Consider the following 137,150-nt stretch of genomic DNA (forward strand, 5'->3'; position numbering starts at 1 on the left):
AGGTTAATATTACTGAGAGAGAATATATGAAGGTTTGCAAAGCAATTCCACTTCCTTTACTTGGACTTATTAAGAACACTTTGTTATAGTATGAGGTTGTTCTCTCTTTTCCAAGTTTACAAATTTAATGACTTGAATCTTTTGGATAGAAAATGCAACAAGAGATGGATACGATTGGCAGTTAGTGAAGTAATTTTTGGTGATTATAATTCAATATATTGCTATGGAAGTGACCAACCCATGCTATGGTCAAAAATGACTACCTTTTACCTTACTTGTCCAGTTATCCCAAAAGTTAAATAAACTAATTTTAAAATATATTCTTCCATCTACCCTGTTAATGATTTCTTGCACAAAAGATTACATTGTTACAAAATGCCTTGTGTTTTTTGTTCCTCTGATTCCGAATCTATAGAGCATTTATTTTTCATGCTGCCATTCTAGTTAAATGGATTGAAATTTATGAATGATTGTGTATAAAATCTCCAGAATTACCTACACTACCGTTCAAAAGTTTGGGGACACTTAGAAATGTCCTTGTTTTTGAAAGAAAAGCACATTTTTTGTCCATTAAAATAAAATAAAATAGTTCAGAAATACAGTGTAGACATTGTTAATGTTGTAAATTACAATTTTTTTTATGGAATGCCTACATAGGTGTACAGAGGCCCATTATCAGCAACCATCACTCCTGTGTTCCAATGGCACATTGTGTTAGCTAGTCCAAGTTTATAATTTTACAAGGCTAATTGATCATTAGAAAACCCTTTTGCAATTATGTTAGCACAGCTGAAAACTGTTGTTCTGATTAAAGAAGCGATAAAACTGGCCTTCTTTAGACTAGTTGAGTATCTGGAGCATCAGCATTTGTGGGTTCGATTACAGCCTTAAAATGGCCAGAAACAAAGACTTCTTCTGAAACTTGTCAGTCTATTCTTGTTCTGAGAAATTAAGGCAATTCCATGCAAGAAATTGCCAAGAAACTGAAGATCTTGTACAACACTGTGTACTACTCCCTTTACAGAACAATGCAAACTGTCTCTAACCAGAATAAAAAGAGGAGATGGAGGCCCCGGTGCACAACTGAGCAAGAGGACAAGTACATTAGAGTGTCTAGTTTGAGAAACAGACGCCTCACAAGTCCTCAACTGGCAGCTTCATTAAAGAGTACCTGCAAAACACCAGTCACAACATTAACAGTGTCACGCCTTGACCTTAGTAGTCTATGTTTTCTGTATTATTTTGTTCAGGTCAGGGTGTGACGAGGGTGGATATGATTGTTTTGTATTGTCTAGAGTTTTTGTAAGTCTAGGTGTGTGTGTGTAGTCTAGGCATATGTAGGTCTATGGTGGCCTAGATTGGTTCCCAATCAGAGGCAGATGTTTATTGTTGTCTCTGATTGGGGATCCTATTTAGGTTGCCATTTTTCAGTTTGGTTTGTGGGTTATTGTCTATGTGATGTTGCATGTCTGCACTCAGTGTTTATAGCGGTCACGTTCGTTTTGTTGTTTTGTATTTAGTTTGTTCAGTATATTTCTTTATTAAAATAAGTATGTATTATAATCCCGCTGCGCCTTGGTCTCCTCTCTACGACGTTCGTGACAGAATAACCCACCAAACAAGGACCAAGCAGCGTGAAAAAAAGGAACAGCGCTTAATAGGGAAATGGACCTGGGAGGAGATATTAGATGGAGCAGGACTCTGGACACAGCCGGGGGAGTATCGCCTTTCTGAAGAAGAGATAGAGGCAGCGAAAGCAGAAAGGCGATACTACGAGGAGAAGTGCCGGAGAATAGAGGAACGGCGACGAGATGAGGAAACACGGCTTGCACGGAAGCCCGAGAGGCAGCCCAATAAAAAAAATTTTTTTTGGGGGGGGGGGGGGCACACGGGGAGATTGGAGTCAGGTAGGAGACCGTGGGGAGCATGTAACTGGTCAGGCACCGTGTTATGCAGAGATGCGCACGGTTTCTCCAGTTCGCATTCTTAGCCCGGTGCGCTCTATTCCAGCTCCTCGCGTTTGCCGGGCTAGAATGGGCATCCAGCCAGGACATATTGAGCCAGCTCTATGTTCTGGATCACCAATGCGTGTCCACGGTCCAGTGTATCCTGTTCCCCCTCCCCACACTCGCCTTGAGGTGCGTGTCCTCAGCCCGGTACCACCAGTTCCGGCACCTTGCACCAGGCCTCCAGTGCGCCTCCAGAGTCCAGTACGTCCTGTTCCTCATCCCCGCACTCGCCCTGAGGTGCGTGCCCCCAGCCCGGTACCACCAGTTCCGGCACCACGCACCAGGCCTCCAGTGCACCTCCAGAGTCCAGTACGCCCTGTTCCTGCTCCTCGCACTCGCGCTAAGGTGCGTGTCCCCAGCCCGGGACCTCCAGTGATGATCCATGGCAAGAAGCATCCAGTGATGATACATGGCATGAAGCCTCCAGTGATGATCCATGGCAAGAAGCCTCCAGTGATGATCCATGGCAAGAAGCCTCCAGTGATGATCCATGGCACGAAGCCTCCAGTGATGATCCATGGCAAGAAGCCTCCAGTGATGATCCATGGCACGAAGCCTCCAGTGATGATCCATGGCAAGAAGCCTCCAGTGATGATCCATGGCACGAAGCCTCCAGTGATGATCCATGGCAAGAAGCCTCCAGTGATAATCCATGGCAAGAAGCCTCCATTGATGATCCATGGCAAGAAGCCTCCAGTGATGATCCATGGCAAGAAGCCTCCAGTGATGATCCATGGCACGAAGCCTCCAGTGATGATCCATGGCAAGAAGCCTCCAGTGATGATCCATGGCACGAAGCCTCCAGTGATGATCCATGGCACGAAGTCTCCAGTCATGATCCATGGCACAAAGCCTCCAGTGAGGAGTCATGGCACGAAGCCTCCAACAAAGGCTGCCAGTACGGAGCCTCCAGCGACGCCCTCCAGTCCGGAGCCTCCAGAAACGTTCTCCAGTCCGGAGCCTCCAGCGACGCCCTCCAGTACAGAGCCTCCAGCGTCGCCCGTCAGTCCGGACCCGCCAGAGTCGCCCTCCTGTCCGGAGCCGCCAGTCGCCCTCCTGTCCGGAGCCGCCAGAGTCGCCCTCCTGTCCGGAGCCGCCAGCGACGATCCCCAGCCCGAGGCCTCCAGCGACGGTCCCCAGCCCAGAACATCCGGCGATGATCCACGCAGTGAGGGTCCCCAGCCTGGGGCCTACGGCGAGGATCCGCAGTCCAGAGCCCCCGGCGATGATCCACGGGTCAGTGCTACAATTGAGGACTCAGTGTAAAGAAGGAGGGAGGCGTCCAGATCCAGAGCCGCCACCGAGGGTAGATTCCCACCCGGACCCTCCCCTATAAGTTCAGGTTTGCGGTCGGGAGTCCACACCTTTGGGGGGGATACTATCACACCCTGACCTTAGTATTCTATGTTTTCTGTATTAGTTTGGTCAGGTCAGGGTGTGACGAGGGTGGATATGATTGTTTTGTATTGTCTAGGGTGTTTGTATGTCTAGGTGTGTGTATAGTCTAGGCATATGTAGGTCTATGGTGGCCTAGATTGGTTCCCAATCAGAGGCAGCTGTTTATTGTTGTCTCTGATTGGGGATCCTATTTAGGTTGCCATTTCCAGTTTGGTTTGTGGGTTATTGTCTATGTGATGTTGCATGTCTGCACTCAGTGTTTATAGTGGTCACGTTCGTTTTGTTGTTTTGTATTTAGTTTGTTCAGTATATTTCTTTATTAAAATAAGTATGTATTATAATCACGCTGTGCCTTGGTCTCCTCTCTACGACGTTCGTGACAAACAGTGAAGAGGCGACTCCGGGATGCTGGCCTTCTTGGCAGAGTTGCAAAGAAAAAGCCCTTTCTCCGACTGGCCATTAAAAATAAAATATTAAGATGGACAAAAGAACACAGACACTGGACAGAGGAACTCTGCCTAGATGTTCAGCATCCTGGAGTTGCCTCTTCACTGTTGATGTTGAGACATTTATAAGTGACCCCAAACTGTATGTTTATCTTTGATGATGTTAAATGGCATTATGCTTATCCATGTAATTCCAATCATAACTGTTTTATTAACATTATTATTCTCCTGGCCAAATATTATATTCACAAATGTAAATGGGGTGGAAAAATGTCTTATTTTGTATTTTTTTTCATTGAACTGTTACAATTGTATAAATCTCTCAAACTTGTGAAACTTAAAAAGTTGGAAAAATTATTAGAAGTCATGTCTCTGAATGTCTGTTAATGTCTCTCTGCCTTGTCACATATTATTGATATCCTGAATTAATCTTTTGTTTGGGGTGGGGCTTGCCTGGTGTTCTATTATTACATTGTTTTCATTGTATTCACAGGAGTGTCGCTGTATTGATGTGTGTTATTGTTATTATTGCTACAATATATATTTTTATTTTTTATATATAAATAAATGTTTGGTGGACCATACCATCATCACAGAAATATAGGGGAACGGCAAGGCAATTTCCAATTCAGCACTTGGCAGCGATTCTTCTGTATGTCCTATCATAATTATAAAGATAGTATCCGACAATGCCGTTAGATGTAATTGGGCAGTGCGTTCAAAAAACTGTTTTGTTAGGTGACACTAAGAAGTAGCGAATATTGCGCACCGGCATGTGAGCTAGCCGCTTGGTAGCAGCCACTTTCTATATAGCTAATAAACCATTATCTGGATAGCTGTCTTCAGCTTGCTTCCGCCTGTAGAGGCGGGTTATGAAACATCCATAGGCAACGGAAAACACAACTTGCCAAAATTTGCTTTGTTTCAAGCTTTAATTAAAGATGCTTCCGGGAAAGGAGCTAACGTTACTGCTCTGGATCTTCAGTCGCTTCAGCAGCCTCAGCGCAGCATCTTCAGCATCCCGTAAGTAGGCTATTAACACACACTGTAGCCTATATGGTATGCGCTTAGCTACGTTGCTTTGTGCTCTTCTTGTTCAGGACCAGGGCATTGCAGACTAAGTGTTATGCGTCAAAGTGTCCACCACTTCGGCATCATACCTGCTTAGAAGACATGGCAGTATAATAATTACCGGTGTTTTCAGTAATATAGAATCGTATGTTATTGTATTTATTAAGGGGGGGGGGGGGGGGGGGGCTATGCTGTTTATAAGCTACCTATGACCTGCCTCCTTGTTTCGCTCATAGCCTAGAGATCCTAGAGGATGCTAAATGGCAGGCTACAGTAGGCTATAAGCTACGTTTGGTGTCAAAATTATTTATCATTGATAGATGTTTCTGCCACTTTGTTTCTGTAAAGTGCGGTTCTTATTACAGCGCACTGCAGGATTGTTTCTTTTTTGAAATGAAGACAAATTCGAGTCTCCGAAAAGTTTAATTAAAAATGTAATTATAACAGGCTAGATTAGGACGCCTACTGTGTTCTTATATAATTGATGAGTGTACATGAATTAGCTTGAATCAATAGGCTATGATTGATATTATCATCATACATGTTTTTAGGAAGTAGGTGTTCATGCTTTGCTCTTTATGTTACCCTGTTAAACACAGGACTGAAACAGATGTAGTGATGGCTGGAAGAGAGTACTGGTCTCATGTGACAGGCACTTTAAATGTCTCTGTTAAACATTAAGACCTGTTGACCTGCAAGCAAAGTCATTATTTAATATATATATACAGTACCACTCAAAAGTGTGGACATCTACTCAATCCAGGGTTTTTCTTTATTTTTTACTGTTTTCTACATTGTAGAATAATAGTGAAGACATCACAACTACGAAATAACACATATGGAATCATGTAGTAACCAAAAAAGTGTTAAACAAATCTTAATATATTTTAGATTTGAGATTCTTCAAAGTAGCCACCCTTTGCCTTGATGACAGTTTTGCACACTATTGGCATTCTCTCAACCAGCTTCATGAGGTAGTCACCTGGAAAGCATTTAAATGAACAGGTGTGCCTTGTTAAAAGTTCATTTGTGGAATTGCTTTCCTTAATGTGTTTGAGACAATCAGTTGTGTTGTGAGAATGTAGAGGCGGTATACAGAAGATAGCCCTATTTGGTAAAAGACCAAGTCCATATTATGGCAAGAACAGCTCAAATAAGCAAAAAGGAACGACAGTCCGTCATTACTTTAAGACATGAAGGTCAGTCAATGTGGAAAATGTCAAGAACTTTCAACGTTTCTTCAAGTGCAGTCTCAAAAACCATCAAGTTCTGTTGTGAAACTGGCTCTCATGAGGACTGCCACAGGAAAGGAAGACCCAGAGTTACCTCTACTGCAGAGGATAAGTTCATTAAAGTTAACTGCCCCTCAGATTGCAGCCCAAATAAATGTTTCACAGAGTTCAAGTAACAGACACATCTCAACATCAACTGTTCACAGGAGACTTTGTGAATCAGGCCTTCATGGTTGAATTGCTGCAACAATAAAAAAAACACTACTAAAGGACACCAATAAGAAGAAGAGACTTCCTTGGGCCAAGAAACACGAGCAATGTACATTAGACTGATGGAAATCTGTCCTTTGGTCTGATGAGACCAAATTTGAGATTTTTGGTTCCAACGGCTGTGTCTTTGTGAGACGCAGATTAGGTGAACGGATGATCTCTGCATGTGTGGTTCCCACAGTGAAGAATGGAGGAGGAGGTGTGGGGGTGCTTTGCTGGTGACACTGTCAGTGATTTATTTAGAATTCAAGACACACTTAACCAGCATGGCTACCACATAATTCTGCAGCGATACACCATCCCATCTGGTTTGCGCTTAGTGGGACTATCATTTGTTTTTCAACAGGACAATGACCCAACACACCTCCAGGTTGTATATGGGCTATTTGACCAAGAAGGAGAGTGATGGAGTGCTGCATCAGATGACCTGGCCACCACAATCACCCGACCTCAACCCAGTTGAGATTTTTTGGGATGAGTTGGACCGCAGAGTGAAGGAAAAGCAGGCAACAAGTGCTCAGCATATGTGGGAACTCCTTCAAGACTGTTGGAAAAGCATTCCAGGTGTGTCCAAACTTTTGACTGGTACTGTATATTGTGTGTATACGTGTCATTCACGTGTACATGTATGTGTGCAAGAGAGACATTGCGATACCCTGAAATGCCTTGAGATGAGTCCCAGGACAGAAGTAAATAAACAACAAACTGAAATAAAACTAAGAAAGGAGATAATTCACACAGAATCAGGACTATTTGTCATTATATTTGTCTATTCAGCTATTTTTAAGAGACAATACATAGTGGCAAACTATCTGATAATTGTAAGTGGCTTATGGAAAATTGAGAAAAACATGGACTACACCAAGACTCAGTGAGCACAGCCTGACCAATGACCATTTTGACTGGCCTTCACAGACAGACTTGACTGCAGGCTGTGCTCACTGAGGATGAGTGACATACTAACACACTCATACTAACACTGTGGGGAAACTATTCCTTGAGGTTCAAAGAGTGAGAGATACAGGGGGAGAGAGGCAGAAGGAGAGTTTGTGCTTTTGTGTCAGAGGTTTGTATTTAACATATCTACTGAACACATTATTGAATTGTTTTCCTCCTGCCTGCACTGACCTTTCACTACTTGTATGAGTGGAGAGGCAGAGATTTAGATTCAGGTTTAATGGGGTTTTATTTCAGCTTTCTGAATGTCTCAGATCAGATTAAGCTGTAAACCTCTTGGTTACCTTATCTACATATTTATACTGTGTGTTAGACTAGCTTAACAATGAAAGCCAAATGGTGAACTACTATGGAAATATTATTGGATTTCTATTGTAGCAGGTTCCCTGACCGATTATCAAGTTATGTATGTGACTTACCTGGTTAAATAAAGGATTATAAATTAAAACCAGATTAGTGCTTTTGATAATGCCATGTGTCAATGACAACCAAAGCCAGGGACCCATCAGTCTTGACTTCTGTTGATGTCTCTGTGTTGACCTTTGTGATCTATAGTTACCTCTGGGACATAAAGACAGACTCATTGTGGTCAAGGGGCTTTGTGCCACATTTGTGCCTCAATGATTTTATACAGTGTAAAAAAAGTGTAAAAGTTATTGATCATTATAAACTGGGTGGTTAGAGAATGCTGATTGGCTGACAGCCGTGGTATATCAGACTGTATACCCCGAGTAAGGCAAAATATTTATTTTTACTGCTCTAATTATGTTGGTAACCAGTTTATAATACCAATAAGGCACCTCAAGGGTTTGTGGTATATGGCCAATATATCAAGGCTAAGAGTTGTATCCAGGCACTCCGCTTTGTGTCGTGCGTAAGAACAGCCCTTAGCTGTGGTACAGTATATAGGCCATGTACCACACCCCCTCGGGCCTTGTTGTTTAAATATAACAGGCGTTTTAAAGATCGTTTTAAAGATCACGTGTGAAATTGAAGCTTAGAATGAATCACTTAATTCATGAGAGTCAATTGACTTTCCCTGGCTAAAGGATTTAGATAAATCAAACTCTGAGTAATGCAATTTGACCCACTAAAAGGAAATACATTTGAAAAATGAACCCAGTCAATCCTCACTAAAGTAGCTCAGAGACCTGCATGGAGAAGCCATAGGGAATAGACCAAAAACAAATCAGGTCTCTCTGTAGTTCACCAAACTAACTTTAAAAACAGACTCATCATGCACATTTGGAGCATAATGCACTGTAATATAAACATTTGGCACAATAGAAAGAGGCCTATTACTATGTGTGAAAGAGAGACTACCCCTTACAAATGCTGTACGGATTTTCAATTCTGCTCTGGTGACTCTAAACAACAAAATGTTTCCAATAATATTGAACTGGAGCTGCTGCCAGGGTCATGTAAGTAGGGAAATAATGATTGCGTCTCCAGATAGTAATCTTGCTGCATATCCCCCTGTTTGAGAAGGAACCTCTGGGTTGGTGTTTTTTTGTTAGGCAAATGAGAAAGCTCATTAAGATTCTGGACACCTGCCATCCTGATTTGTCAAACCATGTGACGCCCTTACCGTGACCCTCCCCCTATTCTACAGGCTCCTCCTTTTGTCCACTCCTGATGGACACCTCCAGAACAAAGACCTGCCCAAAATCAGACCCCAGAATATCAAAATCACAACCAACCACACCATATCTCTGATAAAATGTTGGGCTGTTTTTTTGCCACAGTCACTGGTGTTGCACATATGGTGACAGCTTGGCCCCTATACGTGCTTATCTGAAGTGATTCCGCATTTATCCTATGTTGTTTGCAGTTGAATTGGGATGTGAGGTGAAAATAGTAGGAAACACACTCCCAGTCCCAATGTCTTGCCATGGCTGATTGCCGGTCATAACTCTCTGCGTGTGATTGTGAGGGGAATCTATGGGGTTTCTGAGTCCCAGAAAGAGCAGATTATAAAGGAAGCACTCGTTCACTCGCTTTCAGGCAGCAGACCTCCCCCGTGGATCACTAGCTTTTGACAGAACATGTTCTCATTCAAAATCAGTATTCATTTGTGAGCGCCGCGGGCAGATGCTGTGTTCAGTCTGATTGGGTCGAACAAAGAGAGGGAGCTGAGGAGGGAGCCATTCAAAGCCTAGCTCAGTCATTACCACTTGAATGGGGATGGGTTTGAGAGGCATAATTGACAGCGTTCATAACAAAAGTAATCACAACATTTGGAGAGTCAGTCAGTCCGACTCTCAAGATTACTCCCAACCCTGGAATCAGAGATTAAAATCATATAACATTCTAACAACGTCATCATTTTAGGAGGTAACATTTTTTCCTGTTCATTGTTATTAGCTGAAGTTGAGTTAGCTAAATATTGGAAATCAAATAGCTTTGTTTACCACAAAAGCTTCAGGGGCTTAACTTAAAGCCTGCTGCTCTTGTGAATGGAGTGATCCAAAACATGGTTTTGTATGAAATCTATTATTAAATAAAGCATGCACAATACATGCACACTGATGTAGTCCCATATTGTATTTTGAGCTTCGTTCTGTATTAAACCGGATCCTGTTTGAAACATGGTGTTTATGCTATGTGGGGATAGTTGAGTGTGTTTGAGTTTGGCCCCATTGCCTCTAAATTAAGGAGGTCCGTATGGGACTAACCCTGTCTCTGACACAGATCTTTAGGCACAGAACTCTGTTTAAATCATCTGCTCTGGTTTACTGTTAAAGAACCTGTCTTATTCATTAATCCTTGTCCCCTTTTTATTGCACATTTAAACTGAATGTTTTTCATAGATGTAGCAGCAGTATGGTGGTATAATGTATTATTGTTAAATGATGCATACAGATAATTGTATGAGAAGATGGCGTTAAGAGTTTGAATTCATTTCAGAGTTCAGATCTAGTATGGGATGGGGTGGGCTTTTTTTTTTTTTTTTTAAACAAAACATCTTTAATTGAGCTTGCAAGACATATCCCTGAGGAGACTTCAGACTGTACTGCAGCTCTCAGATGCAATAGCAAACATTCCCGGGATTTAAGATACTTACTACATAAAAATATGACTACTTGGTGTGACCTATGTCATATTCCTCTATTGGAATTAGCTTTTTGATGAACCTCTCCTCGTATTCATTCAGACTCATGTTCACTGATATCATATCTCCCCTGGCATTACGTTCAACCAGGAGTTCATATTAGGTTTAAACCCACCCAATTTATGTCTGCGATTATAATATCATTATTTCCCTGGTTATTCCAGTTCTTAGATGCCAATGTTATTGATCAATGTCACATCTTTCTCTGGCAGAATATTATATGTAATGACCTGTGATTTGGATGAAGAGTTTCCCTCTCAAATTATCATAAGGATGCCACACCAAAGACTGTAGGCAGGGATAAATAACTATATAGCAGTTACAGATGTAACAAATGCATTACCACGTAAAAAAAAAAAAACGATGTCCTGTGTCTGAATTGGCAATGATCAAGTGCTGTATGTGCGTCTAGCAGTGTGGTAGTAAGAGGCAGCTTCATGAGAGTTATTTAAACACTCAAAAAGCCTCAAATATCCATTTGCTATGAAGGACAGGAGGAGGTGGAGCGAGCGTGTTTAATTTTATGCTTGGCTACTCTCTCCGCAAATCTCTCAGGGAAGGCTTCTAAGAGCTTGTTGCTTTTGTTAATACTAATCTAAAGGCAAGGAAATGTAAAAAAAAAAAAAATAAAAAAAAGTCAATTTGACTCGCATGTAAAACATGTAATTTGAAGCAGAATTGCTTCTCCGTGAATAAGAATTAGTCAAATTCTGATTTGCTACCACATCACACAATTTTTCTCCCTGTTCTCTGATGTTTTAATGTGTTCTACAATACAGTTCAACATTCAAACATCCCTCTATCAAACTTCCTAGTGGAGTAAATGATTTAGCTTCTTTAATTTTCCACTCAGAGGGATCAGACTTGGTGCTCAATGAGTAGTGGGCAATTCATTGTCACAGCAGAATGAAAGTACAGTAATGGTCGGAATGAGAATAATTATTCTTAGAGCTTCATTTGCTGATAGAGTGAAGTAAAACTGTTCCAACTAACACTTTATTTTTCTACTATTAGATTAATCCTGTGAGCAAGTGTCCTTGCGACACTCATACATAACGTCCTTGGCTTTTCAGGGACCTACTGTTTAGTATTGTCGGCACGTGTGGTGTCACAGAGCCATTCACTTATTAGTGTCTAAGAATAACAGGAGAAGAGAAGGACAGAAGCCTATAGACAGCAAATTTCTTCAAATTTTCTCTCAATCTCTCTCTCTCACTCACTCACTCACTCACTCACTCACTCACTCACTCACTCACTCACTCACTCACTCACTCACTCACTCACTCACTCACTCACTCACTCCTGTCTCTAACATTGGAGGTGACAAAACATGCCATTCCATTAGTTTAAGGTCCGGTCATGCTCCAATAACAGCTCGGCTTCAGCCAAGGCTCAGGCTGTGCTAATAAGTCCCAGAAAGCCAGAATCTCCACAGTGGCAGATTGAATCTAACCCATTACTTGTGTGTTCCGGTGTGAGGCCAGCAAGCAGACTGATTAACATGCCACACTTCTCAGTGTAGTAGCGACTCTGCCATTGTGTCACTGACCTTAGCGCAGCAAATTAAAGGAGCATGGTGGACCAAATTCATTAGCCTATCCCCATCAACATTGAGTTGCCTATTTAGGAGGCTTCCAGTTCTAAATTACTTTATGAAATGAAAAAATGACATATCTGGCTGTAGGCCTCAGGCCTAACTCGATGACAGCTAGTAGGCGTGTGGTGGTAGTCACCAGTAACCACATTACCACTGCTCAATGAGGTAGCGCTTTTCCACCCACTGACGTTCTGTGTAAATAGATATGGTATTATGGGCCTAGTTCCATGGCATGTAACTATAACAAACTGCCTACCGGTATTCTCTGCTAAAACACAACTCAGCAGCCCATGTACTGTTAGACAAGAAATTAGCAATTAGGTAAAGGTGCCGATGTACAGAATAACCAGCTCCCATTTTCCAACATTAGCTCCCCTCTAGTCATTGTGCTCAATTAATTTGTTTTGGTGTAACCCCAATGTTTGTTGATGTTGTGCTGCGGTAGCCTCAAGGCTCCTGGAATGATTGTCACTGCATTTAAGGAAAATGTGTAGGGCCAGTCCTAGACATGAGATGAGTGGGCCTTGCTGTAGCTGATGATATCGAAGGTCTTCGTGCTCTTAACGGAAATTAGGCTATCACAGGAGACTGCACTCAGGCGCTATTGCCAAATCAATAACGTCAGGAGTTCTAGGCTCATCCCACAGCTACAGTAGATACACAGCAGTGAGAAATGAGTTGTCAGCTTTTCTAAGCCATGCCTTTATGCACTGAGGAATTCATCTGGTTCACTTAATGTATGTTTTTAACCATCAGGGACAATCTCACTACAATAAACGATCATGATGCAAAGCTCGACTCGGCAAAGGTGTGTGTGTGTGTGTGTGTGTGTGTGTGTGTGTGTGTGTGTGTGTGTGTGTGTGTGTGTGTGTGTGTGTGTGTGTGTGTGTTTCAAGTTTCATGTTTTAATGTCACATGCACAAGTACAGTGAAATGCCTTTCTTGCAAGCGCAAACCCCAACAATAGAGTAATCAGTAACAATGGAATACAAAAAATAACAAGATAGAACAAAAACCCACAATATATAAAAATAAGAACTAAGAAATTAAGAACACGATAAAGTAAGTAAGTATATACAGTACCAGTCAAAAGTTTGGACACACCTAATCATTCCAGGGTTTTTCTTTATTTTTACTATTTTCTTTATTGTAGAATAATAGTGAAGACATCAACACTATGAAATAACACATATGTAATCACGTAGTAACCAAAAAAGTGTTAAACAAATCAAAATATATTTTAAATTTGATATTCTTCAAAGTAGCACACATCAACACTCAGCAGATGACAAATCTGGTGTGAAGAAAACATCCTAATGCCACAGCTACAGTATCGTGATTAACGTTCTCCTTGCACTTTCAAGTGCTTCTATCAAAAAGTTGTTGACAAAATGTGTTTTGGAAAGAAGGGGGTTATTTTCTGGCAATGTTTTTCAACTCCCTTGGAGACCAAAGTTTTCATACACCAAGAATTGTCTGATTTCTTTGGTCTTAGAAAGTGTTTGTTGCATTGATACCTTATTTTCTGTTGTGAGGCGCTACATTCCCTCTTCACCTGTCAAAATACAAAGAGCAAATTACTTGTTTGTTTGTTCTTTCATGTTTCCATCAAATAGCAAGCGTTCCTTCTTTGTCAGTCAGGGCAGACAGGTTGATAGAAGCAATTTTCTGTTAAATGTTATTTGAGGCAAATGAAGGGATAGTAACAAACAATCTATGTAACTCAGTAGGTACTCAGCTGTCCAGCAACATTAATAATATAAGCGATTCAGTTCCCCACAATACCAGTTGGTCCATGTTTACTGGTCATTTCATAGTCTGTGATTGCACAGGGAAATATTGACACAATTCCTGCATGTTATCTACCAAGCATTTGGTTGGGTGTATAGGGAAACCTCAGGAATTGTTATACAGAGGAGTTATACAGCTAGTTCTTCTAGATCAAGTTAGCAGGTAGGAGGTAGCTACATCATAAAAGGTAGTGAGGGCACTGTGTAACCTTTCCTGAAGTCCACACAGTTGTTTTTGAAGTCTATAAAAATGTATCTGGCTCATGGCTACAGATTCAAGAGTGCTAATTGACTTTTGGAAATGATGTTGACCTCCTCAGTTCCATTTAAACATGAGTGGTGCGTGTTGATTTGGAGGCCTCTAGTTAATTAGATTGTAGAGAGTGTGAAGAGAGTTTTGAAATGCAGCCCCGAATTCTAACCCTTGACCTCTGTAGCCAAGCAAGACTGAGTCATCAGCACAAATTGCGATAAGAGTCTGGTGGAGTCTATGGAAAGTTATTCATTAAGATTGAGTGTGTCTATCAATCAAGATCAAAAGTGTCTACCAGGAACATAACAGGCTGAAGGTTAGATGCTAAGCTATTCATGTATTGCTATTGATGTGTTCAATAATAACCAAAATGGTCAGGAAACCAGACAGAAATTGGCCTTGCCATATTCTTTGGACAGACATATTGTACTTATATTGAATGGCATTTGGCTTCCAATCATTACCACCAAGGAACTGCTATTGAAAAGGGTGTGAATGGGAAGACGTCTCATGGACGTCTCTCATAATGTCTCTCCAATACATATACTGCTCTCTGTCTATGTTTGAGCAGTATATGAAGTAATGTAAAATACAATTATAAGGAAGAAAATAACACTGAATCAAATAAATTGTTACAACATGCTGAAGTGTCATTTTATGGGACGATGACTCATTCTTCCCTTGTCTGTATCTTGTGTTTTGTGTTGCCCTCCAGGGAAATGTGATGAAGCGTTGGCCACACCACTCTCCCAGGCTGCTTTCACCAGCTCTTCAGTGTACTCCAGTGGATATGGGGCTGGATATGCAAAGCTCAACAGGAGAGGAGGTATTCACAACTAAAACCCTAAGCTTTTATTCTGATCATCTCTGGTGATTATTTTAAGCCGCAGTCTCATTCACTTCACTCACATATTGTTTGCCACATAGGAGCAGAGGATACTGATGTTTCTAAACTCAGCAAAAAAAGAAACGTCCTCTCACTGTCAACTGCATTTATTTTCAGCAAACTTAACGTGTAAATATTTGTATGAACATAATAAGATTCAACAACTGAGACATAAACTGAACAAGTTCTACAGACATGTGACTAACAGAAATTGAATAATGTGTCCCTGAACAAAGGGGAGTCAAAATCAAAAGTAACAGTCAGTATCTGGTGTGGCCACCAGCTGCATTAAGTACTGCAGTGCATCTACTCCTCATGGACTGCACCAGATTTGCCCGTTCTTGCTGTGAGATGTTACTCCACTCTTCCACCGAGGCACCTGTAAGTTCCCGGACATTTCTGGGGGGAATGGCCCTAGCCCTCACCCTCTGATCCAACCGGTCCCTGACGTGCTCAATGGGATTGAGATCCGGGCTCTTCGCTGGCCATGGCAGAACACTGACATTCCTGTCTTGCTGGAAATCACGCACAGAACGAGCAGTATGGCTGGTGGCATTGTCATGCTGGAGGGTCATGTCAGGATGATCCTGCAGGAAGAGTACCACATGAGGGAGAAGGATGTCTTCCCTGTAACGCACAGCATTGAGATTGCCTGCAATGACAACAAGCTCAGTCCGATGGTGCTGTGACACACCGCCCCAGACCATGACGGACCCTCCACCTCCAAATCGATCCCACTCCAGAAGCCTCGGTGTAACGCTCATTCCTTTGATGCAAAACGCAAATCAGACCATCACCCAAAACCACAAAACCGCGACTCGTCAGTGAAGAGCACTTTTTGCCAGTCCTGTCTCGTCCAGCGACGGTGGCTTTGTGCCCATAGGCAACGTTGTTGCCGGTGATGTCTGGTGAGGACCTGCCTTACAACAGGCCTACAAGCCCTCAGTCCAGCCTCTCTCAGCCTATTTCGGACAGTCTGAGCACTGATGGAGGGATTGTGCGTTCCTGGTGTAACTCGGGCAGTTGTTGTTGCCATCCTGTACTTGTCCCGCAGGTGTGATGTTCGGATGTTCCGATCCTGTGCAGGTGTTGTTACACGTGGCCTGCCACTGCGAGGATGATCAGCTGTCCGTCCTGTCTCCCTGTAGCGCTGTCTTAGGCGTCTCACAGTGCGGACATTGCAATTTATTGCCCTGGCCACATCTGCAGTCCTCATGCCTCCTTACAGCATGCCTAAGGCACGTTCACGCAGATGAGCAGGGACCCTGGGCATCTTTCTTTTGGTGTTTTTAAGTAGAAAGGCCTTATCTTGGTATCATATAGGAGGCCGTTCACCCCGCTGTCATCCAGAAGGCGAGGTCAGTACAGGTGCATCAAAGCTGGGACCGAGAGACTGAAGAACAGCTTCTATCTCAAGGCCATCAGACTGTTAAACTGCCATCACTAACATTGAGTGGCTGCTGCCAACATACTGACTCAAATCTCTAGCCACTTTAATATTTTAAAATTGAATGTAATAAATGTATCACTAGATAATTTAAACATTGCCACTTTATATAATGTTTACATACCCTACATTACTCATATCATATGTATATACTGTACTCTATACCATCTACTGCATCTTGCCTATGCCGTTCGTCCATCGCTCATCCATATATTTTTATGTACATATTCTTATTCATTCCTTTACACTTGTGTGTATAAGGTAGTTGTTGTGAAATTGTTAGATTACTTGTTAGATATTACTGCATGGTCGGAACTAGAAGCACAAGCATTTCGCTACACTCGCATTAACATCTGCTAACCATGTGTATGTGACAAATAAAATTTGATTTGATTTAGTGTTCTAAGTGACCTTAATTGTGACCTTAATTGCCTACCGTCTGTAAGCTGTTAGTGTCTTAATGACCGCTCCACAGGTGCATGTTCATAAGTTGTTTATGGTTCATTGAACAAGCATGGGACCCTTTACTATGAAGATATGTGAAGTTATTTGGATTTTCTACGAATTATCTTTGAAAGATAGGGTCCTGAAAAAGGGACGTTTCTTTTTTTTCCGAGTTTATGTTAAATAGTTTAAGTTTTGGGGCCTCCCGGGTGGCACAGTGGTCTAGGGCACTGCAACACAGCGCTAGCTGTGCCATCAGAGTCTCTGGGTTCGCGCCCAGGCTTTGTCGCAGCCGGCCGCGACCGGGGGGTCCGTGGGGCGATGCACAATTGGCCTAGCGTTGTCCGGGTTAGGGAGGGTTTGGCCGGTAGGGATATCCTTGTCTCATCGCGCTTCAGCGACTCCTGTGGCGGGCCGGGCGCAGTGCGCGCTAACCAAGGCGGGCGGGTGCACGGTGTTTCCTCCGACACATTGGTGCGGCTGGCTTCCGGGTTGGAGGAGCGCTGTGTTAAGAAGCAGTGCGGCTTGGTTGGGTTGTGCTTCGAAGGACGCATGACTTTCGACCTTCGTCTCTCCCGAGCTTTGTACGGGAGTTGTAGCGATAAGGGGATAAAATTTATTTAAAAATAATATATATAATAATAATAGTTTAAGATTTGTGTGTGGAAGATACATGCAAATAAAATGTTTTGCAAGTAGGTTAGAGTTGGCTATACAAGGTTATGGAGCTGGTTTAATTGTCTCTCTCAACCCTAGGTGCTGGAGGCTGGTCTCCTGTGGACACTGATCATTACCAGTGGCTGCAGGTGGACCTGGGAACCAGGAAGCAGGTCACCTCCATCGCCACACAGGGCAGGTACAGCAGCTCTGATTGGACAATGCAATACAGACTCCTGTACAGTGACACAGGAAGGAACTGGAGACCATATCTGCAAGATGGCAACATATGGGTGAGTCTGATTTGAACCAAGTGAAATAACAACGTTTTTAGTTTAAAGGGAGAGTCGCATCTGTCCTTTCAAATTAGTCCATCAGACATTGATGATGTGTCAAAAGTATGTGGACAACCCTTCAAATTAGTGGATTTGTCTATTTCAGCCACACCCGCTGCTGACAGGTGAATAAAATTGAGCACACAGCCATGCAATTCCCATAGTCAAACATTGGTAGTAGAATGGCCTTACTGAAGAGCTCAGTGATTTTCAACATGGCACCGTCATAGAATGCCACCTTTCCAACAGGTCAGTTCGTCAAGTTTCTGCCCTGCTAGAGCTGCCCTGGTCAACTGTAAGTGCTATTCTTGTGAAGTGAAAATGTCTTGGAGCAACGACTCAGCCATGGTAAGCCGCACAAGATCACAGAACGGCTGTCCTCGGTTACAACACTCACTACTGAGTTCCAAACTGCCACTGGAAGTAACGTCAGCGCAAGAACTGTTCATCGGGAGCTTCATGAAATGGGTTTCCATGGCCGAGCAGCCTAAGACCACCATGCGCAATGCCAAGCTCCGGCTGGAGTGGTGTAAAGCCCACTACCATTGAACTCTGGAGGAGTGGAAACGTGTCCTCTGGAGTGATGAATCACGCTTCACCATCTGGCAGTCCAAAGGACAAATCTGGGTTTGGTGGATGCTAGGAGAAAGCTAACTGCCCCAATGCATAGTGCCAACCGTAAGGTTTGGTGGTGGAGGAATAATAGTCTGGGTCTGTTTTTCATGGTTCGGGCTAGGCCCCCCTCCCTAAATCTACAGCGTACAATGACATTCTAGACGATTCTGTGCGTCCAACTTTGTGGCAACAGTTTGGGTAAGGCCCTTTTCTGTTTCAGCTTGACAATGCCCCCGTGCACAAAGCAAGGTCCATACAGAAATGGTTTGTCGAGATCGGTGTGGAAGAACTTGACTGGCCTGCACAGAGCCCTGATCTCAACCCCATCAAACACCTTTGGGATGAATTGGAACGCAGAGTGCAAGCCAGGCCTAATCGCCCAACATCAGTCCGCAACCTCACTAATGCTCTTGTAGCTGAATTGAAGCAAGTCCACATACTTTTGGCCATGTAGTGTACCTACTCATTAAAAAATGAAAAGTTAGGCTTCAGGATATGGAACCTAAATATCCTGTTTTTGTTTGCTTGCCCAGGCATTTTCTGGCAACTCCAACAGTGAGAGTGTGGTCCGCCATGATCTGCAGCATGCAATCATAACGCGCTACGTGCGCATCATCCCACTGGAGTGGAGCGAAGAGGGGAGGATCGGCCTGCGAGTGGAGGTCTATGGCTGTTCTTACTGTGAGTGAATAGCAAACATCCATGCACAATCTCATGCTACTGTATTAGTTTATTGCAATCCTTTATTAACCAGAGAAATGGAACATGGAATCTCTGAACAAGGAACATGGAACAAGGAATCTCTGAACAAGGAGCATGGAACAAGGAATCTCTTTGAAAAGTGACTTTATTGCGTGCAGTTCGGATCATTTCTGTATGAAGAAAATATTAGAATAATCAGGTGTTGGCCAAAATGGGCTTAATTAATATGTAAGACTGAAGGTTTAATTATCTTGGTATCATATGTCATATTTGTCAGGGGAGCGTATTAATATGCTCAGTAAAATACATTAATTGAGTTGAAATAATTAGATTACTGCTCTCCATGCCAACAGCCAAATTCACAGCTACAGGTTTTTGATAGAGTAGGAGATAGAGAACAGTAGTTTACCTTGGCTGGTTTCTGTTGTTACCATGTACCGCAGAAAAACAAGCTTGACTGATCAATTCCCTCCTTCAAAGCTTGCGCATGCCACGCTTTAAAATGTCACCAGCCACACAACCCTTTGCTGTATCCATCCTATGCTGTATTACACACTGTTGAATCTGATAGACAGGAAAAACTGACCGTGAGAAACTTGTTTGCCCTAGTCCTTGACCAGTCCAGTTCCCTGTGGCACTTTTCCTTACTTACTGCATATACTCCATCCACAACCCTAAGATTGAACAGCAAATAGATGTAACCGAGCAGGGCCCTCTCCTGCCATCTCACCGATGGGGCTGGCTTACAGGACTGTCAGTGTTCTGAGCCCCCTGACCGGTTAAATCAGGGTAAAAAGATGAAAGCACCTTTGAAAGGAGAGAGTTGCCGCAGGGTGATATCACAATGCCGCCATGCTGCTGTCTAGGCACGTAAGCTGGCACATCTCAACAGACAGAATAGTCTTTGCAGCCAGGGTTATATGTCTTAGAGCATTTGAGTCATTTCTCCCTCAGTTGTTCTGTTCCTTCAATTATAAAAAGAGAAATACGTATAAGCTGCCTCACTTTTTTTACATTGCTTGTGATTGCAGTAGGTGATCTCTAAAGGACTTGTTTTTTCTTCTATACACCCCTCTAACACATCCTGTTAAAATCCTTGACATAGGACAGTAGAGGTAATTGAGGGGATATTAAGCTCTGTATCCTTTATCACCATTCGGTGACCTCAGGGGCGGATGTGATCAACTTCGAAGGCCAGGGTGTGATCTCCTACCGCTTCAAGATGAAGAAGATGAAGATTTTGAAGGACGTCATCTCCCTGAAGTTTAAGACCACAGCCAGTAACGGTGTGCTCCTGCACGGAGAAGGACAGCAAGGAGACTATATCAGCTTGGAGCTGAAGAGATCCAAACTACTGCTCATGATCAACCTCGGTAATGGACCATTTCCAATCCTGTCTATGGGATACCTGTGTGCATCCAAAATGGCACCCTATTCCATATTTAGTCCTCTACTTTTGACCAAATGTAGTGCACGATATAAGGAACAGGGTGCTTTTCGGGATGCACACCTAGTGTACTATAATCGCTGATAATTTAGCTTCTTATGGTAGCTACTTAGGTCAATTGATGAATCTTGATAGAATTCCTTTATATTTCCTAATATGACTGGCCCTTATGCATTATGCATTATACATCTATTTATTTTTGATGGATTTGAATATTGGTTGTTGTCAACAAGATAATTATTCATCACAGTAGCCTTCACAAATTAGAATTTGTACTATATTTATCTCACTATGTCAGCCTGTTGTTTATAGGAACATTTTCCCCTTAAGCATTTTCTTAATAATGTCGATCTGTTTATGTCTTGTAAACTTCAGGCAGCAATCAGTACGGCTCCATCCTCGGACACACCTCTGTGACAAGCGGAAGTTTATTGGATGATGACCACTGGCACTCCGTAATTATCGAGCGTTACCGACGGAATGTCAACTTTACCCTGGATCGCCACACACAGCACTTCCGCACCAACGGGGAATTTGATCATCTTGACCTGGACTATGAGGTAGGCTACAGTTATGTTGGATATTGTCTTAGTGATTCCTCCCCTCGCATCCCTCCCTATCAGGGTTGTGGTCATTTCAATTTAAATTCCAGTCAAATCAGGAAGTACACCGAAATTCCAATTCTCTTCAATGTTTTTCAATGAGGAAAAATCTGGAATTGGAATTTGGTATACTTTCTGAATTGACTGGAATTGCAATGGAATTGACCCCAACCCTGGTTTATATATAGTTGTATTGTACTGTATATATTGTCTTAGTTAATTTCTTAATCCCTTCGTATAAAGTTGTATGTGTTGTCTATGTTCCTCTCTTCGCATCTCCCTCCCTATATTATATAGTTGTATTGTATACAGTGGGGTCGAAATTATTGACACCATTGATAAAGATGCAAAAATGACTATAAAATAAATGCTTCAAATACTGAGCTATATTGTATGCTCTGAAAATGTATATTATTTTAAACTAATACAACTGCTCAGAGAAGGGATTTTGTTTAATGAAAACATCCCTGTTTTCAATACCTTTCAATACTTCACCTTGCGAGGATAATGGCATTGAGCCTTTTTCTAAAATGTTTTATGAGTTGGAGAACACATTGGGAGGGATATTAGACCATTGCTATATTAGACCATTCACATTGGGAGGGATATTAGACCATTTTATGGCCAATTTACAATTTCTTTGTGGATATTGATGTGTGCTTAGGGCTATTGCATTGCTTTAAGATCCATTTGAGGCCAAGTTTCAGCCTCCTGTCAGAGGCAACCAGGTTTTTGGCTTAAATGTCCTGGTACTGGGTAAAGACCATGATGCTGTTGACCTTAACAAGGGCCCCAGGATAATAGTTACAACTGAAAACACTTTACATAATGTATACCGGATGTGATTAAGTACTATCTATCCAGATGTAATATACACTGCTCAAAAAAATAAAGGGAACACTTAAACAACACAATGTAACTCCAAGTCAATCACACTTCTGTGAAATCAAACTGTCCACTTAGGAAGCAACACTGATTGACAATAAATTGCACATGCTGTTGTGAAAATGGAATAGACAAAAGGTGGAAATTATAGGCAATTAGCAAGACACCCCCCAAAACAGGAGTGATTCTGCAAGTGGTGACCACAGACCACTTCTCAGTTCCTATGCTTCCTGGCTGATGTTTTGGTCACTTTTGAATGCTGGCGGTGCTCTCACTCTAGTGGTAGCATGAGACGGAGTCTACAACCCACACAAGTGGCTCAGGTAGTGCAGTTCATCCAGGATGGCACATCAATGCGAACTGTGGCAAAAAGGTTTGCTGTGTCTGTCAGCGTAGTGTCCAGAGCATGCAGGCGCTACCAGGACCAGGCCAGTACATCAGGAGACGTGGAGGAGGCCGTAGGAGGGCAACAACCCAGCAGCAGGAATGCTACCTCCGCCTTTGTGCAAGGAGGTGCACTGCCAGAGCCCTGTAAAAGGACCTCCAGCAGGCCAAAAATGTGCATGTGTCAGCATATGGTCTCACAAGGGGTCTGAGGATCTCATCTCGGTACCTAATGGCAGTCAGGCTACCTCTGGCGAGCACATGGAGGGCTGTGCGGCCCCACAAAGAAATGCCACCCCACACCATGACTGACCCATCGCCAAACCGGTCATGTTGGAGGATGTTGCAGGCAGCAGAACGTTCTCCACGGCGTCTCCAGACTCTGTCACGTCTGTCACATGTGCTCATGTGCTCAGTGTGAACCTGCTTTCATCTGTGAAGAGCACAGGGCGCCAGTGGCGAATTTGCCAATCTTGGTGTTCTCTGGCAAATGCCAAACGTCCTGCACGGTGTTGGGCTGTAAGCACAACCCCCACCTGTGGATGTCGGGCCCTCATACCACCCTCATGGAGTCTGTTTCTGACCGTTTGAGCAGACACATGCACATTTGTGGCCTGCTGGAGTCATTTTGCAGGGCGCTGGCAGTGCACCTCCTTGCACAAGGCGGAGGTAGCGGTCCTGCTGCTGGGTTGTTGCCCTCCTACGGCCTCCTCCACGTCTCCTGATGTACTGGCCTGTCTCCTGGTAGCGCCTGCATGCTCTGGACACTACGCTGACAGACACAGGAAACCTTTTTGCCACAGTTCGCATTGATGTGCCATCCTGGATGAACTGCACTACCTGAGCCACTTGTGTGGGTTGTAGACTCCGTCTCATGCTACCACTAGAGTGAGAGCACCGCCAGCATTCAAAAGTGACCAAAACATCAGCCAGGAAGCATAGGAACTGAGAAGTGGTCTGTGGTCACCACCTGCAGAATCACTCCTGTTTTGGGGGGTGTCTTGCTAATTGCCTATAATTTCCACCTTTTGTCTATTCCATTTGCACAACAGCCTGTGAAATTTATTGTCAATCAGTGTTGCTTCCTAAGTGGACAGTTTGATTTCACAGAAGTGTGATTGACTTGGAGTTACATTGTGTTGTTTAAGTGTTCCCTTTATTTTTTTGAGCAGTGTATATCAAATACATATATTTTTGCTATGTAACTACTGTGTAAAAAAAAGTGCAATGTGTGTCGAATGTACACTACCGTTCAAAAGTTTGGGGTCACTTAGAAATGTCCTTGTTTTTGAAAGAAAAGCAATTTTTTTGTCCATTAAAATAACATCAAATTGATCAGAAATACAGCGTAGGCATTGTTACTGTTGTAAATGACTATTGTAGCTGGGAACGGCTGATTTTTTTATGGAATATATACATCGGTGTACAGAGGCCCATTATCAGCAACCATCACTCCTGTGTTCCAATGGCACGTTGTGTTAGCTAATCCAAGTTTATAATTTTACAATGCTAATTGATCATTAGAAAACCCTTTTGCAATTATGTTAGCACAGCTGAAACTGTTGTGCTGATTTGGATTAGCTAACACAACGTGCCATTGGAACACAGGAGTGATGGTTGCTGACAATGGGCCTCTGTACGCTTAAGTAGATATTCCATTTAAAAATCAGCCGTTTCCAGCTACAATAGTCATTAACAACATTAACAATGTCTACGCTGTATTTCTGATCAATTTGAGGTTATTTTAATGGACAAAAAAGGTGCTTTTCTTTCAAAAACAAGGACATTTCTAAGTGCCCCCAAACTTTTGAATGGTAGTGTACATGTAACAAAAAAGAAAAAGCTGTAAAAACCAAGTTATTTTTGTCCTCCAAAGAGGGGGGTGGTGGATGGAAGCAAAATGACCCGTAACATCAAAGATCCACCACCATATTTTACAGTAGATATGGGATTCTTTTCTGCTCATGTATTCTAATTTCGACACCAAACCCACCACTGGTGTGCATGGCTAAAGAAATCTACTTTCTTGTCATCCAACAAATGTAAACGGCTGGAGTTTGCTAAACGGCATTGGCATAGATTGGAACTGGTGCTTTGGTCTGATGTCATGAAAATAGAGCTCTTAGGCCAAAAACCTGGGTTCCTCTGCCAGGCTGAAACTTGGCCACAAGTAGATCTTCCAGCAAACAGGAGCCCCAAGCACACATCAAAAACCACAAAGAAGTGGTTAATTGGCCACAAAATCAACATTTTGCAATGGCCATCTCAGTCTCCGTAATGATCTAGATCCCTCCCAATGTGTTTTCCAACTCATTAAACATTTTAGAAAACGGCTCAATGCCATTATCCTCGTAAGGTGCGGTTTTGAAAGTTATTAAAAACAGAGTTGTCAATCATTTTGATCCCCACCTTTTGGAGGGAAAAAAGTATTACTTGTTAAACAAAATATTTTTCTCTGAGAAATTGTATTTGTATAAAATAATATATTTTCACAATTTCTTTGGCATAAACTATAGCTCAGTGTTTGAATTATTTTTTACAGTTGTTTTTGCTAAACTTCGTAAAGGGCATCAATAATTTCGGACCACACTGTATATTGCTTATTCTCTTCATCCCTACATACAGTGAGGGAAAAAAGTATTTGATCCCCTGCTGATTTTGTACGTTTGCCCACTGACAAAGAAATGATCAGTCTATAATTTTAATGGTAGGTTTATTTGAACAGTGAGAGACAGAATAACAACAACAAAATCCAGAAAAACGCATGTCAAAAATTTTATAAATTGATTTGCATTTTAATGAGGGAAATAAGTATTTGACCCCTCTGCAAAACATGACTTAGTACTTGGTGGCAAAACCCTTGTTGGCAATCACAGAGGTCAGACATTTCTTGTAGTTGACCACCAGGTTTGAACACATCTCAGGAGGGATTTTGTCCCACTCTTCTTTGCAGAACTTCTCCAAGTCATTAAGGTTTCGAGGCTGACGTTTGGCAACTCGAACATTCAGCTCCCTCCACAGACTTTCTATGGGATTAAGGTCTGGAGACTGGCTAGGCCACTCCAGGACCTTAATGTGCTTCTTCTTGAGCCACTCCTTTGTTGCCTTGTGTTTTGGGTCATTGTCATGCTGGAATACCCATCCACGACCCATTTTCAATGCCCTGGCTGAGGGAAGGAGGTTCTCACCCAAGATTTGACGGTACATGGCCCCGTCCATCGTCCCTTTGATGCGGTGAAGTTGTCCTGTCCCCTTAGCAGAAAAACACCCCCAAAGCATGTTTCCACCTCCATGTTTGACAGTGGGGATGGTGTTCTTGGGGTCATAGGCAGCATTCCTCCTCCTCCAAACATGGCGAGTTGAGTTGATGCCAAAGAGCTCCATTTTGGTCTCATCTGACCACAACACTTTCACCCAGTTGTCCTCTGAATCATTCAGATGTTCATTGGCAAACTTCAGACGGGCATGTATATGTGCTTTCTTGAGCAGGGGGACCTTGCGGGCGCTGCGGGATTTCAGTCCTTCACGGCGTAGTGTGTTACCAATTGTTTTCTTGGTGACTATGGTCCCAGCTGCCTTGAGATCATTGACAAGATCCTCCCGTGTAGTTCTGGGCTGATTCCTCACCATTCTCATAATCATTGCAACTCCACGAGGTGAGATCTTGCATGGAGCCCCAGGTAGAGGGAGATTGACAGTTCTTTCGTGTTTATTCCATTTGCGAATAATCGCACCAACTGTTGTCACCTTCTCACCAAACTGCTTTGGCGATGGTCTTGTAGCCCATTCCATCCTTGTGTAGGTCTACAATCTTGTCCCTGACATCCTTGGAGAGCTCTTTGGTCTTGGCCGTGGTGGAGAGTTTGGAATCTGATTGATTGATTGCTTCTGTGGACAGGTGTCTTTTATACAGGTAACAAACTGAGATTACTGATCATTTCTTTGTCAGTGGGCAAACGTACAAAATCAGCAGGGGATCAAATACTTTTTTCCCTCACTGTATGTATTGTATATTGTCCTGGTTCATTTCCTCACATCCCGCCCTATCTCTATGAGAGTTCCTGTGAGTCATGTTACTCTGAAGTCTGTGTGAAGAGTTCACGGATTCCAAGTCAAAGCAAGCCCTCTGTACTGCGGCTCCCCTGTGATTACAGAACTTAACTTTTAGGTTTGTCTGTGTAATTATCCGTGTGCGATACTGAAGGAAATTACTTTGCCTCCGCAAGGAAGGAGAGGGAAAAAACACAACACCATACACTCATTATAAAGTGGAGGTTAATGTAATCAGGCACAAGCGAAAACCAATATATTCCCTGAAGGGATATATGCTGCTGTATTGATTTGATTCAAAGCGACAAATGGCTCTGAGATGTGGCTCCTGCTGCCGAGCCTCTTCAACTAAAACTTGACCCCATTTCCTCTTCTCCTTCTGTGTCCTCCAGATCAGCTTTGGAGGTATGCCTGTCTCTGCCAAGCCCAGCTCGGGAGGCAGGGAGAACTTTGTTGGTTGCATGGAGGGCATCACCTACAACGGTGATAACATTACCAACCTGGTCAAGAGAAAGAAAATTGATACTTCAAGTTTTGTAAGAACATTTCTGTCATTTTTGTATACCTGAGTGTCATCTTTACTACTTGGTTTGTGATTCACTAGTATACCTTGAAAACATAAACGGTAGGAACAGCCATGTATTTGTGATTACCTATTTGGAAAGGCCAGTGATGCAACACCTCACTTCAATTCAATATAATTTGCCTTTTTCACTGAGGCGCTAATAAAACAGGCTTTAGTGCATCTATAAATCACACTCCTAGAAAATAAGGTGATCTCTAGAACCTAACATGGTTATTTGGCAGTCCCCATAGGAGACCCCTTTGAAGAACCATTTTTGGTTCCAGGTAGAACTCTTTTGTGTTCCATGAAGAACCCTTTCCAGAGAAGGTTCTACATGGAACCCAAAGGGGTTCTACTTGAAACCAAAAAGGGTTATCCTATGGGGACAGCCAAACCATTTTTTCTATGAGTGCAGAAGTGAAGAAACTCTTACCTTGTGGTGATGTCGGAAAACAAATACATTTCTTCGAAGTCATATGCTGAATAAAAGAGTATTCCATGCAATGGGATTGAACCCAATAAATGTGTCAAGCTTCAGAAGCCCTCAGCATAGGGTTTAAAGCAATTACTGCTCTGTTGTCAATGGTGTGTGATGGTGTGTGAGCCATTACTGCACTAAAGTATGGATCTAACCATTGTTATTGATTTCACTTCTTATGTGCATCTTAGCCCTTTTTTTTCTGTGAGCAAATGGGTTTACCAAACTGTGGGATATCCACAAAGTTTATTGGTGTTGGATTGCATGCTTTGCTTTCAGCACAAGTGGAGAGAGAAAACGGTTTTAGTCAAGTGCTGTATGATGAGTGTTTTTCTGTGTTGGAAATAATGCAGGCACTTGCATTTTCCAATGCATTAAACCCCAACATTTACATCTAAAAAGCACTTTAGGTTTTCTGATGTATCTCTTATGCAAAATATATGCTAACCAGAGGAGGCTGCTGGAAAGAGTTATAGGAGGATGGGCTCATTGTAATGGCTGGAATGGAATAAATGGCTCATTACAATGAGCCTGTCCTCCTATAGCTCCTCCCACCAGCCTCCACTGATGCTAACTATATTTATATGGTTGTGCTAATGTCTTGAGTTGAAATCAAGAGGGAAAGCTGCCTTAACTTGTATAAGTGTTTGCTGTCATACTTTCTATCCCCCTTACAGAGGAACCTGACGTTCTCCTGCAGCGAGACGCACTCCTTCCCCGTGTTCTTCAACGCCACCAGCTTCCTGCGTCTCCCGGGGCTGCAGGACAGTGACACCCTGTCGGTCAGCCTGTCCTTCCGGACGTGGAACCCCAGCGGCCTGCTCTTCTACACGGCCCTGGCTGATGGCGTGGTGGAGGTGGGCCTCACCGAGGGAAAAGTCACCGTCTACATCAACGTCGCCCAGAAGAAAAACACACGTATAGACATCTCCTCAGGTATGGTCTAGTTAGTACGGCCATGCTGGCTAATGCACTAAAGTAGACGTGTTTATTTAGCCCAAAGACCCTCCCTTCATTAATTCATTCTCTCTATCAATTTGGGGAGGCCCTCCCCATGAGGGTCTTCCGTAGCTGAAGCTCTGTCTGTTAGGCCCTGTGTTCTCAGTCTTTCTCAGAATTTCTAGTTGTTTTTCTGATGTTTCAGTAATTGCAGTTGTCTGCTCATCACCCACCTTGACTGATTCATAAAGCCATATTGTTCTGTCTGTGGTCTCTGTTCAGGTTCGGGGCTCAACGACGGCCAGTGGCACAACGTCTACCTCCATGCTCTGGAGAACTACGCCATGCTGACCATTGATGGTGACGAGGCGTCCACTGTCAGAACGGTCATTCCCATTCAGATCAGAACAGGGGGACAATACTACTTTGGAGGTACTTACAGAGGTGGCTTATAACAGAGCCATATACAGTACATGTATCTCTGTACCGATATATGTCTCTGTTCTATAATGTATAAGCCCTTGTTATGGGCTTTGGCACATACTTATTCATTATTACATTTTCCTTAATTCAGTCTGACAAACACTATTGTGATTTGTTGATTGCACATGGAGTTTTTTGTGTTTGATGGCAGGCTTTGTCATTAAATCCTCTTTTTGTTACTTTTGATTGGTTGCCTTTTTGTTGTCTTTGTGTTTTGATTGTGTTTGAAGTACTGTAGTTGCCTTTAAGAGGGTGTATTAAATATTGAATGAAAGCTCCATAATGTTTTAAACCAAAACACAATGCTCATATAATTAATGTTGCTTAATACCTGAACTGTGTCTCGAAACTTTACTTTTCAAACAGAAAGCGCAGTCTTGACCATATGAAAAACTCTTGTACCTTTTTCCTGTAGGCTACTTCCTGCGTACCAACACGCCCCCTGCCCAGCGCTCCTTCCAGGGCTGTATGCAGCTGATCCACGTGGACGACCAGCTCGCTGACCTGGTGGCTGTAGAGCAAGGCAACATGGGAACCTTTGAGAATGTCAGCCTGGATATGTGTGCCATCATAGACAGGTAATATTCTATACCATTTATACCATTCCCTTGCTTAGCTGACTTATTCAAACCAGACTTTTTTCTTTGCTGTTGATCATGAAAGTAAAAGTATAAACGCGTGCTATAACCTTACCTGAGGGGCTACCTGCTTCTTGGGCATGCGTCGCACTGTCTATTCACAAAGGCAGCACGGGTCCCACCAACTGCACCATCGTGTGGACCGAGAGGCTTTGTCTCTCAGTGAGAGGTGAGTATCGGGTATAAGTATGAAGACCAAGCAGGCGTCTCACACAGAGAAAATGAAAAGGAAAACGCCACACACTGCTGTTCATGCTCCCAGGTGATTTTATTGATACGTTTCGACCCCTTAGGTCTCACACAGGGACACAGCGAGAGGCGGGGATCAGCGGATCACACAAGGCTTTGGTATAGGATGTCTTAGTGTGCAATCTTTGTGTTCCTGCTGGTAAATGCACGCGTACACAAGCACACAGCCACACAGGCGCACATCCCCTAAGCTAAGCTCATTAAAACCATGAAGTGGAAAAGCACTGCTCCTCCTGAGATATGGAAATGCAATTTCACCGAAAGGTTACTCAAAATATGGATATGCGCTAACATTCTTATCCGGATAAACTAATTAAATTCATTCTCACAGTATGTGGGTTCACTCCAACACATGGTTCTGGTTCATAAATGGAATCTTATCTCTGTTTCTTATTCTCCGGTAGTGATTAGGAGTCAAACTGTAGATCCCATTAATCCAACCTTATGTTCCGGAATTGTTAACGACACCGTTTGAAATGTCAGAGTAAGACATTTTCAGAAAAGTTAAAGACAGTCATGCGGATTTGTTTTCATCTTAAAGTTGGAATCCGTTGCGGTGAAACTGCCACGTCTGTTTGTGATATTACAAAGACATTACTTCAAACAACAAACACTGTTTGAGACAATCATTGCACATCACTGCACATGCAATAGAACAGCAGAGTGTGAAAAAAAAATATATATATTACGTTGCTCAATGCTCATATCCTCCTTTTCAAAAACAAAAACAAAACAATAATTAAAGAGCCTGTGACGCTGTTTCGCCTAATGCGGATCTCAGCTTTACCATCAGAAGTCAAATCAAACTTGATTATTATTCTAGGGAGATTTGTGTAGTATGTATGTATGAAAGATCCATTTATGGTTGAATACTCTTGATGTGTGGTTCATTTGGCTTATGTATTATGGTAACGCTAATCCGATACACCAGATTTTCTCTCGCATTAAATAGGAATGTTTCCAACATCTCTGGCCTGTGCATATTTACAGAATTGTGGTGATGATATCCTCAGTCTAAACAATGCTACCGGGGCGAATTCACCTACCTTCAATTGGAACTTCATGTTACTACAGCCCTTTGATCACACCAGCAGGTTTAATGCTTTTAACGCTGGGCATCTGGGGATCTGGGGAGACACATAGGTGTAGGGGTCCCCGCACTGGAAATTAACTAGTACAGTGATAAAGTGATAGATCCTACCATTCACCACACTGTGGTATCAAACATACAGTACCAGTCAAAGGTTTGGACACACCTACTCATTCCAGGGTTTTTCTTTATGTTGTACTATTTTCTACATTGTAGAAATCAAAACTATGAAATAACACATATGTATTCATGTAGTAACCAAAAAGGTGTTAAACAAATGAAAATACACTTTATATTTGAGATTCTTCAAAGTAGCCACCCTTTGCCAGCTTCATGAGGTAGTCACCTGGAATGAATTTAAATGAACAGGTGTGCCTTGTTAAAAGTTAATTTGTGGAATTGCTTTCCTTCTTAATGCGTTTGTACATATCAGTTGTGTTGTGACAAGGTATGGGGTGGTATACATATGATAGCTCTATTTGGTCAAAGACCAAGTCCATATTATGGCAAGAACAGCTCAAATAAGCAAAGAGAAATGACAGTTCATTAATTTAAGACATGAAGGTCAGACAATACGGAACATTTCAAGAATTTTTTAAGTTTCTTGAAGTGCCGTCGCAAATAAACATTAAGCGCTATGATGAAACTGGCTCTCATGAGGACCACCACAGGAAAGGAAGACCCAGAGTTACCTCTGCTGCAGTGTATAAGTTCATTAGAGTTAACAGCACCTCAGATTTCAGCCCAAATAAATGCTTCACAGAGTTCAAGTAACAGACAGTAACAGATCTCAACATGAACTGTTCAGAGGAGACTTTGTGAATCAGGCCTTCAAGGTCGAATTTCTGTGAAAGAAAACACTACTAAAGGACACCAATAATAAGAAGAGACTTGCTTGGGCCAAGAAACATGAGCAATGGATATTAGACCGGTGGAAATCTGTCCAATTTGAGATTATTTTGTTCCATTCGCCGTGCTTTTTTGAGATGCAGAGTAGGTGAACGGGGGATCTCTGCATGTGTGGTTCCCACCATGAAGCATGGAGGAGGAGGTGTGGGGGTGCTTTGCTGGTGACGCTGTCTGTCATTTATTTAGAATTCAAGGCACATTTAACCAGCATGGCTACCACATCATTCTGCAGCTATACGCCATCCCATCTGGTTTGCGCTCAGTGGGACTAATATTTGTTTTTCAACAGGACAATGACCCAACAGACCTCCAAGCTGTGTAGAGGCTATTTGACCAGGAATGAGAGTGATGGAATGATGCATCAGATGACCTGGTGTAACGTCTGCTTCCAACTCACACTCTCAAACACATAGATCCCCTGAACGCAGCTCACTTTCCAGCCCACTTTCCAGCTCACACTTTCAAACACATAGATCCCCTGAACGCAGCTCACTCTCCAGATCCCAATCACCTGAATTCTGATCACCTGTTCACACACCTGTATGTCATGTACATACAGTATTTAGTTCAGTTCATTGCACCCCATCATTGTGAGGTATTGTTTGTTTTTGTACGCGTTCTATTCGGAGCTCTGTTTAATTCCGTATCAGTCCTCACGTGTATCGTAGTTTTTGGCCATCCTCATTAACGAAGCCTTTTTGCCTATTCCCTGCCTGTACTTTTGCCTATCACATTTCCTGTCATCAACCTCTTGCCTGATCTCCCGGACTACGATATTAGCCCTTTCCCTAGATGTACTGTTACTTTTTTGGAGTCCCTGTGTATGACCTTCTGCCTGCCCCTGGACCCAGCTACCTGCCTCCTCCTGTGTATGACCTTCTGCCTGCCCCTGGACCCAGCTACCTGCCTCCTCCTGTGTATGACCTTCTGCCTGCCCCTGGACCCAGCTACCTGCCTCCTCCTGTGTATGACCTTCTGCCTGCCCCTGGACCCAGCTACCTGCCTCCTCCTGTGGTCCTTTACTAATAAACACCTGCTGCACCCTGCGCTTGAAACCAGCACTCTGTCTCCCATCGTACTCATTACACCTGGCCTCCACAATCACCCGACCTCAACCCAGTTGAGATTGTTTGGGATGAGTTGGACCGCAGAGTGAAGAATCTAGAATATAAAAAATATTTAGATTTTTTGGTTACTACGTGATTCCATATGTGTTATTTCATAGTTTTGATGTCTTCACTATTATTCTACAATGTAGAAAAAAGTCAAAATAAAGAAAAACCCTTGAATAAGTAGGTGTGTCCAAACTTTTGACTGGTACTGTACATGGAAAAAAAGGTCACAAACCTCCTCACAGCTCTGCGGGTTGGCTGATTACTGTCACGACACAGAGACACCACAGTGATATTTAACCCCCGTTGTCTCACTAAGGTCAGCGTATTTCAATTAGACGGCACTTCTTTGTCATGTGAATATGATTTGAAGAAGTACCAAATGTATGCAGCCTCAAATGAATTCATTTTTGAGGGTAGATGATATTTGCAGGATGCACACTAGGAAAGTTATCCCTACGATCTATCCTTTTCTGTCCCATCTGTACAGATGTAGGATCTTAATTTGATCACTCCGTTGCAGGAGAATGTGTAACGTATTTGAGGTTTAAAAAGGCTTCTGATGTTTGTCATTTCTACTTTGAAATTTCATACTTAATTTTCCCTTACAAAAAATGTATCAACCCCTACAAAATCATTAATTAATTATAATCCACATAATAATTCACATTTCCGGTTGCTGCAGGATTATTTCCCTGCTGTAGCAGACTGGCTCAAATTATGATCCTACATCTGTAGTTTCACAAAGGTCAAAGTAGTTCAATTAGACGGCACTTCTGCTACTTCATCATGTGATCTACCCCCCCACAGATGTGTACCTAACCACTGTGAACATGGAGGCCGATGCACTCAAACCTGGGACAGTTTCAGGTGCTCCTGCAATGGGACAGGCTACACTGGGGCTACATGCCATACATGTAAGTATCCTCCTCAGCCTATCAAGACATCTTCATACAGTATATGGACATCTTAATCTATGATCTCTCATTATTCATACCCTCAGGGACCCATCTGAAACATCAGTTACATTTTTGCACATTCACCTCACTGACATTAAAACCCCATGGGGAAACTCCTGGATTTATAATGATGAATAAGTAATTCTGCTGTAATGTAAGCTCCATAATACATGTGGTTTCCTCTCTCGCGTGTGTATTCCTCTTCTCCAGCCGTGTATGAACAGTCCTGTGAGGAATACAAACATCTTGGTAAAACATCTGGGACGTACTGGATCGACCCTGATGGGAGTGGTCCCGTAGGCCCCTTCAAAGTCAACTGCAACATGACTGGTAAGAGTATAGTACCTCCCAAACCTACCGAACAGATAATCCACTTAACCTTTATGGCATCAAATGATTTTATCCCATCCCAGCAGGCAAATCTGGTTGAAATGACATCATTATAACCAGAATACAACTAAATCTGGTGTTTGGTTGTAATTTGGGGTGGCAGGTAACCTAGACGTTAGAGAGGCGGGCCAGCAACCGGAGGACTTAAATTTTCTGTGGACTGCAAGGAAAATGGATCAATGAAGTATTGTTCTTCTTCTGATTGTAGTAACATCATGGCAATCAGTTTTGACCACTGGGATAGCTGACCTACATTTCGTTCCTCTCCTGTAAATATTGGTCACGCTGACTGGTTTTTGATGGTGTTGTTGACTATTTTGCAGAGGACAAGGTGTGGACTACAGTGAGAAACAACCTGTCTCCCCAGACCTCAGTGAGTGGCTCAGACTTGGAGAGGAAGGCTTTTCTGCAGCTCAACTACAACATGTCCACAGAGCAGGTGACCTTACTACCTTATGACCCTATGACATCATCACCCATTCATGATGGAACCAGCTCAATGGAAAAGAAACATGGGTTTTATTGGCAGTTTTAACGGACACGAATTAAGTCTAGTTTTGGACTGAGAACCATGCTCAATGGAGAACCTCCATGGTTATTCTTTGTGTAGAGAAACCAGCCCTATGTGTATTGTAAATGCATTTTTATGTTACTGTCGAAGGCACTAGCTAGCTACATTGTTTATTAAAGATGTTCTCTCAGTGTATTTTCACTCAGCTCCGCTACGATCCTCAATTACTAAATGTTATGCATTCTGCTTTGCTCGAACCCTGTTTTCTCTCCCTGTGACAGGTGACAGCCATCACGAGCAGTGCAGAGTACTGTGAACAGCATGTAGCCTACGCCTGTCGAATGTCTCGACTGCTCAATAACCCAGGTAAAGAGGACATTGTGTGTTTTTTGGTGTTTGTATGTGTTTTTGTGTGCTCATATGTATATCTGAGAAAAGGATCTGTTTCTAAAGGGAAATACTATTATTTCCAACAAAGACACACTGTAATTTATGCATTTGGAGAAATAATATGCCAAGAATATGCCGTCTTCTCCTTTCCCTTCCCAGTATTTGTTTTTGATGAATGTTCATTTAAGTGTTGTCAGATTGTATAGCAGATGGTTATTAGCATTTGGGCGACAAATCTAGAAAATTCTTATCTATTTTATTTGGCAAGTGTTTCACAAGATGAGAAGGCAAGCAGGCGTACATTAGATAGCGTCACAGTAGTTGTCATCCCTTGTCATTACTCATAGAAGAGACCCAAGTGCTTATTCCAGTGGCTCTCTTCCCATCTCATGGAAAAGAGGAATACTATCTGTGGCAACTGGAACTGTTTCATTTCCTCAAGCCAACTACAGGAAATATTACAACTGAAATTCCATGACAGCCACAGAAACCCAAAGGCTCTTCAGTGTCTTCCAACAATCTAGTGTTGTTTTGTTTGCCGTTTTTTACCTTGTTTCAGTTTCTCATCTCATCTGGTGCTATCAAGCGACAGCCGTTCCCCCTGAGGGTCCAAAGAGTTCTGAACTTGAGGTTTTGCCATTTGTGCATTCTCTCAAAGTATATACAGTTGAAGTCAGAAGTTTACATACACGTTAGCCAAATACATTTAAACTCAGTTTTCACAATTCCTGAGCTGGTGTAACTGAGTCAGATTTGTAGGCCTCCTTGCTCGCACTCGCTTTTCCAGTTCTGCCCACACATTTTCTATGGGATTGAGGTCAGGGCTTTGTGATGGCCAATCCAATACCTTGACTGTTGTCCTTAAACCATTTTGACATAACTTTGGAAGTATGCTTGGGGTCATTGTCCATTTTGAAGACCCATTTGCGACCCAGCGTTAACTTTCTGACTGATGTCTTGAGATGTTACTTCAATATATCCACATGATTTTCCTGCCTCATGATGCCGTCTATTTTGTGAAGTGGACCAGTCCCTCCTGCAGCAAAGCACCCCCCACAAGATGATGCTGCCACCCCCGTGCTTCAAGGTTGGGATGGTGTTCTTCGGCTTGCAAGCTTCTCCCTTTTTCCTCCAAACATAACGATGGTCATTATGGCCAAACAGTTCTATTTTTGTTTCATCAGATCAAAGGACATTTCTCCAAAAAGTACGATCTTTGTTCCCATGTGCAGTTGCAAACCGTAATCTGGCTTTTTTATGGCGGTTTTGGAGCAGTGGCTTCTTCCTTGCTGAGCGGCCTTTCAGGTTATGTTGATATAGGACTTGTTTTACTGTGGATATAGATACTTTTGTTCCTGTTTCCTCCAGCATCTTCACAAGGTCCTTTGCTGTTGTTCTGGGATTGATTTTCACTTTTCGCATCAAAGTACGTTCATCTCTAAGAGACAGAACGCGTCTCCTTCCTGAGCGGTATGACGGCTGCATGGTCCCATGGTGTTTATACTTGCGCACTATTGTTTGTTTAGATGAACGTGGTACCTTCAGGCGTTTGGAAATTGCTCCCAAGGATGAACCAGACTTGTGGATGTCTACAATCTTTTTTCTGAGATCTTGGCTGATTTCTTTTGATTTTCCCATGATGTCAAGCAAAGAGGCACTGAGTTTGAAGGTAGGCCTTGAAATACATCCACAGGTACACCTCCAATTGACTCAAATTATGTCAATTAGCCTATCAGAAGCTTCTAAAGCATGATGTCATTTTCTGGAATTTTCCAAGCTGTTTAAAGGCACAGTCAACTTAGTGTATGTAAACTTCTGACCCACTGGAATTGCGATACTGTGAATTATAAGTGAAATAATCTGTCTGTAAAAAATTGTTGAACTTGTGTCATGCACAAAGTAGATGTCCTAACCGACTTGCCAAAACTATAGTTTGTTAACAAGAAATGTGTGGAGTGGTTGAAAAACGAGTTTTAATGACTCCAACCTAAGTGTATGCAAACTTCCGGCTTCAACTGTATGACCAGCATAACAAGTTTTCATCAAATCCTTTGGATGTGTTAGAATCTGAGACAATGGTCGGACTGACTGGAGATGTTGACAGATAAAACCCACACATCATTCGTGTTCTGGTGAGCTCTGTACACCTTGCCGCTCGACAGCTGTTTAGCATGGTGAAAGGGTGGCAGCATCAGTGAGTTGAAAGAGATGAGGAGTCACACATTCCCTGGTCAGAAGACTGCCTGGCTGTACTATTTCTCCCTCATTTGGTAGTCTTATTGTGTTGGCCCCAGTGGTGCCCATTCAACCAGTATTGAGGAATAGAAGCCTACTCTACCTGACATTATCCCCTTGCTGGTGTGCCTCTCCCCTCTCACTCAACGGGGGGACGCTTGGCCTCCAGGCCCTCAGCCTGTCTCCTTCTCATCACCATAAATAACCTGAATTATTGATTACTTTATATCCAGGGAATACACAGCACTAGTCCACACTGCTCCCCCCAATCTCCTTCCACTCTCTCTCTATCCAGCCTCCTCTCTCCATCCAACCCCCTTTCTCTGTGTGTGTGTCTCTCTGTCTCTTTCCCCCCTCCCTTTCTCTCTCTCTCTCTCTCCATATCCCACTCTCTCCCCTGCATGTGGGGACCAGTGTGGAACATAGGTACCTCGCAGGAAACAACCAGTGTAACAGCCTTTGTTCTTTCCCTGGAGCCTCACCACCTCACTATGTATCCCCCTGGCTATTACTGAAACAATTTTGGGAGATATCTAGGAAGGCGTGTGTGATGAACAGACCACCCCAGCTGCTAAAAACCTCAGACGCATTATCCTTCCAATATTATTTCCCCATTGATGTAAACACTGCATAAATGTTTCACCGTCCCCTTTGATAATGTACTACAAACCTATTATTATTTTTCATTCAATTAATATTTGTCATTCACTGGAGGGCAATTTTTGCCAGGTGCTGCTGATAAGTAACAATGACAAGATGGAAAGTGCCTAATCGTTTGGCTCTAATTAAATAACACTTTCTTGTCTTTTAAAAATGACTGTAAACATTTTTTTTTATTTTTTTTTATCTTTTCCCACTGCTTATTGTTATGGCAGACATGACCATTGTCTGATTATTCGGAAAAATATGAAAATAATTCAAACGCATAATTCACATTGTAAACAGCAAAACACAAGAGTGCTTTTAAAAGTTTCTAGAGATGATGCAGTAGTCAGTACACAACACAAGGATGGTGGAGATGTTGAAGAAGAACAAACGCCCTGGGGAGTGTTTGCCTTGATAAATGATCTTGTTTGTCCATCTATAGAACAGACATTTCCACTTGATGTGATTCCTCACACCAGTTATTTTCCCATTCCCTAGAGCGAGTCATTTTTTATTACCTGGAGTGCTGAATAAGACTATCTGTCTGTGATGCTGTTGGTGCACGGGTGAAACAGGGTGAATAGCTGATTAATAGACCACAGAGCTTCTCTCAATCAATAAAAAGTAAAGTGTCAAACGGAGTGAGGGAAACGGATCATCTGGTAACGCTTGTGCTGTACATGAGGGTCTATACATACTGTAGGCTTGTACATAACCGTTTTATGGCGTCTGACGTATTCATACAATATGCATCAATAGACCCATCTCAACTTCAATGCTATTTGCCATGAAAGATTGACATCAACAAAGGTAGCATTGTATTATTTGTATACCAGCAGAAGAGTAAATGAAACAGCTTAGACTATGGTCATTTGTTTAGATATACACAAATAATGTAGCATCATGCTTATGTATTGAGTATTTTGTTGTTTTGGTATGTTCTGTGCTGATTCATGCTGTTATTTTGCAGCTGGGTCCCCATTCACATGGTGGGTTGGCAGGGCCAATGAGAGGCATTATTACTGGGGTGGTTCAGGACCAGGAATCCAGAAGTGTGCCTGTGGAATCGAGAGAAACTGCACCGACCCCAAGTATTACTGCAACTGTGACGCTGACCAAACGCGGTGGTGAGTGACTCCAACACTAGAGATGAAATGCTACAGTATGGAAACGTAAGCTCGATCTAGTTATCCTGAAATGTATCAAGTAATACATTGTAACATTTTCTTTGTGCTACAATCTTACTGTTGTGCCTTTTGTAGTGAAGATTTTCCTCTGTATTTCATATAGTTTTGTGATGTATTTTTTTAGGAGAGAGGACTCTGGTCTCCTTGTGTATAAAGACCATCTGCCTGTGAGTCAGGTGGTAGTTGGTGACACTAACCGTGCTGGCTCAGAGGCTAAGTTGACTGTGGGTCCACTGCGTTGTCAAGGAGATGGTGAGTTTGTTATCATTTCCACACCTTAGAATGCCAATCAGTAATGTACACAGGCAACACAATGAGAATTATTCCTCTTTCCTGTCTGTTTCCCAGGTAACTACTGGAACGCAGCATCCTTCAACACACCTGCATCATACCTGCACTTCCCTACCTTCCAAGGGGAGACCAGTGCTGACATCTCTTTCTATTTCAAGACTTCCTCATCTTATGGTGTCTTTCTGGAGAACCTTGGCAATGCTGACTTCATCCGCCTGGAGCTAAAAGGTGAGTGTACTACTACTCAGTAACAGGTCGATATACACTACCTGTAGACCTGTATTATGGATGTGTGTGCAGTTCAGTATCAAAGCTCTACCTCCACATCTGCAAAAAAAACTACCATTACAATATATAATGTATAGATGCAGTATAAATTCAGTGGTTTGGACAGTGTTAGTGAGGCTTATTCACAGTAGATATCGACCTAGACTTTCCACTAAGTCTTTCCTCTAAGTCAAAAAGGATCATGCCTATCTTGCAGCCAAAAAACAAGAATCTCTTGTTCCTACTAAAAAACAAACCACCAGCCACTAAGCAAGTGTCACGTGCCATGTTCCATGAGAGCTACTGTAAAACAACATTCAGTTCTTAGTAAATCTCCACAGTCAGCTCTTGGGGACTGTAACAAGATGGTAGAGTGAATTTTGGGGCACCAGTGTGTGTGTACTGTAGAGTCAGAGAACATGTTAGAAGACCAACCCTCCCAAAGTACCTCTAGTGCTCTCCATAAAGGCTGCCATTGATCTCATCGATTGCAGGCTATACTTCTGTCATTTTTTCATCAGATATTAAACTTTAGCGCTTTAGAAATGGCTGGAAGTCAGTATTAACTTAAAGTTCACCAGCACAGTGGGAACCCTGTTTGGAAATGGTATTGTTAGATCAAATTGGTTTCCAGTGACATTTAAGCATGATTTTTGAGCTGGTGGGGGAGCAGTTTCCTTCCGCTGGGAAAGATCAATGGTCAGAAATATCTTTGAGCTGCTTCCATCGCCTCAGGCCCCATTTGTTATTGTTTCTGACCCTTTTTCTCTGGCAGGCTTCAAGCTTTACTGACGCCATCTTTTGGTGCAATGAGTTGACAGTATTTGAGCAGTATTATTACAGTGATTCAGTCGCTCTGAAGAAACAGTGTCTCTTCTTTAGAGACACGGACAGAAAATATTCTGTAAAAAACATTTCATATTTAATAGTTTCCCCCCATTTTAATATTCACAAGGTACAGTATTAGTCTGCCAAGAGAAATGGATTTACTGAGCCCCTTCTAAGCTTTTGTGTTTTAAATAATTTTTCACTCAAAACTCTAGAGTACCGTTATGCATTAGAATTTTTCTTTAGAGCTTGGCAATGGCAGTTGTTTTAATGAGACTTGGCCCCCCTCCAAAATTCTTCTCTGAGCTTCAGGAGGTTCTCTGCCAGTCCTGCAGGCCGAGCATCTGCTCTGAACAGGTGGATCTATGATTGACAGGGCTCCCCTATGTCATCTCCACAGCTTCAGTACATGCTCTGAATGGAGAACAAATGTAATCAGACAGCTCCCTTCAATATAGATCTATTGAGTCGGTTGGGAAATCAAATCAAAGAATGATTCTCCCAATGAAAGGTGGTCCAGGATGAGACCCCTGGTTAGTGGAAAGCGCTCTATTACAATCCCTGTGAAATCTCATTACTCGATGGTAACCTGGATCTCTGTGATTGATGTGGATTAAACAATCAGAAAGGATGTTGAGTGATTACAGACAGGTTGTCGGTATGTGGCGTTTGTCTCGGGGGAATTGGACCCAACAGGGGGTATGATGACACTTGTCAGCAGTGTTTCAATGAAGTAAATGACGATTGACAGAGGGGGAAATGAGCAAACTGTGCCGCTGTGAAGAGGAGATCTATCTCACTACTGGAGTATTTGTCTGCCTTACGCATTTATAGGTGTCATGGTCTGATAGGTACTTGTCAAAAACACATCTAGAAAATTTGACATTTTTCAGAGCTATAAATGCAATATTGTCAGTCTTTCATGTTTCAAATCATCATGATACCAGTAACAATATTTCAAGGCCTGTAAATTGTATGACAGCTTACTTCACATTCATTGAAAAGTCAATAATGTATGTAAGCAGACCAAGGTTATTATAGTAAACAAAAACTGAAACAAAAAACAAAAAACAAAAACAAATCAATAATAACCAATGTAGTAAACCGAAATCAAATACTGTAATGAACAAACCTGTTTGAAAAACTAAAACTATGCTGAAACTATTATCTTTGACTCCAAAACGAACTAAAATAAAATAAAAACCATCATGAATTATGTTCCGTTTTATACTGACCAAAAATATGAACACAACATGTAAAGGGTTGGTCCCGTGTTTAGTGAGATTAAATAAAAGATCCCAGAAATTTTCCATATGCACAAAAAAGCTTATTTCTCTCAAATTCTGTGCAGAAATGTGTTTATATCCCTGTTAGTGAGCATTCTCATTTGCCAAGATAACCTATCCACCTAACAGGTGTGGCATATCAAGAAGCTGATTAAACAGCATGGTCATTACACAGGTGCACCTTGTGCTGTGGACAATAAAATGCCACTCTAGAATTTGCAGTTTTGTCAGACAACAAAATACAACAATGCAACAGATGTCTCAAGTTTGTCTCAAGTTTTTAAAGTTTGTGCAATTGGCATGCTGACTGCAAGAATGTCCACCAGAGCTGTTGCCAGATAATTTAAATATTAATTTCTTTACCATATGCCACCTCCAACATCGTTTTAGACAATTTGGCAGTACGTCCCAACCAGCCTCACAACTGCAGACCACATGTAACCACGCCAGCCCAGGACCTCCAAATCCGGCTTCTTCACCTGAGGGATCGTCTCAGACCAGCAACACAGACAGATGATTAAACTGTGGGCTTGCACAACTGAAGAATTCTTGCAGAATCTGTCAGAAACCGTCTCAGGGAAGCTCATCTGCATGCTCGTCGTCCTCACCAGGGTCTTGACCTGGCTGCAGTTCGGTGTCGTAACTGACTTCGGTGGGCAAATGCTCACCTTCGTTGGCCACAGGTACGTTGGAGAAGTGTTCTCTTCACAGATAAATCCGGGTTTCAACTGTACCGGGCAGATGGCAGACAGCGTGTATGGTATCGTGTGGGTGAGCGGTTTGCTGATGTCAACATTGTGAACAGTGCCCCATGGTGGCGAGGGTTTTTTGGTGTGGGCAGGCATAAGCTATGGACAACGAACACAATTTAATTTTATCGATGGCAATTTGAACGCACAGAAATACCGTGACGGGATCACAAGGTCCATTGTTGTGCTATTCATCCCCTGCTATCACCTCGTCTTTCAGCATGATAGTGCACGGCCCCATATCGCAATGATCTGTACACAATTCCTGGAAGCTGGAAATGTCCCAGTTCTTCCATGGCCTGCATACTCAAACATGTCACCCATTGAGCATGTTTGGGATGCTCTGGATCTATGCGTGCGACAGCGTGTTCCAGTTACCGACAATATCCAGCAGCTTGGCACAGCCATTTAAGAGAAGTGGGACAACATTCCACAGGCCACAATCAACAGCCTCTATGCGAAGGATATGTGTCACGCTGCATTCAATTCTCTGGCAAAAGCTCTGGTGGACATTCCTGCAGTCAGCATGCAAATTGCACACTCCCTCGAAACTTGAGACATCTGTGCTGCCGTACCAAGCAAAAAAGCAGTAACTGCTCATTTGGTCAAAAATGAGTTAATGTGTAACAAGTGCACTGAGAGTCGGGAAGCAAGTACAGCGAGTGAGTGTTTTAATAAATAAACAAAACAATAAACACGAAACACAACGCACCAACATCAAACAGAGGCAATAACACCTGAGGAAAGGACCAAGGGGAGGGACAGATATAGGGAAGATAATCAAGGAGGTGATGGATGCCAGGTGAGTGTCATGAGGCGCTGGTGCGCTTGATGATGGTGACAGGTGTGCGGGATAATCAGCAGCCTGATGACCTAGAGCCCAGAGAGGGAGTATACGTGACATTACCCCCTCCCTGACGTGCAGCTCCAGCCGCAGGATGCCGACAAAGGGGACGAACCCGGGGATCAGGAGCGGACCAGTCACCCCTGCTAAAGCGCGGGAACCTGTCGAGCCAGCTGGGGCGCAGGAACCTGTCGAGCCAGCTGGGGCGCAGGAACCTGTCGAGCCGGCTGGGGCGCGGGAACCTGACAGACCGGCTGATGCATGAAAGCCCGACGAGCCGGCTAGCCTGGCAATCTGGCAGAGGCAGGAGAGCCTGTGCGGCTCCCGGACCGACGTCATTTACACTGACACAAAAAAAAAAATCCCTGGTGCTTCCCATAGGTGAGGTGTTAATCTGTAATGATGGGGCGGTGAGTCGGAAGCAGGTGCCACGTTTTAATAAAACAACAAAACCAAGAACACAACACTAACATAAGGCAGACCGCCGATACACAAGAACAATACCCACTGGAGAGTGACATATAAAGGGGAGGAAATTATGAAGGTAATGGAGTCCAGGTGTGCATAATGATTCACAGGTGTACGTAATGATGAGTGCCAGGTGTGCGTAATGATGAATCTCAGGACCGGTGGTTAGTAACCGTAAATACATGCTTAATCATGTGGACAAGTATCCTGCCTCTATTGCATTGTGTTTTAGAGAAAATTGTGGTCATGTTAGCAGTAACTGCATAAAGTTACTGTGAAACCAAGGTAAATTAAAAACAATTTTGGCGGTGTGGCATTGTGTTGTGTGACAAAACTGTCCCCAGTACAAGGTGCACCTGTGTAATGATCATGCTGTTTAATCAGCTTCTTGATATGCCACACCTGTCAGGTGGATGGATTATCTTGGCAAGGGATAAATGCTCACTAACAGAGTTGTAAACAAATTTGTGCACAAAATTTAAGAGATAAAAGCTTTTTATGCTTATGGAAAATGTATATTTTATTTCAGCTCATGAAACATGGGACCAACACTTTACATGTTGCGTTTACATTTTTGTTCAGTATAAAATATAGTCATTGCACAACTATTCACCCCCTTTGTTTAGACAAGCCTAAATGAGTTCAGAAGTAAAATTTGGCATAACAAATCACATAATAAGTTACTCACTCTGTGTCAAATAATAGGGATTGACATGATTTTTGATTGACTACCCTTCCTCTGTCTCCCATACATACATCTGTAAGGTCCCTGAGTCAAGTATTGAATTTCAAGCACAGATTCAACAAAGTCCAGGGAGCTTTTTGAAAGCCTCAAAGAAGAGCAGTGATTGGTAGATGGGTAATAATAACAAATGAGACATTGAATATATATTTAACCATGGTCAAGTTAATAATTGTGCTGTGGAAGATGTATTAAACCACCCAGACACATCAAAGATGCAGTCATCCTTCTGAACTGAGCTGCAGGGCAGGAGGGAAACTGCTTAGTAATGTCACCATGAGGCCATTGGGGATTTTAAAACAGCTACAGAGTTCAATGGCTGTGATGGAAGAAAACTGAGGATGGATCAACCACATTGTAGTGACTCAATAATGACCTAAATGACAGTGAAAATAAATGGGATGGAGCTAAGCACAGGCAAAATCCTAGAGGAAAACCTGCTTCAGTCTGCTTTACACCTGACACTAATACCCTGACTACACCGCTCGCGTTGCAAAATAAATGTAGAAATCTATGTTATTCAATTATTGCACCCACACTGCTCGCGCGTGTCAACGAGCATCTGCGCGCTGCAAGTCCTGCCTCTCCCATCTCCTTATTGTTTTATAGAAGTGTAACCGATGTGAAATGGCTAGCTAGTTAGCGGGTACGCGCTAGTAGCATTTCAATCAGTTACGTAACTTGCTCTGAGACATTAAGTAGGGTTGCCCCTTGCTCTGCAAGGGCCGCGGCTTTTGTGGAGCGATGGGTAACGACGCTTCGTGGGCGACCGTTGTTGATGTGTGCAGAAGGTCCCTGGTTCGCGCCCGTGTCGGGGCGAGGGGACGACGTAAAGTTATACTGTTACATTGATGCTGTTGACCCGGATCACTGGTTGCTGCGGAAAAGGAGGAGGTTGAAAGGGGGGTGAGTGTAACGGATGTGAAATGGATAGCTAGTTAGCGGGTACGCGCTAGTAGCATTTCAATCAGTTACGTCACTTGCTCTGAGACATTAAGTAGGGTTGCCCCTTGCTCTGCAAGTGCCGCAGCCTTTGTGGAGCGATGGGTAACGACGCTTCATGGGTGACTGTTGATGTGTGCAGAGGGTCCCTGGTTCGCGCCCGTGTCGGGGCGAGGGGACGACGTAAAGTTATACTGTTACAGAAGCAGGTACCCACGTGCCATCTCCTAATTGGTTATACCCATGTGGGTGATTGAAAGACTAACTGTGTTGCCAGTTGTCGTGGTAATACTATGAATGTTTAGATGCCAATCACCATATAAGTTCAAAGATGAAAAAGCCTGGAAGGAGGAGAGATGACTAGAAACGATTCGGTTGACCGTTTTATGTGTGAATTAATTGTCGGAGTAGAGGGCCTTGTTGCATTTCAGGTAAAAGAACAACCTAATGTTTATATCCCAGGACAAATTAGCTAGCAACAGCAAGCTAGGTGAATAGAACAAATTAGCTAGCAAGTGCAAGCTAACTAGCTAAATTGCCATAAATGTTAATGCTTTTTGACCTGTCCCCAAATTAATGTCATTGGTTCAGAGTTTGTTTTGATATTTTAACCTGCGTATTGTGATCACGTTTGGTGTAGGGTGACAAAATAAATGTATGCACGATGGCGCACGCGCGCAGCCGGTTTGGGTTCCGTGTAAGAGAGGAATTCAGGACAATAACCTAGGAAACAAAGCCAAATCTACACTGGAGTTGCTTACAAAGAAGACAGAGAATGCTCCTGAGTGGCCAAGTTACAGTTTTGACTTAAATCTGCTTGAAAATCTATGGCAAGACTTGAAAATGGCTGTCTAGCCATGACCCTCAACACCTTGACAGAGCTTGCCTCAACACTTTGACAGAGCTTGACATAAAAAAAATAAAGAAAATGGACAATACAGCTATCTATAGTTTATCAGAAACTTACCCAAGAAGACTCACAGCTGTAATTGCTGCCAAAGGTGTTTCTAAAATGTATTTAATCAAGGTCTTCCACTTTGACATAAGAGTATTTTGTGTAGATCACTGACAAAAAATGACAATTAAATACATTTTAATCACACTATGTAACATAATAACATTTGAAGAAATTCAAGAGGGGTGTAGACTTTGTATAGACACTTAACTAAATGACTACAAAAATAAATGATACATTATCGGTCATGTAGAAACTCCATGTCTTTCATGTGCATATGGCAAATAAACAAACTTACCTGACAAGAGCATTGCAACCAACATCCAAAACTTAACGTGTACTGGGTCGTTCCACAAAAGCAGTCCTTTCGATATGTTAAGTAGAAATTGCGCACCAATATTGAATTTTAAAAGCCTGTTTATATTAAATGAATTGCCCTTTAAATAGACCACATGGATAATTCAATAAATCTGATTTTCAATATGAATAAAGACTTGCTAAAGTGCCAACATTTGGCATTTTGACATCCCTCCGTGCACCCTCTGACTTCTAGGAAGATTTTAACCCACTAACTTAAAAAAAAAAAAAAAAACTTTTCACCATCATTGTAAAGCCCTAGTTATTGCTTTTACAAAGTTATTTCTGAAGATTATTTAATGTGAAGTCATTTATTTCCTGTTCCTCATTTTAAGGTCAACATTGTGAACTGAACTCTCATTGTAATATGGTGAAACTACAGTATTCCTTTTAAAATATTTATTTCAAAAGAGAAATGAATATCTAATAGTCAAATCATAGTGCAAGTGAGCTGGTTCTACTCTTTTTGGCAATTTTCTGGTGTTTTGTTGAAAAACTGAGCGGGTCGAGCATAACACGTCAACCCTGTTACCCATAGATATACAGGCTAGAAATGTAACAAAAAATATTTTGTTAATCTTGCATTCAATTGCCACTCCCTGTTGCACACAACAAGCTTCCATTCCCCCTGTCACAAGGGGATTGATTCATGGTTGATTTAACTAGTAATTACGAGTTGGAGGGCAGTTCAAGTGGATCTTTCCCATCCGTAGTAAATTTCCACTTGGTTACGAATGCACCATAACACCGCTAATATCAAGGCACAAGGTGAGACCCAGATGCAGGTGGTTGGAGTCTTACAATGTGTATTTATCCAAAGAGGTAGGCAAGAGAATGGTCGTGGACAGGCAAAAAAGGTCAAAACCAGATCAGAGTCCAGGAGGTACCGAATGGCAGACAGGCTCATGGTCAAGGCAGGCAGAATGGTCAGGCAGGCGGGTACAAAGTCCAGAAACAGGCAAGGGTCAAAACCAGGAGGACTATAAAAAGGAGAATGCTAAAAGCAGAACGGGAAAACCGCTGGTTGACTTGGAAACGTACAAGACGAACGGGCACAGAGAGACAGGAAACACAGGGATAAATACACTGGGGAAAATGAGCGACACCTGGAGGGGTGGCGACAATAACGAGGACAGGTGGAGAAAAAAAAGAAACAATAGTACGCAAGTATAAACACCATGGGACCACGCAGCCGTCATACCGCTCAGGAAGGAGACGCGTTCTGTCTCCTAGAGATGAACGTACTTTGGTGCGAAAAGTGAAAATCAATCCCAGAACAACAGCAAAGGACCTTGTGAAGATGCTGGAGGAAACAGGAACAAAAGTATCTAATCCACAGTAAAACGAGTCCTATATCGACCTAACTTGAAAGGTCACTCACTCTCTTCTTCCGGCGCCGAGCGAGATGGCAGCCTCGCTTCGCGTTCCTTGGAAAATATGCAATATTTTGTTTTTTTATGTGTTATTTCTTACATTGGTACCCCAGGTGATCTTAGATTTCATTACATACAGTCGGGAGGAACTACTGAATATACGAGTAACGTCAACTAACCACCGTTCCTACCAGGAATATGACTTTCCCGAAACGGATCCAGTGTTTTGCCTTCCACCCAATACAATGGACCTGATCCCAGCCGGGGAGCCTACGCGACGCCGTAAAAGGGGCAAACGTAGCGGTCTCCTGGTCAGGCTTCGGAGACGGGCACATCGCGCTCCACTCCCTAGCATACTACTCGCCAATGTCCAGTCTCTTGACAATAAGGTCGATGAAATCCGAGCACGGGTAACATTCCAGAGAGACATCAGGGATTGCAACGTGCTCTGCTTCACGGAAACATGGCTAACTCAAAAGACGCTAACGGAGTCGGTGCAGCCAGCTGGTTTCTTCACGCATCGCGCAGACAGAAACAAACATCTTTCTGGTAAGAAGAGGGGCGGGGGGGGTATGCCTCATGATTAACGAGACGTGGTGTGATCATCATAACAACACTCAGGAACTCAAGTCATTCTGTTCACCTGATCTAGAACTCCTCACAATCAAATGTCGACCGCATTATCTACCAAGGGAATTCTCTTCGGTCATAATCACAGCCGTATATATTCCCCCCCAAGCAGACACATCGATGGCCCTGAACGAACTCTATCTGACTCTCTGTAAACTGGAAACCACACACCCTGAGGCTGCATTCATCGTAGCTGGGGATTTTAACAAGGCTAATCTAAAAACAAAACTCCCTAAATTCTATCAGCACATCGATTGTCCTACCAGGGCTGGCAAAACTCTGGATCACTGTTATACTAACTTCCGCGACGCATATAAGGCCCTCCCCCGCCCCCCTTTCGGAAAAGCTGACCACGACTCCATTTTGTTGATTCCAGCCTACAAACAGAAATTAAAACAACAAGCTCCCGCACTCAGGTCTGTTCAACGCTGGTCCGACCAATCTGATTCCACGCTTCAAGACTGCTTCGATCACGCGGATTGGAATATGTTCCGCATTGCGTCCAACAACAACATTGAAGAATATGCTGATTCGGTGAGCGAGTTCATTAGGAAGTGCATTGATGATGTCGTACCCACAGCAACGATTAAAACATTCCCAAACCAGAAACCGTGGATTGACGGCAGCATTCGCGTGAAACTGAAAGCGCGAACCACTGCTTTTAACCAGGGCAAGGTGACCGGAAACATGACCGAATACACACAGTGTAGCTATTCTCTCCGCAAGGCTATCAAACAGGCAAAGTCCCAGTACAGAGACAAAATAGAATCGCAATTCAACAGCTCAGACACAAGAGGTATGTGGCAGGGTCTACAGTCTATCACGGATTACAAAAAGAAAACCAGCCCCGTCGCGGACCAGGATGTCTTGCTCCCAGACAGGCTAAATATCTTTTTTGCCCGCTTTGAGGACAATACAGTGCCACTGACACGGCCCGCTACCAAAACCTGTGGGCTCTCCTTCACTGCAGCCGAGGTGAGTAAAACATTTAAACGTGTTAACCCTCGCAAGGCTGCAGGCCCAGACGGCATTCCCAGCCGCGTCCTCAGAGCATGCGCAGACCAGCTGGCTGGTGTGTTTACGGACATATTCAATCAATCCTTATCCCAGTCTGCTGTTCCCACATGCTTCAAGAGGGCCACCATTGTTCCTGTTCCCAAGAAAGCTAAGGTAACTGAGCTAAACGACTACCGCCCCGTAGCACTCACTTCCGTCATCATGAAGTGCTTTGAGAGACTAGTCAAGGACCATATCACCTCCACCCTACCGGACACCCTAGACCCACTCCAATTTGCTTACCGACCCAATAGGTCCACAGACGACGCAATCGCAACCACACTGCACACTGCCCTAACCCATCTGGACAAGAGGAATACCTATGTGAGAATGCTGTTCATCGACTACAGCTCAGCATTTAACACCATAGTACCCTCCAAACTCGTCATCAAGCTCGAGACCCTGGGTCTCGACCCCGCCCTGTGCAACTGGGTCCTGGACTTCCTGACGGGCCGCCCCCAGGTGGTGAGGGTAGGTAACAACATCTCCACCCCGCTGATCCTCAACACTGGGGCCCCACAAGGGTGCGTTCTGAGCCCTCTCCTGTACTCCCTGTTCACCCACGACTGCGTGGCCATGCACGCCTCCAACTCAATCATCAAGTTTGCGGACGACACTACAGTGGTAGGCTTGATTACCAACAACGACGAGACGGCCTACAGGGAGGAGGTGAGGGCCCTCGGAGTGTGGTGTCAGGAAAATAACCTCACACTCAACGTCAACAAAACAAAGGAGATGATTGTGGACTTCAGGAAACAGCAGAGGGAGCACCCCCCTATCCACATCGACGGGTCAGTAGTGGAGAAGGTGGAAAGTTTTAAGTTCCTCGGTGTACACATCACGGACAAACTGAATTGGTCCACCCACACAGACAGCGTTGTGAAGAAGGCGCAGCAGTGCCTCTTCAACCTCAGGAGGCTGAAGAAATTCGGCTTGTCACCAAAAGCACTCACAAACTTCTACAGATGCACAATGGAGAGCATCCTGTCGGGCTGTATCACCGCCTGGTACGGCAACTGAACCGCCCACAACCGTAAGGCTCTCCAGAGGGTAGTGAGGTCTGCAGAATGCATCACCCGGGGCAAACTACCTGCCCTCCAGGACACCTACACCACCCGATGTCACAGGAAAGCCATAAAGATCATCAAGGACAACAACCACCCAAGCCACTGCCTGTTCACCCCGCTATCATCCAGAAGGCGAGGTCAGTACAGGTGCATCAATGCAGGGACCGAGAGACTGAAAAACAGCTTCTATCTCAAGGCCATCAGACTGTTAAACAGCCACCACTAACATTTAGCGGCCGCTGCCAACATACTGACTCAACTCCAGCCACTTTAAAAATGGGAATTGATGGAAATTATGTAAAAACGTACCACCAGCCACTTTAAACAATGCCACCTAATATAATGTTTACATACCCTACATTACACATCTCTTATGTATATGTATATACTGTACTCTATATCATCTACTGCATCTTGCCATCTTATGTAATACATGGACCACTAGCCACCTTATACTATGCCACTTTATGTTTACATACCCTACAGTACTCATCTCATAGGTATATACCGTACTCTATACCATGTACTGCATCTTGCCTATGCCGTTCTGTACCATCACTCATTCATATATCTATATGTACATATTCTTTATCCCTTTACACTTGCGTGTATAAGGTAGTAGTTGTGGAATTGTTAGGTTAGATTACTTGTTGTTATTACTGCATTGTCGGAACTAGAAGCACAAGCATTTCGCTACACTCGCATTAACATCTGCTAACCATGTGTATGTGACTAATAAAATTTAATTTGATTTGATTTGAGCAAGGAAGAAGCCACTGCTCCCAGAACCGCCATAAAAAAGCCAGACTACGGTTTGCAACTGCACATGGGGACAAAGATCGTACTTTTTGGAGAAATGTCCTCTGATCTGATGAAACAAAAATAGAACTGTTTGGCCATAATGACCATCGTTATGTCTGGAGGAAAAGGGGAGGCTTGCAAGCCGAAGAACACCATCCCAACCGTGAAGCACAGAGGTAGCAGCATCATGTTGTCGGGGTGCTTTGCTGCAGGAGGGACTGGTGCACTTCACAAACTAGATGGCATCATGAGGAATGGAAATTATGTGGGTATATTGAAGCAACATCTCAAGACATCAGTCAGGAAGTGAAAGCTGGGTCGCAAATGGGTCTTCCAAATGGACAATGACCCCAACCATACTTCCAAAGTTGTGCCAAAACGGCTTAAGAACAACAAAGTCAAGGTGTTGGAGTGGCCATCACAAAGCCCTGACCTCAATCCCATAGAAAATGTGTGGGCACAACTGAAAAAGCGTGTGCGAGCAAGGAGGCCTACAAACCTGACTCAGTTACACCAGCTCTGTCAGGAGGAATGGGCCAAAATTCACCCAACTTATTGTGGGAAGCTTGTGGAAGGCTACCCGAAACGTTTGACCCAAGTTAAACCATTTAAAGACAATGCTACCAAATACTAATTGACTGTCTGTAAACTTCTGACCCACTGGGAATGTGATGAAAGAATTAAAAGCTGAAATAAATCATTCTCTACTATTATTCTGACATTTCACATTTTTTAAATGAAGTGGTGATCCTAACTGACCTAAGACAGGGAATTTTTACTAGGATTAAATGTCAGGAAAAACTGAGTTTAAATGTATTTGGCTAAGGTGTATGTAAACTTCCGACTTCAACTGTATGAAATGAGTAATGCGAGATATGTAAATATTCTAAAAGAGGCATTATTAAAGTGACTAGTGTTCCATTTATTAAAGTGGCCAATCATATCAGGTCTGTAGGTAGACAGCCGCCTCTCTGTGCAAGTGGTGGCTGTTTAACAATCTGATGGCCTTGAGATAGAAGCTGTTTTTCAATCTCTCTGTCCCAGCTTTGATGCACCTGTACTGACCTCGCCTTCTGGATGGAAGCGGAGTGAACAGGAAGTGGCTCGGGTGGTTATTGTCCTTGATGATCTTTTTTGCCTTCCTGTGACATCGGGTGTGGTAGGTGTCCTGGAGGGCAGGTAGTTTGCCCCCGGTGATGCGTTGTGCAGATCGCACCACCCTCTGGAGAGGGTGGTACAGTTGCCGTACCAGGCGGTGATACAGCCCGACAGGATGCTCTCAATTGTGCATCTGTAAAAGTTAGTGATGGTTTTTGGTGACAAGCCACATTTTTTCAGCCTCCTGTGGTTGAAGAGGCGCTGTTGCGCCTTCTTCACCACACTGTCTGTGTGTGTGGACCATTTCAGTTTGTCTGTGATATGTACACAGAGGAACTTAAATCTTTCCAGCTTCTCAACTGCTGTCCCATCAATGTGGATAAGGGGGTGCTCCCTTTGCTGTTTCCTGAAGTCCATGATCATCTCTTTTGTTTTGCTGACATTGAGTGAGAGGTTATTTTCCTGACACCACACTCAGAGGGCCCTCACCTGTTCCCTGTAGGCTGTCTTGTCATTGTTGGTAATCAAGCCTACCACTGTAGTGTCGTCTGCAAATTTGATGATTGAGTTGGAGGCGTGCATGGCCACGCTGTCATGGGTGAACAGGGAGTACAGGAGGGGGCTGAGCACGCACCCTTGTGGGGCCCCAGTGTTTAGAATCAGCGGAGTGGAGATGTTGTTTCCTACCTTCACCACCTGGGGAGGCCTGTCAAGAAGTCCAGAACCCAGTTGCACATGGCAGGGTCGAGACCCAGGGTCTCAAGGTTAATGATGAGTTTGGAGGGTACTATGGTGTTGAATGCTGAGCTGTAGTCAATGAACAGGGCAGTGTGATGGCGATTGCATCGTATGTGGACCTATTGGTGTGGTAAGCAAATTGGAGTGAGTCTAGGGTATCAGGTAAGGTGGAGGTGATATGATCCTTGACTAGTCTCTCAAAGCACTTCATGATGACTGAAGCGATTGCTACGGGGCGATAGTCATTTAGTTCAGTTACCTTAGCTTTCTTGGGAACAAGAACAGAAATTCGTGGTTTTGTGGTGGGCCGTGTGCCTGCAAGCTGACTTTGTGTGCCAACTGGATGGTGTTTCCTCTGAAACATTGGTGCGGCTGACTTCATGTTTCGGAGGATACATGGCTCTTGACCTTCGCCTCTCCTGAGTCCGTAGGGGAGTTGCAGCGATGGGACAAGACTGTAACTACCAATTGGATATCACGAAAAAGGGGTAAAACATACAAATAAGTCAAATTAGGAACCACTTTGGCCACTCTGTGTAGACTAGATGTCATAGCCATGCATTTCTATTTTCAGGCATTACATGCAAATGTATCTATATGTATTTGTAATATATTTTACGTGACATTAAATATATTGAAATGTATTTTTTTCCATATTGGTAATATAAACATGAAATATAAATGTTTTCTAAAACTAGCAAGTAGATCTGAAAACTAACTGAAACTAAACTGAAAATCAAATAAAAATATTAAAACTAATAGAAATAAAAAAGAATATAAAAACATAAAACTATAATAACCTTGAAGTAGAAGTTCAGTTTCCCTAAAAATGGTTGTTAACTTTTTAACCACTCCCAAACAGACCAAGGTCTCTCAAATCTCCTGTATAGCCCCAGCTTAATCTTTGCTTCAAAAACGTCCTCCTTGACAGATTTCTACCTCATAATTCAGTCATTTCTCACCCAAAGCATCCGTATCCCCTTTGTCCCCACTTCTGAAGATCTAAAGCCTGTTTGGCAGCTTCAAACCCAAAACCTTATCTGATGCCTTCCGCTCTTTCTTCTCCTGCCCAGCTGCCACGGTGGTGTCCTTTTCCTTTGATGTGGGCAATGGTCTGGTGGAGCTGAGTGTGAGGTCATCCACTCCTCTTAATGATGACCAGTGGCACAGGGTGGTGGCTGAGCGCAACGTGAAGGAGGCTGTGCTGCAGCTGGATGGGCAGTTCAAGGAGGTTCGCCCTGCACCCCCACAGGGTCACACTCGCCTGGAGCTTTACAGCCAACTCTATGTGGGTAAGACATCCTTCCTTCCTGCCTCCCACCACATAGGGTAATGATGATCAGGTTTATATGTCTATGTTTGTAAGACAACTGGTGCTCAGCTCATGGTGTTTGGACCTGACTTATACAGGCCCACACAGTTTACACATTACACACAGAAACAATGTCAAAAGCTATTAGGATGTCAAGTCAACAACTAACAAGTTAAAAAAACTTGAGTTTACAATTTTTTTATCAGAAGTGTACTTGGTATCAAAGTTGTTGTAAACCAAAATGTCTAATAAGACTTTTTGTCATAAACGTTATCTTTCAGGTGCATCGGGTGGCCAGAGGGGCTTCCTAGGATGTATCCGTGCCCTGAAGATGAACGGTGTGACCCTTGACCTGGAAGAGAGGGCGAAGGTCACCCCGGGGGTGAAGCCTGGCTGCTCTGGCCACTGCACCAGCTATGGGCAGCACTGCAGAAACGGTGGCCAGTGCATGGAGAAATATAACGGTTACTCATGCGACTGCACCTTGACGGCGTATGACGGGCCCTTCTGCACTGAAGGTAAAATATAGTCACAGCCATGTGAGAGAATGGTAACTCTAAATGTGTCCGTTTTATTTCAACTTCACAGTGTTACAACTCTAACTTTACCCTTTGCTTTTGAGAGGCTAATATCAATTCGCTTGTCAATTTCTCAAACATCTGCTGATGTTTTGTATTGCTGACTTGTGTCTCCTGTGTGTATCAGACGTGGGTGGCTACTTCGAGAGTGGAACACTAGTTCGTTACGACTTCCTTCCCGAGGGGGGCCTTCCAGCCATCAGGGATGTGAAGAGCCTGTCTCCCCTGCTACCCACGGAGGGCAACCTGACACAGGAGGAGCTGGTGTTCAGCTTCAGCACCTCCAACGCCCCCAGCATCCTGGTGTACATCAGCTCCAGGACCCAGGACTACCTGGCTGTGGTGCTCAGACACAATGGTGAGAGGGCAACTGCTCAAAGGGTTTAAAATGCTTGTGAAAGCAATCCTGGCCATCCGTTTGAAGAGTTTCAAAGGCTTGGACGGTGAAGTTAATGGTTTAGCCAGTAAAGAAACGCAGAATGTACAGGGAATTAGCTCAATAGCTAATTAAATGGTGCAACACACAGGTTGGGCATGGTCCGAAGCAGATGCATGAATAACTGAAACAGCAGAAAGAAAGAGTGATGGTCAATTTAGTATTTTAATTTAAAATACAATTGCCACTTGAGTTTGATACTCTAACCATGTTTCAAAGCCTGTGAGATAATGGGTGGACAACTCTATGAATATGATTAATACACATTGGGACTGACTGGCCATTCCATCTCCCTCTGTCAGGAACACTTCAGATCCGCTACAGCCTGGGAGGCCTGAGGGAGCCGTTCACCATCGACCTGGACCAGCGCAACATGGCCAACGGGCAGCCCCACCACATCAACATCTCCAGGCAGGAGAGGAACATACGGCTGCAGGTAATAATAATGAGGATGTTGCTTTATCTATCTATGAGCACTTTTGAGCTGAAGTTCCAGGATGACCCTAGTGTTCCACTACCACAAGGGTGATCTATCACACAGTGGGATTTGCCTGTTATGAAATGTATTTCCCCTCTCAGACTACTTTAGGCTGCAGGTAAAAATTTCAACAATGATGTAGTTTTATCTAAAAAACATTTTCATTTTCATCAAGCAGTTGAAAGGTTGGACTCTAATGCTCTTGAGTCCCAGGGTGGGACCACTCTCAGTGAGAGATTTGCTGATGTCATTAAATCCAACAGTCCTCTCAGACTAAATTAAACTTTTTAAAATGTGAATCACATTTTTATTTGGCGTACCCCCGACAGCATTGCGCGTACCCCTGGGGGTGCTAAGGGTTCAACACGGATCCCAAAAGGGTTCTACTTGGAACCAAAGGGGGTTATTCAAAGGGTTCTCCTATGGGGCTAGCCAAAGTACCCTTTTAGGTTCTAGATAGCAAGTTTCTTTCTAAGGGTGTAGTGCCTTTTTCACCCCTACTTTACATTTGCTCTTTTGAATGTTTTCCTATATAGTTTATTCCATCCTAACCAAATTTCCCCCATCTGCTGGCATGCACCTCTCCTACGGTGCATTCGGAAAGTATTCAGACCCCTTGACTTTTTCCACATTTTGTTACGTTACAGCCTTGATACAGTTTGATAGCTACATAGACTATAGATATAGCACTTTTCATAAAGCAGTTCAAAGGTAGATCACTAGTGCTCTGCTATCAGGAAGGGAGGACACCCTTCTCGTGAGAGGGATTTGCTGATACCATTAAATCCAAAATACATATTTGTTCTGTGTCCTCTCAGACTGCATTATGCTCTTTGCAACACACCAGACCCACCTTTCCTGTGGAAGTGGTTTATAGTGCATTATGCTTTTTAGCACAGTTTATTTCTGTTTGTTTCCTCGGGTTTCGCTAATGCATTATACACTGGCATCAATTAGGATTTCCAGGCATATGCTGTTTAAAATCCACCACTAGGTGGTAGTAATTAACAAAAATAAAAATGCCGGCTGTTGGGTTTATAACTGACTGTAATATATCATGACCATATCGTGATGTTCTTTTCCAGTTGGACCATTACCCCCCAGTCAGCTACACTCTGCCGGCTGGCTCTGACACCAAGTTCAACCTGGTTAAAACTATATTCCTGGGCAAAGTCTTTGGTAAGTGCAGATATAATCCATGTATTCCTACTGGAGTGTAAATATAAGGAATGCTGTGTATCATGCGTGGAATCAATGTATTATTTACACGGAAGTCAGAGTTACTTGCATTGATCTCTTTGAATTTGGCCCTGAGTGATTAAATCTGGACTTTGGTTCTGTGTGTTTCTGAAAAAACACAAAACCAGATTTTTTGTTGCTCATCCATCACTGAGTGATTGATCTTGTTTTGTCCAGGTGTATTCATATATGGAAAGAGGGCATCAATATATCTGGTAATGGTGATGTTGCCTTGACAGAAAAATCTTGCTTTGTTGATACAAAGACATGTACATCCATCTGAGTGCCCATATTGAGCAATGTTACAATAGGCCTTGTCTAGGCCTTTCCTTTGTCTTTGTCTGACTGACAGTGGTGACCCATCATTTAGGGCAAGTGGGGCAGTGCCTGTTTTGCATGTCATTTTGGCATAAATACATGTCACATATCAGTTTGAAAACAATGTAAAAAAAGAAAAAGAAAAAGCTGCATAAGAACATGGTCTCTTTTTTGCTATCTTGAGTAAGGCAGCTCCAAAATGCAGGTGTTTCAGCCTAGCTCAGTGCTTTCTGTGGTGGAGGGGCAGCCAGCCGAAAATATAGAGCGTAGGGGTTGGTAATCTTCTCTAGTTCTGCCGTGATTGGCTCAGTGTTCTGTCACTCATGGTGACACTACGTCACCGCAAAATCTACAGGGAGAGCTACAAAGTTCAAGCCCCCTTGGGTGCTGCCATAGATTTACATTAGAAGTGCCCATTCAAGAAGGCTCAAGGTTATTGGCCACAGATAAAATTACGTCAAATCACGTTATATCTACCGTAGCTTTGATTGGACTGATCATGTCAACAACATACTTTCAAAATCCTAGCTAGCAAGCCAGACAAGCAGTCATCTTCATGAATTATGTCGACAATCTACTGGCAAATAAATTTCAATCTTTGTCATATGAAGAGAAATTATAGATAAAACGTATCGGTGATCATCGGCCATTGGATATAAACATTACAAGTTGGAGATCGCAAATTCAACAATGAGTGGTTTGGAAGGAATCAGTGGCTAACTGCAAGCTTTACAAAGCAATCACAATTTTTCTTCCCCTGTCTGCTATTCGGTGGAGAGGGTGTGTGGTCCAAGTCTGGGTTTAAGGTTCTCTTTTCCAAGCTTAAAAGGATAAACATTCACACGTAACACCATGGGAATTCATTGGCCATGCTGACAATCCAGCATGTCTTCTGCCGCATTCAAAACAACTGGAAACTCCGAACTGTGAAAGCTTTGAATGATCATCCAACTCGGAATTCCAAGTCGGGAAATTAGGCCTCTTTTGAGAGCTCCGACCTGAAAATCACTGACGTCATGATTCAACCTTGTTTTTTTTTTCCAGAGTTCCCAGTTGTCTTGAAAGCACCAAAAATCCAGAGAAGTTTCATGACACAATTTTCCCACAAGAAGGACTCCTGTTGAAGTGAGCACAGCACAACAACGGAGAGGCCAAAAATGTCTTGTATGCTGCTGCATAAATTATGTAATATGCCAGGGAGATATGTAGCTAAGAAAGTAATACTAACTGTATTTTGTGTAGTAAGCTGCTAGTAACCTCACCCTAATTTGGTCCCTTTCCCCATAATACCTTAACCAACTGTTCTGACTTGGTGGTACACATGTAGCCTATGGCCTGTTTTAGAGAAATGTCATCATCAAATATTGTAAAAGCTTTCATTGTCTGCTTACATGCCCCATTTATTTATCCTACGGTTCTGACTTGGTGTACAGGCAGAATAATGTAAGAACGTCTCATGTTCTGAATTATGTCGTTGTACATTTCAAAAGTGCTGAATAGTCATATTGACTATTTCCGTCTCAGCTCGCTCATTAATATCTTAATCAAAATTACGGATTTCCTCTTATCCGCTCATCGTTTCCTTATGCCATAGTTTGTACATCTCAATTGTCACTAGAAACCAAATGTGTTTGTCACGTTCCTGACCTATTTCTGTTAGTTTGTTGTATGTGTTAGTTGGTCAGGACGTGAGTTTGGGTGGGCATTCTATGTTTTCTGTTTCTATGTTGGTTTAAGGGTTGCCTGGTATGGCTCTTAATTAGAGGCAGGTGTTTGGCGTTTTCCTCTAATTGAGAGTCATATTTAGGTAGGTTGTTTCACAGTGTTCGTTGTGGGTGGTTGTCTCCTGTGTCAGTGTTTGTCGCACCATACGGGACTGTTCGATTTGTTTTGTACATCGTCATTTTGTGTAGTCTATTTTTACCTGTTCGTGCGTTCTTCTGCGTTATTTGTAAGTTCGTATTGTTCAGGTCTGTCTATACATTTCGGTTTTGTTATTTTGTTAGTTACTTCAAGTATAGTTTGTTTTCTGTCTTTGTTGTTTTGTCGTGTCTTTATTAAATATGTCATTTCACAACGCTGCGCCTTGGTTCCATCACTACTCCTCCTCTTCGGTTGAAGAGGAGGAGAACCACCGTTACAGAACCACCCACTTAAATGAAGCCAGAACCAAGCAGCGGTGTAATCGGAGGAAGGGACAGCGCAAGAAGGAGGAATGGACATGGGAGGATGTTTTGGACGGTAAAGGTTGCTACACATGGGAGGAGATCCTGACTGGAAGGGATCGCCTCCCATGGGAACAGCTGGAGGCACTGAGGAGAGCAGAGGCAACCGGAGAAAGGAACCGGCGTTATGAGGGGACGCGTCTAGCACGGAAGCCCGAAAAGCCCGTGAGCACTACCCAAAAATTTCTTGGGGGGGGGGGGGGGGCTAAGAGGTAGTGGGCCAAGGGCAGGTAGGAGACCTGCGCCCACTTCCCAGGCTAACCGTGGAGAGCGGGAGTACGGGCAGACACCGTGTTACGCAGTAGAGCGCACGGTGTCTCCTGTACGTGTGCATAGCCCATTGCGGGTTATTCCACCTCCCCGCACTGGTAGGGCTAGATGGAGCATTGAGCCAAGCGCCATGAAGCCGGCTCTACATATCTGGCCACCAGTACGTCTCCTTGGGCCGGCTTACATGGCACCAGCCTTACGCATGGTGTCCCCGGTTCGCCTACATAGCCCGGTGCGGGTTATTCCACCTCCCCGCACTGGTCGGGCGACGGGGAGCATTCAGCCAGGTAAGGTTGGGCAGGCTCAGTTCTCAAGGGAGCCAATACGCCTGCACGGTCCGGTATTTCCGGCGCTACCTCCCCGCTCCAGCCCAGTACCACCAGTGCCTACACCACGCACCAGGCTTCCAGTGCGTTTCCAGAGCCCTGTTCCTCCTCCACGCACTCTCTCTATGGTGCGTGTCTCCAGTCCGGTGCCTCCAGTTCCGGCACCACGCACTAAGCCACCTGTGCGTCTCCAGAGCCCTGTACACACTGTTCCTTCTCCCCGTACTCGTCCTGATGTGCGTGCACTCAGCCCGGTGCCACCAGTGCCGGTACCACGCACCAGGCATATAGTACGCTTTGAGAGTCCAGTGTGCCCTGTCCCTGCTCCCCGCACTAGGCTTGAAGTGCGTGTCTCCAGTCCGGTGCCTCCAGTTCCGGCACCACGCACCAGGCCTACAATGCGTCTCAGCCGGCCAGAGTCTGCCGTCTGCCCAACGGCGCCTGAACTGTCCGTCTGCCAAGCGCCGCATGAACTGCCTGTCTGTATTGAGCCTGCAAAGCCGCCCGCCTGCCATGAGCCTACAGAGCCTTCCGCCAGACAGGAGCAGCCAAAGCCTTCCGCCAGACAGGATCAGTCTGAGCCATCCGTCTCCGCAGCGCCATCTGAGCCATCCGTCTCCGCAGCGCCATCTGAGCCATCCGTCTCCTCAGCGCCATCTGAGCCATCCGTCTCCCCAGCGCCGTCTGAGCCATCCGTCTGTCCCGAGCCATTAGAGCCGCCCGTCTGTCCCGAGCCGTCAGAGCCGTTAGTCAGTCAGGAGCCGCTAGAGCCATTCGTCAGTCAGGATCTGCCAGAGCCGCCAACCAGACAGGATCTGCCAGAGCCGCCAACCAGACAGGATCTGCCAGGGCCGCCAACCAGACAGGATCTGCCAGGGCCGCCAACCAGACAGGATCTGCCAGAGCCGTCAGTGAGCCATGAGCGTCCAGAGCCGTCAGTGAGCCATGAGCGTCCAGAGCCGTCAGTGAGCCATGAGCGTCCAGAGCCGTCAGCCAGCCATGAGCGTCCGGAGCCGTCAGCCAGCCATGAGCGTCCGGAGCCGTCAGCCAGCCATGAGCGTCCGGAGCCGTCAGCCAGCCATGAGCGTCCGGAGCCGTCAGCCAGCCATCAGCGTCCGGAGCCGTCAGCCAGCCATGAGCGTCCGGAGCCGTCAGCCAGCCATGAGCGTCCAGAGCCGTCAGCCAGCCATGAGCGTCCAGAGCCGTCAGCCAGCCATGAGCGTCCAGAGCCGTCAGCCAGTCATGAGCTGTCCCTCAGCCCAGAGCGGCTATTTATCCAGAACTGCCCCTCAGTCCAGAGCTGTCTCTCTGTCCGGAGCTGCCTTTCAGTCCGGTGTTGCCCCTCTATCCTGAGCTACCTCTCTATCCTGAGCTACCTCTCTATCCTGAGCTATCCCTCTGTCCTGAGCTATCCCTCTGTCCTGAGCTATCCCTCTATCCCGGTGCTGCCCCTTGTCTCAATGTTACTTAAAAGATTAAGTGGGTGTAATATGAGGGTGGTCATTTGTAGGGGGAGATGTAAGCTGGGATTGACTATGGTGGGGTGGGGACCTCGCCCTGAGCCTGAGCCACCACCGTGGTCAGATGCCCACCCAGACCCTCCCCTAGACTTTGTGCTGGTGCGCCCGGAGTTCGCACCTTAAGGGGGGGGGGGGGGGTTATGTCACGTTCCTGACCTATTTCTGTTAGTTTGTTGTATGTGTTAGTTGGTCAGGACGTGAGTTTGGGTGGGCATTCTATGTTTTCTGTTTCTATGTTGGTTTAAGGGTTGCCTGGTATGGCTCTTAATTAGAGGCAGGTGTTTGGCGTTTTCCTCTAATTGAGAGTCATATTTAGGTAGGTTGTTTCACAGTGTTCGTTGTGGGTGGTTGTCTCCTGTGTCAGTGTTTCTCGCACCATACGGGACTGTTCGGTTTGTTTTGTACATCGTCATTTTGTGTAGTCTATTTTTACCTGTTCGTGCGTTCTTCTGCGTTATTTGTAAGTTCGTATTGTTCAGGTCTGTCTATACATTTCGGTTTTGTTATTTTGTTAGTTACTTCAAGTATAGTTTGTTTTCTGTCTTTGTTGTTTTGTCGTGTCTTTATTAAATATGTCATTTCACAACGCTGCGCCTTGGTTCCATCACTACTCCTCCTCTTCACCGTTACAGTGTTTAAGCAAGTCAGCCACATAAAAAGGCAGTAAATGAGGCTGAATTCACTGTTTTGCTGCCAAATAAGGCTCCACTGGTAGCCAGGTATAGGGACAGCTTTATGTAGGCCCTAAAAGTTTGTGGGCACCATTTGTCATTGTTATAGTGCAATTAATGTATTGTTTAGCGTTGTGTAGTGGCTTTGCTGTCATGCATCTAAAAAAAAAAATGGAGTGTGCCCCACCAAGATTTACAGGCTAAAATCGCCACTGCTGACTGATATAGTACACCTACTATAGTACACCCACACCACTCAGATAAACTCAGGGTAAAAAAGTGTGGATCATAGGGCCATCAGGAACCACACCACTGCAGCACACAGATCACCAGTATAGAGGAAGGTAGAATAGAAAACAGAATAAAGTGATGTGCGCATGGCATGGCGTGTTTGATTATCGCTAAGGGAGGGAGCAGCGCCGTGTTAGCAGGAGTCAGACACCAGTACACTGATCCTGTTCTGAGAACAGTAGAATGACCCATTGTGCCTGGCTGGTAAAGCCTTACAACTTCCCAGAGTGCTTTGCTGCTGCACTCGATTAATAAATTAACAACAATCTCTGACATCATCCTCAGGGATGGAGGGAGCACAAAGGCCCGGTCCTGATCCCCATCCTGTAATCCTTTACTCACATCCAGGTTTTCTCTGAGCCTCGTTCCGTTTGTGAATGTATTAGCTCACTGATCCATGACATCATCATGTTTTCCCTGCCTGGTCTGGCTGTAAGGAAGAGAAGAGAAGGAAGGGAAAGGAGCTGGGCTGAATCACTTAGGGTGCATTCACATTCAGAGCTCGCTGGCTAACCAAGGCTTCAGGCACATAGACACCCTGGCAGATACACAGACAGGCTGACAGACAGACAGGTATACATATTGGCAAGAATATAAACAGACTACTAGCAGGCAGAAAGGCAGCAGGGCAGATACAGAGTTAAATGTTCCTGGCAGACAGACAAACATACAGGCAGACAGACAAGCATGTCTCATAGACAAGCATAGAGCAGGCAGTGGTAGCACTGTATAAGACAAGGACTTTTGCTCTGGATTGAGGGGCTGCGCCGTGGGGGCAGACTCAGAGTTAGCGCCACTTCATTCAGGGAGGACAACAGGACAACCAGGTAATACTCTTCTGTATTTGACAAACTTGGGGTGGCATAGTGTTTTCAATAACAACCTACCTGTAACTACACTGTAAATATGTAGGTGTTGGGGACACTTATGGTAAACCTTGACCTTGTGTTGTTGTTGTAACTCTTTGTTTTAGATATATTTATATTTTTTGTCATTTCCTTTTCATGCAATGTAGGCCTATGTTGTTTTTAACAAACATTGTCACTGTAGCTCTCTGACTGGCCTAAGATGGTGAATTCTTTTTCTGTAGATATTGCAATGTGTTTTCTGAAAAGTAAAGATAATGCATGGCTAATGTTCCAAACAGGATGTGTTTGTCTTTTCAACTTGGGGGCATATGAAACATCCTTTTTACATGTAACCGTGAAATTACTCTTCTTTATCTGCCTTGGAGAATAACATATTGCAAAAGAATTGGATACTCTGTTTTCCCTGGAGTATAACATATCTGCAGTAGGAGTCACTACAGTAGTTGCCTGTCTGGGGGAAGCTAGGGACAGAGAATACAGTATCACCAACCAGAGACTAGGTTCAAGTGAACATAAATCAAACTGGTGAGGCTTTCAGTGTTGTGCTGAGTAGTAGTGCATCGTGGTGGTAGACCAGTATTAAGTGGTCAGGCAGCATCAGTCAGCAGCTCCAAGAAGAACTCCTATCTAATCAAGAAGTACTGTGATGGTTTTTCTGTTTCCTTTGTTTTAATCAGAAACTGGCCAGATTGACCCAGTCCTCATAGAGAAGTACAACACCCCAGGGTTTGTTGGCTGTCTGTCCAGAGTTCAGTTCAACAACATCGCCCCTCTGAAGGCAGCACTGAGGTCTGGCATCGTCGCCCCAGTGACCACCCAGGGCATTCTAGTGGAGTCCAACTGCGGGGCATCTCCTCTCACCATTTCACCCATGGCTGCTGCCAATGACCCCTGGCACCTGGACTCAGGTACAGTAAATCACTGTGTTTCTATCTATCCCCTTTAATTGTCCCACAAATGGAAGCATTTATTCATATCATGGGATTTTATTCTATTATATTAAATTGTTGTGTTTATTTACATCTCGATACCATCATCTTGAATACTGCATTTTAAAAGTAGTCCTTTACAGTAGATATATTGTCAGTGGTCAACTAGCAGCACCAGCAGTCCACTCAGTCCTCCAAAGAGATTTGACATTTAATTAAAACTTCAAGGCATGATATTTAATAGTGGTATTTTTCTTCTTCAGCTATTGAACCATTTAAACCCATGTGCTGTGCTGTTTAGCTCCTGTGGATAGGTCTACAGGATGGTTATCACTGGGTCAGTGTATTGATCCTGTGTGTGTTCTCTGGACACAAAGGAATGAGCTTTCCAGATACATGAGATCTATTGCTGCCCAGCCACTCACCCTCTCTTCTCTTAATCTCTCCATTACTGGGAACACAATATCTATCTCCTGCCTGCTCTGGGAATGGTCTGCTCTGTATGAAATGTTATCCCTCAGGCACTCTAAGTGACTATTTGTATGTTGAACCTATGGAGGCATATGAGGTTTCAATAAATCAGATGAATCGTTTTAGTGGTACTGCTTTAGTAAGGATTAATATAAACAATTTCAATTGTCCCACAGCGAGGCCTAATGGGACTAGTTATAGATTGTTACACTATTGATATTCTGACTTTTACTAAGAGAGCTTTGGATGAAAAACATGAGAATAAGAGGAAGAATCTTTGTATCATTTGATCTGAGCCTTGCATAGTGCTCCAAAGGCAACAGATCAGCTCCCTGTAAGAGGCATCTATGATCCCTGCTCCACTGTGTGTGCGTGTGCGTATGTGTATTTTGGGGGCGGTGATATGTGATGAGAGATTTGCACATATTCTGCAGAATCCACTCAAATGGACTAGAGTGCCCACAGAGATGCCTGATGAAAAGAACAGACTGCCCCTCTCGACTCAGCCCACGCCTACTTCCCCCCATGACTCACACACTGTGCATATACTGCATGCTATATTTATCGCCTGTCCTGTTTTTTTAATAATCAGATGCCAAAGTGTGCCAGTTTACAATTGACATATTCTGTGTGTCAAAATGTGTCATAGCATTTACATTTTTTTTAGCATTGTTTGGTTATTTTGTGGTTGATCCGTTTTTGTTTCCTTTTTCAGCTGGTGCTGTATTCCCATTCAACGAGGAAAGAGTTAGCCGGGATGGAGTTGATCGGAACGCTGCAATTATCGGAGGTGAATAGGGGCAGTAATCAACTCACCTACTATACGGGTTGTTGAGGCTTTTAAAGGTCAAATTAAATGAAATTACATTTTATTTGTCACATGCGCCGAATACCATGAAATGCTTACTTACAAGCCCTTATCAAAGTGTATTTCTCACGTGCACAGGATACAGCAGGTGCAAACAGTACAGTGAAATGCTTACTTGCAAGCTCTTCCTCAACAATGCAGTATTCAATATATAAAAAAGGAAAATAAATAGAAAAGGGTCAAATCCAGTAATCGATTTTTCAAAGAACACATTGTTATGTACCTCATAATGTCCTTTATACTTGTAGGTATCATTGCTGTGGTCATCTTCACCATCCTCTGCACCCTGGTGTTCCTTATTCGCCATATGTTCCGTCACAAGGGCTCCTACCACACCAATGAGGCCAAAGGGGCGGAGTCTGCGGACTGTGCCGATGCAGCCATCATTGTCAATGACCCAGCCTTCACAGAAACCATTGATGAGAGCAAGAAGGAATGGTTCATTTAATCAGACATTCACATTTTGGTACTGGTCAATGGTGTGCCCATTGCTCTTCACACTTTGCTGTGTGAGGACAAGGCTTTCTTTGATGATGATGATGATGATGAGGATGATGAATGAATAATGTATAAATGGGGCATAGGAAGATTTCCCCATGGACTAGATGTGTGCATTGGCTGGCTTGTCTATAATGTATTTACATTGCGTGAGGAGTTGGAGGAGTTTTGGCAACATGATATCAGTCATTCACATAGAGCCATTATTACAACTACAGCATCACCTGGACTGAGATTTTTTTTAAACGATATCACTTTTTATATTTATTTTTTGCATTACAGTTGATGATATGTCTTAATGTTTTGAGCTTTGATTGTAGAGATGTTTATGCCTGCATTTAATGGGTCAAGCACATACTGTACACTTCTAGTTCCTTTGCTGCCAAATGAGTACCAAGTGAGTTGCTTAGTGACAAAATGCTCTGGAAAATAATATCCCTGCACAGATTAAAAAACACATTAAGGTTTATGTCACTGATATTTGATTGTATTGCATTGTAACGTATTGGTTTGATTGCACTGCAGTCCTTATTATGTGTAGAATACAATGGCATGCTACACGAATATGGCATCCCTTCATTGCACCATTCCACACAGTAGCACTGGTATTTCCTCACAAATGTGTCTTTTATCTTGCAGATAATTTTCCGGGGTGCCAAATTATTCAGCATGCTTTATCTGTTTCCCCGGTCTTACTACATATGATGATGGCTCTTCTTGGAAAAATTGGTTTCTGGCATGATATGACAGGTTCACATTTGGCGACATTGTGATTTTTGAGAGGGAATTGCTATGATATTGTCATGAAAAGGTTTATTGTACAAACAAGCATCATATTACTTATAGTAATGACAATATCCAATGTGCCTTCAAGATTCAGCCGCTCTGCTTTCAGTTTTGGACTATTTCATTCTGGGCACACTGACTGTACCCTGAATATTGAACAAAATAAATACTGTATGGCCAATAGGGATGTATTTATAATGGTGGCTAAAAGGAAAAGGAAAGAACGTGGCTTAACTTCAGCTCCATGGGCAGTGATACACTATACACACGCTTAACTAATGCCTGAACTTCTATGCCTTTGTTGGTATCAATGTGTATAGTTCTATAGCACAGGAGGCTGCTGAGGGGAGAATGGCTCATGAAAATGGCCAAAAACGGAGTGAATGGAATGTCCCCAAACACATGGACACCATGTGTTTAATGTATTTGATACAATTCCAATTCTGCTCGAGCCATTACCAGGAGCCTGTCCTCCCCAATTAAGGTGCCACCAACCTCCTGTGTTCTATAGGTGTTATTTGATTTGTTTGTTTGAGTACAGTGGGGTTGTATGTTTTATGTCTAATCATTTTATTTCCTTAGTCATAAGATAACCATTTTCAACCAGTAAGTCAGAATAACCCACAATATTAAACGCTTTTCTGTTACAAGTGCCAACAAGACTGTCAGCCTTTCCCCATGTTAAGATTCTCATATTCACATCATGTGGTTTGGGAATTGCTGTGATTAATTCAGAATAGCATTACACAGACAACACAGTGTGTGCTGAAGAGAAGAACTGGAGGATTAGGGGAGCTAAGGGGAATGTAGACAGCATGAGAGACTGTAGTGAAAACCTCTCAAATGAACATAAAATGATTAGCTGTTACTGTTGAAGGCTGTAACAGCATTTTGCAAACAGAATGTATCCTTACATATAATGTCAGTGTCCCACATGCCCACAGCAATCTGAATCGGATGATAAAATCCCTTAAATTGCATCACTGAACACATAAGCAAAGCTGTTATTATTAGGTAATTTCTTCACTTTTTTTTGTTGCTATTTTGTCATGTAGGCTATTGTTTTGAATCAACATGTAAATCTCTGTCTACATCTCACAATGGTACATTTTGGTTTACTGTTATTAAGGGTTAGCAAAACATTGGTTGTTCATTACTGTATGTGCTAATAGTCAAGTTGCAACTGAAACACAATATACCTTAATATTCTATAAACCAAAATGATCAGAGGACATCCATTTACTGTAGATCAACATTTTATGAGAAAGCATGATCTTACATTTCATTAGAATATCTAACACGTCACAGTTCATAATATATAATATTATAGCATAGGATATAATAAAGCATAATATAGCATACTGATATTATGGAGATTTTTTTTTGTTATGTTGGTTTACCACTTTTGTCAAATGAATGATTGGCATTGGATTTCAAATTCCATTGCTTGATTATCGTTTTTCTTTTCATTAGCAGCATGACAATTAAACTAAAAACAGTACCACATAGCAGTACAATTTATTTTACATGAATTCTTTGGAAATATTTTGTACATTTCTTATCTGAGGGATGACGTGCAACAGTCTTTTTATAATATATTTACATTTATTTCATTGCAATTATAATTAAATGGCAGTTTTCTTTTTGATATTCTGTGTGAAAAACATATATTGTTGAAATTGTCTTTTACAGTGGCTTGAGATCATGTTCCCCAAAATGAAAGATTTTACAACTTCCTTTTGTGTTATTTTAGTTCAGTATTGTATGTCAGGCCTGAGATTGCATATGTAATGTGATTTTGTCTTAATATAAAACATTAAACAAGCCTTGCCATACAGAGTGTAGTTGCTTTTTCATCAGATGCCTCCCAATCAGAACGTGCGCCCTCTCCCGACACCTACAGTGCATTCAGAAATTATTCAGACACCTTCACTTTTTCTAAATTTTGTTATGTTGCAGCTTTATTCTAAAATGGATTAAATAAATGTTTTCGTCATCAATCTACACACAATACACCATAATGACAAAGCAAAAACAGGTTTTTAGAAATGTTTGCAAATGTATTAAAAATAAAAAACAAATACCTTATTTACATAAGTATTCAGACTTGAAATTGAGCTCAGGTGCATCTTGTTTCCATTGATCATCCTTGAGGTGTTTCTACAACTTAATTGTAGTCCACCTATGGTAAATTCAATTGATTGGACATGATTTGGAAATGTACACACATGTCTATATAAGGTCCCACTGTTGACAGTACATGTCAGAGTAAAGCCAGTAAAGTCTGTAGAGCTCCGAGACAGGATTGTGTCGAGGCAAAGATCTGGGGAAGGGTACCAAAACATTTCTGAAGCATTGAAGGTCCCCAAGAACACAGTGGCCTCCATCATTCTTAAATGGAAGAAGTTTGGGAACACCAAGACTCTTCCTAGAGCTGGCCGCCTAGCCAAACTGAGCAATCGGATGAGAAGTGTCTTGGTCAGGGAGGTGACCAACACCCCAATGGTCACTGACAGAGCTCCAGAGTTCCTCTGTGGAGATGGAAGAAGCGTCTAGAAAGACAACCATCTCTGCAGCACTCCACCAATCAGGCCTTTATGGTAGAGGGGTCAGATGGAAGCCACTCCTCAGTAAAAGGCACTCGAAAGCCTGCTTGGAGTTTTCCAAAAGGCACCTAAACGATTCTCAGACCATGAGAAACAAGATTCTCTGGTCTAATGAAACCAAGATTGAACTCTTGTCCTGAATGCCAAGCGTCACATCTGGAGAAATCCAGGGACCACTCATCCCCTGGCCAATACCATCCCTACAATGAAGCATGGGGGTGGTAGCATCATGCTGTGGGGATGTTTTTCAGCGGCAGGGACTAGGAGACTAGTCAGGATCGAGGGAAAGATGAACGGAGCAAAGTACAGAGAGATCCTTCATGAAAACCTGCTTCAGAGTGACCTCAAACTGGGGCGAAAGTTCACCTTCCAACAGGACAACACACGAGTGGCTTCGGGACAAGTCTCTGAATATCCTTGAGTTGTCCAGCCAGAGCCCGGACTTGAACCCGATCTGAAATCTCTGGAAAGACTTGAAAATAGCTGTGCAGTGACGCTCCCCATCCAACCTGACAGAGCTTGAAAGGATATGCAGAGAAGAATGGGAGAAACTCCCCAAACAAACTTGGCTATTATTGTTGGAAATAATTATTTTGTGCTAACTAGCATACTAGCTAACCATAATAATGGGTTTGGTTAGCTAGCCAATTTAGCTAGCTAGTGTTGTCAACCAGATCAGCATCTGAATTTGAATTATTTTGAGTGTAATGCGTTGATTGGTGACAATGGTATGATCATATATTGAGCATTATATCAGCATTATAACATGAATACAACCCCAAATAAATGTGGAATGGCATGTATATTTAGACTTTGGCTGGGCTTGCTAATTGCAAACTTTAGCCAGTGGAGCATTGCATGCTGGGATTTGTAGTGTAACTGGTTATATTCTAAAGCCGTGGACTTTTATTTTTCATATATTTAACACTTGACCTCAGAAAGCAGTTAGCCACGCTTGTAGAATATAAACTCTGTGGTGGCATTGTATTTGGTAGGCTTCCCAGCTGGCACCACAGAGAGGGCCGAACTCAGTTGAGTGAAGGTACGATCTGCGTCAGCCAACGTTGTCAAGTCAACAGCGCGCCGACTTTGATGGTGTTGCAAGGGTTTGGGTTACAGCAAGGAAGGCAAATACACTGAAAAAAATATATAAACGTAACATGTAATGTGTTGGTCACATGTTTCATGAGCTGAAATAAAAGATCCTAGAATTTTTCCATATGCTTATTTCTCTAAAATGTGCAGTTTTGTTACACAACACAATGCCACAGATGTCTCAAGTTTTGAGGGAGCGTGCAATTGGCGTGCTGACTGCAGGAATGTCCACGAGAGCTGTTGCCAGTTAATTTAATGTTAATTTCTCTACCCTACGCCACCTCCATTGACATTTTAGAGAATTTGGCAGTACATCCAACCAGCCTCACACCCGCAGACCACGTGTTACCACGGCAGCCCAGGACCTCCACATCCGGCTTCTTCACCTGCGGATCATCTGAGACCAGCCACCCAGACAGCTGATGAAATTATGGGTTTGCTCAAGCGAAGAATTTCTGCACAAACTGTCAGAAACCGTAACCGACTTCAGTGGGTAAATGCTCACCTTCGATGGCCACTGGCACATTGGAAAAGTGTGCTCTCACTAACGAGGCCTTTTGCCTATTCCCTGCTTGTACTTTAGCCTATTTGATTTCCTGTTATCAACCTATTGCCTGATCTCCCGGACTACGTTACTAGCCTTTTCCCTGCCTGTACTGTTGCCCTTTTGGACCCTCTGTGTATGACCTTCTGCCTGCCCCTGGACCCAGCTACCTGCCTCCTCTTGCGGTCCCTTGCAATAAACACCTGCTGCGCCCTGCGCTTGAAACCAGCTCTCTGTCTCCCTTCGTGTTCGTTACAGAATACCTCACCAAAAACGACAGATGGATTCAGCAGAGCTGCAGCTACGTCTGACCCGACAGGAGGAACGAATCGATGAACTCTGCGACCTCCTTCGCCAGTCCATTCCTGCTTCACCCATATCAGGTGCCACAGCCTCCTCTCGTTCATCTCCCCCATATCCATGCCTAATAAATACGACGCTCCCCAGGGAAATGTCAAGGATTTCTCATGCAGTGTAACCTGTACATAGACCACCCCCAGTTGACTTCACCTCTGACGAAGACAGGGTGGACTTCGTAATCACCCTACTCACAGGCAAAACTCTTTATTGGGTCACAGCCTTGTGGGCCACTCAAAGTTCTGATCTGTCCTCTGAATCTCGTTTCCACGCCCTCTTCAAGGAGGTGTTCGACCATTCAGTTTCAGGTCATTACACAGGGGACCTGTTATGTGATCTGCGGCAGGGCCGTCGCGCCACCAATGAGTATGTCCTTGAGTTCCGTACCATGGCTGCCGGCTGTGGATGGAGTGTACTAGCTCTGCTTACAGTCTACCAGAGGGGTCTTAATTGGGAGTTACAGACCAAACTGGCCTGCAGAGGAGATTTAACGGACCTGAACCAATATATCCGGATGTCTATATACATTGGCAACCTACTGGTGGACCGCAGACCTATACAGTCGCTCATGGCCTGCGAGTCTTCCACTCCCTTCTCTCGTCCACCACGGTCCAATAGCCCCGAACCCATGTATCTCGGCCGCGGCACTTCTTTCTGTTAATGGGGTCACTCAGTTTGTGGAGGGACTAGTGGACTCGGGGGCTGCAGGAAATTTAATCGACAAACAATTGGCACAACAGTTAAGGGTCAAGCTAATCCCTGTTCATCCTCCCTTTAGAATTAGTGCGCTGGATGGACAACCTCTCGGAACTGGTCTTGTGACTAGTATGACCCGAAAGTAATACCCTTCTGATTGGCCTCTGATTCGACTCCTTCACTCAGTTAATGGTGTTGTCTTCACCTATAGAACCCATCATCCTCGGTCACCCCTGGCTAAGCCTTCATGACCCTGCCATCTCCTGGTGGCAAGGGGAACTGCTGTCATGGTCTACCGTCTGTTTAAAGCACTGCTTCAGTCTACCATGTTGAGCCACCTCTACAGAAGGATCAGAGTCTGCCATTCCAACCCACATCCCAACTGTATATGCCCAGTTCCTGAGTGTCTTCAGCAAGAAAAAGGCGTCCATTCTGCCCCCTCATCGCCTGGAGGACTGCGAGATCAACCTCCTTCCTGGGCTATCGCCCTCTAATGGTCGGATCTACCCCTTGTCCATCCCAGAGAATGAGGCTATGGACACCTATATAGAAGAGGCTCTCGACATGGGATTCATCCGTCCATCCATGTCTTTGGCTGCATCCAGTTTATAAAAATAAAAAAAAGGATGGTAGTCTCCGTCCCTGCATAGATTACCAACCCCTCAATGACCTTACCATCAAGAATCGTTTCCCTCCTCTTCTGATTCTGGCTGCACTAGTCTACCATCTTCTCCAAACTGGACCTACGTAGTGCTTACAACCTGGTCCGTATCTGAAGTGATGATGATTGGAAGACGGCGTTCATCACCGCTAGGGGTCACTACGAATACCTGGTTATGCCCTACGGTCTCACCAATGCTCCCGCAGTCTTCCAGTCCTTCACGAATGAAGTTTTCCTGGACATGATCAACCAGTTCCTCATTGTGTATATTGACGATATCTTGATCTTGATATCTCTCACTCCTTTGCAGAACACATACAGCATGTGCAAAAGGTCCTCCAACAGCTACAGGACCACCCTCTTTATGTCAAGGCTGAGAAGAGCACCTTTCACGTTACTACGGTAACCTTCCTAGGGTTCGTGCTGACGCCAGGAAGGGTCAACATGGATGAAGGCGGGGCCTCCCGGGTTGCGCATTGGTCTAAGGCACTGCATCGCAGTGCTAGCTGTGCCACCAGAGACTCTGGGTTCGAGCCCAGGCTTGCCATGGGGCGGCGCACAATTGGCCTAGCGTCGTCCGGGTTAGGGAGGGTTTGGCCGGCAGGGATATCCTTGTCTCATCGCGCACTAGCGACTCCTGTGGCGGGCCGGGCGCAGTTCACGCTGACCAGGTTGCTAGGTGTACAGTGTTTCCTCCAACATATTGGTGCGGCTGGCTTCCGGGTTGGATGCGCGCTGTGTTAAGAAGCAGTGCGGCTAGGTTGGGTTGTGTTTCGGAGGACGCACGGATCTCGACCTTAGCCTCTCCCGAGTCCGTACGGGAGTTGTAGTGATGAGGGAAGACAGTAACTACTAACAATTGGATACCATGAAATTGGGGGGAAAAAAGGGAGTACATTTCAAAATTTAACATTTAAAAAATAAAATGTAAAATTAAAAACATGTACGAAGGCAAAGTTATGGCCGTGCTTAACTGGCCCAAACCTACCACCGGAAAGGAACTACAACGTTTCCTAGGATTATCCAACTACTACCGCCCGTTCATCCAAAACTGCAGCAGCACAACCGCTCCTCTTTCAGCTCTCACCAGTCAAAAAACCCGTACCCTCCAATGGACCGACACCACCCTTACTGTATTTGAGACCTTGAACCGCCTCTTCACCTCCGCACCCATCCTTAGGCAGCCAGATCCTACCCTTCCTTTTGTTCTGGAGTTGGATGCATCCGAGGTTGGTGTGGGAGCAGTTCTCTCTCAGTGTGTCGGGACACCCTCCAAATTACACTCATGTGGCTTCTTTTCCAAGGAACTGTCACCCGCTGAGAGGAACTATGACGTCGGGAACCGAGAGCTCCTCGCCATTAAATTGGCTGTCGAAGAGTGGCGCCACTGGTTAGAGGGAGCTTATCACCCATTCCTTGTCCTTTCCGACCACCGCAATTTGGAGTACTTAAGAAGTGCTAAGAGGCTCAACCCCAGACATGCTCGCTGGGCTCTCTTCTTCACCATATTCAACTTCAACTTCACCGTCACCTATCTTCCAGGCAAGAAAAATGTGAAGGCTGATTCCGGCATCTTGCCTATGCTGTTCGGCCATCGCTCATCCATATATTTTTTTATGTACATATTCTTATTCATTCCTTTACACTTGTGTGTATAAGGTAGTTGTTGTGAAATTGTTAGATTACTTGTTAGATATTACTGCATGGTCGGAACTAGAAGAACAAGCATTTCGCTACACTCGCATTAACATCTGCTAACCATGTGTATGTGACAAATACAATTTGCTTTGATTTGATTTGTATGCTAAATTATGTTAGACCTTCTGAATATCTTTTCACCTAGACATGTATGTGACATAGAGTTTGTCCTAAATCTTCTAACAAATTTTTCACTTATGTCAAAAATAGTTAGAGAGGTGTCTGTGACGAAGGGCAATATGTTGAGGTATCATATTGAGATTGACATTATAAGAGTTTAGGATGTTTAGTTCATTGATTTTATTGTTGACTATTTTTCTTGTATTCAACTGAGATAACCATGTAAGGCTAAGAAATGCACATGCTTTAACACTATATGTACAAGGAAATGTTTGGTCCTGACTCACCAGTGTGAATGAGAAACTGGAGCCAAGGTTGTTGAAATGAATGAGAGGTAGATTGCCTCAATAGCATTACAGAAGGTGTTCCCCTTCCTGGACATTTTTGTTGTGTGGAACTGTGACAGTTCCATAGTGGGGATTATGTGGGAGAATGTTCCAGTCATCTGGTGATTTTCAGTAACCTATACTGTTCTCTTTGAAGTAGAAAGAAGAATCGATATAAGTTTAAATACTAGACATGTGTTAACAGAATGAAGGCTGAGCCCATGTGAGTGTACAAAGCTGGATCAACATCGAATTGACCATTGGACATGTAAAAAACAGAACGTAAGCAGAATCTGTGTGGATGAGTGATAAGAGAATTATGTTCTCCAGGTACATAACCCAATTTAATTATATTACTCAGTCTGCAAACCAGAATTTGTAAGATCCTGGTCGAATGAAACAGACGGAGGCCCAGCTAGAATAGTCAAAAAGGTTTATTCACGGGAACGTTCTGCCGTCAGGAATACAAAACAATTCATTTTATACTGACTTCCCACGCACACACATTCACACAACCATATGCACACACATACACACAAACAGACGCACACAATGTCCTGCTACGCACACACTGTCTCACTACCCAGCCGACAGAGATTAGGGAGACCTTGTCCTTGAGACGTACTCCCCGTTCTCTCCCAAATCTCTAGTCAGGTCGGCACCGAGCTCAGACAGTCTGTGTTTAAAATACCATAAAAACATATTGTTTTACCCTAATTCTGACTAGGACTACACATTTATTGATTATGATTTTATACATTCTAATCAATTCCATACAATTATATGTTTCAGGGCGGAATATTCTAATCATTCAATTAACAGATAATTCTCAACTAACAATGAGGCAAGGTAAACCAACAAAACGTGTCTGGTCTGAGCCATATCTGATCTTGTGAAGGCTACTGGACACGCACATGGGTTAATCATACATAGACAACATGGCCTGAACTTATGAAGACCTTTGGACAGGAACATTAGCTAATCAGTGATAGGCACCAGTAGGAGTATGCATGTCACGCCACCAATAGAATCTATGCCCCAATGTCTGAGCCAATAAGAGAATGGAAACTAAGACAACAAGATTCATAAAGTGGAGTGACGATGTTATGTAAGGGTAAGACTGTATAAAAGCCAAGCACTAAGAATGAAGTGTTAGTTCTTCCATGGAATTGCTGGCTTTGTTACTCTCTGTAATAAAGTCTATTTGAATTCACAAGCTCCAGTATCTGAGAAGTATTTGATTCAATATTTTCCACAACACACTCAGAATTAAAAAGGTTTTACCAGGTATTGTTCATCCTGATCAGACAGGTTTTTTACATGGCCGATAAATTTGAGATAATATACGACAACTACCAGAAATAATAGAACAACATGAAACATCTAACAAGCCAGGCCTGGTGTTTATAGCGGATTTTGAAACGGCCTATGCTAAAGTAAAACGAAATTTAATTATAAATGCCTGGATTTGTTCAATTTCGGGGATTCTCTTATAAAATGGGTAAAAGTAATGTATATCAACCCCAGGTGTAAAATAGCAAATAGCGGCTACTTCTCAGAGAGTTTTGAATTGTCAGAGGAGTTAAACAAGGGATTCCGCTGTCACCACATCTATTTGTTATGGCCAGCGAAATGCTAGCTATTAAAATCAGATCAAATAACAACATTAGAGGATTAGAAATCCTGGGGGGGGGGATCTAAGAGGGGGTCCCTGTTGGGGGGGGATCTTAGAGGGCTGGTGGCCTGGCGGTTGGGAGCTTGGGCCGATGGCTGATGGGTCGCTGATTTGGGTTCCCGTTTTTGACCTTGTGGGAGATCTATCAACGTGCCCTTGAGCAGGGCGTTGACCCTGGTTGCTTCTGTGTGTCGCTCTGGATGGGGGTCTGTTAGATGACTGAATGTGATGTATATGTTGAGTGGCTTCACTGCAAGTAGATTGTGTGTTTTAAATATTCAATGAAAAATAGAAATAAAATGTACTCTTCTTTTTTTCTCTTTCCCCTCTTTTCTTCTATTTTAAACCCACCTCTACCCACTGTTTTAAGTTAATTTAATGCTGACCTGCAGTTGGCCATGTGGAACCACTGTGTTCTTCTGGCTTTGGATGTTAGGTCTTATGACCGAACGAACATAACATTTTAAGGTTTTAGAGTATGGATTTCATCTGCAGCATGCATGCTTCTTTAGATGCTTTGCCTGCATACATTCGAACACAGTCATGATATGTAACAACGTAGTTAAATAGATGGACATATTCCCATGACCAATATTTATGGTTGAACATTTGGAACTGGCTCTAATATATAGTAGGCATTTGAGATTGATGAAGCTCTGATCTTCTATAGAGCTCTATACTGAGAATAAAGGTTCTGACAGAGACTGTAGTTTCTGACCTGTAGAGTTTCTGACTGAGGGCCCCTCTTGTTCAACCCCTCAGTGCGGATTATAAAAAGGAGTCGTCCTCCAGTGAAGATGATGATAGGGACAGGAGAAGGCTAAATGATGACCTCCTGACTAAAGTGGCTAGTTTTCAGAACGGAACATCCTGGTACCTGGCCCTGGTGAGTCACATCATGCACAGCCCACTCTGTGTCTGTCTGTTTCTCTCTCCTGTCTGTATGTATGTCTCTCTCTATCTCTCTTTGTCTAGTCTCTCTCTCATCTCTCTCCTCTCTCTCTGGCTCTCTCCCCGTCTCTCTCTCTCTTTGGCCCTCTCTCTCTCTGGCTCTCCCTCTCTGACTCTCTCTTTCTGGCTCTCTCTCTGTCTCTTTCTCTGGCTCTCAATTAAATGAAATTCAATTCAAGTGCTTTATTGGCATGGGAAACATATGTTAGCATTGCAAAAGCAAGTGTTCTCCAAGCATGTCCTCTGTCTCTCTGGCTCTCTCTGTCCCTCTCTCTGGCTCTCTCTATCTCTCCGTCGCTCCTGCCTCCCCAAGAGCCAGACAGAATACCCACCAACATCACAACACCTCCACCCGTCCTCAACAAAAGGTCAGTCCAACAGTAAATATAGGTCTAACTTTGCTAATTCCCTATCCAAGAAGACAACTAGACATCAGTTAACTGCACAAGACATCAACGCGTTACAGGTAATGATTACTGTAATATTGGATTGTACAACCTTGTAGCTAACTGGTTGTTGTCCTGTGTGGCTGTGTAAGCAGTGCCTGAGCCCCCTACAGGATAAACCCGGATAATCGCTGCAGACGGTTCAGACAGACCTGCTGCCCGCCTTCCACCTGTACCAGCTCCTCAAGTGCATTGTGAAAGTGACTGAGGGCAAGCTGAATAAACTGGGCCAGAGGATCTCAGCTAAAGAGAATAAGAATAAGATGATCCTCAATGAGCAGTTCACCAAAAACTACATAAAGGCCTGAAGGATGACCTGGGGAAGCCCCTGCAGGCCAGCTTCGTGTCTTGGCCACCCAGCAGTCCAGACTTTAGTATGGCAGACTACCCCGACAGACTACCCTGAAACCCGACAGCTGATGGTGAGCCAGGAGCAGATGTTGGGGAAGAAGTTGACAGGCCTGGCAACCAGGCCCCCGACGGACTCATTGTGGCTTTCACCCCACAGGACAACATCATGGCAGGTAAGTGAGCAGTTAAGGTAGAAGCTGGTTCTTCACATTCCTTAATTCTCTATTAACAAAACATAGGGACAGTGTTTGGTTTTCGGCAGACATAATGGGACCCATCTCGTCCAAAACATTGACTCAAGTTTGCCAAAAAGCACCTGGAAGCATCTGGATGATTATTAAGACTCTTGGAAGAATGTTCTATGGGCAGATAAGTCAAAAGTACATTTGACATTTTAGTAATTTAATAGACACTCTTATCCAGAGCGACTTACAATAATGAGTGCATGGGTCCCATTATGACTGGCGAAAACCAAACACTGCTTTCCACAGTAAGAACCTTATACCAACGATCAAGAATGGTGGTGGTAGTGTGATGGTTTGGGGATGCTTTGCTGCCTCAGGACTTGGGCGGCTTGCCTTAATAGAAGGAAGCTTGAATTCTGCTCTGTATCAGATAATTCTACAAGAGAATGTCAGGCCTTCCATCTCTGAGCTGAAGCTGAAGCACAGCTGGGTCGTGCATCAAGACAATGATCCAATACACACACTCAAGTCTACATGAAAAAGTCTAAAAAGCAACACATTTGAAGTTTTGGAATGGTCTAGTCAAAGATGTTGTGACAGGACTTGAAACAAGCAGTCCATGCTTGAAAACCCACAAATGTCATTAAGTTAAAGTAGATCTGCATGCAAGAATAGGCCAAAATTCCTCCACAGCGATGTGAGAGACTGATCAACAAATACAGGAAGCATTTGGTTGCAGTCCTTGCAGTTTTAAAGGTGGCACAATCAGTTATTGAGTGTAAGGGGGCAAATACTTTTTCACACAGGGGAATAGGGTGTTGCACAACTGTTAATTAAATCAATCAAATAAGCATATATTTTTTTGTAAACTCAGGTTTCTTTTATCTAATATTCGGGTTTGGTTGAAGATCTGATAACATTCAGTATCAAAAATATGCAAAAATACAGAAAATTAGAAATGTGGCAAATACTTTTTCACGGCACCGTATATCTGTGCCTTGACAATTAATTTTATGACATTCTCCACTGGGGCTTTATATTACTATTGAAATAAAACATACATAAAAAAGCATACATGACAAATCATGACTCTTATTTTGAAATTGAAAACGCAGGACGTATTTTGGAACGAAATTTACTGTTATTTTGAAAATAAAAAATGATATAACTTTTTTTTGATACGATAAATCAAGGTACTATTATTTTGACATTGGAAATTGCATTACTTATGTTAATGACAAAGCAAGGGACTCTTATTTTGAAATTTGAAATTGCACAAACTTTTATTTTGGCATGACAAATCGAGGGACTCTTATTTTGGAATTGCAGGATTTATTTTCACATTTCCAATTGAGGGACTCTTATTTTGAAACCTGAAATCGCAGGACTTATTTTCAAATTGGAAATGCAAGACTTTCATTTTTGCTTGACATATTTTAAAATCAGTAATGCTGGCATGACTTTTATTTTGGCATGATAAATTGGTGGACTCTTATTATGAAGTGCGTTACATCCAGCTCATAGTTTCATCCTGCTCGATGTAACGCTGAGCTGGATGCTGGATGTACAGTTGAAGTCGGAAGTTTACATACACTTAGGTTGAAGTCATTAAAACAAATTTTTCAACCACTCCACACATTTCTTGTTAATAAACTATAGTTTTGGTAAGTCAGTTGGGACATCTACTTTCATCTACTTTCATGACTTTTTACTAAGTCATTTTTCCAACAATTGTTTACAGACAGATTATTTCACTTATCATTCACTGTATCACAATTCCAGTGGGTCAGAAGTTTACATACACTAAGTTGACTGTGCCTTTAAACAGCTTGGAAAATTCCAGAAAATGATGTCATGCCTTTAGAAGCTTTTGATAGGCTAATTGACATAATTTGAGTCAATTGGAGGTGTACCTGTGGATGTATTTCAAGGGCTACCTTCAAAGTCAGTGCTCCTTCTGCTTGACATCATGGGAAAATCAAAAGAAATCAGCCAAGACCTCAGAAAAAATGTGTAGACCTCCACAAGTCTGCTTCATCCTTGTGAGCAATTTCCAAACACCTGAAGGTACCACGTTCATCTGTACAAAGAATAGTACGCAAGTATAAACACCATGGGCCCACGCAGCCGTCACACCGCTCAGGAAGGAGATGCGTTCTGTCTCCTAGAGATGAAGGTACTTTGGTGTGAAAAGTGTAAATCAATCCCAGAACAACAGCAAAGGACCGTGTGAAGATGCTGGAGGAAACAGGTACAAAAGTATCCATATCCACAGTAAATCAAGTCCTATATAGACATAACCTGAATGGCCGCTCAGCAAGGAAGAAGCCAATGCTCCAAAACCGCCATAAAAAAAGACAGACTATGGTTTGCAACTGCACATGGGGGCAAGGATCTTACTTTTTGGAGAAATGTCCTCTGGTCTGATGAAACAAAAATAGAACTATTTGGCCATAATGACCATCGTTATGTTTGGAGGAAAAATGGGGAGGCTTTCAAGCTGAAGAACACCATCCCAACCGTGAAGCACGGGGGTGGCAGCATTATGTTGTGGGGGTGCTTTGCTGCAGGAGGGACTGGTGCACTTCACAAAATCATGAGGAAGGAAAGTTATGTGGATATATTGAAGCAACATCTCAAGACATCAGTCAGGAAGTTAAAGCTTGGTCGCAAATAGGTCTTCCAAATGGATATTGACCCCAAGCATACTTCTAAAGTTGTGACAAAATGGCTTAAGTTCAACAAAGGCAAGGTATTGGAGTGGCCATCACAAAGCCCTGACCTCAATCCCATAGAACATTTGTGGGTAGAACTGAAAAAGCGCGTGCAGCAGCTCTGTCAGGAGGAATGGGCCAAAATTCACCCAACTTATTGTGGGAAGCTTGTGGAAGGCTACCCCAAACATTTGACCCAAGTTAAACAATGTAAAGGCAATGCTACCAAATACTAATTGAGTGTATGTAATCTTCTGACCCATTGGGAATGTGATGAAAGAAATAAAAGCTGAAATAAATCATTCTCTCTACGATTATTCTGACATTTCACATTCTTAAAATAAAGTGGTGATCCTAACTGACCTAAGACAGGGAACTCATTTTTACTAGGATTAAATGTCAGGAATTGTGAAAAAACGTATTTGGCTAAGGTGTAGATAAACTTCTGATTTCAACTGTATCTCTGAGCTGGATGCTGGATGTAACTCTGAGCCGGATGCTGGATGTATTTCTGAACCGGATGCTGGATGTAACTCTGAAACGGATGTTGAATGTAACTCTGAGCCGGATGCTGGATATAACTCTGTAATGGATGCTGGATGTAAGCATTTCCTGATAAGGTCTACAACTGTTGTATTCGGGCTCCCGAGTGGCGAAGTGGTCTAAGGCACTGCATCGCAGTGCTAGAGGCGTCACTATAGACCCTGGTTTGATCCCAGGCTGTATCACAACTGGCTGTCTTTGGGAGTCCCAGAGGGCAGCGCACAATTGGCCCAGCGTCGTCCGGGTTAGGGCAAGGTTTGGCCAAGGTAGGCCGTCATTATAAATAAGAAATACACTGCTCAAAAAAATAAAGGGAACACTTAAACAACACAATGTAACTCCAAGTCAATCACACTTCTGTGAAATCAAACTGTCCACTTAGGAAGCAACACTGATTGACAATAAATGTCACATGCTGTTGTGCAAATGGAATAGACAAAAGGTGGAAATTATAGGCAATTAGCAAGACACCCCCAAAAAAGGAGTGATTCTGCAGGTGGTGACCACAGACCACTTCTCAGTTCCTATGCTTCCTGGCTGATGTTTTGGTCACTTTTGAATGCTGGCGGTGCTCTCACTCTAGTGGTAGCATGAGACGGAGTCTACAACCCACACAAGTGGCTCAGGTAGTGCAGTTCATCCAGGATGGCACATCAATGCGAGCTGTGGCAAGAAGGTTTGCTGTGTCTGTCAGCGTAGTGTCCAGACCATGGAGGCGCTACCAGGAGACAGGCCAGTACATCAGGAGACGTGGAGGAGGCCGTAGGAGGGCAACAACCCAGCAGCAGGACCGCTACCTCCGCCTTTGTGCAAGGAGGTGCACTGCCAGCGCCCTGCAAAATGACCTCCAGCAGGCCACAAATGTGCATGTGTCTGCTCAAACGGTCAGAAACAGACTCCATGAGGGTGGTATGAGGGCCCGACGTCCACAGGTGGGGGTTGTGCTTACAGCCCAACACCGTGCAGGATGTTTGGCATTTGCCAGAGAACACCAAGATTGGCAAATTCGCCACTGGCGCCCTGTGCTCTTCACAGATGAAAGCAGGTTCACACTGAGCACATGACCACATGTGACAGACGTGACAGAGTCTGGAGACGCCGTGGAGAACGTTCTGCTGCCTGCAACATCCTCCAGCATGACCGATTTGGCGATGGGTCAGTCATGGTGTGGGGTGGCATTTCTTTGTGGGGCCGCACAGCCCTCCATGTGCTCGCCAGAGGTAGCCTGACTGCCAATAGGTACCGAGATGAGATCCTCAGACCCCTTGTGAGACCATATGCTGACACATGCACATTTGTGGCCTGCTGGAGGTCATTTTGCAGGGCTCTGGCAGTGCACCTCCTTGCACAAAGGCGGAGGTAGCGGTCCTGCTGCTGGGTTGTTGCCCTCCTACGGCCTCCTCCACGTCTCCTGATGTACTGGCCTGTCTCCTGGTATTGCCTCCATGCTCTGGACACTACGCTGACAGACACAGCAAACCTTTTTGCCACAGCTTGCATTGATGTGCCATCCTGGATGAACTGCACTACCTGAGCCACTTGTGTGGGTTGTAGACTCCGTCTCATGCTACCACTAGAGTGAGAGCACCGCCAGCATTCAAAAGTGACCAAAACATCAGCCAGGAAGCATAGGAACTGAGAAGTGGTCTGAGGTCACCACCTGCAGAATCACTCCTTTTTTGGGGGTGTCTTACTAATTGCCTATAATTTCCACCTTTTGTCTATTCCATTTGCACAACAGCATGTGAAATTTATTGTCAATCAGTGTTGCTTCCTAAGTGGACAGTTTGATTTCACAGAAGTGTGATTGACTTGGAGTTACATTGTGTTGTTTAAGTGTTCCCTTTATTTTTTGGAGCAGTGTATTTCTAAACTGACTTGCCTAGTTAAAAAATGATCACAATAATTTTAAAAAATGTGACAAATAAAAATGTATTTGAAGTCTGAGCCGGATGTAACTCTCAGCTGGTTGCTGTATGTAACTAACTCTGAGTCGGATGCTGGATATAACTGAGCTGGATGCTGAATGTGACTCTGAGCCGGACGTTGGATGCTGGATGTAACTGATCTGGATGCAACGCTGAGCTGGATGCTATGCAGGATGTTTTAACTCTGAGCTGGATGCTATACTGAATGTAACATCAAGCATCCAGACTTAGCTCAGTGTTACAGATCCTATTGCCAAAATCCATCTTACTCCATTTTCTACTACTGCCAGTCTCATAATAATATGTGATGGTGAGTGGAAGGGGAACCATCTGGCTGATTGTTCTACTTGTACCTGTAGCCTGGTTCATCAAACTATGCCAGAGCCGGACCCATAAAACCATATAAAAATTATAGGATGTTTTAGAATATGACAACATTAATTGTTTTCTGTTGTAGTAGGGGTATACATCATTATCAATCAGTTTTCCTTAGAAGTTTGACATTTTCACAAACCAGGCTGTGACATGGAACAAAATGGCCTTATTAGCCGCCGACCGTATACGGAACGTTAAATTCCACACTCAAATTCCATGGGACATCTTTCTGTGAACGCAGATTTATGAAGTGTTATTTCTATACACTGCCGCAGCTATTGTTGTGGCAGTGAAAGTAAATAATTTAGAGAGAAAGGGGGATTTGTTTTAGAAAGGGGATTTTCCAATACTCTACTCGGATTATAAACGTAATATTTGTGTCTAATTTGCACTGTTTTCTTTGATTTGGAGCCAAGAACGAGCACTACTGCTACTGGACGATGGTAAACTAACGTCAGCTAGCTACGTTCGCTTGTTAGCTAGCTAGTACAGTAGCTAAGCATAGCTAGCTAGCTAGCTACACATATCACCAGTGAACTTTGATATTTTTGTACCTATTTAGTTAACTGGTTATACAAAAACTGAACGCGCAGTAGACTAGTTTGTGTTGTGTTTATACAGCGAACACCGACTGGCTGTCTTATCTTGGCTGCCTTCTGCGGACAGCTAACTTTGCTAGTTAGCATTGCGCCCGAACAGCAGGCCTCATTTCTCGCGGTAACGTTAGTTAGCTTGCTAACGTTAGTTATCTATATATCATGTTAGTACTAGCCAGTGCCATATGTTAGCTAAATAACAGTTGTCAATCAAAATGTACAGTTTGTCTTGTTATCGAGGAGTTATTTGATTTTACTAGCTAGCTACATACACCTAGCAAATAATGCTAGCGTCAGCTAGTCTAAACCATTATTATCTGCTATTGTTGCTTACGCTTCACTGACCAGGTTAATATTAACGTACAGGTTTAGCCATGGCATGATAAAGCTAGTTAGTCACAAACTCAGAAGTTTCCCTGGATAGCTAGATCGTGCCGGAAGACTGTACAGGTGTATATAGCCAGATAAAGTTACTGTAGCTAACGTTAGCTACAACGATGTTGCCTTTTGCTAGCTACCTAACGTTACTAGTTATCAATATTAACAGTTGTGCAACTGACAGTGAGCTATGGAGCTAGCTAACAATAGACAGAATAGATATGTGACGACGTATTGCAAGCCAGGCATTCCAAGGTTGTTGTTAGCTACCAGCTAAGTGACAATCATTTTGCCCAAACATAACGTTATTATCCCTATGATCATGTAGCTACCTCTGCTGCCAACTGTCCGACGTTATATTTGTTTATTTGTTGAACTGGATTAGTGTCACTGTTTCAGAACTTTGTTATGCAGCAAGCTACCTTTACTGCACATATGCTAGTTCCCTCCATCCAAAGCACCCACACCACTTTGAGAGGTTAGGCTACCTCTTTCCAGTGAGTTTTCTGCGTTATCTGCATCTGTTGCCATGGTTACAGAGAGCCAACCCTGTCTGATAAGATTATGAATAATTGAGCCTTGACTGAAGGAGTAGCAAATTATCTTGAACAGTTGGTTATTAAACGATTAAGCCCAACACGTAGGTTACCATGTCATGTTTGTCATTCATGCAAAGTGCATGCAGTGTTTCTGCATTCAAGACAAGTCATATTCTTATTAGATACATTTGTCTCTAGTAACCACGGATACACGTCTATGGTTGTATTCTAAGACTTAGTAGAATCTAAATTAAATATTTGCGTACATAAACACAGTAATGAAACAAGATCAGGTTAGGCCTACATAATCTTGAAATCATAATTCTGTGTGCTTGTCTCCTTTTAAATCATGGTTGTTCTTTTTCTTTGTAATTTCTCTACCTTCAATATATTATTCAATTATACTTGAAGGATGTCCTTCTCCATGCCGGAAATCATCCCCGCCATGCACATGGTAAACAGAAGCCGAGGGCAGCGGGATTTAGGTTTCAAGCTGAAGGAAAGCCCAATCCAGTCAGCCATATTCCCCCCAGGCATCGCTGCACTGCGGTGGACAGGCACACTTACTGACACTGTATTAAAGTTACAATATTCAGGACCAGTGAAGGTCAGACCTCAAGCCCAGCTGCTAGGTCCTGATCAATGGGAGGCTGGAGTCAATATAACACTGACTAAGCTAATCTCTTACAATATGTCATACATTAGCACCTGTCTAGAGAGCAGCTTTGTGTGGCAGGGGACTTATTCCAAAAAATGTTCTGTGTAGTGTAGTCTATAATGGAAGCAGTTTTGAAATAATGCATATATTGATGAGCTAATTGATTTTCCCAACATTTTATCTTACACTTCAGAGTGCACCATGTGACTTATACTAATGTGTGCTCCTTTCTTACAATGTTTTTTGTTGTGTGTGTGTGTTTGCAGGTCTCTTGGCAGGGTGCTCTCCTGATTGCTACTTGAAGGGGGTCTTCCAATATCGTCTGCCACTCTGAAGAGAAGACCCCACCTTGTCTTGTGTTCGATTGTGACCTCTCTCATCACCTTATGGAGGAGTAGCTCTTGACAGTTTCATTACACGCGATAAAACAAAACGTGACACAGCAACTGAGAAGAGAGCAACAACAAGCAAAGAGACAATGTCATCCAACAGAGGCCAGAACCCTCATGGGCTCAAACAGATTGGCCTAGACCAGATCTGGGACGACCTGCGAGCAGGAATACAGCAGGTGTACACCAGACAGAGCATGGCCAAAGCACGATACATGGAACTCTACACGTATCCTTCCACATAGATGCACTGCAAGGCTTCTCTGACTAATGTACTTCCTAATGCGGTGTGTTTATTAAAGGGCATAGTTAACGGATGGTTTCTATGCCTGGTTAGTCAAACAAAATGGCAAAGCTGGAAAAAATCAGTTTGAATCATAATTGGAGAAAATCCATTTGTCAGTATTTTCAGTTTTTACATTTATGTTGTTGCCTTAACCCACCACCCAGACATGTTTATAACTACTGTACCAGTGTGCACCAGTCCAATCAGGCCCGTGGGGCAGGGCCCCCGCCATCCAAGCCCTCTAAAAAGGCCCCCACCCCAGGAGGGGCCCAGTTTGTGGGCCTGGAGCTCTACAAGAGACTCAAGGAATTCCTCAAGAACTACCTGACCAACCTGCTCAAAGTAATGCTCTTTCCTGTACCTTTTTAAATGGACTGAGGTCAATGAAGTGACTGAATTAATTGAATACTGGTTAATTTTCCATAAGCCCTTTCAAAAGAGGTTAAAGGAAGCATATGAAATATCCTACCACATTTGCATGCTTATCTTTAACTAAATATCAGTCTCTTCTTCTCTTCCCTCTCTTTTCCCTTCATCTGCAGGACGGAGAAGACCTGATGGATGAGAGTGTATTAAAGTTCTACACACAGCAGTGGGAAGACTACAGATTCTCCAGCAAAGTGCTGAATGGTATCTGTGCCTACCTCAACCGGCACTGGGTCCGCCGCGAGTGTGATGAGGGGCGCAAAGGGATCTATGAAATCTACTCCGTAAGATGATAGACAATCATTTTATTAACCCACATCTCATCTTAATGGTTTTCTCAACCGTATGCATCGCCCCATCCTTTCCTCTCCTTTCAGCTCGCTTTGGTGACATGGAGGGAATGCCTTTTCAGACCTTTGAATAAACAAGTGAGTATCCCCTCAGATCAGCTGTGGAAAAGTTATTCCCAGTCTTAGTTGATTAGTGAGTAGATTGTGATAATGTACATTTTGTTGAAGGCTTACCTTACATTTCTTCCCCCCTGCAACTAAGGTCACAAATGCTGTATTGAAGCTCATCGAGAAGGAACGTAACGGAGAGACCATCAACACCAGGCTTATCAGTGGAGTCGTCCAATCCTATGGTAGGTCCTGGCATATTTTAGTTGTGTGTTGGTCAACCAATATGAAACTATTGTGAAAAATCTTATTTCATGGCTCTGACAGTGGATTTGTGTGTCTTTTAGTTGAGTTGGGCCTCAATGAGGATGATGCCTTTGCCAAAGGCCCCACATTGTCGGTCTACAAAGAGTACTTTGAGACTCAGTTCTTGGCGGACACCGAGCGCTTCTACACACGAGAGAGCACAGAGTTCCTGCAACAAAACCCTGTTACTGAGTACATGAAGAAGGTAGGTTATCAAACCTGTGCATCGAGCGAAATAGTAGCTGTATCTGTGGCCTTTGTTTAGTGTAAAAATGTTAACCGAATCCTTCTTTCTATCCGTCTCCTTCTGCTCTCTTTTTCTCCTCTCTCTCTCAGGCGGAGGCACGTCTTTTGGAGGAGCAGCGGAGGGTGCAGGTGTACCTCCATGAGAGCACGCAGGACGAGCTGGCCCGCAAGTGTGAGCAGGTGCTCATCGAGAAGCACCTGGAGATTTTCCACACAGAGTTCCAAAATCTTCTGGACGCTGACAAAAATGAAGGTACAGAGGAGAGTCCAGATGGCAATTGCCAGACTTGCCTTTTTGTTTTGTGTACTTTCCATAAATTTATACACAATGTACAAAACATTAGGAACACCTGCTCATTCTATGACAGACTGACCAGGTGAAAGCTATGGTCCCTTACTGATGTCTTTTGTTAAATCCACTTCAATCAGTGTAGATGAAGGGGAAAAAAGCATTAAAGAAGGGTTTTTAATGCTTGAGACAATTGAGACATGGATTGTGTATGTTTGCCATTCAGTTAGTGAATGGGCAAGACAAAATATTTAAGTTTCTTTGAACGGGGTATGGTAGTAGGTGCCAGGCCCACCGGTTTGAATGTGTCAAGAACTGCAACGTTGCTGGGTTTTTCACACTCAACAGTTTCTGGTGTGTATCAGGAATGATCCACCAACCAAAGAACATCCAGTCAACAACTTGACACAACTGTGGGAAGCATTGCAGTCAACATGGGCCAGCATTCCTGTGGAACGCTTTCGAAACCTTGTAGAGTCCATGCCCTGACGAATTGAGGCTTTCCTGAGGGCAAAACTCAATTTTAGGAAGGTGTTTATAATGCTTTGTACACTGTGTATGTACTTCTATATGTACATTTACTGTATATGTACGTTCCATGTGAGCTTTGGCTGTGTAAATGTATGTTTGTGGTTATCACCATTTATTCTCATATATATATATATTATATCTCTGTGTAGACCTTGGGCGGATGTACAATTTGGTGTCCCGAATCACTGATGGGTTGGGAGAGCTGAAGAAACTCCTGGAGACGCACATATACAACCAGGGCCTTGCTGCTATAGAGAAGTGTGGAGAAGCGGCTCTCAATGTAAGAACTACAGTGGATAAAATAGTGACATTTACGCATACTTTTTACCCAAAGGTTCACATCTTTATTGGATTCATCTGAGACACTCTCTCCAGTTCACTTGGGTTATCCTTGACTTTCTTGTTTTCGTTTACTTCACCACAGGATCCCAAAATGTATGTCCAGACCATCTTAGACGTCCACAAAAAGTATAATGCTTTAGTAATGTCAGCGTTCAACAACGATGCTGGTTTTGTTGCTGCTCTAGACAAGGTATGGTCAAATTTTACTATATTTTGTGGTGTAAGAGGTTTTCATATGGTGTCACGCACACTGTTGCTGTTAAGTTTTAACTGTTTTTTCCAGGCCTGTGGACGCTTCATAAACAACAATGCTGTGACCAAGATGGTGCAGTCGTCCAGCAAATCCCCAGAGCTGCTGGCTAGATACTGTGATTCTTTGTTGAAGAAGAGGTGTGTCACTCAGTCTCTCCTCTGATGCATTCACCCAATACATAACTCCAGACCCACAGTTTGATATTCAAGTCTACACACGCCTGAGAGCAGTGAGGGCAGTAGCCTGCACTCTAGTATTGCTATTGACTTTTGTTCTGAAATGGTTCACATTGACATTGATTTTAAATGAAATTCTTTATTTCGCACAGCTCAAAGAACCCAGAGGAGGCAGAGCTGGAAGACACACTAAACCAAGTGGTAAGTTGGGGGACTGCTTTTTTTCAAGTGTTCAGGTGTCACACTGGCATGTCTGAATACCCATACTAGCGTACTACATACTTAAACTGCATATTATGTACACATTGTTGCATACTATTCAGCACATACTGTTTAGTAAAAAAGTATGCAGTATGCCACGGCCGCCATGCAGTAGCGGCTCCTGACTGGCTGAGTAGGTGAGTCGGGGCCGAGTGCGGGTGGATTTTTGCAAATTCAACAGACATGAGGTGCGTTTGGTTAGCTTAAACTATTGCGACATTGCGGAATGGTTGGTACTGAACGACACGTTTCCCAAAACGTTCTTGAATGGACTTTGAGGTACATTTGGTGGGTGTGGCAAGGTGTAGCTTGAAGCAATGAGTGACGTATTTAATGGGCAGTGGCCAGGCTGACACCGTTCCACAACCCAACTCCTCCCGATTTTTCAACTGGTCGTTCAGTACGGAATCTCGTTTCCGTTCAGTTGAATGTTCCAGAATGTAGAAACGTACTGACCGTGGCCCTGCATCGCATTAACGAGCCTGACAATAGCTAATTTCCAATTTGATTAATTTCTCTAAATGCTGAGTAGAGTAGGAATGGAGTTATAGGCCTACTTAGGCTGGTTAAAGGCAGACTATCACATTCAATCTTTACTGTAGCCCATATAGTCCATCTATCCTATTCATACTGAACAAAAATATAAATGCAACATGCAACAATTCCAAAGATTTTACTGTTACAGTTCATATCAGTCAATTTAAATAAATTAGGACCTAATCTATGGATTTTGCATGCCTGGGAATTAGAGGCCGACCGATTAATCGGAATGGCCGATTAATTAGGGCCGATTTCAAGTTTTCATAACAATCGGTAATCGGCATTTTTGGACACCGATCGTGGCCGATTATATTACACTCCACGAGGAGACTGCATGGCAAGCTGTGATGTGACTACCTGTTATGCGAGTGCAGCAAGGAGCCACGGTAAGGTGCTAGCTAGCATTAAACCTATCTTATAAAAACAATCTTAACATAATCACTAGTTTACTACACATGGTTGATGATATTACTAGTTTATCTAGCTTGTCCTGCGTTGCATATAATCGATGCGGTGCCTGTTAATTTATCATTGAATCATAGCCTACTAAGCCAAACGGGTGATTTAACAAGCGCATTCGCGAAAAAAGCACTGTCGTTGCACCAATGTGTACCTAACCATAAACATCAATGCCTTTCTTAAAATCAATACACAAGTATATATTTTTAGTTAATATTGCCTGCTAACATGAATGTCTTTTAACTTCTTGTCAATAGGGGGTGCTGTTAGCACTTTGTAATAATTCCGTTCCCAAATTAAACTGCCTCGTATTCAATTCTTGCTCGTACAATATGCATACTATTATTACTATTGGATAGAAAACACTCTAGTTTCTAAAACCGTTTGAATTATATCTGTGAGTGAAACAGAACTGGACTTAGAGCAATTTTCCTATGTGGATGTGAGAATGCAAAATTTTGCAAGCTGCTCTGAGATCTGTTTATAAATCTGCCTGTCTTCTATTGGTTGAGATGCACTGCATACGCCTTCCCCTGGATGTTAGCGAATAGGGAGACTTGAAATGGAGTCTCTACGTAGATCTGAAAGGTTATAAATGGCTTGGCAAGGACGTGTCTGGTCTTTTCCCTCTTCGCTCTGACACACTGAGGACCTTGGCATATTGTACTAGAACCTTCGGTTATAGCTCTTAGAAATTTCCGGCTGTGTTTTTATTCGATATAGGCTTTAAAGACATCATAATGTTGTTATTTTAAACCGTATTATATCAGTTTATGTCAGTATATTGCGATTTTCGGGTATTTATTTTCGTGGCGTTCTAGGGAGTTGGGTATCTCTGTCTCAAATGCTAATGTTTACTGCTAATTGCAACGTTGAAGAGGACGTTCTACAACCGAGCAACGATTATTTTGGACAAAGGACACCTTTCCCAAGATTCTGATGGGAGTTCATCAAAAAGTAAGAACTATTTATGCTGATAATTCGTTGTTCTGTTGAAAAATGTCAAATGCATAAGCCGCCATTAATTTCAATGCAGCCTCGCTTTAACGCACGCTGTATGTTGAAGTAACGTTAATTTTAAAAATGTAACACAGCGATTGCATTAAGAACTAATTTGTCTTTCATTTGCTGTCCAACCTGTATTTTTTTGTCAAGTTTAGGATTATTTATTGATTAGAATAGGTGCCTCTCCAAAGATTTCTCCTGACATTTTCTGGGCAGCTTGGCAACTTTTCTCATTGTATAACCACGATTTGTGCCGCTAAATATGCACATTTTCGAACAAACTCTATATGCATTGTGTAATATGATGTTATAGGACTGTCATCTGAAGAATTCTGAGAAGGTTAGTGAAAAAAATAATATATTTTGGTGGTTTATACGTTATCGCTATTTTTGGCTTGAATCAATGCTGTTGTGATGTTTGCTATTGTGGTAAGCTAATATAACGCTATATTGTGTTTTCGCTGTAAATCTGAAATATTGGCTGGATTCACAAGATCTATGTCTTTCATTTGCTGTACGCTGTGTATTTTTAAGAAATGTTTTATGATGAGTAATTAGGTAATACACGATGGTCGCTGTAGTTATTCTAGTTGCTTTGGTGAGTTGTGATGGTGGCTGCAATGGTAAACTATGATTTATACCTGAAATATGCACATTTTTCTAACAAAACATATTTATTGTATAGCATATGTTATCAGACTGTCATCTGATGAAAGTGTTTCTTGGTTAGTGGCTATTTGGTCGAATTTGTGATAGCTACTGATGCAGTAAGAAAATGGTGGAGTAAAAAAAGTGGTGTCTTTTGCTAACGTGGTTAGCTAATAGATTTTGTGTCTTCCCTGTAAAACATTTTAAAAATCAGAAATGATGGCTGGATTCACAAGATGTGTATCTTTCATTTGGTGTCTTGGACTTGTGATTTCATGAATATTTTATTATATGATATCCCTGTGGCTTTAGGCTAGGCTATGCTAGTCAGCTTTTTTGATGGGGGGGTCCCGGATCCGGGTTTGTGACTCGTTAGAGGTTAAGAAATTGTGTCACTTCTCTTGCATTCTGTGCAACAGAGTCAGGGTATATGCAGCAGTTTGGGCCGCCTGGCTCGTTGCGAACTGTGTGAAAACTATTTCTTCCTAACAAAGACAGCCAACTTCGCCAAACGGGGGATGATTTAACAAAATTTTGCCAAAAAAGCACAATCGTTGCACGAATGTACCTAACCATAAACATCAATGCCTTTCTTAAAATCAATACACAGAAGTATATATTTTTAAACCTGCATATTTAGTTAAAAGAAATTCAGGTTAGCAGGCAATATTAAACTAGGGAAATTGTGTCACTTCTCTTGCGTTCATTGCACGCAGAGTCAGGGTATATGCAACAGTTTGGGCCGCCTGCCTCGTTGCGAACTAATTAGCCAGAATTTTACGTAATTATGACATAATATTGAAGGTTGTGCAATGTAACAGCAATATTTACGGTTCCGTATTTCACTGAAAGAATATACCTTTTGTTTTTGAAATGATAGTTTCCCGGATTTGACCATATTAATGAGCTAAGGCTCGTATTTCTGTGTGTTATTATATTATAATTAAGTCTATGATTTGATAGAGCAGTCTGACTGAGCGGTGGTAGGCAGCAGCAGGCTCGTAAGCATTCATTCAAACAGCACTTTACTGCGTTTGCCAGCAGCTCTTCTCAATGCTTCAAGCATTGCTCTGTTTATGACTTCAAGCCTATCAACTCCCGAGATTAGGCTGGCAATACTAAAGTACCTATTAGAACATCAAATAGTCAAAGATATATGAAATACAAATGGTATAGAGAGAAATAGTCCTATAATAACTACAATCTAAAACGTCTTACCTGGGAATATTGAAGACTCATGTTAAAAGAAACCACCAGCTTTCATATGTTCTCATGTTCTGAGCAAGGAACTTAAACGTTAGCCTTTTTACATGGCACATATTGCACTTTTACTTTCTTCTCCAACACTTTGTTTTTGCATTATTTAAACCAAATTGAACATGTTTCATTATTTATTTGAGACTAAATTGATTTTATTGATGTATTATATTAAGTTAAAATAAAAGTGTTCATTCAGTATTGTTGTAATTGTCATTATTACAAATATACATATAAAAAAATCGGCCGATTAATCTGTATTGGCTTTTTTGGGGTCATCCAATAATCTGTATCGGCGTTGAAAAATCATAATCGGTCGACCTCTACTGGGAATACAGTTATGCATTTGTTGTTCACAGATACCTAAAAAAAACTGGGCCTCACAAGGAGCCTTAGGATCTCGTCATGGTATTTTTGTGCTTTCAAATTGCCAATTGATAAAACGCAATTGTATTCGTTGTCCGTAGCTTATGCCTGCCCATACCATAACCCCACCACCCCGGGGCACTCTGTTCAAAACGTTGACATTAGCAAACTGCTCACCCACACGACCCCATACACATGGTCTCTGGTTGTGAGGCTGGTTGGACGTACTGCCAAATTCTCTAAAACGATGTTGGAGGCGGCTTATGGTAGAGAAATGAACATTACATTCTCTGGCAACAGCTTTGGTGGACATTCCTGCAGTCAGCATGCCAATTGTACGCTCTCTCAAAACTTGAGACATCTGTGGCATTGTGTTGTGACAAAAATGCACATTTGAGTGTCTTTTTATTGTCCCCAACATAAGGTGCCACTGTGTAGTAATCAATAATCAGCTTGTTGATATGCCACACCTGCGACACCTGCGAGGAGAAATGATCACTAACAGGGAAGTAAACAAATTTGTGCACAACATTTGAGAGAAGTAAGCTTTTTGTGCCTTTGAAACATTTCTGGGATCTTTTATTTCAGCTAATGAAAACATGGGATCAGCACTTTACATGTTCCGTTTCATTTTTTGTTCAGTGTAAAAAGGACTGAAGACAAAAAACGATAATTTGGTTCCATTTCAGCATATTTATTAGTGAAACCATAGTGCTGTAACATATATAAATGAAATAAAATAGCCTATTACACGCACAAACCTTTCAGATGTTCAAATCAAAATGCTATTTCACAAAAAAACATGGACAGTCGGGTGCATCGCAAATTCAGAACCTCTGGACAGCAACATAATAAACTAAAGCACCGATCATTGGGAACAAGATCAGAATGACTGCTAAGGATTGATCCATAAATAGTTAATTAGTTTAACCTAGCCTACAAAACGAAAACAATCCATATGTTCAAATCAAAAGGCCTGATTAACATGATATCAACAACGCAGCCACATCCTGAGTCCCCGGTGCCATCACATTCAGAAATCAAAAGATGGTTTAGTATTTAGTTTAAAAGCTATGACGATAGCCAAGAGAACAAGAAACACTTTGAGAAAACAGAAATCCACTTTTGGTTAAAAAAAAGAAAGAGAAAAAGACTTCTGTTTTCAAAGATGTATCCTATGATGCAATACTCGTGATCATTTTAAGGAGAACAAAAGGACTTACATTTGAACACCACAGGAGAAGCTTCGCTAGTAGGCATCTTCCCAATTAAGTTTTGTTGTTTGGCTACTTGAAGAGAACTAGGTCTTATCACTCGCAGCCCACCTCTTCCAATGCATTGTGGGAAAATGTGCATCGAATTCTACTAGATGAAGAGATGAAATAAGTATAACATCCTGGCATTTTTATACCTGATTTTTGAAAAGTCACAGATTATATTTTCGCATACTGAGAATGCGTCATGCGCGATTGCGTTATTTCCCACTATTTGTTGATTTCGGTAGCCCCTCCCAATATCTAATTGATCAGTTGTTGTCAAAGCCAAAATTAGTATGACATCAGTGCATTTAAAGTATACTTTATTTTTTAAACGTGGCATACTATTAAACTTTATTTTTTCGCACACTCGAACAGCCTACTATTTAGGACGCAAGGATGGGTATTCCTACACTGCCACTGGTACTTCATCTGGTTATCTGGAGTCGACAGGATGAAAACTGGGACTTCCACAACTGCCTGCCTTGCAGACCCAATCTCCTCCCCCTCCTTCAGCCTGATGTTGTATTTTAGTTTGTTTACAGTATGTGACGTGATCTCTATTCACAACTCTATATCTAACTGTTATGTGTTCTCTTCCCTAGATGGTGGTCTTTAAGTACATAGAGGACAAAGATGTGTTCCAGAAGTTCTACGCCAAGATGCTGGCTAAGCGGTTAGTCCATCAGAACAGCGCCAGTGACGATGCTGAAGCCAGTATGATCTCCAAACTGAAGGTAGTACACAACTGAAATCTTGTTCACCTCATGACAATGCCTTTAATTGCCTTGAAACACATTTTATCAGTTTGCAGTTTTTATTGTGACATTGCCATTGCATTTTGATTGGTTTGTTGAAATACAAATCCGTAAGATATTTTCTGGTTGCTCAGTGTTTGGACTGTGTTTTACCTGGGATCACCCCTGTTTTAATGGTATGTCCTGCCCTCTTTCCTAACAGCAAGCGTGTGGCTTCGAGTACACCTCTAAACTTCAGCGCATGTTCCAGGACATCGGCGTCAGCAAAGACCTAAATGAACAATTCAAAAAGCACCTCACCAACTCTGAGCCTTTGGACTGTGAGTATAATGTGACTAATGAGCAAAAGGAGAGTATCCAGATACTGGGATTCATTATGACAGAAAGGAGTTTATTGGAAACTCGGCTACCGAGATGAATCTACAGCCCTGTGTATCCTAACCAAACTGTAAAACAAAGAATCACTTTGAAACAAAGAACTATGGTAAGAAGATTGCTGATCTGTTTGTGTGTCTATATCCCAGTGGACTTCAGCATCCAGGTCCTCAGTTCTGGTTCCTGGCCCTTCCAGCAGTCCTGTACATTCGCATTGCCCTCTGAGGTAAGACACACTAACGGATCCTCCACTGTGACCCAATTAACTGACATTGATCCCTGTTTACTCACCGTTCTCTCTTTTCTTCTCTCCTGCCCTCATTCAGCTGGAGAGGAGTTACCAAAGGTTCACGGCCTTCTACGCCAGCAGACACAGCGGGCGCAAGCTGACCTGGCTCTACCACCTGTCCAAAGGAGAGCTGGTCACCAACTGTTTTAAAAACAGATACACTCTACAGGCGAGTACAGCTGTTGTCTCTCTGGTCAAATAAAATGCAATAATGTCCTTTCAGACTCTCACGAGTTAGGAATATTCATTAATCAACCAACACTGTTGAAGAAACATACTGGAGCGGACTGCTGTGTGCTCACTGTCTACACCTGCATTGCTTGCTGTTTGGGGTTTTAGGCTGGGTTTCTGTACAGCACTTTGAGATATCAGCTGATGTACGAAGGGCTATATAAATAAATTTGATTTGACACAAGCAAAAATTCCACAAATCAACCATATGCATGGAGCTGAGTTGCCATGGTATCCTGTACTGTAAGATGGTTTTGATGTGTTCCCTGTTGCTCCTCCTGTCCTCCCAGGCTTCTACCTTCCAGATGGCCATCTTACTACAATACAACACTGAGGATGTCTACACAGTGCAGCAGCTCACTGACAGCACGCAGATCAAGATAGTGAGTACTGACAACTCTAACGGATCCAGTATACCATCGAGACCCACTTTGGAAACGAGCGTTTTAATGAATACTTTCAAGTGATATCCTCTGGGTCCACATTGTACATTTGTTGTATTTGTCTGTTACTCAAAATAAATGTAATTCAAAAGTTACTGTCAGACAGACCATTTTCTTTGATGGATGGTTTTTCAAAGGAAGATGTTATGCTGTGATGTGAAGATATAAGCTGAAAGCAACAGCCCACTAATTTGCTTCATACGTTTTGATGAATGTTTGTTTTTTTCCCCAACAGGACATTTTGGTGCAAGTGTTGCAAATATTGTTGAAGTCCAAATTGCTGGTAAGTTTTGTGCCTCTTATTAGCAGATAGACAGAAACAACTCCAGTTGATAGGGAATCACCATTCAGCAATGTAGAGTCTCTTTGAAAGTTTTGACCTAAGCCATGTTCTTTTGTCCAGGTCCTGGAGGATGAGAACGCAAATGTGGATGAAGTGGAGTTCAAACCAGACACCTTAATAAAACTCTTCCTGGGATACAAAAAGTGAGTGATGACACACACCATGGCTGATTCCAAATGTCACCCTATTCCCTATATAGTGCACTACGTAGAGAATGGAGTGCCATTTGGGATGCAACCCATGTTATCAGTGTAGATCACAACTGTACAAATGGTGTAAAAAAGATATTCATAATTCCTATGATGTTACTGTACTGTAATCGATTCCATGAACTGTTGCTGATAGCAGGTTTTGATTTTAATCTTGACAGCAAGAAACTTCGGGTGAACATTAACGTGCCAATGAAGACAGAGCAGAAGCAGGAGCAGGAAACCACTCACAAGAACATAGAGGAGGACAGGAAACTGCTAATACAGGTACACTGTCCATTAGTCCATCATCATGCTCTTCTGTTCACTGAAATTTACACACTCTCAAGCACTCATTAACATTCACAAAAATCAATGTTTACCATCCATGCACAAATGACTCTGGTCTAGAATATTGTTGTTTAAGGCTGTTCTGTTGTATTCCTCCACCCTACTGTAGGCAGCCATCGTGAGAATCATGAAGATGCGTAAAGTGCTGAAACATCAGCAGCTCCTGGCAGAGGTTCTGAACCAGCTGTCATCCAGGTTTAAACCAAGAGTCCCCGTCATCAAGGTAAATTATGCATTAGATTAGGAAACATTAGATGGCAATTTACCTGCCGACTCCAGAGGATTTCTTGGAACCACATACTGTAAATGCAACACCTGCCATGGTAGGAACGGTTTTGTTTGTCTTTCAGAAATGTAACAAATCTATACTGTGTTTTTACATTACGGTTGTTTCCTGTAGGTTTATGGAAACCACTTTCTGTATGCAACATATGCCATGTTAGTAATGGTAATAATGGTCATGTGTGTTTGTGTCTTTCAGAAATGCATCGACATCCTGATAGAGAAGGAGTACCTGGAGCGTGTCGACGGAGAGAAAGACACTTACAGCTACTTGGCTTAAAACCTTTTCATTGTTCTCCACCCTTCCTCCTTTCTTTTTTTTAGTTGTTTCTTGAGTAATAAACATCATTCTTTTTGACATTTGGCCAATGTTGTCAGGAATGCGAGCACAGAAGGAGAAAAATAAAAAAACAAAGAAGAAAGAAAAGTCTTCTGAATCATCAAGGTGGTTGCTAAAGCTGGACTTCCCTTTAAACTCGGAGATTATGGGATAGCTGCTCGCCCAGTGTTTGTTTGAAGATCCCATCTGAACTGCTCAGGTTCGACAGATACATTTTGATATGTAAATATGGACAGAGACCTTTACCCCTTTATCTTGCAAAGTTAACATTACAAAAAACCCAATCAAAACCCTTCACACCGAGGGTTGCATGCTACTGCCTATCTGCATTTAAGGAGCAAAACAACGTAATAGGGGAGAAGCTGTTAAGACACTGCTGTGTTACGTGGCAGGAGCAAATTAAGAACGTGTTTTAAAAAAGATGAGCAATTTTAGCTGCACTTCCAGAGCGCGATCTGTGTGTTTGAAAAAGGCCCTTAGAAGTGTAATCTGCATTGCTACCTGCTACCAGAAAACCATTTGTATAGTGTGGTTAACTTTTTTTTAATGTGGTAAATAAAAGTTAAAGGTTTCTGTATGCCCTCTGATGGTCTTTATTCCTTCAAAATGGATGTAAAAGTTTGGATGATATGTTAGACATTAATGGATATATACTGTGCACTGAATTTATGCTCTGTGCTCAGGCTGTCACTTTGGGGGCCAGGGCCGTCATATAATTGGGGGTGTAGGCCTGCAGGAATGAAAAATGTCACCTGGAGATTTTAAGTCAGTGCTGGTTACTTGACATTACAATCCCGAAATGACATACTTAGCTGTTCATCACTAGTCATTTGTAAACTGTTAAACTCAAATAAAGCTTGTTGTCAACAGGATAAATTGGGATTTTGTGGGTATTAGAACTGAAGGTTGCTACATGATCAGCTTTCATCAGAATGTACATCAATGTCACTGCAAACTCGCAGTGATGTAAAGTACTTAAGTAAAAATACTTGAAAGTACTAATTAAGTGTTTTTTAGGGGGTATCTGTACTTTACTATTTATATTTTTGACAACTTTATACTTTTACTTCACTACATTCTTAAAGTAAATGATGTACTTTTTACTCCATACATTTTCTCTGACACCCAAAAGTACTCGTTATGTTTTGAATACTTAGCAGGACAGGAAAATGGTCTAATTCACACACATATCAAGAGAACATCCCTGGTCATCCCTACTGCCTCTGATCTGGCGAACTTACTCAACACATGCTTCGTTTGTGAATTATATGAGGGTTGGAGCATTCCCCTGGCTATCCGTAAATTAAAAAAGACACGAAAATGGTGCTGTCTGGTTAGCTTAATATAATGAATTTGAAATGAATTATACTTTTGCTTTTGATACTTAAGTATATTTTAGCAATACTTTTAGACTTACCCAAGTAGGATTTTACTGGGAGACTCACTTTTACTTGAGTCATTTTCCATTACGTTTTTTTACTTTTACTCAAGTATGATAATTGGGAACTTTTTCCATAACTAGCTGCACTTTGTTTCATTTGACCTTTTTTTCAATTGTCATTTGTATATATCCATAAAAATGATACCAGCTGATTCATGATTTCGACTGGTTGAGAAACGCTGCCTTCCTGTCTGTCTCGTCCTGACACGTTCATTACTGGGTACTGATACAGAGTCAATGTTCGGGGGCACCGGTTATTTGAGGTACTATGCACATGTAGGTAGAGTTATTAAAGTGACTATGTATAGATGACAACAGAGAGTAGCGGTAGTTTAAAAAGGGGGTGGGGGGCACTGCAATAGTCTGGGTAGTCATTTGACTAGATTTAGTTCAGGAGTTTTATAGCTTGGGGGTACAAGCTGTTTAGAAGCCTCTTGTACCTAGACTTGGCGCTCCGCTGCCGTGCGGTAGCAGAGAGAACAGTCTGACTAGGGTGGCTGGAGTCTTTGACAATTTTTAGGGCCTTCCTGTAACACCGCCTGGTATAGAGGTCCTGGATGGCAGGAAGCTTGACCCCAGTGTTGTACTGGGCCGTTCGCACTACCCTCTGTACTGACTTGCGGTCGGAGGCCGAGCGGTTGCCATTTCAGGCAGTGATAAAACCAGTCAGGATGGTCTCGATGTTGCAGCTGTAGAATCTTTTGAGGATCTGAGGACTTGTGCCAAAATCTTTTCAGTCTCCTGAGGGGAAATAGGTTTGGCGTGCCCTCTTCACGACGGTCTTGGTGTGCTTGGACCATGCCAGTTTGTTGATGATGTGTACACCAAGGAACTTGAAGCTCTCAACCTGCTCCACTGCAGCCCCGTCGATGAGAATGGGGGCGTGCTCGGTCCTCTTTTTCCTGTAGTCCACAATCATCTCCTTTGTCTTGATCATGTTGGGGGAGAGGTTGTTGACCTGGCACCCCACCGCCAGGTCTCTGACCCCCTCCCTATAGGTTGTCTCATGGTTGTCAGTGATCAGGCCAACCACTGTTGTGTCATCGACAAATTTAATGATGGTGTTGGAGACGTGCCTGGCCGTGCAGTCATGAGTGAAAAGGGAATACAGGAGCACGCACCCCTGAGGTACCCCTGTGTTGAGGATCAACATGGCAGAATTGTTGTTACCTACCCTTACCACCTGGGGTCGGCCCGTCAGGTAGTCCAGGATCCAGTTGCAGAGGGAGGTGTTTAGTCCCAGGGACCTTATCTTATTGATCAGCTTTGAGGGCACTATGGTGTTGAACACTGAGCTGTAGTCAATTAATAGCATTCTCACATAGGTGTTCCTTTTGTCCAGGTGGGAAAAGGCAGTGTGGAGTGCAATGGAGATTGCATCATCTGTGGATCTGTTGGGGCGGTATGCAAATTGGAGTGGGTCTAGGGTTTCTGGGATAATGGTGTTGATGTGAGCCATGACCAGCCTTTCAAAGCACTTCAAGGCTACAGATGTGAGTGCTATGGGTCAGTAGTTGTTTCGGCAGGTTGCCTTAAGTGTTCTTGGGCATAGGGACTATGGTGGTCTGCTTAAAACATGTTGGTATTACAGACTCAGACAGGGAGAGGTTGAAAATGTCAGTGAAGACACTTGCCAGTTGGTCAGCGCATGTTCGGAGTACACGTCCTGGTCCTTCGGCCTTGTGAATGTTTACCTGTTTAAAGGTCTTACTCACATCGGCTGTGTAGAGCGTGATCACACAGTCTTCCAGAACAGCTGGTGCTCTCATGCATGTTACAGTGTTGCTTGCCTCGAAGCGAGCATATAAGTTTTTTTAGCTCGTCTGGTAGGCTCGTGTCACTGGGCAGCTCTCTGCTATGCTTCCCTTTGTAGTCTGTAATGGTTTCTAAGCCCTGCCACATCCGACGAGTGTCAGAGCCGGTGTAGTACGATTCGATCTTAGTCCTGTATTGCCGCTTTGCCTGTTTGATGGTTCGTCGGAGGGCATATCAGGATTCCTTATAAGCTTCCGGGTTAGAGTCCTGCTCCTTGAAAGCGGCAGCTCTAGCCTTTAGCTCAGTGCGGATGCTGCCTGTAATCCATGGCTTCTGGTTGTGGTATGTACGTACAGTCACTCTGGGGATGACGTCATCAATGCACTTATTGATGAAGCCAATGATAGATGTGGTGTTCTCCTCAACGCCATCGGACGAATCCCGGAACATATTTCAGTCTGTGCTAGCAAAACAGTGTTAGCATCTGCTTCCTCTGACCACTTTTTTATTGATCTAGTCACTGGTGCTACCTGCTTAAGTTTTTGCTTGTAAGCAGGAATCAGGAGGGTACAATTATGGTCAGATTTGTCAAATGGAGGATGAGGGAGAGCTTTGTATGCGTCTCTGTGTGTGGAGTATAGGTGGTCCAGAGTTCTTTTTCCTTTGGTTGCACATTTAACATGCTGATAGAAATTTTGTAAAATGGATTTAAGTTTCCCTGCATTAAAGTCCCCGGCAACTAGGAGCGCCACCTCTGGGTGAGCATTTTCTTGTTTGCTAATGGCGGAATACTGCTCATTCAATGCTCTCTTGGGGGTGGAAGGTCCTATATATAGGGGCAACACTCAGTGACATCACTTCCTGAAACAGGAGGTAAAAGATATATAACATAGGTTCACAATGTTAACATTCAATGTATCAAAATATATTTTTATTTTTTATTTTACCGTTATTTTACCAGGTAAGTTGACTGAGAACACGTTCTCATTTGCAGCAACGACCTGGGGAATAGTTACAGGGGAGAGGAGGGGGATGAATGAGCCAATTGTAAACTCATAAACAAGGAATGTGATCAATATTTACAATAATATAAAAAATAAATGTCCCTTTTTCAGGACCCTGTCTTTCAAAGATAATTTGTAAAAATCCAAATAACTTCACAGATCTTCATTGTAATGGGTTTAAACACTGTTTCCCATGCTTGTTCAATGAACCATAAACAATTAATGAACATGCACCTGTGGAACGGTCATTAAGACACTAACAGCTTACAGATGGTAGGCAATTAAGGTCACAGTTATGAAAACTTAGGACACTAAAGAGGCCTTTCTACTGACTCTGAAAAACACCAAAAGAAAGATGCTCAAGGTCCCTGCTCATCTGTGTGAATGTGCCTTAGGCCTGCTGCAAGGAAGCATGACGACTGCAGATGTGTCCAGGGCAATACATTGCAATGTCCATACTATAAGACGCCGAAGAGCGCGCTACAGGGTGACAGGACGGACAGCTGATCGTCCTCGCAGTGGCAGACCACGTGTAACAACAGGATCGGAACATCCGAACATCACACCCACGGAACAGGTACACGGTGGCAACAACAACTGCCCGAGTTACAGCAGGAACGCACAATCCCTCCATCAGTGCTCAGACTGTCCGCAATAGGCTGAGAGAGGCTGGACTGAGGGCTTGTAGGCCTGTTGTAAGGCAGGTCCTCACCAGACATCACCGGCAACAACGTCACCTATGGGCGCAAACCCACCGTCGCTGGACCAGACAGGACTGGAAAAGGTGCTCTTCACTGACGAGTCGTGGTTTTGTCTCACCAGGGGTGATGGTCGGATTCGCGTTTATCATTGAAGAGCGTTACACTGAGGCCTGTACTCTGGAGTGGGATCGATTTGGAGGTGGAGTGTCCGTCATGGTCTAGGGTGGTGTGTCACAGCATCATCGGACTGAGTTTGTTGTCATTGCAGCCAATCTCAACGCTGTGCGTTACAGGGAAGACATCCTCCTCCCTCATATGGTACCCTTCTTGCAGGCTCATCCTGACATGACCCTCCAGCATGACAATGCCACCAGCTATACTGCTCGTTCTGTGCGTGATTTCCTGCAAGACAGGAATGTCAGTATTCTGCCATGGCCAGCGAAGAGCCTGGATCTCAATTCCATTGAGCACGTCCGGGACCAGTTGGATCAGAGGGTGAGGGCTAGGGCCATTCCCCCCAGAAATGTCCGGGAACTTGCAGGTGCCTTGGTGGAAGAGTGGGGTAACATCTCACAGCAAGAACTGGAAAATCTAGTGCAGTCTATGAGGAGGAGATGCACTGCAGTACTTAATGCAGCTGGTGCCCACACCAGATACTGACAGTTACTTTTGATTTTGACCCCCCGTTTGTTCAGGGACACATTATTCAATTTCTGTTAGTCACATGTCTGTGGAACTTGTTTAGTGTATGTCTCAGTTGTTGAATCTTGTTATGTTCATACAAAAATGTACACGTTAAGTTTGCTGAAAATAAATGCAGTTGACAGTGAGAGGATGTTTCTCTTTTTGTCTGAGTTTATATACATTTATATACATATATATCTCGCCAGCAGCATACCACCCTTCATACCACTGCTGGCTTGCTTCTGAAACTAAGCAGGGTTAGTTCTGGTCAGTCCCTGGATGGGAGACCAGGTGCTGCTGGAAGTGGTGTTGAAGGGCCAGTAGGAGGCATTCTTTCCTCTGGTCTAAAAAATATGGGTCCTTTCTTTTGGATGGGACGTTAAATGGGTGTCCTGACTCTGAGGTCATTAAAGATCCCACAGCACTTGTTGTAAGAGTAGGGGTGTTAACCCTGGTGTCTTAGCTAAATTCCCAATCTGGCCCTCAACCCATCACTGTCACCTAATAATCCCCAGTTTACAATTGGCTCATTCCTCTCCCCTGTAACTATTCCCCAGGTTGTTGCTGTAAATGAGAACATATTCTTAGACCACTTAGCTGGTAAAATAATGGATAAATAAAAAAATGGACACAAAATATTCAACTAGGATAAAAAATATTTACATTTTTTAACTATTAAAACGGTTTCAAGTCAAACTCATTATTAAGGCCAAGAGGACACATTGTGTTGAGCCTTTCCTAAATTAGCCATGGATGGAGATAGGGATTTGGATTTGCGTTTATACTTAATTCTCCATACTGGACAATTCCTCATAGCAATGTAGCATGTTACATGTTTGGAGTAGTATCTAGTGAGAGACCAGCATTGCATGCTGTGGATGGCAGCTGCCAACCCCATTGATGGGAGATACAACCACTTTAAGTCTCTGAAACAGAACGTCAACATGTCAGAACACATCATTTTCAGATTTGACCTCTTCGTCAATTTGATTGATGAGTGCAATGAAGTAAAAGCAAAACCTTCCCTTTTCCCTAACTTTTTCAGCGCCTGCAGTAAGCCCTTATTGAATGGAAATGTGTATTTCAGAACCCTTTGAGACCTTTGCATATGCATTTCCACCTTTGTGTGACTTGTGGTATTATGTCACAGCCAGACGTAATGTAGACCTGCGCTGTAGAAACATGGAATCTGTAGAGCGAGTATACGCCACTGATAAGATCCAGAGATACATATTGTTTCCTCTACAGTTTCAACCAGAGGTAATAATTGCACTTGTTGTATTGGTGTTCCTTATGTGTTGGGCTGTTAAGATGCAGTGTTCAGTGAGATCTACCTACCATAACATGCTTTCTGTCCCGTTGTAGGTGTGGTGCACGTTGACCCCTGATCACCTCGGAGGCCAAGGAGTTGACGCACAAGCATCTGTGTCAGAGTGACAGGACCAAGCCAGCCTGGTGTATCATTGTCAGGCAGCTAGATAGCATGCTCCGACTGTCTGAGGGCATGGCCAGGCTCTACTGCTCAGATGTGGCTGGTCAGACACCTACTACTGAATTATACATCCCCATTTGTATAGGCCCCTATACATTGTAGAGTAAACTCCTGTCTTTTTATGTGTCTTCATTGTTTGTCAAAATATAATAATTATGGTTGTTGGTGTAACAGAGGTGGTTCAGTGAATTTGCTAAGATAATGAGTAAGCTTACATGATATCTGAAGAGTTGCATTGACAGTACAACATACATCTTCACCCTTTTATTTTTACTTTTTAAAGGTGCATCCCAAACGCGTAGAGTAGGCCATCTGACTTCTGAATAAGTCTGTCATCAGTGTCGACTCCAACTTCAACTTCGACCAGGAACAAGACGACAATGGGGAAATGAATGGTAAGAAACACGATGGTGGAATGAAGGGTAGGAAACACAATGAGGGAATGAATGGAAGGAAACAGTCACTTTCACCTTTTTGCAACAATATATTTATTGAAAATTATACATTTACACATAAACAATTGTCATCCTGTGTTCTCCGTATCAGAATGACTTGATAGATGAGTCTGTGAAGGGGACAAACAGCACTAATGGCCATCATGCAGAGGAGGCCATGGACATAGACCATGGGGCAGGCAGACCTGAGAAGACCAGCACTGCCAAGCCTGCTCTCAAAATGACCTTCGCTGAGTATAGGAGGGTCTCCAACCTCGTCATTCTGCACACGCAGAAGATGGATGAAAGTAAGAGTTTAAACAAACTGAAAGGATCCTTATTTTCAATTTAGTTGAATTAAAAGCATACTAGTTTTGTCAACGTTTAACAAAATGTTTCATTCTTACAGTTGACGAAGAGTCCTCACTGAAGAAGTGCAAGCTGATTTAACTGGTACCTGAAAGAGATGAAGAGTGAGATCGAGTCAGAAGCTGAGATGGTTGCCAAGAAGTATCTGATTGAGAAAGGGCTTCAGAGACTAATCCATTATGTAAGTAAAGCATTGGAAAACAAGACACACTAAGACCATCTTAAATATTTGACTGTTTGAAGCATTTATGGTATTGACCTTTACATAATGCAGTGAGATTTGTACAATTTGTGAGTGAGTGACATGCTCTGTACATGTGTTCATTTCAGGACCACATCATCATAGAGTTAACGAAGACTGGGCTGAAGAAAGTTGGTGTTGAGGGAGAGGAACCTGTGGAGGAAGAGGACCCCTTCTTAGTGGTCAACGCCAATTACATCCTGGAAGACTAGGTACGGTCCACGTCCACCTCAGCCGTAGATATTGTGGAAAGGGTCATTTAATTCAGGCTTATCTGAAAGGAATTTGTGATCGGAGCTACAATAGCCTACTGTTCACCTGGTGTGCTGACATGTTACTATTGACTGTCAACGTACTGTCTCTAAAAAAAAGTTATGTAGAATATGAAATGAATACACTTTTGTCATGCTGCTCATCTCCATGCATTTCAATAAATATATTTTTTGCAATGAGTTGCGCTCACCAGGTGGCGCACTTTTACCTATCATCGCACTGGTGCCTCAGAGTTCAGGCCAATGGTTCAGGGCATGTCAGTTGGACTATGGGGACATGGAGGGGACAGGTCATTTTTTTATAGGGAAGAATATATGTTTTTTGTTTATCTCTGACATTCATGGAACATTGGTTCAAAAGAGGTATTACTACAAAATTCTGTATATATATTTTTTATCAACAGAATATGACACATTTAGTCTGTGGGCTCCCGAGTGGGGCAGCTGCGCTGCATCTCAGTGCTAGAGGCGTCACTACAGACCCTGGTTCGATCCCAGGTATCACAACCAGTCGGGATCGGAGTCCCATAGGGCGGCGCACAATTGTTCGGGTTAGGGGAGGGTTTGGCCAGGGTAGGCCGTCATTATAAAATACGAATTTGTTCTTAACTGACTTGCCTAGTTAAATTATAAATAAATATGAACTATTTTAGAATGGATTTGTCTTATTTCAAACCCAATGACCCTTCGTGATGTGTTAAATCATGCACTATCCCTCATCTGATCTTGACGATGCAATGAAATGGCGTATAGCATAGCCTAAATGCACAAAGATTCAATTTATTACAATAATATAGGCTATGTTTTACAGAAAAGTTCATTTAAGCTACAGTAGCACATCCAAGAAAATGTTTTATACTCAAACATTTATTTTAGAACCAAAATGGATACTCACCCTGTTTTAATTTGAATTCAGTGTCTTGTCCATTTCTCTCTGCAGGCAAGTAAAGATTTAGAAAAACTTGTGAGAACATTAATAAAAATGTAGTCGAATGTCCTTCAGAAAAAGTGCATTCTATTCCGCTTCCTTTCCAAACGTCAATGAATAGGAATAGTGCATATAACTATAACCTACATTCATACTATTTCATTTGTAGGTGACCAATTCCATTATATGTAAATATTAAATAATATCCATAATATTAAAGAGACCCTCGCTTCTTGACTTCGCCGCGGAGAAGTGTGCCGTACGACCACCTGCGCACAACTGTTTTTGCGTCTCGTCCCAGATCCCATCGCAGAGAGTTGCGTGCGAAGGGCATGCCAGGTCATTGGGATAAATTCGCCACCTGAAATACGAGGAAGTTAACGGCACCCAATCGGGTCTATATAACATCAACCACATCCCTGCCAAGAGGACCGCGGACTGATAAACCATCTTTGTAGAGAGCTGTGTTGAACCGTATGCTATAGTTTAGGTTTCTATGCAACTTTATTTACTGAATAGTATAATTCAATTCTCTAGATTGTTGAGAACTACTACCGATTTCCTTTTGATTTGCAAATTGATTGGAACCGTCTTTAGGTGAGTTGTATGACATTTGAATACAGTGTGCAAGTTAGTAGATGTGTTAATATATATTTTTTGATCAGTCATACTAATTTCCCTTAAATCGATGGTTTACCATACCTGAGCGCTTACTATGCATGCCACTTTTTCAAGCTATATGCCATTGGTCCCTGAACGTAAACAAAGGCACGAATGTGAAGCGGATATAGTGAGATAACTGGGACGCTAAATTAGTTAGCGAATTGTAATGTTTATTGTGATAAATAAATGTGAAATCAAATTAATATTGTTGCTTGTAGAATTTAATTTTCATATAGACTTCTTTATTCATGATATGCCCTTTCTAAGTTTTGTCTTCTTGAGACGTGCAATTAATGATATTTGACTCACAGATGATGATTCCACCTGGGGACTGCTTATATGCGGGAAGGAAGAGAAGGAAGCCCATCCAAAAACAGTTGAGTACCGGATATTAATGAGTTAGTCTCACATGAAATGCCTGTTTGTTGCATGTGCAAATAAAATAGAATTGTTCCCAGTCTGGCTTTCATGGATATTCAACACTTGTAAATGAATGAACAAACAAAAGCATTGTGATGTTTTAAAGTACGCTTCAATTAAAATCACTATACCGTACTATGTGGGCATTTATTGTTACATTGTCTATATTTCTAAGGGTATTTGGTTACACTTTGCAAACAATTTGCAAAAAAAAAATCCCTCACCATCTAATTCTAGTGCAGGAAGTTAAATTAATTATTTTCTGTTAATTTGCTAATTGAATGTCGTTATAGATGTGCAATTACACAAACGACAAACATGTATTACAGTTGTAAGTACTTTGTAACAATCTGTACCCACACTAATGACATTGTGCCCGCCTATTTAAGTAGTAGTATGATGTACTGTAAATACATCGTTTTAGTATTATGTAGTTGTGCATTCAGTTGCACAACTGAATGCATTCAACCGAAATTAACCCAACCCCTCTGAATCCTTAATTGATGTCCACGTCATCTATCAAGCCATTGCAAGTTTCTTACAATTTCATGTCCAACTTGAGAAAAAATGTATATTCAGCATTATTCAGTTGAGGGACCTGCTGCTACTACATAGGCTTTCCCTCTTCATTATTTAATCATTATTGGGCTATTTACTAAGTCATAGTTTTCTGAACCCACAGACAACACCTGACTTTCTCAAAATACCAGCTTAGACATAGTAAAGGTTCCAATGACTAATGAGACAAAATGGGATTTAAATTTCAGTAACGCATGCTTGCTTATTTAATAAACCAGTCATCATTGGGACAATAAATAGTACTGTATTTTGGTATCAGTAGATTGATGTAAAAAAGCCTAGATTGTAACTTTTATCATAACATCAATTAGCATCAATCAATTACTTGACTCTCTATATTTGACAGAAAACAGACAGCGGCCAACCAGAAGACCAATCCATCTAAGAGGCACCGTGACCGTTTGAATACAGAGCTGGACCGGCTGGCCAGTCTCCTACCCTTCACCCCGGACATCATCTCCAAACTGGACAAGCTCTCCGTGCTGCGCCTCAGTGTCAGCTACCTCCGGGTCAAGAGTTTCTTCCAAGGTATAGACAGCACAGCGTCCCCATGTGGTGCAGTTACACCCTATATAGTCTCTCGTGACAGCAGTTACAAGCTATCGTGACGGCGCACATGCGAGATTTGGCCATGGATTTTGGTATTTTATTAGGATCCCAATTAGAATATTGTGAAAGCAGCAGCTACTCTTTTTGGGGTCCACACAAAACATGAAACATGACATAATACAGAACATTAATAGACAAGAACAGCTCAAGGACAGAACTACATACTTAAAAAAGGCACACGTAGCCTACATATTAATACATACACACAAACTATCTAGGTCAAATAGGGGAGAGGCGTTGTGCCGTGACGTGTTGCTGAATCTGTTTTTTGAAGCCAGTGTAACTGATGTGAAATGGCTAGCTAGTTAGTGGTGGGGCGCGCTAATAGCGTTTCAATCAGGTCACTCGCTTTGAGACCTTGAAGTAGTGGTTCCCCTTGCAGGGACCCCAAGTAGTGGTTCCCCTCCCCCTGCGGCTTTTGTGGAGCGATGGGTAATGATGCTTCATGGGTGACTGTTGTTGATGTGTGCAGAGGGTCCCTGGTTCGCGCCCGGGTCGGGGCGAGGGGACGGACTAAAGTTAAACTGTTACGTTGATGCTGTTGACCCGGATCACTGGTTGCTGCGGAAAAGGAGGAGGTCGAAAGGGGGGGTGAGTGTAACCGATGTGAAATGGCTAGCTAGTTAGCGGTGGTGCGCGCTAATAGCGTTTCAATCGGTGACGTCACTCGCTTTGAGACATTGAAGTAGTGGTTCCCCTTGCTCTGCAAGGGCCGCGGCTCTCATGGAAGGATGTTTGACATGCTTTCACATTTGTATCACAGACATTATTAGACCTCTTTTAGACCTCCTGTAAGACTCTATGATCTGTGAACCGTACATGATACAGACAACATATTGGTGTCTTATCCTCCTTATAGTGTGCTCTAAAATATGGAATATGTCTAGATTCTGAAATAAAAAGTCATATTAATTTATTAAACATTTAAAATATGTATTTATATATATTTATATCTCAGAAGTGCCCTTTTTGATTTGACTTATTTTTACTCTTTAAGCACATCACATTTCCAGAGTGGGCTTTCTGGTACTTTTGAAGATATGACCCATTGTATACATAGAAATTGACATTACATGCCATTAACCAATCACAGCCCTCCTTTAGGATTGTACATTCAGGAAATCACCAGCAGAGGGAGTTCCCTTTGAATCCATTTTCCCATTCACTGTGTTGGTGGTGCTCATAAAATGTATCATAACTTTAAAAGTAGAGGAGAGCCCACTCTGGAAATGTGAAGTACTTGTAGAGTATATTGTTTAAAACAATATGTCTAAAAATGAACAAATCTAAAAGTATACTTTTGAGATATTAATGTGAATATGTGTAATGTTGAATAAATTCTTGTGAAAAAAAATATTTCAGAAACTAGACATACTCCATATTTTAGAGCACACTGTAAGGAGTATAATGACACCAACACATTGTCTGTATCATGTAAGGTTAACGGATCATAAGGTCTTACAGGAGACATGTATAGGTCTAAAAAGGGCCTAAAATTTAATCAGGATTTTCTCAAAAATGGTTTGTGATACAAATGTAAAAAGCACATCAAACATCCATCCAAATACTAATTTATTTTCTATGTGAGAATTGCCAGAACAATCCAAGATATCAAAAATATTTTCAGGCCTTCCTGGGGTGGAATGGCCCATATAAGACATCATTACACTCAGAAAAGGTCTCTTGAAGGGTTCTTCAGCTGTCCCCATAGGAGAACCCTTTTTGGTTCCAGGTAGAACTCTTTTGGGTTCCACGTAGAACCCTCCACTTGGGACCAAAAAGGCTTCTTCAAAGAGCTTTCCTATGGGGACAGCCAAAGAACCCATTTAGGTTCTAGATAGTACCTTTTTGTTGTAACAGTGTAACCTACCTATTGATATTCTAACCATGCACACTCCTACTTTTCTATGTATTTGACAAGGTTTATCACTTTGAGAAAATGAAAATGTAAAACATTACCAAACAGCCTTGATAGTTTACCCATTCATGCATGACCCTACGCCTGCGTGATGTCGCTGTGGTAGCCTTGCTCATTCAGCCAATATGTGATGGATATACATGCTTGGTAGCTTATATGAACTTTTGAAATATACTGTTTTATACATTGGTCAAATGTGTCTAGCTGTGGCCTTGTTTTTTTTCTGTGTCATTTCCAATCCCTTCAAAGTCTGTAATGAAACATGTTAGGTCAAGGTAGTGTTGCTGCATGTATTAACATCATTTGATTATCTGATTCTGGATTCAGATCAGGTTTTGACTGAATTGTCCACATGTGAAATAAGGTGTCAGTCATCACTTATTTATGCAGTCTTTGCAATATACTGTACATCTTCATAGCTTTGAAATACATAAAATACTAAGTTCATACTGGAAGTACCCAACCTGTTATGAATAGTGAAAAAGATAGATATGCTATCCAATGAAAGAAATTTGTAGCCGTTCTCTGTTCTCTGCTTCTACATCTCCATTGCTTGCTGTTTGGGGTTTTAGGCTAGGTTTCTGTATAGCACTTTGTTACATCGGCTGATGTAAAAAGGGCTTTATAAATACATTTGATTGATTGATTGATTTACTAATATCAATATATACAAACTTAAAGCAAGTGTATTGTCCAATTGAAACCTCCCATCTACAGTTACAGTAGAACAGAAGAAAATATTAAAGCATTTTCCCTCATTAGTGATGTAATGACCTCGTCTCTTTCTGTGGCAGCGCCATGCTGGAGCTGGTGGGTGTCTTTGCTTGAATAGCCTCACGTCAATAATTGCATAGATTGGCCCTGCACAACAAAAGGCGTAAGTGACTGACCCCAAACCACTTCTGGTCTAGACGCCAAATATGTTGGTTCAACAAGAGCAAGCTGAGAACACAGCATGCAGCGGAAAGAAATCCTTTGTTTCCCCAACACTATTGTTGGACTGTTGTCGCTTACAATTATTCTCAAATTTGATCACCCAGAACTCAACTCCCTGCGTTGATCACCCTGTCTGATTTTATGACCCTTGGTTTTATGACCCTTGGTTGACCCTCGTCTGAAACTCTATGTATTCCAGTTTTAACAGATGGTTTATTTTTGATGGGTTTTCAGCAGCACCCTACAAACCTTCAAGTTTAGAGCAGACTTTATTTACAGCAACAGACTGAGTACTCCCATAGTTTACCACACTTATACCGGAGGTGTGCCCGGTATTTCTTGTTTTTCTGTCATCTCTTATTTTGTGTGCTATCTGCGCTGTACTTTTGTGAATCATATTGATGAGATAGTATCTCATCCAGGATACTGCATAATAAAAGTGCTGTAACACCCTATAGCCTAAGGAATGAGTTTGCAGTACAAGTTGTGCCACGTGCTGGTCTTCCTCTTTGCCAGCAGTTGTGGTTCCCCTTGCCAGGTTCCAGTCATCAGACCCACTTAGATATCACGCACCCTCGTATGGTCCTCCCAGCAGCTCACAATGAGATCACATAGAGGTTAATAGGATTGGAGCATGCACTTCACTTCTGCGTGGCTCAGTTGGTAGAGCATGGTGCTTGCAACGCCAGGGTTGTGAGTTTGATTTCCAAGGGCGACCAGTAGGAAAATGTATATACTCTACTGTAAGTCACTCTGGGTAAGAGCATCTGCTAAATGACACTAATGTAAAATTGCATTGACCTGAATTTTAAAAAGGCAGCTGCAGCGATAGAGCTTAAGAGACCTAGTACACACTGCACAGCTCACTGTGGTTTCAGGGGAGTGTCCTTACGGGGAGGATCAGTGTCAATGGTCTTTAATTTCATGGTCCTGAATACTGTTTGATTCTAAGCAGAGTTCTGATATTGCCTGTTGTACATTCAACATGAAAAGCTGCTCTTTGAAATGATCAGACAAGGAAAAAACAATAAAAGGCTAACAGTCTTGAAGATGTGGTAATTTCTCCCCAGTACATTCATACGAACAATAAAAGTCAGTAGAAATGTCATTTTTCGTACAGGATACATCTCCAGTAAGGTGTCATGCTGCCTGTTCCCAGCGTGTTACCTGGAGAAAAATGTATGATCGTTTTGTCAGTGTTGACTAACTTGCCTGTTTGACTTGTATGAGCCTACATGACAGTGTATTTCTGTGGAATACAGAGTAATGGGGAAAGGAAAATGGTAGATATTAGGAAACTATAATGTGCCCCAGCACATGAGGGAGTAATTGTGCACAAGTGAAAGTGGCAGTGAAGGAATAGTCAGATCAGAGAGGTAATGAATGCTCTACTTATTCCCTGAGTACATTGCGTGACTGCTCCCTGGCAAGACCCGGACCGCCCTCAGGGCTCAGTGTAATGCACAAGAAAGGAAAGTATGTATCAAGTTGTCACGAACTTGGAAATGAGCGGACCAAGGCGCAGCGTGAGTATAGTTCCACATATTTACTTCAGTGAAACTAACAAAACCAAAATAACACAACTTAAAAAGACCGTGAGGACGTAGTGCCCAAACACACTAACAAACAATCAATATCCCACAAATACAGGTGGGGGAAAAGCCTACCTAAATATGATCCCCAATTAGAGGCAACGATTACCAGCTGCCACTAATTGGGAACCACACAAACCACCAACCTAGAAATCTAAAAACTAGATAACCCCCCCCCCAGTCACGCTCTGACCTAAACACCATAGAGAACCGAGGGCTCTCTATGGTCAGGGCGTGACACAAGTGCCACGACAATGGGTTTTATACATCCGTGCTCATTGGTGGGGATCTATTGACCTCGCATGACACAACGAGGATGCTGTGTGTGAATGTTAACAATTAATTTCTAAAGTGAGTTTGTAATCTATCACCTATTGTAAACCCAAATTGAATTTGTTATAATCAAATGAAACAGCCATTATATACTGTGCCTAAAATGTTGAATCAGAACAGAGATTTTCCTTAGAACTACTGTGTAGGTCCGTCCCCATGTCATTTTAAATCTGAATTTTAGGGAATTATATCCCAGATGTAGCCAAATTAAGTAATTCAAATGAAGCTAATCTGAGCTAATGTGTTTGAGGCGCTGCCAGTTGAGTGAATTGTACCATGTTAAAGCAAGCGAGGTAGACTGGATTATCGTCCATAACCTTAAAATGCTCTTCTGAAACTCACTGTATCAGTACAGTAGCGTGATAATCTTCAAACGGAAATGCAGAAGAGGTTATAGGTTTAGTATAATGATGTTGAGAGGTGAGTGAAAAGGGTTCTGAAATGTTACAGAATTGGTACAAAGGGAGCCAAAGGCCCCACCAAATTATGAAGTACCACTAAGAAAGCATTACTTTAATGTAAAACCTTTGTAAGTGCTGTGTTGAATTGTGATGTTGACTACTCTGCAGTCTGGTCACAGTTCCAAATTTCTAATTCCAGTTGTAGTGCTTATCATGTTGACCAGGGGGATCAAGGGGCTAGAATGGAATTAGTACACAGAAGAGGTCTTGGGTTCTACCTTCTCCTCCATGTTTAACTAGGTGCTCTGAGTATCATGTAGTATCATTCGCTATCGGAGGGCAGAGTGTTTGGCAGCTGCACAACCTTCTCTGGCAGATTTCCTTCAGCTTGCGTGCAGAACGGGAAATTCCATTTCCCCCCGTGTTTGTTGTCATCATGTTTGAATAGACTGTTTGTCAACAAGGATAAGACATTTTCTTTCCAATGAATCCAAGCAATTAGCTCCATTAATATGGCCCAGGATAATTTAGGTTTTGATTATATAATTTTAGATTTTTTTCTCATAGAAATTCTCTTTGTTCTTCTTTCATCCTGATCTGTCGGCCATTGTTACACTTCATCCCATAATCTATTGTTCACTTCATTGTTATTTCCAGAAACAATGCCTCGATTGATCATGAAGAGTGTTTTTAGAAATAGTAAACAGTTTTGGCTTGTTCTGTTTCTACCAAATAGTTGTTATTATCAGCAACGATTCAAATCCTAGCAGATGTTATTCTGCTGTGATCCAACATGTAATTTACTTATGTTTTCTACTTTTCAGTGATATTCAGCTATCCGATATTGGTTGTGTTCAATGAGCCAAAGGCAACATTCATGGAAAATATTTTATTTTTTATTTGACCTTTATTTAACTAGGCAAGTCAGTTAAGAACAAATTCTTATTTACAGTATAGATAATGGAAAACTATTTGTCTGCTCGCAATAGCGTGAGGAAGTGACCTTAATATGTCATAAAGGAGGGGTACTAATCTTGGTCGTATTGCATGATGACTGCAGTGCTAACTGATTTGGCACAAGCTCTTTTTGTCTAAACTGTGATTTTTAATTTGTTATCAGATCATAAAAACATTTACTTAACAAGCATTTTCACAACACATGTAATTATCCATTTTGGCACGATAACAACAGCCACAAAACAACAAATGTATGTTAATGGAAATATATTGATTTATTGATGGATTAATGGCGTTCGATTAATCAAGCCCAAAGATACATTTTCAAAAGTGAATATGACGGGAAAAATAATGATGAATTATCATGTGTAAATGCATAGTAATGTTTACATCTTTATTATTTTCATGACTGCTACAGCGACGACAGACATGTATTGTACTGGACAATGGACAATACAGGTGTTTAAAGCTCTTATGAGACTTTCCCAAGAAGACTCACAGCTGTAACCACTTCCAAAGGTGTTTCTAACATGTATTGAACCCTTCTCTAACGACAAATCCACCTGCTCTTCGGACTAGTCAATATACAAAACTATATCGACTCAAGAACCCCGGCAAAGACTGTTGTCACCCAACATTTTTTAGTGTCAACTCGCACTCCAAGTTTTATCTACAACACCACAGTCGTTGATCATCAATGCACTAGACAACATAGATCACGCAAGTCAATGAGAAACCCTGGGGATGGGGGCATTTAGACAGTAACAAATTAGTTTAATCCGTTAATTAAGCTTTTATTTTAGGTATATTATGCTACATTAATGTGTAAATAACAACAATGACATAATTTTATATAATATACACTGCTCAAAAAAATAAAGGGAACACTTAAACAACACAATGTAACTCCAAGTCAATCACACTTCTGTGAAATCAAACTGTCCACTTAGGAAGCAACACTGATTGACAATAAATTTAACATGCTGTTGTGCAAATGGAATAGACAAAAGGTGGAAATTATAGGCAATTAGTAAGACACCCCCAAAAAAGGAATGGTTCTGCAGGTGGTGACCACAGACCACTTCTCAGTTCCTATGCTTCCTGGCTGATGTTTTGGTCACTTTTGAATGCTGGCGGTGCTTTCACTCTAGTGGTAGCATGAGACGGAGTCTACAACCCACACAAGTGGCTCAGGTAGTGCAGTTCATCCAGGATGGCACATCAATGCGAGCTGTGGCAAAAAGGTTTGCTGTGTCTGTCAGCGTAGTGTCCAGAGCATGGAGGCGCTACCAGGAGACAGGCCAGTACATCAGGAGACGTGGAGGAGGCCGTAGGAGGGCAACAACCCAGCAGCAGGACCGCTACCTCCGCCTTTGTGCAAGGAGGTGCACTGCCAGAGCCCTGCAAAATGACCTCCAGCAGGCCACAAATGTGCATGTGTCTACTCAAACGGTCAGAAACAGACTCCATGAGGGTGGTATGAGGGCCCGATGTCCACAGGTGGGGGTTGTGCTTACAGCCCAACACCGTGCAGGACGTTTGGCATTTGCCAGAGAACACCAAGATTGGCAAATTCGCCACTGGCGCCCTGTGCTCTTCACAGATGAAAGCAGGTTCACACTGAGCACATGAGCACATGTGACAGACGTGACAGAGTCTGGAGACGCCGTGGAGAACGTTCTGCTGCCTGCAACATCCTCCAGCATGACCGGTTTGGCGATGGGTCAGTCATGGTGTGGGGTGGCATTTCTTTGTGGGGCCGCACAGCCCTCCATGTGCTCGCCAGAGGTAGCCTGACTGCCAATAGGTACCGAGATGAGATCCTCAGACCCCTTGTGAGACCATATGCTGACACATGCACATTTGTGGACTGCTGGAGGTCATTTTGCAGGGCTCTGGCAGTGCACCTCCTTGCACAAAGGCGGAGGTAGCGGTCCTGCTGCTGGGTTGTTGCCCTCCTACGGCCTCCTCCACGTCTCCTGATGTACTGGCCTGTCTCCTGGTAGCGCCTCCATGCTCTGGACACTACGCTGACAGACACAACAAACCTTTTTGCCACAGCTCGCATTGATGTGCCATCCTGGATGAACTGCACTACCTGAGCCACTTGTGTGGGTGTAGACTCCGTCTCATGCTACCACTAGAGTGAAAGCACCGCCAGCATTCAAAAGTGACCAAAACATCAGCCAGGAAGCATAGGAACGGAGAAGTGGTCTGTGGTCACCACCTGCAGAACCATTCCTTTTTTGGGGGTGTCTTACTAATTGCCTATAATTTCCACCTTTTGTCTATTCCATTTGCACAACAGCATGTTAAATTTATTGTCAATCAGTATTGCTTCCTAAGTGAACAGTTTGATTTCACAGAAGTGTGATTGACTTGGAGTTACATTGTGTTGTTTAAGTATTCCCTTTATTTTTTTGAGCAGTGTAGTTTCAACATGACTGTAAAAGTAAGTAGTCTTATTTAGATTTCATACTTGGCTCCTCAATTAACTTCATGATGTGTATTTAGTCTACTCTCCTCTCCTTGGCGTTTTTCCTATTTTGTTGCATGATTGATTTTTATTTGTATTTCATGTAATGGGCATACACAAAATAGTCCAAATTGGTGAAGTGAAATGAAAAGAGTATCTTGTTAAAAACAAAAAATAATTAAAACGGAAAAGTGGTGCGTGCATATGTATTCACCTCCTTTGCTATGAAGCCCCTAAATAAGATCTGGTGCAACCAATTACCTTCAGACGTCACATAATTAGTTAAATAAAGTCCACTTGTGTGCAATCTAAGTGTCACATGATCTGTCACATGATCTCAGTATATATACACCTGTTCTGAAAGGCCCCAGAGTCTGTAACACCGCTAAGCAATGGGTACGACCAACCAAGTGGCACCATGTAGACCAATGAGCTCTCCAAACAGGTCAGGGACAAAGTTGTGGAGAAGAACATAAGTACATAAGTACATGGGTTATAAAAAAATACCAGAAACTGAACATCCCACGCAGCACCATTAAATCCATTATTAAAAAATTGAAAGAATATGGCACCACAACAAACCTGCCAAGAGAGAGCCGCCCACCAAAACTCACGGACCAGGCAAGGAAGGCATTAATCATAGAGGCAACAAAGAGACCAAAGATAACCCTGAAGGAGCTGCAAAGCTCCACAGCGGAGATTGGAGTATCTGTCCATAGGACTACTTTAAGCCGTACACTCCACAGAGCTGGGCTTTACGGAAGAGTGGCCAGAAGAAAGCCATTGCTTAAAGAAAAAAATAAGCAAACACGTTTGGTGTTCACCAAAAGGCATGTGGGAGACTCCCCAAACATATGGATGAAGGTACTCTGGTCAGATGAGACTAAAATGTTGCTTTTTGGCCATCAAAGAAACGCTATGTCTGGCGCAAACTCAACACCTCTCATCACCCCGAGAACACCATCCCCGCAGTGAAGCATGGTGGTGGCAGCATCATGCTGTGGGGATGTTTTTCATTGGCAGGGACTGGGAAACTGGTCAGAATCGAAGGAATGATGGATGGCACTAAATACAGGGAATTTTTTGAGGGAAACCTGTTTCAGTCTTCCAGAGATTTGAGACTGGGGTGGAGTTTCACCTCCCAGCAGGACAATGACCCTAAGCATACTGCTAAAGCAACACTCAAGTGGTTTAAGTGGAAACATTCAAATGTCATGGAATGACCTAGTCAAATCCCAGATGTCAATCCAATTGAGAATCTGTGGTATGACTTAAAGATTGCTGTACACCAGTGGAACCCATCCAACTTGGAGCTGGAGCAGTTTTGCCTTGAAGAATGGGCAAAATTCCCAGTGGCTAGGTGTGCCAAGCTTATAGATACATACCCCAAAGAGACTTGCAGCTGTAATTGCTGCAGAGAGTGGCTCTACAAAGTATTGACTGGGGGGGGGGGGGGGTGAATAGTTATGCATGCTCAAGTTTTCTGTCTTTTTTGTCTTATTTCTTGTTTGTTTCACAATAAAAAATATTTTGCATCTTCAAAATGGTAGGCATGTTGTGTAAATGAAATGATACAAACCCCCCAAAAAATCTGTTTTAATTCCAGGTTGTATGGCAACAAAATAGGAAAAATGCCAAATGGGGTGAATACTTTCGCAAGCCACTGTATACTATCCTCTGCACCTTACACTCACTGACCCCCCTTTCATTTGTCATTTTGTGTGCTGAACACTCACATTCCTGAAGTAGCTACTCACAGTCATTTCATTCAGCAAGTCTGAAATCAGTCACAGAAATTAAAACCTCCTCCCTGTTTCTCATTTAGTTGGCATCTGATCCCCCCCTCCTTCCCCAGTGATTGATACCGAAGTATCACAAAAACAATTGAAGGATGAGAAGTGAAAACAGGAAAATCACAGTCACAGTAACAGTATGATGTCCTCCTCCTGATATGGGTACAGTGACTATAAAAAGTCTACACCCTCTTGAACTTTTTTCACATTTTGTTGCGCTACAAATTGGGATTGTAATAGATTTAATTGTAATTTTGTCATTGATCTACACAAAATACTCCCTAATGGAGTATATACAAATCTACACTGGAGTTGCTTACCAAGAAGACAGAGAATGTTCCTGAGTGGCCAAGTTACAGTTTTGACTTCAATCTGCTTGAAAACCTATGGCAAGACTTGAAAATTGCTATCTAGCCATGAACCCCAACACACCTAGACAGAGCTTGAATAATTTTGAAAAGAATAATGGACAATACAGGTGTTTAAAGCTCTTATGAGACTTACCCAAGAAGACTCACAGCTGTAATGACTTCCAAAGGTGTTTCTAACATGTATTGAACACTTCTCTAATCAAGGTATATTAGTGTTTATTTTCCTTTAATAAAAAAAGCTTTTATATTTTGACAGAAATCTTCATTTTTGACATTAGAGTATTTTGTGTAGGTTGTTGACAAAAATGACAATTAAATCAATTTTTATCCCACTTTGTAACATAATGAAATGTGAAGAAATCCAAGGGGGGGTGTAGACTTTCTGTAGGTACTGTACACTAACTAGTTGTGATTGAGTAATGAGTTTTAGCCTCTTAGGAAATCAGCACAATGTCTCTTTAAGAGGCTCTTCGTGTTGTAGGCATGTAGTAAAGCTCACCAGGCGAGCAGTTGCGTGACTGCAGCAGACTGGGTTCTGACCTCAGAAATGGTTATGAAAACGATCTGTTGATCAGTGCAGCGTGTAGGAGACCAGCCCTGCAGAAATGAGTAGGGAGCCACCTCTTGCGCTTCAGAGTTGGGCCTTATTGCCTTTACAGCACTAGACACGCACCAAGACATACAGTGTATTCGGAAAGTATTCAGACCCCTTGACTTTTTCCAAATGTTGTTACGTTACAGCCTTATTATAAAATGGATTAAATAAACATTTTCCTCATCAATCTACACACAATACCCCAAAATGACAAAGTGAAAACAGAAATACCTTATTTACATAAGTATTCAGACCCTGAGCTCAATAGAAATTGAGCTCAGGTGCATCCTGTTTTCATTGATCATCCTTGAGATGTTTCTACAACTTGATTGGAGTCCACCTGTGGAAAGTTCAATTGATTTGACATGATTTGGAAAGGCACACACCTGTCTATGTAAGGTCCCACAGATGTCAGTGCAGGTCAGAGCGAGGAATTGTCCGTAGAGCATTTTTTGTGGGAAAGGTCAAGGGGTCTGAATACTTTCTGAATGCACTGTATATACAGATGTTAAGATTAATTTACATATACCCAGTCTAGAGGTGGTATGGAGCAGGAAGCTCAATTGAATTCCCTGAGAGTTATTATGCTGTTCCTTCCCTTAGAGCTTAGATAGGATTTCTGTGTCATTTATAGCATCGTTTAGAAGGTTGATAGATTTATTTGGCGTTCATTGCTTGAGGGCCATCTCTGTTGTCTTATCCTTGATGTCATTATTTACATATTCCCCCTCCATAGCCACCCAGGCCTTGTCACAGCCACTTTGTGTAGTACTACTGTATACATGCTCCAAGCCAATTAGCCCCATGCATTAAAGGCTCCGGGCTGATTACATTAGACATGACACTGCTTATCCTTCCTTGGCAGCTGGGCTCATATTCCTCTTGTCTCATTCACTTCTTTAGCTACCTTATTACTCTACTTGCAGAAGTGTTTTAGAGATAGTTCTATTTTCAGATCCTGGCTGCGTTGCTGTTTTCAGTTTTAACCTAGTTTTATACTTAAAATTGGATTTGACAATAGCTAATGGGGAAGTATGCATGAGTAAATCATGCGATCAGTTGATTTCTACAACCAGAGATTGTAAAGGTCAGTGGGTTTAGGTTGGATTAATTTAATGCAAGGAGAGACAAATACTTATTGAAAAGCCAACACATTCTCCTTGACCCCGGTTTGCATGCTCAGTTTTATTTTGCATGGAGACAGCCATTAGCCTGACTGAAGCGACCCATGTGACTCAGCGCGGGCAGAGCTGTGACCATACTGGTCTGGAAAGGAGGCCGTTTGTTAATGCAATATTTGATTGGCTCTCTCAAATGTTTTTTTCCCTCTGGGATTGAGACCTCTCGTTGGTCGTATTTGAAAATACAACCATTATGGAAGGGGGCGGCACTCAAGTGTTGTGTGGCTGTGCTTGTGGGTGTGGCTGGGTGGCTGTGCTCAATACCCTCCAAGCTCATCATTAAACTTGAGGCCCTGGGTGTGAATCCCGCCATGTGCAACTGGTTCCTGGACTTCTTGATGGGCTGCCCCCCAGGTGGTGAAAGTAGTAAAAAACACCTCCACTTCGCTGATACTCAACAAGGTGGCCCCACAAGGATGCATGCTCAGCCCCCTCCTCTACTCCTGGTCACCCATGACTGCGTGGCCTCGCACGCCTCCAACTCAATCATCAAGTTTGCAGACGACACAATAGTAGTAGGCCTGATTACCAACAATGACGAGACAGCCTACAGGGAGGAGATGAGGGCCATGGAAGTGTGGTGCCAGGAAAATAACCTCTCACTCAAAATAACCTCTCACTCACTGAACAGAACAAAGGAGTTGATCGTGGACTTTAGGAAACAGCACCTATCCACATCGATGGGACCCCAGTGGAAAAGGTAGAAAGCTTCAAGTTCCTCTGCGTACATAACACTGACAAACTGAAATGTTCCACCCACACAGACAGTGTGGTGAAGGAGGCGCAACAGCGCCTCTTAAACCTCAGGAGGCTGAAGAAATTTGGCTTGGCACCAAAAACCCTTATAAACTTTTACAGGTGCACAATTGAGAGCATCCTTTCGGGCTGTATCACCGCCTGGTATGGCAACTGCACCGCCCGCAACCGCAGGGCTCTCCAGAGGGTGGTGCAGTCTGCTCAACGCATCACCGGGGGCACACTACCTTCCCTCCAGGACACCTACAGTACATTATGTCACAGGAAGGCCAAAAAGATCATCAAGGACAACAACAACCCGAGCCACTGCCTGTTCACCCCGCTATCATCCAGAAGGTGAGGTCAGTACAGGTGCATCAAAGCTGGGACTGAGAGACTGAAAAACAGCTTCTCAAGGCCATCAAACTGTTAAATTATGTTAACCAGGTAGGATAGTTGAGAACAAGTTCTCATTTGCAACTGCGACCTGGCCAAGATAAAGCAAAGCAGTTCGACACATACAACAACACAGAGTTACACATGGAATAAACAAACATACAATCAATAATACAGTAGAAAAATCGATATTCAGCATGTGCAAATGAGGTAGGATAAGAGAGGTAAGGCAATAAATAGGCCATGGTGGCAAAGTAATTACAATATAGCAATTAAACACTGTAATGGTAGGATGTTCAGAAGATGAATGTGCAAGTTGAGATACTGGGGTGCAAAGGAGCAAGATAAATTAATTAATAAATACAGTATGGGGATGAGGTAGATTGGATGGGCTATTTACAGATGAGCTATGTACAGGTGCAGCGATCTGTGAGCTGCTCTGACAGCTGTTGCTTAAAGCTAGTGAGGGAGGTAAGAGTCTCCAGCTTCAGAGATTTTTGCAGTTCGTTCCAGTCATTGGCAGCAGAGAACTGGAAGGAGAGGCGGCCAAAGGAAGAATTGGCTTCGGGGGTGACCAGTGAGATATACTTGTTGGAGCGTGTGCTACGGGTGGGTGCTGCTATGGTAACTAGTGAGCTGAGATAAGGCTGGGCTTTACCTAGCAGAGACTTGTAGATGACCTTGTTTAGCATATTTTGTTTTGTCTACATTTGGAAAGATTACCGACACATTTTATGTTTCCGTCAGTCCTGTCATTATCCGACATGTACTTTAATTCCATAAAAAGGTTGGATGGAAACTTGGTTAATGTGGTTCCAAGGCAATAATTTTATTCCATTGACATTGAATCAAGGAGAGCAACTGAAACCTGTCCCAAAATACTGCTGCTAACAAAAATATTCCTTTGTGGGTTTTGGAAGGATTAGTGATCTAATTTGCTTATGTAATCAGATTTTGAGCAATAGCCAAAATATCAACTATCCAAATGCAGAATTACCCAAATGATCTACCCTTAATTCCATTCCACTTTCAGAATCAGTCCTTTAGAATTCCGGATCAGCTGCACTTTAATTTCCCTCTATGTTGTTCCATTAAACCCACAGACACTCGGAAGGCCGAGTGTCTGTGGGTTTTCGTTCCTCCTTTGTAATTGATTGATGAATTAAGGTCACACTTGGTTGTCTAGAGCTTAATTGAAAGGAAAAACAAAAAACCTACAGACACTAGGCCCTCTATGGAAAGGGTTTGACACCTCTGCATTACAGTGACGCTCAAGGCCTCCTGAATGGCACAGCGGTCTAAGGCATCGTATCACAGTGCTAGAGGCGTTACTACAGACCCGGGTCATTCCCTGCTGTGCCACTACCGGCCGTAGGATTGAGTCCCATAGGACGGCTCACAATTGGCCCAGGGTTGTCCGGGTTAGGGGAGGTTTGGCTGGGGGGGCTTTACTTGGCTCATTGCGCCCTAGCGTCTCCTTGTGGCGGGCTAGGTGCCTGATGGCTGACCCCGGTCACCAGTTGAACGGTGTTTCCTTCCTCCGATTGGTGCAGCTGGCTTCCGGGTTAAGCTCCCGAGCCCGTTGGGGAGTTGCAGCGATTAGACAAGATCGTAAAATACAAAAGAAATGATACAAAAAACTAATAAAAGGGACGCTCTAGAACTTTCGTAACATTTTTGCCAGTCATTTTGAAAGTGATGCTCTTGAGCCAAAAGGGGTCCTCGTTTTTTGAGTGCAATTGTGCACTACATCCTCCATTTCGTATGACATGTTATGTCCTTTTTTTGGGCAATCTGTATGTTATGTTACAAATCCAATTTGTACAATATGTTATGAATTTGTTGTATTTAAGATCCCAAACAGCATCTTTAACTATTTATAAAGGCATTGTTATGGGTTTCATGTTTGAGAGACACCAATTGCATAAAAGCTAAGTGATAGCATGGCAGTCCTAAAGAAGTGCTGAAAATAATCTTATGACCAATCTTGGTTTATGTAATGTTCAAACATATGGCTACCTAGTCTGGCTAACACCTATCTCCTGAAGTCCTTCTGACTTCAGAGTCTGGAATGGCTCTTCGATGTTGTCGGAACAATGCATCGATAATGAATGGGGCTCTGCTTTTACTGGTTGGCTCTTTTCTGTGTCTCACTCAAATCAAATCAAATTGGATTTGTCATATACACTTGTTTAGCAGATGTTAATGCGGGTGGAGCGAAATGCTTTTGTTTCTAGCTCTAACAGTGCAGTAATATCTAACAGAAATATCTTACAATTTCACAACAATACACACAAATCTAAAGTAAAGGAATGGAATTAAGAATATATAAATATTGGGTGAGCAATGTCAGAGTGGCATAGACTTAGATACAGTAGAATAGGATAGAATACAGTATATACATATGAGATGAGCAATGCAAAATATGACAACTTTCCATTATTAAAGTGGCCAATGATTCCAAGTGTATGTATATGCAGCCTCTAATGTGCTAGTGATGGCTATTTAAATAAAGGTGAAATAAATAAATAAAATTTTAAAGGTTGCGTGTTTTTGTGTCAGTAACATTTATTATGCAATAAATGTCCGTGGGAATGCTTTTATGCGCAAATATGAATAGAAAACAATCATATTGAAGTACACTTGGAGTCACGCGATGATACGTTTTGTTGTCCTCCCTCTATGACTTGGGAAACCATAGCCTACAGTTTATTAGGCTACAGATTAAATAAATGATGATGAACTTCACAGGATGGTGAAAGTGCAAGGTGATGAGTTTGATGCTCTTTTCCAATAAATATTGAGTGTCCTATTCTGGCGACATGATCGTCGAATCTCGCTCTTTTGTCCATAATCATCTCATCATGTAGGCCACAGGCTTTCTGTAATATTTAGAGGTAATGAGCCATTATGATGGGCAGTGTCAGTCCAATCACCATAGTTCCTAACGGGAGTGATTGACAGTTGTCATGGAGAGAAGAGGGCATTCCATCATGGCCAGCAGACCCCTGCGATGGCGAGAGATATTCTCCGTGTCAGAGACGTCCCATCCCTCATGCCCAGGGGGACAGTGTTACAAGGAGAGATATCCTGCAGGACTCTGGCCTTGACCCTCCCTGTCCCTGGGTCTCTGCATACAGTACTGAGGAATGACCTGCTGAGCCTTTTCAATAGACCAGGAAGAGAGATGGTCCTCTAGAGCCAGTCAGTGACCTTCTTATAAACATTTTCAAATTGCCAATGATAATCATGAGTATGATATGGACCAAATCACTGTAGACATGCAGATACAGACAGTGTACATCTGAGATTGGGTTTGTAATTCTCATGTTTTTGATATTATGAAGAAAGAACATGAACCAGAATATTTGGCAGTGTTTTCATTCCATTCCCTAAGACACTATTTCCACGGCATAAGTACACATCTGGTTGTAAATGTAATGGTGTCTGTCTGGGTTTGATTAGCATCCATTCATCTATCAACAACAGCAAAACTGCATTAATTAGCAGATGCTCTTATCCAGAGCGATTTACAGGAGCAATTAGGGTTTACGTGCCTTGCTCAAGAGCACTTAGGCATATTTCTCACCTAGTTGACTCAGGGATTCAAACCAGCAACCTTTTTGATTACTGGCCCAACGCTCTAACCGCTAGGCTACCTGCCACCCCTAGGCTACCAAATGATAGAGTTAGTGTAGATTTCATACTGCAGGTCTATCTATCATGTCAGACTGTTAGGTATTGCATCAGCCCAGACAGGAATGTGTATTTGGACAAACCTTATTCTGTGGGGGAAAAAATACTCTCTAAAACCACATATGAAATAAACAATTAACTATGCAAATGTGGCTCTTCAGTTCAGGAATATTACTTGAAGTGGTCCTCTATGTATTTTTACAATAACCTGTAGGAATTTCATTTGACAGTCCCTAAACTGAACTCACTTTTACAACAATTTTACAACAATGGCTGTATAACTGTAAACGTTGTCTTTGACTCTTTATCTAAAGAGATGAGGTAGTTGGATATGCAGCATTCCCCTATAGGAATGAAGCTTTGTTTATGGGGCTTTTATATGTTTTCATTTGTTCCATGCCAACACATGAAGAAGCAGACATCTGCTTTCATTATAGACCACAGTTTTAAGGATTCTCCTCTCCATGTTTTTCTAGTCAAGCGCTGAAGGCTGCACTGGATCCAGTCGGTGGATTTTGTTTATAAATTATGGTATGTACAGTGTATATGTGTGTGTATATGAGCCATTGTCAGCTGTGAAATTCTGTCCATTTGGGCTTGAAACACAGCACATGCGTTAAGTATAGAAGCTGTGTGAGTGTGTGAGGGTGACAGATTAAAATGTCTGAGCACTATTGGGTCTGTCACACAGTAGGCTTTTAACCTGAAGTGTTCAGGCCTCATTGACCCTGTCAAGGCCTGATGTGGAGTGGTGCTGCACACCACAGAGCAGTGTTGGGATGCTAATGAGAGCGAGCACGCTCAGAGCCAGGAGGGAGGTGAGTGGGAGCCAGAGCCGCCTGCACACCCCGCACGCAACGGAGAAGGATTTACTCTTATATCACTAGGTAGCTTTGAATTATCCTGGGGTGTTCACTCTGGTCAGCAATGACTCAGTCGAAGCTAGTGGGGAGGGGTCTCATTAAGGCTGCCTCTGCTACAGCAAACCACACAGAACAGAGAATCTTACAACAGCTTCAATGTTAAGATATAAAGAATGGTATTGTTTTTCAGACATACTGTAGTCAACGTGTCACCAAGGCCTGGCACAGAAACTGTGGGATCCAAACTGCTTTTGATCATCTTTTAAATGGGTTGTTTGTATTCTCACGTTTTTAGTTTGACCTCAACAGTCTCACCATGTTAACGTTCAATTGAATTAAGTCTGGTCCACTAATAACAATTCCTACATTTCTATGGTCTGTGTACAATTGCCTTTGTCCTCTTTTGTTTTTGGTGAGAGTCTGACAGTGTAGCAGTGACCGCCCCAAGTCAATAGTCACCATATAGGGGCATCATTTTGGCAACTAAGAGCAGAACATCTGGTCATAGATACTGTACCTCTTAAGACTGTGTTCATACTGGCGATTCCTAACACAAGTGCCTCATCAGTTTTCCTGCTATGTCCTCCTAGGCAGCATCACATCCACATTAATGTAAACTGTACTACGCCATCTTGTTTATACACAAGGGAAGGTCCTCGGGACAAGTTTAAACACAGGTCTGTCAAATAAATGACAGCGTTAACCATATAAACCAAGGTTTATTAAAGATAAGAGGCAATAAATATAATTCATACAGTTGAACAAATCAAATCAAATTGTGTTTGTCACATGCGCCCGAATACCGTGAAATGCTTACTTGCAAGCCCTTAACCAACAATGCAGGTCAAGAAATAGAGTTAATAAAATATATACTAAATAAACGAAAGTTTTTTTTTTTTTGAATCAATCAATAGGTAACACAAGAAATGTACATAACAATAACGAGGCTATATACAGCGGGTACCGGTACTGAGCCAATGTGTGGGGGTACAGGTTAATTGAGGTCATTTGTAAAGTGACTATGCATAGATAATAAACAGCGAGTAGCAGCAGTGCAAAAACAAATGGGGGATGGAGTTCAATGTAAATAGTCGAGGTGGCCATTTGATTAGTTTAGTTGTTCAGCCTTTTTGTCCTAGACTTGGCGCTCCGGTACCGCTTGCCGTTCAGTAGCAGAGAGAACAGTCTTTGACTTGGGTAACTGGTGTCATTGACAATTTTTCGGGCCTTCCTCTGACACCGCCTAGTATAGAGGTCCTGGATGGCAGGAAGCTTGGCCCCAGGGATGTACTGGGCCGTACGCACTACCCTCTGTAGCACCTTTCGGTCAGATGCCGAGCAGTTGCCATACGAGGCGGTGATGCAACCGGTCAGGATCCTCTCGATGGTGCAGCTGTAGAACTTTTTGAGGATCTGGGGACCCATGCCAAATCTTTTCAGTCTCTTGAGCAGGAAATGGTGTTGTCGTGCCCTCTTCACAACTGTCTTGGTGTGTTTGGACCATGATAGTTTGTTGGTGATGTGGACACCAAGGAACTTGAAACTCTCGCTCCTCTTCAGTTCCGTCAATGTTAATGGGGGCCATACGGCCCTCCTTTTCCTATAGTCCATGATCAGCTCCTTTGTCTTGCTCACATTGAGAGGTTGTTGTCCTGGCACCACACTGCCAGGTCTCTGACCTCTTCCCCATAGGCTGTCTCATCATTGACGGTGATCAGGCCTACCACTGTTGTGTCGTCAGAAAACGTAATGATGGTGTTGGAGTCGTGCTTGGCCACGCAGTCATGGGTGAACAGGGAGTACAGGGGACTAAGCACGCACCCCTGAGGGGCCCCAGTGTTGAGGATCAGCGTGGTGGATGTGTTGTTACCTACCCTTACCACCTGTGTGCGGCCGTCAGGAAGTCCAGGATCCAGTTGCAGAGGGAGGTGTTTAGTCCCAGGGTCCTTAGCTTAGTGATGAGCTTTGAAGGCACTATAGTGTTGAACGCAGAGCTGTAGTCAAGGAATAACATTCTCACATAGGTGTTCGTTTAGTCCAGGTGTGAAAGGGCAGGGTGGAGTGCAATAGAGATTGGAGTGGATCTAGGGTTTTTGGCATGATGGTGTTGATGTGAGCCATGACCAGCCTTTCAAAGTACTTCATGGTTACGGACGTGAGTGCTACGGGGTGGTAATTATTTAGGCAGGTTACCTTCACTATCTTGGGCACAGGGACTATGGTGGTGTTTGAAACATGTAGGTATTACAGACTCGACCAGTGAGAGGTTGAAAATGTCAGTGAAGACATTTGCCAGTTGGTCCATGCATGCATTGAGTGCACGTCCTGGTAATCCGTCTGGCCCACGGCTTTGTGAATGTTGACCTGTTTAAAGGTCTTGCTCACATCGGCTATGGAGATCACACAGTCATCCAGAACAGCTGGTGCTCTCATGGATGCTTCAGTGTTGCTTGCCTCAAAGCGAGCATAAAAGGCATTTAGCTCGTCTGGTAGGCTCGTGTCACTGGGCAGCTCACTGCTGGGTTTCCCTTTGTAGTCAGTAATAATTGTCAAGCCCTGCCAGATCCGACGCATGTCAGAGCCGGGGGTAGTAGGATTCAATCTTAGTTCTGTATTTACGATTTGCCTGTTTGATGGTTTGTTGTCTGAGGGCATAGCGGAATTTCTTATAAGCGTCCAGATTAGTGGTCCGCTCCTTGAAAGCACAAGCTCTAGCCTTTAGTTCGGTGGGGATGTTGCTTGTAATCCATGGATTCTGGTTGGGAAATGTACGTACGGTCACTGTGGGGACGACGTTGTCAATGTACTTATTGATGAAGCCGGTGACTGAGGTGGTATACTCCTCAATGCCATTGGATGAATCCCGGAACATATTACAGTCTGTGCTAGCAAAACAGTCCTGTAGCATAGCATCCGCGTCATTTGACTACTTCTGTATTGAGCAAGTCATTGGTACTTCCTGCTGTAGTTTTTGCTTGTAAGCAGGAATCAGGAGGATATAATTATGGTCAGATTTGCCAAATGGAGGGAGAGCTTTGTATGCGTTTCTGTGTGTGGAGTAAAGGTGGTCTAGAGTTTTTTTTCTCCTCTGGTTACACATGTGACAGGCTGGTAGAAATAAGGTAAAACGGATTTAAGTTTGCCTGCATCATAGTCCCCGGCCACTAGGAGCGCCGCTTCTGGATGAGCATTTTCTTGTTTGCTTATGGCCTTATACAGCTCGTTGAGTGCAGTCTTAGTGCCAGCATCGGTTTGTGGTGGTAAATAGACGGCTACGACTGATATAGATGTGAACTCTTTTGGTAGATAGTGTGGTCTACAGCTGATCATGAGGTATTCTTCCTCAGTCAAGCAATACCTCGAGACTTCTTTAATATTAGACATCGTGCACCACCAGTTATTGACAAATAGACACACACCCCCACCCCTCATCTTACCAGACGTAGCTGCTCTGTCCTGACGAAAAATAGAAATCTGCCAGCTCCATATTATCCGAGTCGTCGTTCAGCCAAGTCTTGGTGAAACACAAGATATTACAGTTTTCAATGTCCCATTGGTAGGATAGTCTTAATCGTAGCTTGTCCAGGTTTTTTCCAATGATTGCACGTTGGCCAATAATACGGAGGGGAGTGGTGGTTTACTCACTTGCCGACGAATTCTCACAAGGCACCCAGACCTCCGCACCCTGTATTTCCGTCTTTTCTTCACACGAATGACGGGGATTTGGGCCTTGTCTTGACAAAGCAGTATATCCTTCGCATCGGACTCATTAAATACAAAATCTTAGTCCAGTTCAAGGTGAGTAATCGCTGTTCTGATGTCCAGAAGCTCTTTTCGGTCATAAGAGACGGTAGCAGCAACGGTTGCAGCAACATTATGTACAAAATGAGTTGCAAAAAAATGGAAAAAACTAACTAAATAGCACAGTTGGTTAGGAGCCTGTTAAACGGCAACCATCCCCCTCAGGCGCCTCTGCTGTCTAACTAAACAGTTACCTCCTAAGAACAGCCAGCCGTGGAGGTCTATAGGGAAGTGGTAACAAAATAAACATGTAGACAAACAAACATTTAACATTTAAGATTTTTTTTTTTACTAATCCGATCGATAAGGCAACCCAAAATCTTTTGCCTGAAATACCAGATCATTTGCTTGGGCGGAATAGACAAAATACCAAATCCTGCCTACTTAATGTAAGGGACTGTCACGATCGTGTGGGGGAAAGACGGACCAAAATGCAGCATGTGGAAAATAAGCCATCTTCTTTTTATTTTGAAGAAGGAAAAAACGAAACAAAAACACTTACAAACTAACAAAACAATAAACGACCATGAAGCTATAAACGTAGTGCACACACACAGGCTACAAACGTTCACCATAGACAATTACCCACAACAAACTAAAGCCTATGGCTACCTTAAATATGGCTCCCAATCAGAGACAACAGAAACCAGCTGTCTCTAATTGGGAACCCATTCAGGCAACCATAGACTTTCCTAGACAACTACACACAACATTAAACCATCTATACACCTTAACCCTCTAAACCATACAACACCCTAGACAATACAAAAACACACAAACTTCCCCATGTCACACCCTGACCTAACTAAAATAATAATGAAAACAAAGATATTAAGGCCAGGGCGTGACAGGGACACAAACAAATGACACAGTAAGGGCAGCCAAAGGCTTCTCCGGATCACATACAAACAATTATAACCCCGGCTCATTTACAAATTATCAATATCAAAACTTGTATACTTTATTAAATATTCAACATTTTCAAATAGACTCGATTCACATTACAATGTTAAAAGCGCATACCTTTTAAAGTTGGTAGGACATACCCTTCCTAAGTCCACACAACCAAAATACTGCGTCAAAGCCGCCTCTCCCAAAACAGCATTGAACACAGGATAAAAAGTTGACAGACTTTCACAAACCGCCAACGGCGTGAAGAGGAAATATGTACTGTTCACTCTTCTCCAGGGCGGAAGCAATGCTGCTATCTGAAAGTTCAGTTCCAGGTATTTATTTAAATTGATCACCTCACCTCGTCTCGTACCAGTCACTAGATGCCACTGGCTACATTAACATGGATGCTATTGCCAGCTACAGTGGTTTGACTTAAATGCCACGCTATTCTAAAGTCCTAAGTAGTAGTTGTTTGTCAGTGCGTACTGCCCACAGCCTGGGAGTGAATGACAGAACAGAAGGAAGGACTGGTGATGTAACTGGTGGTAGACAGCTGATGGCTCCATCTCCAGTCGGTCATTCCTTTCCCTCCACAGCGCCACATCCCTCCTTCCTTCTCTCTCCCCCTCCCCCGCTAGAAGGTGTATGCCTCTGTGTGATTGCTGGCTGGATGGGATCTTCTCTGTTTTGTGACCTCAGAGGTGATATATAGTGGTGGTGGATCCATCCAGCAGCAACCGCACCCCCCACGCACCATTCCCAGACCCCCCCCCCCCTTCAGGCTTGCGTGATGAAAGCTGCTGTTTGTGTTGAGGATGGAGGGCCACAACTCCAACTGGAGCATGTGATAGTGACATCATGGTATGGATTAGCGTGCTGATTCGCCCTGCAGCCGATCTCATGATGAATCACTGCGATGAGTCGGATAACCATGGACTCTGGAGGGAACATTCACTAGAAATACCGTGTCACAGGCAGACTGATGGAGTCAACTCTATCTACTTCAATCATGCCAAATAGAGAGAATAGACTATGCGGAGTAGAGAAAATAGCATCCAGGAGATTCAATGAATGTAACAGTCAATCTGGATGTACTGTAAAAGCTTCAGTCTTGTGAGAGTAATTGGTGCTGTGATGTGGTTATAAACCAGAGCCCCTTTAGTGGATTCCATTGTAAAACACATTGGTGTGTTGAATTGAGTCTGTGTATTGTCACAGGTGACATGGCTTATCTTGAACTTCGAGTGAACACCCTATGTACTATTCAGTTGATGATAATAGGCATACCTAGTTAACTATACTGAACAAAAATATAAACGCAACATGTAACGCGTTGGTTCAATGTTTCATGAGCTAAAATAAAAGATCACAGAAATGTTCCATATGCACATATGCTCTAAAATGTTGTTTACAAATTTGTTTACATCCCTGTTAGTGAGCATTTCTCATTTGCCAAGATAATCCATCCACCTGACAGGTGAAGCTGAAGCTGACCATTACGAAGGTGGACCTTGTGCTGGGGACAATAAAAGGCCACTGTAAAATGTGCAGTTTTGTCACACAACACAATATCACAGATGTCTGAAGTTTTGAGGGAGCGTGCAATTGGCATGCTGATTGCAGGAATGTCCACCAGAGCTGTGGCCAGAGAATTTAGTGTTCATTTCTCTACCATAAGCTACCTCCAACATCGTTTTAGAGAATTTGGAAGTACGTCCAACCGATCTGTACACAATTCCTGAAAGCTGAAATTGTCCCAGTTCTTCCATGGCCTGCATACTCACCAGACATGTCACCCATTGAGCATGTTAGGGATGCTCTGGATTGACATGTATGACAGCGTGTTCCAGTTCTGCCAATATTCAGCAACTTCGCACAGCCATTGAGTGGGACAACATTCTACAGGCCACAATCAGCAGCCTGATCAACTCTATGAGGCAGATGGTGGTCACACCAGATACTGACTGGTTTTCGGATCCACACCTCTACCTTTTTTTAAAGGTATTTGTGACCAACATGTGCATATCTGTATTCCCAGTCATGTGAAATCCATAGACTATGGCATCATTTATTTCAATTGACTGATTGCCATATATAAACTGTAACTCAGTAAAATCTTAATTGTTTTTGCATATTGCTTTTATATTTTTGTTCGGTGTGGTGGCAACAGTCACAAGCAGGACTCATTCAGTTTATTT

At 42.9% G+C, this 137,150-nt stretch overlaps 2 protein-coding genes across 3 annotated transcripts; both read left to right on the forward strand.

Annotated features, from left to right (window-relative positions):
• The first annotated feature begins 4,646 nt into the window (after positions 1 to 4,646).
• Positions 4,647 to 69,781, forward strand: LOC129824078 (contactin-associated protein-like 2). Of its 2 annotated transcripts, XM_055883388.1 has the most exons (26): positions 4,797 to 4,876; positions 6,773 to 6,990; positions 14,851 to 14,961; positions 17,669 to 17,862; positions 19,053 to 19,200; positions 20,391 to 20,594; positions 21,044 to 21,228; positions 26,982 to 27,125; positions 28,310 to 28,568; positions 28,854 to 29,003; positions 29,470 to 29,632; positions 33,863 to 33,969; positions 34,222 to 34,341; positions 34,725 to 34,840; positions 35,194 to 35,278; positions 39,153 to 39,309; positions 39,494 to 39,621; positions 39,718 to 39,888; positions 54,935 to 55,153; positions 55,455 to 55,691; positions 55,879 to 56,109; positions 56,490 to 56,623; positions 57,751 to 57,844; positions 65,072 to 65,302; positions 66,510 to 66,584; positions 66,911 to 69,781. In XM_055883388.1, exons 2-26 carry the CDS (start codon positions 6,777 to 6,779, stop codon positions 67,108 to 67,110), a joined length of 4,077 nt encoding a protein of 1,358 aa, XP_055739363.1. In that variant the 5' UTR covers positions 4,797 to 4,876; positions 6,773 to 6,776; the 3' UTR covers positions 67,111 to 69,781. The 2 variants fall into 2 exon arrangements, with proteins under 2 accessions (XP_055739364.1, XP_055739363.1); XM_055883389.1 differs by lacking the exon at positions 6,773 to 6,990 and having other exon boundaries at positions 4,647 to 4,876.
• Positions 69,782 to 85,436: 15,655 nt separating this feature from the next.
• On the forward strand, positions 85,437 to 100,999 carry LOC129824079 (cullin-1). Its single transcript, XM_055883390.1, has 22 exons — positions 85,437 to 85,660; positions 87,655 to 88,006; positions 88,228 to 88,405; positions 88,606 to 88,773; positions 88,867 to 88,917; positions 89,042 to 89,132; positions 89,235 to 89,398; positions 89,530 to 89,692; positions 90,409 to 90,539; positions 90,684 to 90,791; positions 90,885 to 90,991; positions 91,183 to 91,231; positions 97,428 to 97,559; positions 97,783 to 97,900; positions 98,105 to 98,181; positions 98,282 to 98,413; positions 98,766 to 98,858; positions 99,154 to 99,201; positions 99,322 to 99,404; positions 99,632 to 99,737; positions 99,910 to 100,023; positions 100,282 to 100,999. Exons 2-22 carry the CDS (start codon positions 87,867 to 87,869, stop codon positions 100,360 to 100,362), a joined length of 2,334 nt encoding a protein of 777 aa, XP_055739365.1. The 5' UTR covers positions 85,437 to 85,660; positions 87,655 to 87,866; the 3' UTR covers positions 100,363 to 100,999.
• The last annotated feature ends 36,151 nt before the right edge of the window (positions 101,000 to 137,150 follow it).

This window comes from Salvelinus fontinalis, chromosome 26 (genome assembly GCF_029448725.1).
Source record: "Salvelinus fontinalis isolate EN_2023a chromosome 26, ASM2944872v1, whole genome shotgun sequence".
NCBI lineage: Eukaryota > Metazoa > Chordata > Actinopteri > Salmoniformes > Salmonidae > Salvelinus > Salvelinus fontinalis.

What these genes read in the sequence shown, in the direction of transcription:
- LOC129824078 (XM_055883388.1), top strand. Translation starts at nt 6,777, where the DNA reads ATGACCCAACACACCTCCAGGTTGTATATGGGCTATTTGACCAAGAAG. An exon ending in ACTGCTCATGATCAACCTCG is followed by an intron (nt 20,595 to 21,043) that starts GTAATGGACCAT and finishes TGTAAACTTCAG; the next exon opens with GCAGCAATCAGTACGGCTCC. An exon ending in GACGCTGACCAAACGCGGTG is followed by an intron (nt 39,310 to 39,493) that starts GTGAGTGACTCC and finishes GTATTTTTTTAG; the next exon opens with GAGAGAGGACTCTGGTCTCC.
- LOC129824079 (XM_055883390.1), top strand. Translation starts at nt 87,867, where the DNA reads ATGTCATCCAACAGAGGCCAGAACCCTCATGGGCTCAAACAGATTGGC. An exon ending in GATTCTTTGTTGAAGAAGAG is followed by an intron (nt 90,992 to 91,182) that starts GTGTGTCACTCA and finishes TATTTCGCACAG; the next exon opens with CTCAAAGAACCCAGAGGAGG. An exon ending in CAAGAGTCCCCGTCATCAAG is followed by an intron (nt 100,024 to 100,281) that starts GTAAATTATGCA and finishes TGTGTCTTTCAG; the next exon opens with AAATGCATCGACATCCTGAT.